The sequence below is a fragment of the Plecotus auritus genome (genome assembly GCF_963455305.1).
Source record: "Plecotus auritus genome assembly, chromosome: 4".
NCBI classification, from domain to species: Eukaryota; Metazoa; Chordata; class Mammalia; order Chiroptera; family Vespertilionidae; genus Plecotus; species Plecotus auritus.
Genome location: NC_137775.1, coordinates 47,888,473 through 48,032,651, shown reverse-complemented (window position 1 = coordinate 48,032,651; position 144,179 = coordinate 47,888,473). Strand labels below are relative to the sequence as shown.

General features: G+C 40.3%; 2 protein-coding genes across 9 annotated transcripts; one reads left to right on the top strand and one right to left on the bottom strand.

The window, feature by feature from the left end:
* Window positions 1-1,188: 1,188 nt before the first annotated feature.
* POU3F2 (POU class 3 homeobox 2) lies at window positions 1,189-8,220 on the top strand. Of its 2 annotated transcripts, XM_080666882.1 has the most exons (2): window positions 1,189-2,503; window positions 7,003-8,220. In XM_080666882.1, the coding sequence occupies exons 1-2, from the start codon at window positions 1,424-1,426 to the stop codon at window positions 7,216-7,218; spliced, it is 1,296 nt and encodes a 431-aa protein (XP_080523008.1). In that variant the 5' UTR covers window positions 1,189-1,423; the 3' UTR covers window positions 7,219-8,220. The 2 variants fall into 2 exon arrangements, with proteins under 2 accessions (XP_080523008.1, XP_080523007.1); XM_080666881.1 differs by lacking the exon at window positions 7,003-8,220 and having other exon boundaries at window positions 1,189-3,074.
* Window positions 8,221-36,127: 27,907 nt separating this feature from the next.
* FBXL4 (F-box and leucine rich repeat protein 4) lies at window positions 36,128-99,454 on the bottom strand. 7 transcript variants are annotated; one of them, XM_080666645.1, is made up of 10 exons: window positions 99,300-99,409; window positions 86,578-86,658; window positions 83,152-83,259; window positions 81,918-82,502; window positions 69,753-70,101; window positions 64,219-64,463; window positions 58,434-58,647; window positions 44,129-44,200; window positions 39,554-39,866; window positions 36,128-37,926 (listed from the first exon to the last, which is right to left on the bottom strand). In XM_080666645.1, the coding sequence occupies exons 4-10, from the start codon at window positions 82,427-82,429 to the stop codon at window positions 37,763-37,765; spliced, it is 1,869 nt and encodes a 622-aa protein (XP_080522771.1). In that variant the 5' UTR covers window positions 82,430-82,502; window positions 83,152-83,259; window positions 86,578-86,658; window positions 99,300-99,409; the 3' UTR covers window positions 36,128-37,762. The 7 variants fall into 7 exon arrangements, with proteins under 7 accessions (XP_080522771.1, XP_080522773.1, XP_080522768.1 ...); XM_080666647.1 differs by having other exon boundaries at window positions 69,753-70,098; window positions 99,300-99,408; XM_080666642.1 differs by lacking the exon at window positions 86,578-86,658 and having other exon boundaries at window positions 69,753-70,119; window positions 81,918-82,613; window positions 99,300-99,454.
* Window positions 99,455-144,179: the final 44,725 nt, after the last annotated feature.

Sequence of the window (144,179 nt, the reverse complement as noted above, 5' to 3'; positions counted from 1 at the left end):
ATCTTCAGTCACACACTCTTCCTCCCCATCGAAGCAGCTAACGGAAAAGTGGCATCGAAAAGCGCCAGGATTGCAGCGAAGCGCTCACGCAGCACCGGCGGCTCAGCATCTCTGGGGCGGCCCTAGGTGCCTCCATCACACCCGGAGGCTGAGCACCCCTTGCCAGCGCTCCTGTAGCCTCGCACAAGGCAACGGTCTGCGCGCAGACTCCCAGTTTTCTAAACTAAAAACTGTGCGCGCGCCCTAGTGTGGGAATCTGACATAGACTTTTAGAGTTTTGTTTTGCTTTCAGTCCGGCCCTCAGCGCTGTCAAAGAGAGCGCCTTAACAGGAATCTCTCGCAAGCTGATGCGCGGGCTGAGCCTGCCTCTGGGTGGGGGGGCTCCTGGTGGAGGGGCTGGGAGACAATTGGACCTGGAACCTAAAAGGAAGAGAGCCTGCGCTAGCGTCGGGGTGGAGGGGAAAAGACCTTTATTGAGGGCAAAAGTGTCCGCACCCCCTGGAGCAAGAAACATTCGTGCACTGAAATTCAAACCGTGTGGGGAAAGGAAGTCTGGCTTCTGGTTGTAGGTTTAAGAGACGCTGATATGTATATGTCCCAAGGTGAATAAAAATCAGACGCCTCCTGGCTCGGTGCAACTCAGCCTTTCTCTTCCTCCCTCCTTCTTCACCCCCTCGCCCCCCCCCGCCCCCGCCTCAGCCCTATAGGGAAAAGAAGGTGGACTGACACCCCCTATCCACCCACCCAATTCTTCCAAGTGGTTGAGATCCATAGTGCGCAGGGGCCAGCCCCTGCCCCCAAACCCCTACCCCCTCCTGGCCAGTCGGCTGGGGAGACAGATGGGGGGCGGGGCCCTTTGGAGCTGGGCGGTGGAGGCCCCAGGGTGGAGAAGAAGGGGAGGTGAGATCTAAGAGAATCTGAATCAGTGGCGAGGGGGCACTGGAGGAGGGCTAGGAGGACTCTGGGCCCGGGAGGGGGGCAAGGAGGAGGAGTAGCTCTGCGCCAATCAGCGGCGCCGGCCTGGGAGGTTGCTAGTGGTATCCACGTAAATCAAAGGGCGCGGAGCCAATGGGAGGGGGCGGAGGGGGCGGGGCCCAGGCGCGTGCCGCTGCAAGCCGGCTCTGCCAAGAGAGCGGGAGAGAGCTGGAGAGAACAGGGAGAGGGGGGCGCGCAGAGCTAGTCTGAGAGTGAGCGAAGCAAGAAGGAGGGAGAGGAGGAGAAAGAGCGAGGGCGGGCGAGAGGCAGTGGCGGCGGCAGCAGCAGTAATAGCAGGAGCAGCAACAGAAGGCGTCGGAGCAGGCGTCGTCGAGCTGCCCGCTGGGGGAGAGAGAGAGAGCGAGGGAAGAGAAGAGCCCGAGGCGAAAAAGTAACTGTCAAATGCGCGGCTCCTTTAACCTGAGCGCTCAGTCCGGCTCCGAGAGTCATGGCGACCGCAGCGTCTAACCACTACAGCCTGCTCACTTCCAGCGCCTCCATCGTGCACGCCGAGCCGCCGGGTGGCATGCAGCAGGGCGCCGGGGGCTACCGCGAGGCGCAGAGCCTGGTGCAGGGCGACTACGGCGCGCTGCAGAGCAACGGGCACCCGCTCAGCCACGCTCACCAGTGGATCACCGCGCTGTCCCACGGCGGTGGCGGCGGGGGCGGCGGTGGAGGCGGCGGGGGCGGGGGTGGCGGCGGGGGCGGCGGCGACGGCTCCCCGTGGTCCACCAGCCCCTTGGGCCAGCCGGACATCAAGCCCTCGGTGGTGGTACAGCAGGGCGGCCGCGGCGACGAGCTGCACGGGCCAGGCGCCCTGCAGCAGCAGCACCAGCAGCAGCAACAGCAGCAGCAACAGCAGCAGCAGCAGCAACAACAGCAGCAACAACAGCAGCGGCCACCGCATCTGGTGCACCACGCCGCCAACCACCACCCGGGGCCCGGGGCATGGCGGAGCGCGGCGGCTGCAGCGCACCTCCCGCCCTCCATGGGAGCGTCCAACGGCGGCTTGCTCTACTCACAGCCCAGCTTCACCGTGAACGGCATGCTGGGCGCCGGCGGGCAACCGGCAGGGCTGCACCACCACGGCCTGCGGGACGCGCACGAGGAGCCGCACCACGCAGACCACCACCCGCACCCGCACTCGCACCCGCACCAGCAGCCGCCGCCGCCCCCGCAGGGCCCGCCAGGCCACCCCGGCGCCCACCACGACCCTCACTCGGACGAGGACACGCCGACCTCGGATGACCTGGAGCAGTTCGCCAAGCAGTTCAAGCAGCGGAGGATCAAACTGGGATTTACCCAAGCGGACGTGGGGCTGGCGCTGGGCACCCTGTACGGCAACGTGTTCTCGCAGACCACCATCTGCAGGTTTGAGGCCCTGCAGCTGAGCTTCAAGAACATGTGCAAGCTGAAGCCTTTGTTGAACAAGTGGTTGGAGGAGGCGGACTCGTCCTCGGGCAGCCCCACCAGCATAGACAAGATCGCAGCGCAGGGGCGCAAGAGGAAAAAGCGGACATCCATCGAGGTGAGCGTCAAGGGGGCTCTGGAGAGCCATTTCCTCAAATGCCCCAAGCCCTCGGCCCAGGAGATCACCTCCCTCGCGGACAGCTTACAGCTGGAGAAGGAGGTGGTGAGAGTTTGGTTTTGTAACAGGAGACAGAAAGAGAAAAGGATGACCCCTCCCGGAGGGACTCTGCCGGGCGCCGAGGATGTGTACGGGGGGAGTAGGGACACGCCACCACACCACGGGGTGCAGACGCCCGTCCAGTGAACTCGAGCGGGGGAGGGGCAGAGCGTGGGGCTCTCCCTCCCCTTTGGCCCACCGCCCTTTCCTGGCCCCCTTGTTCCCTCTCTAACTTCTGATTGTTCTTTTATTTTTAATTATTATTTCCCCGTCCCTTAAGAAGAAAAAAAAATAAGGAAAGCAACTAAGGCACTGGGTAATCCAAACGGTAGCAGGTGTAATGATGTGTTTTGACCTTTACAGGCTAGTACCCAGGCAATGGAGTGGAGTGTCTCACAGAGTAAGAAAAGAGAGAGAGAGAGAGAGAGAGAGAGAGAGAGAGAGAGAGAGAGAGAGAGAGAGAGAGAGAGAAGGAGTGAGATAAATACCTGGCAAAATTAAATAAATTACCAAAAACAAAAATCTACCAAGCCGTGATAAATACCAAACACAGCTTCCTAATGCCGGGAGTGGCACACGCTGCTGTGTTTATTTAATGTGGTCCCCATCAGGAAAGAGGAAAAAATACACACGTTCTTTGACGTAGGCAAAATCTAACCACATGAATTTGCACTGCAAGAAAATTGAAGTTTACATGAACATATTCATGAACACATTTTTCTTTCTTCCACCGTTAATTTTGAAATTGCCGCGGTTTGAGTTTTGTCTTGTTTATTCAGAGGAAAGTGTGGAAGCCAGCTCTTGGCCACTCTCCATTTCTAACGTTCCCGTGTAGCCACTTGTTCTTACTGTTTGTGAACTTTGGTTACCTTCAGATCCCCTCTCCTCCCTTCCATTGATGTAACTTTTATTTGCTTCTTTTACCAAAGCAAAACGATTTGCTTCATACAAAATAAATAATTCTCTGCTTTCAGGAAATGTGCATGGTCTACCCTCTTTAACAAGGCAAAAATCCAGTTTGGAATACAAAAATGAGAGTCAAGCATTGGTTTTTTGTTATCAGCCACAAAGTAAACTTCATTTTCAGGCAGTGTTTCTGGGGGAGGTTGCAGAGGGGAGAAAAAGAAAAATTGATAGTGAGTGACTGATTGCTTCATTTTACCAAGCGGGCCCATTGTGAAGGAGCTCAGAGGATATGTGGAGGTTAAGTATATTTTCAACAGAAAGAAAGTGGCACTTTGAAAAGAACTAGAGAAATATATATCTCCAGACACCGCCTGTATAGTTCTCTGCCTTCAGTTTTAATAACTTCATTTAGAAGGAATTATTTGTGCTGACAGTAGCAGTTAAACTTTGTTCCTTTAATAGCTTTAAAAAAAACATAAAGAAAATAACCTGGGAACTTCATGGTGTATGCCTCGGCTGTGTTTCTTAGCACACAAATACCCACATGCATACAGAGAATAATATTTCCACTCTAGACTGGTTTTGTTTTCACTAGCTCATTTGTATATCAAATTATATTTAAGTTCCCATACCTTCTTCTCCTGTTATTCATTACAGAAAATACCAGTTTGACTTGGACAGCTCCACCCACCCACTCTTTCACTAAAGAAGCCAAATGAAGAAGGGAAAAAAATGCTATTTTCAATCCTTCCCTTTCTCTCTTTGTTAATAGTTTTAAGTGCATTTTTTACCTTACCTTGATGGAAAACAGATAACTCCCATAACAAAAGAATCTACTGGGAAGTGGAGGTGAAAAAAACAAAACTGTAATTGTATTGAAAATAAATGCCATTAAACTGTGATCAGTTAAAATATTTAAAAGTAATCAGCACAAAAGGGCGCTAAAAGGGAAAACACTTTTTATTAATCTTAAAAGATCGGGGCTTTTTTCTGGTTAGGTATTAGGTAAATTTTTATTTAAAAAATTAAATCTCAATACCATAAAATTATGGTTCAGCATCAGATTAGCATTGCACTCAGTAGTTAAGGTTTTAGGAAATATGCTTTATATTGTCTTTTCAAACACCAGTGATTGTTTCATTTTCAATGTTTTTGCAAGATAAATGATGACTTATAATGGGCATATTTACTTGCCTGTATTTCATTTCCCCCAATGAATGTCATAAGGAGATGGGCATGGAGCTGCTTGGGGTGCATCACACTGCTTGTTCCTGAGGTGTGGGGACTGGCCTTTAGTGAAGCAATCCAGAGCAGGGCAAATAGCCAAGGGTAAAGGGAGGAAATGAATTTTCAGATTCTTATTACCAAGTGGGTAAGGTTAGAAGCTGGGGTTCAGGGGATGTGTCTATAGCTCCTCTTAACTCCCAGAGGTTTACTAAGATGAAAGTTACCACTGAACCTTCCCACTATGTATATATGTTTAATATCTGTCTTTTGAAATGCAGAAATAGTTTAAATGTTTCTTTGTCTATTTTTCTTTTTTTTTTAATGCTACCCAGGGAAATATTTTCATATCATTTTTAAGTGGCCTGCCTCAATGTATATTTATTTCTTTTAAAGCAAAAAGGTTCTGGAAAACTGTTTTTCTGTAGCTTTAAATGAGTAGGTGAGCAAAATCTATATGGGATGTAATTTTTTTTGTTCAGTCTCTTTAAAAATACTTTGTTTTGGTACATTTGGTTGTGCTTGTGGGGAAAATAAAAACGCAGAGATCCTTATATATTTATGTTAAAGTAATATTTTATTATCTACATAAAACAGAAATGCACAATACCTTTCATAGTTTGTTCTAATTATTGAAATATCTTTATTTTATTTTTAAAAATAGTGCCAAGTTTTAAGGGGGGAAAACCCTAGACCTTATACTGACTGAGTTGAGTTGTATGTAAAACACTTCCCTTCCTTTATACTTCATAAAGTTTTGGAATAAATTTTATGCATATATTGCCAGGTTTCACGTTAATAACTTTCAGAGGCTTTTTTATTATTATTAACTGAGACTACTATTCTCATTCACTTTTCTTTGCAAACCACCTCCCTCCCCCTAATCAATGCCAAACCATTCAGCTACTATGCCTATAGCATTAAATTGAAATGGTCACTGGGTTTGAGCTTCAATTTGCTTGCCATTTCATGGTCTGACAAAGAGATGTTTGTCCCCTTTAAATAAATGCAGATCTCCCTGCATCTTCTTTCCAGGTAGCTTTACCTGACCTGATTTTAGTTTTTTGGAGAGTATCAAAGGAACTAGATGGACTTTAATCTTTACCCACATGCCCTCACATAATTTGGATGTACAGAAAAACGAGGCTCAGTTAAAGAAATTACTCTTCTTAGTGATTTACAAATATCTTTCAATAAACAACTCTGATTATATCCAATATGTTTGTTTACCAAGTGATAGAGGCAGGTCCTATGTATTATTCCTGTTAGGTTTACAGAGAAAAAGATGGATTTTGCGATGGTTTATACAATAGTGTCTATTTCTCATTAGGCAGACAAACAGCCTCTAAAACAAGGAAAGAACGTAGGGAGCACTCAAGACTGTGGTGCTAATAACAGATTGTTTCAGATGAACATTACACTTACCAAAATCAGTTTGAAGGTTAGTGAGAAATCCAAGCAGTGTTGGGTTAGTTTACAAGTTTGCTGATGTACTTCAAGTCCTCCTTGGAACATTGGTTTTAGTATAAATGTCCATTTTGAAAGGTAGTTTCTGGGCTTATTACATCTGATCATCTTTTCTAACTCCTAGTCAATATTACACAAGTCCCAAACTGATTCAGCCAAATGATCTTATCAATAGTCTGAGCGCGAAGTGACAGAAAGAAGAAGTGTATTGTGACCGCAGACATGCTGATGGGTAAAATGTTTAAGCTGGGTATAGATTTGAGTTCTGGGTCAATATCCTCCTCCATTGTAGGCAGAAAACAAGCAGCATCTGCCCTCTGCAGGGCATTTTAGTGGACCTTGAGAAGGCGTTTTTTGTTCTTAGCCACAGGGGCTACTGACTGGAAACCATCACGTGTTAAACGGACGCGCCATGGTTTTGACCCATGCTTGCCGCTCAGATTCTAAGCTATTCAAGCCGTTTCCATGCCGTTTGGGGGAGTGTATTACAGGCTAAGGTGAAAAAACTCCATCACAGCCTCTGGGAGAAATTTGTGGGGCAGTCACCCCTAAAATGTTGGCTAGACACAATGACAAACCCTTTCTTTTCCCTAAAGACAATAATGCAGAAGACAGCCATCCTGAAAGCGTTCCTGTGTTCCCTCAAAATGCGTCACTTTTTAAATTTATGGTGTAAGATGAGGGAGAAAGGACCATGGGGGAGTTATGTGAAGGTCAGACGGAGGGAATGGCCACTAATAATACTGTGCTCGGCACTTCTAAACATTCTCGGTTCCCACGAAGTTACCTCCTCTATATTTCAGATGCAGCAACAAAAGGACTCCTCTCCTTGCCCTCCTGCTCCTACCAGTGGGAGCCACACACCGGTTGGCAATTATTTTTCTGGTGAAATGGCTTTAATAAAGGCGCTCATCTTCCTACTTATTTCTCCAAAAACAATTAATAAAGAGATGCATCAGCAACAATGGGGCGGGGGTGGGGGGAGGATGGCATGTGAGTGCACTGGTACCTGCACATAGGTCTATATGTTGCATTCATTTGCCTTTCATTTGTCTCACTATGGAAGCAGCTCCAGAGTGCTGGGCTGCTGGGTGAGAGAAATTATCTTTTGATCATTGGCCTCTGTGATTTGTCTTTGTTGGTTTTTCAATCAGTTTATAGGACTCTGTTCTAGATTCTATCAAATTCCTAGACAAGTTAAAGAATGAGGTAAAGAATGGAGTTTGTACCGAAAAAGATGGAAGGATGGTAAAGTGAAGGTCAAAGGTAAAAGTGTTTCTTTGGGTCTGCTTGTTTATTTCAGTGAGGCAAAGAGGACCATGTCCATTTGAAATGAAAGTAAAAGATGCATCTTGAAATATTAGGAATGAATCTTGACCATAAAACTAAATGAGATGTACAGCTAAATTTTATACAAACCTTTTCTCTATTCAGTAAAGTTTACTTTTTCAGTGATACATAATCTATTAACAGGGGGCAGTGGGTGGTAGGAGAGAACCAGGGCTCCTGGTTCCTATTCCCAACACTGGATTCAGAATGGGAAATAATTCAAAGTGGCAGGGGCTCGCCACTAGCAAATCATGGAATAAACTTGCCCACCTTTGTAGAACTTGGGCTAGAGCTATTTCAATACCCCCTTATCATGTGGGCACAGGAGTGCCAGAAAATGGCTTTTCTGTTTTCTTTAAGGCTTTGCTTAGTTATGGAGATAAAGAAACAATCAGAATATTTCCACGTTGTTCTTGTATTTGGTGGGAAGCTAGGAAATTTGTTTCTTTTTTTAAAGAAAAAAGTTAATTAACTTTATCATGTAGTACTTTTCCTTTACCTTAATAACAACTCTGCTTGGCTTAGCTTTTAGAGGTTTTAGAAACAATATTATACCCCATCAAAACAACCCTGGCCTCTCTTATTGTTCCTATAATTCTGGTTGTTGATAACATTAAGATGTATTTCTTTTTTTAAAATGTCTGAAATGTTATTTAATACACCAGTAAAAGTGCACCTATATCTTAAAGTTTATTCCTTCCACGTCTTTCTGAGTTTTTATAGCTCTTTGTCTGGGGCTTGGAGGGTGGGGGACCTCCATATGCGGTTCCTGCATGAAGAGCTGGGCTCTGGAGGGGTGGGAAGCTGCGGCAAACCGCTCTCTGCTCGCTCTCAGAACGGGGAGCTGTCATCTAGAAAACAGGAAATAAATGCCCCACAAAGATTCACTTGTCACTGATTTTAAAAAGACAGGGGGGCTTAGGACCCCATCTGAGCAATACGGAGAGGATTTTGATTGTTATAAATTGTGTACGATTAACTCTCAGTGTACAGAACTCAGGCGATACAAACCTTGCTGTGGAGTAAATTTGGATCTGCATCCTTTTTTATTTGGAGCATATATTTTTCCTCCTACCAATGTTTCCTCCGGGTTTGTTTAAAAAGGGGGGGAAAAAGCCACATGGCGAGTTTGACATAGGAGAGTAGGAAAAAGAAAAAGTTTCTTGCGGGTTTGTAACACAAATTAGCCCTTGTAAATCACCAGGCTTTAAGATAAAGGCAATCCTGGTACAAAGTGTTTGGAGTTCTTCCCCTCCTCCTCTTGAGAAATCTCATGCCTTAATAAACCTCAATTTTTATGACCCACAGCACATGATTTTGAAGAGAATGATTTGGCATTAATAACTTTTTGTTTGTTTGCTCCCCTAACAAAATATTCTTTCAAAGTTGTTGGAGCCCCTGGCCCAGGCTGGTGAGTGCTGCCGGCTTGCAAAAGAGGCACTCCAGCCTGGCCGGGCCCCACCTCGGGGAGCCCTGGCCGCTGAAAGGGAGCCCAGATCGGCCTGCTGGCCGGGCTGGGAGGGGAGAGAAGCGGGAGGATCCGGTGTCCCCAGTACTCCAGCCCAGGTCCCTGAGTGTTTGCCCAGAACCCGGATTCTCTGCCGCCCAACTCTTAGGGGGAAGTTGACAGCCCCAATGCCTGGGTCATTCGGGCACTGTCCCTCTCCAGGGAGGTGGGGGAAGGCAGGGATCATTGGTAGAGGTGGCTATTGGGAGAAGAGTGGAGACCGTGGGTTTGGTCGCCACCCCTGGGGAAGTTGGTTAGAGTCGTGGTGAGTTGGCTGGGCCTCGCTGGGGACACGTGTGACCTGGGACAGAGATGCCTGTGGGAGCCGGGTGACTGAGGGCTGAATCTCCTAGCTTTCTGTCTGCGTGGCTTTTCCGTGGGACTTTGCGATGTTGGTCCCAGGACATTGTTTTCTGCATTCGAGAGGCAACCGTGGGAGAAGTGCCCAGGAGAAGAGGGTAGAGGAGGCAACCGCAGGAAAACTGGGGAGGAAAGAAAACCGGCGGCCAGTGGACTGACGCTCCGTTTTCTGTTTGTTTGGGGCAGTGGGGGTAAGAGGTTGGTGAGGGCCAAGGCCCCGAGCGAGGGAGAGGAGCTGGCAAGCCCAGTTCTGAAGCCTGTTCCCCTCCGCTCACACCCATCCAACTTCTGCCCACTCGGGACGGGACCTCAGCTCCCTGCCTCCAGCGGAGAGGAACTTCCTCTCCAAGCTCTGAAGCATGAAGGACAAGGAGCCCAGACACCCTCCGCAACCGACCACTCCCTGCTGGGCCTCAAGTCGCTCTTCTGTCTGCACTGGAGGACAGGCACCCGCCCCCCCCCCCCCCCAGTGAAGGGAGACTGGGAGCCCCTCTGGACACCCCATCATCCCAAATCAGAGCTGAGGGCAGCGAGCAGGGAGGAGCCGCTTCCCCAGCCGAGGCCTAGGGATCTCCCAGGCCTGGGCACGAGCGGCACTGACGGAAGGGCCCCCGCCCCCGCCTCCCCCTCCCGCTATCCTGCCCACGTCCCTGGGAGGAGGCGCTGGTGGTAGGAAATCAATTCTTAGAACCTTCGATGGGCGTTCTAAGGCGGCCTTTTGCCTCCGGAGGAGGTGAGGTCTGATGGGGGACAAAGGGCTCTTGGGTCCTAGGGTGAGCGACGGGGCCACCGAGGCAGGAAGCTGGCTGGGGAGGGTGGGCAGGCGGCCAGCGCAGAAGCAGGGGTTCTGCCGGGCGCGGGTCTGTGCTGGCGCCGGGCCGGCCTCCGCCCCGTGCGAGAGGCCTCCTGCCTGCTCCCCGCCGAGCCGCCTACGGCCACTCCCCGGCCCCGCGGCCAGCCGGGCAGGGACGCACGCAAACAAGGATGCTTCTATTTACTCGCCTCTGCCGGGAAGATTTCTAAGACATTCAGCAGGCACAATCATTAAACTAATTTGTATTTGATTGTTTGGGCGGACGGAGGGTAGTTTTATTGCGCTAAGCATTCAAGCAGGCACGCATCGCTGATTACCAGTATACATTAAATAAAGTTGTTTGTACACATTGTCTTACCACATATAGGCAGAGGCTTATTATTCTAATTACTCTAATTAGTGCATTGAAATGTTTTCTACTTGATTTGAGGAGACAGTGATTAGTTCTATTACTTCTTTTAACTCGTATTTTATGGAAAACTGTTGGTGCATGTTCAAATTACTTTATTTGCCCCTGGAATATAACGCTGACCCAAACGCAGTGAACTGCACGGCCCTTGTGGGGCCCCAACTTTGATGTGGGTCTCGGCTTGGAGGCTTGGAAGAGGCGCCCGTTATTTCCCTCCCAACTCCGAGGTCAAGTCCCCCAGCTTCAGGCAGCAGCCCCCGCCCCAGCCCCAGCCCGAGCCCCACTTGCGCGCCGCGCGCCGGCCTGGCCAAGTCCGAGCCGAAGCCCGCTGGGCTGGCCGCCTCGCTGGCCCGCTGCCCTGCTGGTTCCCTGGGTGTGATTACTTTTAAAAGACGCCCTTAAGCATATTTTCTGTGAATCTGTTTCTTGAGCTTTAATGTTACTATTAATTGATAAGATCAGCTCATCAAACATACTATTTCGATAGGGAATTGTAATTAAAACCTTAATCCTGTTTGAGACTTTTTCCCTTTAAATTCCTTTTTCTTATGGAAGGGGTGCAAAGTTCACTATAAAAAGTATTATAACAGGGAGATTAATTCGTTATCTAAATAACAATCTTTGCTATTGATCCAACGTACTTTCCGCCACCTTTTGTGTGGGTCGGGGAGGCCCTTAAAAAGAAGAATATGACAAAGCAGAAGATTTGGACTGCACCCCGCAGACTCCCATCGACTTGGCCGAGCGAGGGGGTCCGAGGCCACCCCCCTTAACCGCCACCCGAGGAAGCGCCCGCGTGGGTCTGGGCCTGACAGTGGTGCCACCGGGCAGCGCCTCACCGCACCGCGGGCTCGGAGGGAGCCGGCCTCCTCTCCCCTGGCAAAAGAGATCTGCTCAGTTTCTAGGTAAATATTCCACCGGTTCTGCTTTTACTGTTAATATTTAAACTCGGATTATCCCGTCTCTGAATGCGCGTTCCTAACCTTTGCGGGTGGCTGGGATGTAATAAACCCCGGTGGGTTCAGCTTCCCTTGGTCGCGTTGGGCTTCTCCAGTCCGCACCCCCCCCCCCCCACTCCAACCCCCGCACCGGCCGCCGGCCTCCGCCCTCCGCCCTTCGCCGCCTGCAATGAAAGCCGCTCAGGAATGAAATCAGCGCCTCCCCCAGCTGAGGGCTGAGCATCCAGGGCGCTCAGGATGGGGGAAGCCGCCCTTGATCCCGGCCGAGGAGTCCTCAGGGGCTGCAGATGGGACTGGGCAGCCCCGCGGCGCCCAGCAGGAGAAATAGCCCGGCTACCCTGAGGCAGCAGGGAAGACCCCAAATGGGGGTGGGAAGCGGGGACGTTGGGCGAGGGAGCTGCTGTGCTTGTGGGGAGCAGATCCTCTCCAAATCTATGTCCCCTCCTCGCATGCCCCCTAAAGAGGTCATGGCCCCAGTTTGAGAAGCCCAAGAATTTCTGAAGCAAGAGGAGCATCTGTGCTCCTTGGTCAGCTCAGCGGTCCGAGAGTTTCTTTCCGAAGAGCTTTTCCAACTCACACCCTCCCTTTCTTCTAACGAAGTCTTCTTCCTCCACGCACAGACGTGTTATGTAACAAAGTCTCCCAGGCGACTTTAACTGGAGACTAAAGAACACCCTAGCCCCACCCCTCCTTTCCCGTCCCTCCCCGCTTTCCTCCCTCTGCTTGTCCCCCAGCGCAACTGTTCCCCAGGACTTCTGTCCTGGCACCCAAGACAGCCGCAGGCCTAAGCCCAGTAGAACTTTGGCGCCCCACAGTGGAGTTGGCTCGGAATTACTCTTGATTTTACAGCCTAATCTGTTCAAATGTTTTGTTTCAGATTCCAGTGTCCTGCCCCCTCCACTCCCTCTCTCTCCTCACTCTGCATTTGTTCCCTCAGCTCCTCCTACACAAATACTTATGAAGGTGACTCTATGCACATGACTCACTCAAAGGTTTCTAAACATCCAGGGCTAGATGGCTCCTGAGTAGGGATTTGAAAAGCTTTGACTGGATAGACCAAACTTTCTACAGCAGAAAAGTGCCCAAAGGTAAGAGGAAAGAATAGCTCCCGACTCCTTGCTTCCCACCTGTTGGAACTGTGATAGGTTAAGTCTCCAGTATCGCAGAGAAGCCCCAGCTTTTCAGGGAGCATCAAGACCGGAATAGCGGGTGAGAAACAAAGCTTTAACAACAGGCAGAACACCTCATCGGGAAGAAGGGAGTGCAGCTTTTAATTCAGCCCAGGGCCCACCTGTGACTTCTTCCTGGAGAGTAGCTTTGTTCCGTCTTAGGGTTCAAAACGGAGTTTCCAGCTGTCACTGTAGAGAGACCTATCCATGGGAAGAACTTTCCAGAATAAGCGCCCCCCTCCCCGCCGCCAACATCTGCCAAAGGTATCAATTCAGCACGTGGAGCTGAACTTTGCTCCCTTCAGAGCCTGGTTAATTAGTCCCTTTCCCGCACTACAGGCATTCTCACCACGAATGATTGCTCCCTCTGCCTGTGCCCCACCTAACATGACAAGCAGAGAGAGGAGCGAACAAGCACCACAGCGCGGCTCCCTGCAGTAGAAATGGAACTGGAGACTGGATTACAATCAGAACACCCACAATGTGTGCCAGGCCTGCACTTAGGTGTGAGTCCCCCGGGGGAGTCAGCTGACACCTGCAAATCTCAGTGTCGTCATGTGCAGAACGGGGATAATCCTTCTTTCCTCCCAACAGTATGTAAGTAAAGCTCACATGAAGTAATGTACATGAAAGCACACAAAGGCAGTCCAATGGGAAGTGCCGTTTTGCCAGCTCCCGTGGAGGCCTCTGCTGTGACTGTCCAGCAAGAAATGTTTTTAACTTAAACATAATGGAGCTGCCTTATGGCTACCAGCGTGGGGAAAGACGAGTGCACGCACAGCCATCTCAACTGCATTATCCAGGAAAGGCGCCAGGGCTCTGATTAGCTTTAAATCAGGCTGCCACGCGCGGGATAGTTTGCATTTAGGTTGTCCAGGCCGTGCCTCGTAAAGCTAGACTGTCATTAGGGACTCGTGCGCCCACAGCAGTAATGCAGCGAAGGCAGCGCGTCTGTGACGCGAGGGCCAGCCCGGTACTCCCGCGAACCACTCCCTTCCTTTTAACATCTCACTACCATTGACGTTTATGGCGTCCCTCTCTTCTGGGTGTCATTTACGGCAGCCTGCATTAGTCCAGAACGGATAATGGGACCACACAGTTAAAACCAATCACACACGCACAAAGCAATGGCAGCAGCAACAACAGCGCTGATCACCAGCAGCTTCTCCTGAACCTATCCAGGCCTCCCACCTGTGGAGAGCTCCAGGGGTCCAAGGCCACATCCAGGCTCTGGGCTTGGAAGTACAGTTTGGACCCAATAGGCGCTCGGGGACACCCCCGGAGTCGCCCGGAGGGGCGCTGTGGCAGAAGCTAGTCCCCCACTCCTGGGTACCCTCCGCCACTCAGGGGGTCCTATCCCACTCAGAGCGTCCTTTCAACGTCCTTCCATCCTTCCACCGGCTGGAGTCCCTGCGCCACTCCAGAGGAGGAGTGGTTCCCGCCAGCCCCTCCCTTCGCTTGCTCCAAGAGGTCCCCTTAGGGCACCTACCGGGTGCGGCTGGAGAGAGGTTCTGGGGGTTCCCCCACCCCGCGGTGCTGAAGCCCTAGACCCCTGCGCGGGTGGGGCGCAGGCGAGGGGGGCAGCTACGCGTGAGTCCCTGCGCCGGCGCCCGGAAGGCGCGGGGAAGCAAAATGCAGCGGAGGAAGGGGTAGCCTGGGCGCTCCAGGGCTGACCTCCCTCTTCTGGCTGGCATTGCGGGGGCGGCTGGGCTGTGCCAGTTTGTTTCACAAACACGTTGTCTTCCCCCACTCCCCCCATAAGTTCTCCGAGGGAGGCCAAAGGCGGTCGGGGGATGGAGCCGCCACGGCACCCCGGGACCCAGCCGGACAAGGGACAACGAGGTGGCCGGGTTCGGAATGCCTTGAAGCCTAAGGTCCGGTCCGCTCTCCACCGCACTACACCTGGATGGTTTCCCTCTGACAGCCTGGAGCCCCCGAGGCTCCCCCTGCCCAGCCGCCGCCCCGCCCCGGGGTAGGGGGAGAGGGCAGCCCCCCCCCCCCCAGCTTGACTGTCCAGGCAAGAGCAAGGACTAAGCACTAGACGCACCTTCACCTGCTTGCAGGGAAAGCCAGACCACTAGCCAGAGGACAGGATCTAAGATGTGTGGGTACTGCTCCCCGTAACAAGGCGTTGATAATGCAGGTACATGAACCCACACGCATTTCCAAAGGACAGGCACAAATTTAATCCATTAGGATTCTTCCTTAGAATAATCCAAGTTGGAAGGAAAGGTAATTTAGTTGTTTGTTTTTGTTTGTTTGTTTTGTTAGAGAGAGGGAGTACTTTGGCAGAACGAAGGAAGAGGTGGAGTGGGCACTCTGAGTAGGAGGCATCTGGCACAATGTGAGGCAGGGAAGCAGGAAGAGGCAGAGGATGAGCCGGTCTGGTCTGCTGGGCGGGGAACACAGCCGGCCCCAGGCGTAGAAGGCTGCTAAGGGGCCCTGCGTACAGAGTTAATTGGTAGAGGGTCTTGAAGTTTTAATTAGATTCAAAAGGCAATTAAGGGCCATTGTAGAGGAGGGATCCGATGAAAATCATACTTCAGGGAGGGAGGTGGTGCAGTGCACCTGAAAGGCTGGAGAGGATGCAAAGCTGGGAGGTTAGGTAGAAGGCTGGGCAAATTAGTCCTGACAGAGTGATCGGAGAAGTCTGAAAAAGAGAGGCAGATGATGGTGCCAGAATGGCTGTAGGGGGCTAAACAGGAGATGGAAAGAGTGGTGAGACCATGATTACCTTTGGACAGGGATAGAAATGAGAACAAAGGAGAACTGTAGACACTGACTCAGTTTCAGATGTGGCTTCACTAGTTTCTCTGTTTCTTTCTGTCTCTCTGACACACACACACACACACACACACACACACACACACACACACACAACCTGAGTATCATAAAGCCATTATGACAGCAGGTTTTCAGCAACATTTATCTACTTATTGAACCTAGCTGTAAGGCTGAGCCTAGTGAAAATCAATTTAATTTCAATTCAGGAAATTGTTATTAAGTACCTACCGTGTGCTCAGCCCTTCTCCTCACTGGTGTTTCTTTAACAGAGATGGAGAAAATAGGAAGGGAGAGAAAACGAACACAAGCCAGAGGCCACCTTTTTTCGTGTGACGTAGGCACTGTCCACAGTGTTGAGAAACCTTTAAGAAGGACCACAGCCAGGCTTCGTGTAACTTCCCGAAGGGAGGCCTGCTTGAGCCACGGTACTTCTCTTTTCAAGTGTCTTCTACCACATGTTTTTATCTAAGTCTTTGTTTGCTTCTAATGGAGTTAAAGGAAGGAATCTATTTTAAAGAAATTTAGATATACATTAAACTTTCCTTATTTAACATGTCAACTAAAACTATGAGGGGTTAGATTTTGGGATAATGTATTTGTTTATATAAATATTATTTCCCAATTAAAGTGCAAAACCCCCTCTTTAATATTTTCTAATCTTCAAAAGACTGGAATGGCACACTGGAGTACTCTGAGTTAGGAAAAAAGGAAGGCAATGTGAACAGAAGCCAATAGAACACAAGTATGTCCATACTCTCTTGAAAACAGTGTAAAGTAACAGAGACGGCTGACTTAAAAGACAGAGCATGAACTGACTTGCATATATAATTTCTCTTCTTCTTTTGTATACCTCAGATAGTCACCTTACATTGGTTCTATTTTCTACTTTCCATTTTAAGTCAAGTTAACTAGGAGACCTTGTTTTGTTTTATTGTTGTCTGGCTTAAAGCTTCCTACGTGGTATTCAGAAAAGGACTTTTCACCTAAAAATGTTTGTCAGAAATTAATATTTTTGGGATCCTGGGGAAAAATTAGAAACTATTTTCTGCAGTATTTGTCAGAATGAGATTTAGCCTTAATTAGTTAAGGGAATTAAAGTTTTCTGTAGTCCTTTTTCAAGCACTTTTTCCCCCACTTGCAGACATACTACTGCCAGCCCACCCCCCTTGCCATATTTTACAAAATGTACCACATAAAAATCCATTTAGGTGCAACAAAGTGGACTGCAGGGGCTATTGGCTCCGAATTAGAAGATGTATGTGAATAGTGGAGGAGCTGCTGGATGCTACCTAACTCTGTGCTTGTCATTATCATAATTAATTTGGAAAGAAGAGAAAAAAGGTATTATGAAATGGGCCTGCGTGGGGGCTGAATGATCAGAACTACCTGTATAGTAAGGCAACATTTTAGAAACCAACAAGAAATTATTTCTGAAAATCTCAGGTATCATAGATTATAATGGTATCTTAATCAGGTAATAAATATGAAGTATAAAATTCTTTTTTATAATTTTGCAGCATTTCATCTAAAAGAAAATATAACAAATACCTGAATTCCTACCATACCATTTAAGAAATAAAACTTTGTGCACGGCTGGCATGGCTCAGTGGTTGAGCGTCGATCTGTGAACCAGGAGATAATGGTTTGATTTCTGGTCAGGGCATATGCAGCTCAATCCCCAAAAGGGAGCATGCAGGAGGCAGCCAATCCATGATTCTCTCTCATCATTGATTTTTCTATCTCCCTCTCCCTCTCTCTTTCTCTCTGAAATTAATAAAAAAATTAAAGTTTTTTTTTAAAAGAAGAAAACATTGTAATATGTTATTTGCTCCTCTGTTATGGCTCCTTAATGGCTTCTCTCTCCCCCACCAGAGATAATAATCATCCTGAATTTAGTATTTATTATCCATGGATTTCTTTATGTTCTTATACATATTTTTATTCTTAAGAGTTTTTCATATTTTAAAACGCTATATAAGTTACATAAAACTGTTGGATAGACCACATGTCATAGAAACAATGTTAACTATCTCAAATACAAAAGACAGGCATTGTGGATACACTGCTACACTCTTTAGAACTATATAATGCAATATATAGACTCCAAGGCCTGTAGGCTCTTACATTTTCAAAAACTGACGCTCTATAGAGGAGAGTAAAAGACAGAATGGATAGTAATTACAATATTTATGTTTTGCCTTTTTCAGTAAGAGCAAAACCTAAACAATTATCAGCTTAGTTGTGTATATAAGCCAAAGAACATAGCCTCGCGTATGTGTGTACTTATAAATGACTGTGTCCTACTACTTGCGACTTCAGAAATATTTGCTTCCAATGAAAACCATTTCTTTTTCATTGTGAGTACTTTTATAGGAATTAAATGGTTCAGAAAGGATTCTACTATATGCATCTAGAGGCTATGGAAATAAAAGGCATGCTGGTTTCATTCTCCAATAATAAAAAACAACAGTGAAGTAGATTGTTTCCAAAGATGGTCACCATAGCCCTTGTCCTGCACACATTCTGCAATGAGATTTTGCTGGTCCTCTCATCGAGTGGTAGCTATTCCTTCCTCCCCCACCAGTTCTATACAGGGTGGGCAAAGGTAGGATAATAATAATTACTAATACAATAATTAACAAATAAATAATTCAAGAATAAACTGTTTCATGTACTCAAAATTGTAAACCTACTTTTGCTCAGCCCTGATAAGATGGATTGGTTGGTCCTCACTTTCAAGAAAATGCAGCCATAGAAATGAGTACATGCCCTGCAAGGCTAAACTTTAAGAGACCTTGAACCTCTATTGTTGCACTAATGGAATCACTGAGGGAATGGGAGACACACGCCTCAACCAACAACCTAGCTGAACCTCAGGCCAGCCAACCATCTAGCTGAATGCAGTCAGTAATGAGCTCGGGCAGGAACAACTTTGCCCAAACAATCCACAGAATTATGGAAAATAATAAATCATTATTGTTTTGAGCCATACATTTTGAAGTGGTTACAATGCAATAAACAACTAGGGGAAAAGAATAATATGAGATAGGTTTGTGCTGTAGGTCTGGCATGTTTGCACTGTAAGGTGAAGTCATAAGAAAATGTCCACGAAGGAAAGTCTTAGCAGTTCTGCATCACAGTAAAATTTAGTATTTAAAGGTTCTTGGGTGCCATTCCTGCCCAACTCACAGTCCCCCGAGGTATGTCAAACGTCAATGAGGTACTTTACACTAAATGAAAAATTTCAAACAACCAATCCAGATATTTTCCACATATTTAGTAACTGTACTTATTACTAAATATGTGGAGAACCCTGAGCTACTCTGATATTGGTATTATTTATAATTGCCACAGTTTATAATCCAAGTATACAAGTACATACCAATTTCCAGCACAACAGAAGCATATGAATATTATGTGTAAGCTTACTCAATTAGAATTGTTAGTTGGAGGATCAAAGCTGGAAAGGGTAATGCAAGAAAATGTGTTATCAGTGTTTAATAAAGTGAGAAGATGTGATCTGGCAGAAAGAAGAGGGATGGTACTCCTAAGAGCGAACACTGGAATAGACAGAGGGAACCTACCCTTTATAGGAAAAGGGTGAGAGAATGAGTTGCTTGTAAGAATATATTTTTAAAAATAGTTGTATATGAGCCCAGCTGGTGTGGTTCAGTGGTTAAGTGTCCACCTATGAACCAGGAGTTCAGGGTTCAATTCCCAATCAGGGCATATGCCCAGGTTGCGGGCTGGATCCCCAGTAGGGGACATGCAGGAGGCTAGTGGATCAATGATTCTCTCTCATCATTGATGTTTCTATCTCTTCTTCCCTCTCCCTTCCTCTCTCTGAAATCAATAAAAATATATTAAAAAATAGGTGTCTATGACTGGACTCTTTCATTTGCAAGTAACTAAAACTAAATCTAACAGGCTTACAAATAAACAAAAAACAAGTAAACAAAACAAAAAGGGAATTCATTGGCTCATGCAACATAAAGCTTCTGAAATGACTTCACCCAGGGGGACAAATGGCATCATCAGGACTGAGCCAGGCTGATCTCCTGGCAGGTGAACTCACTCTGTTGCCTGGGACTGCTGGCGTGATCATATTGGGTTTGTACTCTGTACTATAAGATGCCCCAGCTTGAAGAGTTCCACCTAAGGCCCAAAATCTCATTGCCCATCTTTTTAAATAACCAGGATGTGTATGTACCTTTGTTTACCTGCGTGTGAGGTTGCAATGCTCTGATTGATCAGTCCTGAGTTCACATGCCAACTTTTAAAACCAAGGCATCAGCCCCATTCAAACCATGTGTCCTGAGAGTTTGAGAGGGGTATTTCCCAAAAGAAAGGGCAGTGGTTCAAGAAGGGTTAAAAAGTGGCTGGATAGGGGGAAAAACCAAGATGGTGGCATAGGTAAACACCTGAACTGCTGCCTCGCACAACAATTTCAAAACTACAACTAAAGACAAAACGGACATCATCCAGAACCACAGGAAGGCTGGCTGAGTGGAAATTCTACAACTAGAAGGAAAGAGAAAAGCACATTAAGACTCAGAGGAGCTGCGGAAGGCAGAGGTACGGAGGCATACGGAGAGGGTTGGCAACTGAGTACACGGCTGGCTTTCTCAATCGGGAGGGAGACAAAAGCTCCCAACTGCTCTGAACTCCAGTTCTGGGCGAGACTCTGGGGACCCAGACTCATACGGGGAGAAATTGGACTGTTTGGCAGTGGGAGGAACTAGAGGGTGGCTTTCTCTCAGAGGTGCTTGCAGCAATTACCGCGGGACACTGAGACCCAGGGGTCTCTTAGGGCAGGGCTGACAGGAAGCCATTGTGGTTTGCTTCGCCCTGAGATCCCGCCCCATCCAAGCTGAGTGCAGAGGCTTTTGCATATGAATGGCCTGGTCCTTTGAATTCTAAGTTTACCTAACAAACTGCAGTTGAGTCAGTGAGACCCAGAACATGCAAAAAAAAAAAAAAAAAAAAAAGTCCCAAGGCCCTACAGCACCTTGCATTGCTTCACAGCTGGGCCTCATCTGGGCACCTCCCAAACCCAAACAAAGAAGAGGAATCTGCAGATCTCTCCTTAGCTCCTGCTGGGTGGACTCAGGCAGAGGCTAAATTAGCACCTCCTTGGTGATCCAAGAGCCAGTGTACACAGGGGTCAGAGTAGGACCGTACAGATTACAACTCCTCAGATCCATAAGGGACACACTCAGGGGGCAGACTCAGTGAGCACCAAAGCCCCACTGAATCAACTCTTGTCTCATAAGGGTGTCTCCAGCACAGTTCTCCCATCGTAGACACAGCTGATCCTCACAGCCAATTGGCCAGGAGGTCAATTCCTCCCAGTGATACCAACAACAATCAAGGCTTAACTACAACAAGACTGTGCACACAGCCCACAAAGGGGTGCACCAAGAGTGTCCACCTCAGGTAACTGGGGAGGCTGAGCCACTGGGCCCTATAGGACACCTAGCACACAAAGCCACTCTATCAACTCAGGGAAGCAGCCAAAATGCGAAGACAAAGAAACAGGTCACAAATGAAAGAAATGGAGGAAAGCAAATGACTGGATATAGAGTTCAAAACCACGGTTATAAGGTTTTTCAAGAATTTTCTAGAAAAGGCCGATAAATTTAGTGAGATCCTCAAGGATATGAAAAAGGACCAACTAGAAATTAAGCATACACTGACTGAAATAAAAAATAATATACAGAGATCCAACAACAGACTAGAGGATCCCAAGAATCAAGTCAAAGAGTTGAAATACAAAGAAGCAAAAAACACTCAACCGGAAAAGAAAAAAGAATCCAAAAATATGAAGATAGTGTAAGGAGCCTCTGGCACAACTTCAAGTGTACCAACATCTGAATTATGGGGGTGCCAGAAGAAGAGAGAGAGCAAGATACTGAAAACCTATTTGAAGAAATACTGACTGAAAACTTCCCCTATTTGGTGAAAGAAATAGACTTACAAGTCCAGGAAGCGCACAGAACCCCAAACAAAAGGAATCCAAAGAGGACCACACCAAAACACATCATAATTAAAATGCCAAGAGCAAAAGACAAAGAGAGAATATTAAAAGCAGCACGAGAAAAAGTTACCTACAAGTGAGCACCCATACGATTGTCAGCTGATTTCTCAACAGAAACTATGCAGGCCAGACAGGAGTGGCAAGAAATATTCAAAGTGATGAATAGCAAGAACCTACAACCAAGATTACTCTACTCAGCAAAGCTATCATTCAGAATTGAAGGTCAGATAAAGAGCTTCACAGATAAGAAAAAGCTAAAGGAGTTAATCACCGCCAAACCAGTATTATATGAAATGCTGAAAGGTATTCTTTAAGAAGAGGAAGGAGAAGAAAAAGGTAAAGATAAAAATTATGAACAACAAATACATATCTATCAACAAGTGAATCTAAAAATCAAGTGAATAAAAAATCTGATGAACAGAATAAACTGGTGAATATAATAGAACCAGGGACATAGAAAGGGAGTGGACTGACAATTCTCGGGGGGAAAGGGGTGTGGGAAGAGACTGGACAAAAATCGTACACCTATGGATGAGGACGGGGGTGGGGGGGTAAGGGCAGAGGGTGGGGTGGGAACCGGGTGGAGGGGAGCAATGGGGGAAAAAAGGAACAATTGTAATAATCTGAACAATAAATATTTATTTAAAAAAAATAAATTCAGATACCAAAAAAAAAAAGTGGCTGGATAGGCAAAAAATAATATTTTTAAACAGAAAAATGTGTCTACTATAATTAATGTACTTGTAATACAGTAATGCTTATATTTTACATACCTCTAGTCTAAGAACTGAAAGTAAGGGTACTTGGGGAGCTCTTTTTCTTTTCTATCTTGACTTAGCAACTTAAATAGGTTATATCAATATTTAAGTGAGTTACAAAAGTGAAAATTGTTAGTCTAAACCTATAGTTCCTTTATATTTTACTGTAATAGATCTTTATAGGAAACTACTCTTAGAAGATTAAAGATTTCATCTAAAAATGTACTTATTTGAAATTCCACAACATTCTTAATGAAAAAAATATTATCTGCATAATTACATTAAATGGCTTCTGGAATACATTACCACTAATGATGCTAATAGAGTTAGTCCAGATGCAAACTATAAAAACATCCATTATCTTTTGTCCTTGAAGGAACTTCAAAAATTACTTTTTTTTTCTTGTAGGAAGCCTATTAATGCTATACTCTAATTTCTTGTATGTTGTGTTGTAAACTGTTCTACAGAGCCTCAATATCCCACAGAAGTTTCTGAAATGATCCTCAAAGTATATCTCATCATTTTGCACTTTATTCTGTGGCCCAATTTCATATGTAATTAATTTAATATAGTAGCCAACATATTTAAATGATTTTTTTTCTTCCTGGCTTGTAGTCAGCCTACAGATACTAGGTAGCACCATAAACAACAAAAACATTTTGTACTATTTGAAAAGAAATAAATTATCATTATCAGAAATACATATTGAAAATAGATTTCATTGTGCATCAGTGTTAACTAACAGAATTTACAAAAATTATTAGCAGTGATAAAGTATTTAATTGAAATATTTTGGGCCTCAAGTTCATAAAAAAGCAAAAGTCCTATAAAAGTTATGTTAATTAAAAAACAAAGCAGGTAACAAGATATTGAAATCTACACTTGAAGCTCAATGAATAACTAGATCTCTTCAATAAAGTATATGTAATACAAACTTCTACTGGCTTTGATAAAATGTTTTCAATCCAGTTAGTAAAATCTCTTTATTTCCTTTATAATTTGTAGATCACAAGGGTTTTGGGCCTTGTTGAGAAGTGTATTAGGGTTCTCCAGAGAAACAGAACCAATAGGATGTATACGTATGCATGTATGTATATATATTTATACAATATTATAAGGAATTGGCTCCTGGGATTATGGAGGCCGGCAAATCCAAAATCTCCAAGGTAGGCTGTCAGGCTGAAGACTCAGCAGAACTCAATGTTCCTTTGAATCCATAAGCAGGCTGCGATAGGAGCAGGAAGAGCTAGTGTTGTAAATGAAGTCCAAACATGGCCTGCTGGAAAATTCTCTCTTGCTGGAGGGAGGCCAAGCATTTTGTTCTATTCAGGCCTTCAACTGATTGGATAAGGCCCACCTACATGAGGGAGGGCATTATCTTTAATTGAAGTCCACCTATTTAAATGTTAATTTCATTCAAACACAGAATACACCCAGAATAATGTTTGACCAAGTATCTGGGCACTCTGTGGTGCCAAATTGATACATAAAGTTGACCATCTCAAGTGCACTCCTTGTCAACTTGGCAGTCATACACATCTCCTGAATCCCATATATTATTAACCCCCACATAATCTCCATTATTAGTCTTCAAATAAAGAGAATAAGAGGGTCATAATTCCACCTAAGATACAACTATTCTGCATACAAAGACAAAAATGCCCTAACCCTTTCCCCAGAAGAGGATGCAAAACGTTCAATGATGTTTACTCTTCTTGATGACCATGATTTAAACACTGTGATGGAAAGTTAACAATACGTAAACACTACGATAGGTCAATGCATCTGATTTACACGAAAAGGGGATAAAAAGGGGAGGAAGACCAAGATATTTGCTAAACAAACACACATTCATAACAAAATAAGGAGTAAATATTCATGAGAATCAGTCCTTGTTTTTGTAACTGGTCACATGATTATAGCTGGTATTCATGACTACCTCCTTCCACTACTCAGTGCTGGTCCCTGTTCGTTACCCGGTGAGGTGACCCAAATCTTCATTCCTGACAGGCTACTGGCACAAGGGGCATTTCTAGGCACCAGACCAGGGAGTAAGTAACAAAGTAGGCAAGTTTAGGCCAGGGAGGAGAGAATGTCCAAATAAGTACACTGTTTGAATGTGGTTTAATCTTACTTTACTACAAATGTTGTAACCATTGCATTGCAACAGCCTCTTTTTTCCCCCTTTAGTTTTCAAAGTGTTTTGCACCTACTGTCTAAATTACCTCAGTTCTGCTCCAGTCAGGCATATTTTTATGGCATAAAAGCCTCTACCTGTACATAAGTTGGTGTTAGAGGACATGTATCAGAGGATGCTGAGGAATATATTATCCTTTAGCTTTGTTTTTTAATCAAGAAGATTTCTAGTTTGCAGAGGAAATCCTGAATGCTATTGCTTATTCATACACCTACCCCATACATGTATCACACGAAGGTAAGTGCTCCGTTTTATGGGGATGTAAATCTGGTTCCTTCAACCAAAACTGAATTCTTAGTTGGAGTTTCATATCTCAATTAGGTAATTAAAACTTGTTGAAATAAAATATCAACTTTAAATAGCCATAATTCAAAACAAAGTATCACACATAATTTTAAAGTAGACTAGAAAAACATGGAAAGAAAAGAGTTTGCAAAAGGGATGATAAATCTGAAAGTAATACATTAAAATGACTTTCAAAATAGATGAGAAATTAAAAGAAAATAAAACTGCCTGTAAAAATATTACTTATTTTGTATACTAAAGACAAACCAAGCTGTGGTTACTTTCCAGAAAAAAAAGAGTTCAAAAAGTGTTAACTGAGTACCTACTATGTGCCAGGTATTATTCTCAGTTCTGGAGACATAGCAATGAACAAAATGAAGTCCTTACAGAACTAAAAATTATAAAGGCGTAAACATAAATCAATACATAATATGTCAACTAGTCATAAGTGCTATCAATAAAAATATGGCAGTGTACAAAGGCTAATGGTTGATGGGTGGAAGGGAATATCCTATTTTATTTTGGATGGTCAATAAGGGCTTCTCTGGGTAGGCAATATTGGAGTAGAGACCTGAAGAAAGTAAAAGCTAGCATGGTGACGACATAAGGAGAACATTGCAGCAAGGAGCAAGGTGTAGAGGGCAAGGAGCAGGAAGGGGCAGGATCCTACAAGACAAGGGCTCTGGAGGTTTTCAAGCAGAGAAATGACATCTGAGTGTGTTTTAAAAGGCATAGGAAGGCTGTGGAGCTTAGCCGGTAAGGAAACCATCTTTCCTTAGAAGCAGGGAGACTAGATGCAATAATCAAACAGTAGTTCTAATTTTGTAATATTTCATTCTGAGATAAATCCACCTTGTATGCATTTGGAGAACGATAATAGTAATCAAAGCACTTTCACTTCAAAGGAATACTAAGATATTTTGGTTTGCACATTTCTAAAATTTATACCTGAACCTAAGTCCATCACTTACAGAGGTCCAATACACTAAATGTGGTAACAAATAAAAAATCAAGTTCCTGAAGACAAAATGCACACTCCAAATAAACAATGTATAATTGAGAAACATGATATTAACAACTAATTTTAAACTATCATACTAAGTATAGAGTATCCCAGTATGTGGTGCTTTTTTATTATTATTACCAAAATAATTTATAGGGCTTGTACTGTTTAGACTCGTTTAGACACCTTGGGGTGCTTGTTAAAATGTAGTGTTCTGGGTTCTATCTAGTCTAAAAATCTCCAAGGGTTTGGGGACTGGAAATTTACATTTTAAACAAGCTCCCAGATGATTCTAACATATAATGATGTTTCAACCCAGCAAATCTCAGAGTAATTGAAGAGTATTAGTTTGACATTAAGATTAAAAACAGGGAGGATTATAGTCTATCTCAAATCCATTTTTGAATAGGATGGGATATGAATAAAGGAAAATTAAAATCCCATTGCTCTGTGATAATTCTAAGAAAAACAATGAGTTAAACTATAACAAAAATTGCATAAGAATATGCTTAATTAGATGGCAATATAAAAAGCACTAGAATAAAAGATTTACAGTAAGACTGACCTTTAGGAAGTTGGTAGAACAACTTTCTTATTTGACAAATGAGTAAATTGAGACTCAGAAAAGTAACAGTCAAAAAGTAGCACAGTCCTGCTTATGGACTCCCCATGATCCTGTCTCCCCTCTATTGATACCATGACTACACCATCCATTATCTAGGTCACAGTGGTCGGCAAACTCATTAGTCAGCAGAGCCAAATATCAACAGTACAATGATTGAAATTTCTTTTGAGAGCCAAATGTTTTAAACTTAAACTTCTTCTAACGCCACTTCTTCAAAATAGACTCGCCCAGGCCGTGGTATTTTGTGGAAGAGCCACACTCAAGGGGCCAAAGAGCCACATGTGGCTTGCGAGCCGCAGTTTGCCAATCACGGAATTCTAGGAACATTTCTATTAGTTTATCATATGTTTTATTCACCACAGATTCAGGTAACAGTGATATTTGGGAAAATCTCTTTGTTTTCCAAAAAGTAAAATACGAAGTGTGAAGAACCTTCTAAAAAATTCTGAACTAACCTATTAAGTAGGTTTATATTCTTTTTTTAAAATATATTTTATTGATATTTTACAGAGAGGAAGGGAGAGGGATAGTTAGAAACATTGATGAGAGAGAAACATCGATCAGCTGCCTCCTGCACACCTCCTACTGGGGATGTGCCCGCAACCAAGGTACATGCCCTTGACCGGAATCGAACCTGGGACCTTTCAGTCCACAGGCTGACGCTCTATCCACTGAGCCAAACCGGTTTCGGCAAGTAGGTTTATATTCTAAAACCCATTATTACATTATTAAACTAGGTTTATATTTTTCTTTTCAAAAAAAAAATTAAGATATTTCCTTTCATTATTTTGACATACTATAGCTACTCAGAGTAAGCTCAAATATTTGTGGTACCCAGGGTATTAGTGTTCAGAATTATTTTTTCCCAATACCTTTGGCTATAACTCATAATGGCCCCCTGAATGAAGAGTAGTCTTGTTGCTCAGTGACTGGGCTTGGCCACATGACTTGTCTTGGCTATCAGATGTGAACAGATTAGGTGATTAGTATATCCACTTAAACACTTTTAGATCCATTTCACATTGCTGCCAATTCTCTTGCATCTTCCCCTGCCACTGGAAGGGCACAGCCCGGGTCAGGCCTTCTCTTTCAGCCTGGGTCCTGGATGGAGCAGACCCGACCTGGAATCCAGCAACCAACCTCCAGCAGCCAGCAGGCCACGTGAGTGAGAAATATATGTTACTGAAAGCCATTGAAATTTTGGAGGTTGTTACTCTGCTCTCAAATCTGGACCAAAAATCTGGTACCTGAGCCAGAAAGTAAAAGTTCTGAAGTCCCTAAGCCAAGAATCTTTGTTATAAAGACATGTAAGTATCTTATCAATGTGCCTGTATAAACATTAGTGATAGAATGTTTTTATGTGTTTTAGACTTTGGTATATGACAGGTATGGATTTGAGTTATGGTCATTTGTGTTTGGAAAATAGGAGTAATGAATCTACATGACAATTTTGTAATGTAAAATTGCACCAATGTGCAGAAAGAAAATGTCACAATTTATCTAGGGATGTAATTTCAAAGTCCATGGAAATATATGGGAATATGTTTATATATGGGAAAATTATAATCCCACAAACACATATTTGGGATATCTATCAATTTATATGAGCAATGTCAGATTTACATCAGCAAATATAATTTACTTCCCCTTAATTTTTTAAGTTTTCCTCCTTACTATTCTTAAATTTACTACTAATGATTATTGAATGTTTAGGAAATTTAATTTTATTCTTTTAATATATTCAGCGGCAAGGAAGAATTTCATACGATGCTGAAGAATTTGACTACAGATAACAAAACTTGGGGAAATCTAGCTATAGATTATTATGCCTATTTTTTTCAGAAATTATGCAATCAATGTTTAATAATTTCATCTGGCAGTGGTGAGCTATAGCCAGTTCCTATCAACTTGAAGAGCAAAGTGTGTGCATCTCATCCCAACTCAGCATTGACTGACTTCACATTGGTAGCTTGAAACTGGTCATGGTGGGAGAATTTACTCGATAATTGGAAGGTACTACAAACTAAGGCTTTTTCCTCCACCAGAGTTGGTGGTTAAACATTTTTCCATGTACTAGTAGGCTTAAACATTCACCTTCTTTAACATTTGATACTTTAATATCAAAGCATAAAAAACAGATGGCCTAATTTGATTTATGAGGGAGGATTTAAGGCTGCATATGTAAAACTGAGGCTAGAGGCTTCTTAGAGGCCGAGAAGGACTGAAAGCGCGGAGGAATGAGGCCTGGTGCTGGTGCAGGAACACTGCTCTGCTCAGACTGTAGGCCCAGGTAAAACAGATGCACCTACAGAAAAAAATGAGACTCTTGGCTTTGGCACGAGTGATATAGATGGGAACTCAGAAGACTCTTGAAAGGCAGAAGCAGAACAGCAGTCAGAGTTGAATAGTGTTTCTGTTCTCTGGTATTACATGAGGTCAGACACAATGCTGACTAACTGTAAGGATAACATGCAATGTACACACATCTTAAGGTCTTTCAGTTTTTCTCTTTATAAAGACTTATAAATAGTTTAGGTTTTACTATGTAGATTTATTTCTAATACTTAAAAAAAAAAAACATGGCTTCAATACTATCAATCCTTTATTTGAAGTATCTATCCATAAAAACATCTCAAGTATGAAAAATGGTGTGCCAATATTTGTCTATATTAACAATTCTCTAGCTTTTGTTGTAATCTTAGCAGCAATTTATAAATATTCTATAGCACATATTGCAGAAATGTGTGCAATAAAATTTGCACTTGGAAATGTTTAACAAAATAAATGAAACACATTTACCTGAGAGACTGAAATAAATATATGTATATATGTGACTGCACATATACAGGGTTCACACAAAAGTATGATTCTTGTAATAAATTAACACCTTCCTTCATTCACAGATTTCAGAAAACAAATGCTAGTGATATACTGTCATTACTATACCCATTTTTTAAAAATTACATATCAAATTTAAAATACTGATCAGAATTTAAAATTTTTACTTTTAAAAACTAATGCACAATTTATTTTTTAGAATAGTTGGTGGACTAGCACAACATATAAATCCTAATAAAGTGGGAATATGCTAATTGTCCCTCACACCATCACAAAGATGGCGGCACCCACAGCCAATAAGGAGGGAATATGCTAATTGACTGCCCCGCCCTCAAAGATGGCAGCACCCACAGCCAATGAGGGAATATGCTAATTGACTGCCACGCCCTCAATTATGGCGGCACCCAATAAGGAGGGAATATGCTAATTGACTGCCATGCCCTCAAAGATGGCAGTGCCCACAGCCACAAGATGGCGGCGCCCAGTCCCCTCAGCCCCCCAGCCGCCCAGGTCCTGCCTGAGGCACAGGCAAGCCTCAGATGTCAGCTGCCCAGCCGCTCAGGGCTGGCCGGAGGCACAGGTAACCAGGGCCGGTCGAGGCTTGCGCTGCCAGCAGTGGCAGCAGCAGAGGTGTGATGGGGCATCACCTTCCCCTGATTGCCGGTCGCCTCTCACCCCTGAGGGCTCCCAGACTGTGAGAGGGGGCAGGTCGGGCTGAGGGACCCCCCCCTCCAGTGCATGAATTTTCATGCACCGGGCCTCTAGTAATAAATAAAGCAATGTGAGACTGGAATCCTAAAAACAAATATTAAAAAACACCAGATGGTATAGCAGTTCCTTTAGGCATTCCCAGTGACTAGACATGGTTCATATTTCAGAGAAAAGTAAGCACAAATTCTAAAAGTCTAATTTATAATAATAAAAGCATAATATTCTAATTAGACCAGACAGCCTTCTGGACGACCTTTGGATGAAGCTGGGGCTGGGAGGGAAGCTGGTGCTGGCAGCCAGGGGAAGGAAGGCCTACTCTTGCACAAATTTTGTGCATTGGGCCTCTAGTATAAGAATAAAAGTTGAGTTAGAAATTATGGGCCAAAAAGAGTAATCATGCTCAGAAACATTTTTTTTAAATCACATCAGCAAAGTATCATTTAACTTCCTCATCTTCTTAAATAAATTAAAAATAACTGTTAGGAACAAATTACAATGCATAATCTTTAGCAAGTATATTAAAAGTCACTGTAGTGAATACCTTCCATAATATACCATTTAGTGCTTCTTAGCTGCATCTTCCAAACTGTGTTCTGAGACACTGAAGTTTTCAAAAGCACATTGACAGGCATTCCACCAAAAATTAGGAAACACTACAGACCTTAACTCATCTCACCTTCACAATGTCCATTAGATATTACTGGTTTTGAAGTTCAGCAGTAAAGAAATATGCCTAACATTGCTGAGTCCATTGTATCCCATGCTTATTTCACCATAACAGAATTTTTTCTTGAAACTAACAATTTTTGAAAATTGCTCTGTTATTAGACATGCATTCTGTAAACCCATCCCTGTCCCAATCTGTGCCTAGACACAGATGTCAATCCTTATTTGTTGTCTATATTATTGTGAACTAAATGGATAGATGAACGTGTCTTACCTGTTGCCATTTATTCCACTCTAGCTCACCAAAAGCAAACTGGGCATGACTAAGAACTGTGAGACAACTTAGGAGCTAGTTAGTAATGAAAGAACTGGCTTCTACAAAAAGCAAATAAACACCATAGTACATGATACCTTACAAGTAAAAGTAGGAAAACACTATGTCAAACTTTGGTTTGTTTTATGTGACAAACCAAACTTTAAGTCAATAAATCCCATTTGGTGGAATTACAGAGAAAGGAGAAAGAAGTAAATAATAGTGTGAACTCAGTTAACTAGTAGTTTAATTGCAGACTTGTGTAATTTTAGAGTTTAAAATGCATCTCAGCTGATATCATTTCATAACATGAGGATGGATTGTTAGTGTTCAGCGCACAGATGATGGCTCATCTTCCAGGCTTATCCTTGTCTCATTTCATAGAGGCTGTGACACAAACCTATTCATTCAAACCTTCCATTATATACAGCAGTGTCTTGACATGATCCATTTTGAAAGTGAGCTAATGAGATACTCAAGCTTATCTTATTATTCTAAAGTACAAAATAATATAAACAATGAAAACCATTAGATATAGAACAGTATTTTTATACAAATAAAATTTAAAACACTGTCTGTACAGATTCTCACTTGTAACAGAAAGACTACCTACTCAATTTATCTGATCGTATGACTGCTTGCTTTTACATTTTTCCTTAAAAATTTTATAGCCAAGACTGCACTAATTTACTTTACCAAATACATCCTATATAATAGATGTAATATGCAAATGGTTGTTATGCCATGAAGCGTTAACGACCGACTGCGTAACGACTGGATCACAGATCAGCAGGAGGGTGGGGCAGTGAGCTACAAGCAGGTGGTGGAGAGCTACAGGAGAGGGCAGGGCAGCAAGCTATGATGGGGGACAGGGGGAGGTACAGGCGGGCGGGGCAGCAGGCAGAGAGCTACAGGAGGGCAGCAGCGAGCTACTGGCATACGGATTTGTGTGCAGGGCTACTAGTTAATAATAATCTTCCTCTTAAAATGTCACAATTACTTTTTCCTTTCTTTAAAAAATATTTTTTAAAATTAATTTTAGAGAGGGAGGAAGGGAGAGGAGTTTAAGGGATGGGGGGAGTGACAGTGATGTGAGAGAGAAACATCAATTGCTTGCCTCTCCACCAGAACCGAATCTACAGCCTGGACATGTGCTCAGACTGAGAATTGAACCAGCAACCCTTCAGTGCCCAGGATGACGCTCAACTGAGTCACACTGGCCATGGCACCTTTTTTCTTTCAAACCATTAATAGTATTCAAATATACTAAAATTTAAGCCAGAAATTAATTTATAGGCAAACATTTGAAGCATTATTTCTGTTGTGACCAAAGAAATATCTTGGTCTCTTTTCATATTTATAAAAAAAAAATCATTATCTCTGATTAAAGTAATTTATCTTTTACCTTTTGACTTCTAGCTATTGCTACCAAACATCACCTCATTTGTTTATTGACATTAATATACTGCCAGAGAACTAGGCACCCAGTATAAAATGATAGATGCTAAAATAGTGTTTTGGCAATAGCTAATATTCTGTTAAGGGTCACTGACAAAATTTTCATAGTGGCTAAAAAAAACCCAACACTCTTCTGAAGTACCAATATTAAATGTGCTAAAGAGGATTGGGGGACTAGATGAAGCACTGATAAATGTGTGTAAATGGCTTTGAACATGAAAAGGACTGTCATTAATAGTATTCTTTTAATACCTTCAAGTAGAAAATGAAAAGCCAAACATTATTAATACACAGTATATGGTAACCAAGTGTAATTTTTATTGACTCCCTGGTTAGTATTATTACACTTGCAAATATGAGTTTTTGGTATTAATTCCTGGAAAGCACCAAAAAAATAACAATACTTCTGCCAATTCTTTGTTATATATTGGCTCAAATCTAATCACTCCAAAGGAAAGGAAGAATATTAACTGTCTAAATGTGTATTTTTAGGGTCTTATTTCAAGCAATTTAAATTGAGAGGTTCCTGTAATTATGCTCACAGAGTCGGGGGCATGTCTTTATTTATTACTAGCCACTGGGAAGATCATTTATCTTACCAAAATGCTAAGATAAAAGAATTATAAAAAACTAAGTCAGTTGACAATGCTAGTAACAATGGGTCATCTGGCTTCAAATTTTAATGGATAGTCTGTATGTTCTCTCTTGTTAAGGAAATCCTGGTACAATGTTGGTGGGAATGTAAACTGGTACAGCCATTATGAAAAACATTATGGAGGTTCCTAAAAAAGTTAAAAAGAAAATACCATATGACCCAGCAATTGCACTTTTGGGCATACATATATTAAAAAAAATTAGGATCTCAAAGAGATATCTACCCTCCCACATTCAGACATTTAGTTATGTAAACAACCTAAAAGTCAGTCAACAGATGAGTGGATAAATGTGGTATGTGTCTATGTGAATACCATTATATATACCATTATAATGGATTATTATTACTCAGCCTTAAAAAGGAGGAAATACTAACATTTGCAACAATATGAAAGAGCCTTGAGAACATTGTGCTAAGTGAAATATACCAGACACAGAAAGACAAAGTGTGATCTCAATTATATGGAATCTAAAATAGTCACATGCATAGAAGCAGAGTATAATGGTGGTTACCAGAGACTGAGGGAGGGGGAAATGGGGAGATGTTGATCAAAAGGTACAAATTTTCAGTTATGCAAGATGAGTAAGTTCTGGAATTCTAATGCATAACAATGTGGCTATAGTTAACAATACTTTATTGTACTGAAATTTGTTAAGAAGGTAGATTTTAAGTGTCACTACAAAAAAAAATGATACCTATCTGAAGAGATAAATGTTAATTAGCTTGAATGTGGTTATTATTTCACAATGTAAATGTATATTAAATCATCAATTTGTATACCTTAATATAGACAATTATTAATATAAATGTATACAATATATACAATTATCAAATATATCTCATAAAAATGTCAAAACTCTTACGTAATGGTAACAAGTTTGGTTTTCTCTAAGTCAATAAAATACTGTACTTCATTTTAAAATCTGAATGGTAAATGAGAAAGATAAAGGCTAAGAACAGGTTTGAACATGGTTTATAAAATTAGGAATGGACAAACATGGGTTTACTAAATGATGTGAAAATACCTTAGAACAGGAGTTACAAATTCACTCCACAACCCAAACCCAGACTGCCCTTTAAATATATTTTTTTTACATTTTCTAATGGCAAAAAAAAAACTTAAAAAAAAATCAAAGGATTATTTTGTGATACACGGAAATTATATGAAATTCAACTTTTCGTGTCCATAAGAAAATAGACTCTTATTGGTCCCTGGCCACATGCATTCATGTATGTATTGTCTATGGTTGCTTCCACACTACAATGGCAGAACTACAACAGAGACCTACATGTTGCTCTCATTGCTTTGCATTGCTGCCTAGCACGTTACAAATTATAGTGATGCAGTTTATAACTACTAGCATTTTGAATGGCACATAGATTGTCATACCACAACATTTTAAAGTTTTCAGTGCATACCAATAACGTCAGAATATGAGAGAGAGAACTTCAAGTGTCATGTTAAGTTTAAGGCCCAGTGAACGTTGGATTATTTTATTTTTTTTTAATGTATTTTATTGATTTTTTTACAGAGAGAAAGGGGGAGGGATAGAGAGTTAGAAACATCGATGAGAGAGAAACATCGATTCAGCTGCCTCCTGCACATCCCCCACTGGGGATATGCCCGCAACTAAGGTACATGCTCTTGACCGGAATCGAACCTGGGACCCTTGAGTCTACAGGCCAATGCTCTATCCACTGAGCCAAACCCGTTAGGGCAGGATTATTTTATTATTGTATCAGATGGCAAAGCATTGTTTAACATGCAGTGACACTATAGCTGTTCTGAAAGAATAATCCTATCTAATAAAAAGGGAATATGCTAATTGACCATCACTATGTCACAAAGATGGCTGCACCCACAGCTGAGGCCAAGTTCCCATAAGGAGCCTTAAGGAGCAATCAGCAGGGACCTGAGGCTACACCCTCCCCCGCCCCCGTAGGGCTTGACAGGGGACCTCTGGCTGCGCCCCCTGCCCCAGTGCCAGGCCAGGGGACCTGAGGCCATGACCTGTGCCCGGTGGGGCTTGATGGGGGACCTCAAGGTGCGCTTCCTGTCTTGTGCTGGGCTAGGGGACCTCAGGCTGTTCCCCTCGCCCCAGCGCCAGGCCGGGGGACCTCAGGCCACGCCCCCCACCAGGTGGGGCTTGACAGGGGACCTCAGGCCGCGCCCCTCATCCCAGCACCGGGCCAGGGGACCTGAGGCTGCGCCCCCCTGCCTGTCTCGGCTTGACAGGGGACATCAGGCCGTGCCCCCCACCCAGCGAAGCTTGATGGGGGACCTCAAGGTGCAATCCCAGTGCTGGGTCGAGGGGAACTCAGGCCACACCCCCGCCCAGCAGGGCTTGACAGGGGACCTGAGGCTGCGCCCCCCTCCCAGTGCTGGGCCAGGGGACCTGAGGCTGTGCCCCCCACACCGCCTGGCAGGGCTTGACGGGGGGACCTCAGGCCATGCCTCCCACCCAGTGGGGTTTGACAGGGGATCTCAGGCCATGTCCCCCACCTGGTGTGGCTTGACGGAGGACCTCAAGGCACATGCCCCGCCCCGGTCTGGGCTGGGGGACCTCAGGCCACACCCCTCATCCTGGCACTGGGTCAGGGGACTTGAGGCTATGCCCCCTGCCTGGCAGGGCTTGACAAGGGTGGGACTGGCCGGGTCTGGATCTAGCCCAATGGGGCGGGGGGCGCGACCGGGTCTAGGTCTCACGTGATTTTGAGGTGCAAGTGGGTGGGCAAGGACTTGACACTGGGTCCCGTGGTGTGCCCCAGATTCTGACCAACATAAATATTTTACTAATTTTCTTTCATCTTTGACACTTCTATTATAGAGAAAGGGCAAATAGCAATATTAAATTATTTCCTCTAATTAATCCCCTTTTAATGTGCACGAATTTCGTGCACCGGGTCACTAGTGTGTGTGTGTGTGTGTGTGTGTGTGTGTACATACATACACACACACACACACACACACACACAATGGAATTACCGAACTAAGTATTCTCAATTTATAGAATGCAGTGACCAGAGAAATTAGAAAATTAAAACAAGGTATCTCATCACAGCAGAATTTATTTACAAAAATGAAAATAAAGCTGTAAAGTAAATTTCGGAGTGGCTCATCTGTTAGCCAAGCAAAGAAAGCCTTTTCACCAACGGTGAGTTCATTACATTATTTTTGACTCATCAGTTGAAGAGATGTATCCAAAATAAACTTGCTTAAGACTATTAGCTGTTTGTCAAGAACAGTTGCTTGAAAGAATTGAGAACACTGGGGACATCAATGTAGTCAATAAAAACAAACAAGGCAAATCAAATGATTCTGAGTGGTTTCCCATGGTTCTTGATGAATCAAAGATGTTACTGATACTACCTAGTGATTGCTGTTTATTTGATAAGTCAATGCCAAGGTTGAAGTATCTGAAGAGTTAGTGTCCATGAGTACTATGTGTAGAACAATTAAAGGCAAGAATATTTTCTAAGAAGTTAAGAAAACATGGTTTCAGGACAATCTGAAGTAGAATTTGCTAAGATGTGTTAGAACTGGTAATGGTAAAAATATGTGTGGAGCAAAAAGAAGACTTAGTTGGTCAAATTTACAAAGCTTGTAAAAATGTAAAGTGTTAAAACCCACGGCTATTTATGTATTATTCATCAGCAGGTACTTTGTGGAATATATTTGACTCAATCTTGTGTTATTGAACTAGTACTGTCACCCAGCAACTTGCTGGCTTACTAGTGGTAGTTTCATTGTTTTTGAGCTCAGAGCTGATATTCAATTTTTCTGAAGGAGAAGAAATACCCTCAACCACTATCTGAAACACTAAAGGGCTTCGGAATTTAGCTTTTGTTGCAGACTTGACAATGCTTTTTTATTAATTCAACCCAAAATTTAACCAGTTCAGCATAATGAGAACAGTTATCCCCATTGTATGTGGGATTCACTGGGATTCAGGGAAAGCCTCCAGACTCAAGGAAAGTTCTAGAGCTGTGATTCTCAAAAGGGAGCCCTCAGACCACCACCACCAGCAACCACACCTGACTGACTACTTATTAGAATCACAAATTCTACTGAATTGAAAGTTCTGGGAGTAGAGCTAAACAGTGTTTACATATGAAACATACTTATGTAATTCTGATGACAACTACATTGTTTGAATTATGAAGTAACATCAAGCTGCTTTATATACTTCCTATGCTATCAAAATGTAAGACAATAAGCGAGCTATGTTTTCACATAAATCTGCATCAGGTTTTCTAAGCTCAAACTATAGGTCAAAGTGGATTTTTTGGACCCTGATGCAAGTATAAAGGAAATTTCCATTTCCCAATAACCATTTAGTTGTGCAATCAAGGAGCCTCAACCTAACCTTCAATTGGGAGTGATTAATCTGCAATGTAATAACATGCTAAAAGAAAATTATCAGGAGAAGAAGGAATGTAACAGAATTCTATCAATGCCTTCCAAGAGATAAATACGCTAAATGAGAATCATATTCTTCTCATGAATTAACATATGTATTTGGCAATACCTATCTGTATTTCATAATAATTCATATTTTTATTTAAAATCTAATAGGTTAAGACATTTCCACCATTATAAAAACCACACAACACAACAAAACAAAATCAATTCTAACATATAACCCCACAAAAGCGCACTGATTTTATTATAGAACATACATTAAGTCACTGAGTAAAGCTCTTTTTTATGAACACGTTTGGAAAGCTCCCATTGAACTCGAGCACAGCTCTATTGTCAATCTGAGAGCAGAAGGACACATCAAGTAGGGAAAGATCTTTGCATGATTCCAGGAGTTTTCTTAAGGACACTGGACTTACCATTCTTGTTCCTGTTCAAAAAAACAAAACCACATAAAACACTTTAAATAGAATATTTATATAATGTTCTGATAAAGAGTCCCTTTATTACTGATTGTTTAAAATACACTTCAAATAAATTGCCTTTTAAAAATTAAAAGCATTTCTTAAAAGACTTCATATAGAAATAGTCCTGTAAAGAAATACGCACTGAATTTTCCCAGCAATTTGGCATCTCCTGTCAATACTTTACCCACTATCCTCATTCCCACCTCCTTCCCCTTCTAATCAGCTCCTCCAGACTTTCCTATTTCTGTCACCCCAGTTCAAAACCATTTGAATCTCTTTTTCTTAATCCATGGCAGCTATGCTTACACCCTCCAATTAGATTCAACCTCTAATTCCATGCAATGCAATTACTGAGCAACTACCCTGTAGAAACTTCTGTTTCAAGCACTGGAGATTTGAGGAACTCAGTGACCAGGGTTGAAGGCTATTAACTACAACACGACTTGGTAAGTTTTATGGCAAGTGGTGGGTGTAAAATAGCAGTACTGGAAGAGAGATGATAGATGATGAGTACTAGTTAGCCCATGTTAAATTTGAAGTAATTATGGGATATTCAGATGGAAGCTAAATTATCACTAGGCTATAAGATGTCATCTGTTGGAACATGCCTTTCTTTAACTACAGCTTTACTAGGGGGAAAATATCACAATTGTATTACATAATACGTCTACAGGGATGGGGATTAGTTTCTGAAATGTTAACCCAGGCCTTTTTTCTGAGAACTTCTTTCTCCTCCTCTCCCTGACATGAGCTGTGAAGCTGCAACTACACTGCTACCCAGGCTGTGACTGGCCCCTCACCAAACCAATACAGATTCTCCTGAAAATTTATCATTGGAATTCAGTAAAGTCTTCCGTGTCCATAGATCCCTCAAACTAAAGACATGGAGAACTGGGTTGGGTCTGTTATATTTGGCCATGTCTACTTAGAGAAGCAGAGATAACACGCAAGACAGAAGAAAAAGGCAAACCAAAGCGAGAAGCAGACATAAAAGACTGTGTGCGTACAACTGCAGAGGCAGGGATGGGGGCAGGGAAAACAGAAAATAGCTTCCCTGCTTTTCGATGGTTTTCCAGTCCCTCCTGAGGTTGGACCATAGCAAGCTCCTACTGATGCTGGGTTTACCATTGCATGATTCTGAGGGAGATGGGATCTGAGGGAGACACCTGTATCTTCATAATAATTTTTTTCTTATGCTTAAGCTTTCTTGAGTAGGTTTCTGTTATGTAAGACCAGAGAACGTCAACTAAAACACTTGGCTATGTGGTGTTTTGTTTTGTTTTGTTTTTACCTAGGATCATGTTTATTTTATCTTTGTCAGTCTTGGTCATTACAATCTGAGTTTCCTGATAAGTTAGAAGTTCCTAAGAGAATGCCAGGGAAGGAAGTTGGAGAGTGAAGAAGTAACTAGGCTAGGGTCCCCATCCTAGGCTTCCAGAGCACTTCCTATCAAACCAAGCAGTCTTATCAGGACAAATTTTTTATTGTATCCAAGTTTTATGTTTTTTGGTGTGTGTTTTTTTTTGCAAAAAGTCTGAGATCAGCTCTTACGTCAAGGCTTTAAAACAAACTGATATATTGCATCCTTACCTAGTATGTCCAGTTGCCGTAATCTGGTACAATTACATGCCAGTTCCTCAATGTCTGTGTCACACACAGACCTGTTGGCCGTAAGAAAGAGTTTTTGCAAGTTTGGGAGCTGTCGTGCCAGTTTGGCAAAGCACCCAGTGCTGCTCTGCAGAGTAGGACACCAACCGAGGTCAAGTTCCTCCAGGAGCGGACATCCAGATGCCAGCTCTGCTATCCCATTCTCAGTAATGTTCTTGCAACGCCACAGATCCAGGGTGCGCAGTTTTTTACACTTGGCCCCTATCATGCTGGCGATCACATCATAGTCTTCAATCTGGAAGTCAAATAATTCCCATCTTTCACATATTTTTGCTCAGAAATACGAACAGTTTAGAGAGCAAGTTAAAACATTCTTAATCATCCCCTATTGTTTGCTTCCATGTAAATATACCCACATTCTCATTAATATAGATCTGCCCACTCATCTCACAGATCTGCCACTGTTTCATAAGACAGCAAGAGTAATCACTTACTTAAAAATCTATTTAACAGAACTCCAGACAGAGGATGTTAATGAATGAAATCCCAAAGCAGTTTGAAATCCTCAGTCTCTCATGAAGAATTTGAGGATTCTGAGCTGTTCCTGTATGCCTCCCAGTTTGATCTTACTGCTGCTACTCACTGACAAGGTCTAGCTTCTTATATTTTAGATATAATTAATCAACTTTGGGAGATACATAAGATCTCCCTGATAAAGGTGTACACTTTACTAGGCTCTAAAACAGTATGTGAATATGCTGATAGTACTAATAAGGATATTACTTTTGGGTGAAAGTAGACATTTGGGGACTGAATATACAACACACAAAATTTAGATTATGTATGTTAATCACTGTCATTTACAGGAGGTATCCAATGATTTAGCTCAATATCACAGGATAAGCCTTTACTAACTAAGGATTAAACATTTAAGTTCATGGGCTTTACGTGCTTTAATAATGTTTCTTTAAATAGGTGCTTAAATTTTAAGAGGTTCATTTGATTTTGTTATAATCAGGTATCAAAATTGTCACCAGAAGTCAAAAGGAAACAAAATAACAAACACTCAGATAATTTCTTTTTGTTTATTTGTTAATCATATTCTCCATTACTACTCGCCAGCACCACTCCAGATGCTAGGAACAACAGTGAACCAACAAACACTGTTCACATTTTTGGGAAAGACATACAAATAATGAGCAAAATAAATTCAGAGAGTGGTAAGTGGTGTGAAGGTAGTAAAAGAGGGTGATGTGAGAGCAATCGGAGAGTCGGGAGTTAGCTGAGAGAGGGCAAGGTGCTGCTGTGACCTCCAGGGTGAGCTCAGTGCATTCCACGAACAGAAAAGAGATTGCCGTGGCCTGGGAAGTGAAAGATAGGACAGGCTGGGAGGGCAGAGAGTTATGCTGGGGCCAGGCCATTAGGCCATGAAAGCATTTGATTTTTATTTTAAGTGCTAAGGAAATCAATGGAGGGTTAGAAACAAATATAATTTATCTGAAAACAAACAAAAATCCCTCTTTATTCTATCTGAAAGAGGATCTATGGTGGGTAAGAATGGGGGAGGAGGCCCAGTAAAAAAGCCTGCGCTAGCTTAGAGGAGAGATGACGGGTTTGGGTTAAGGAACAGAGGAACCGGAGAAGTAGACAGATTTGGGGCTGTATCTTGAGTCAGAACCTAAGGCTTATGGACTAGATATAGTGGTGATAGTCTCTGGTCTTTAGCAACTGCAAAAGCCACGAGAACAAATTGGGGAGGATGTAACTATTCACATCAGCGAGTGTACCTGAATAACACAGACTTGTGGTGCAGCCAATTTGCTTCTTTAGAAAGAAATATTCAAAACTTTCTGAAACCCATGATTCTGATTGCTATTATTTTGATAGAAATAAAATAGCAAACTGACCTTTTGGTCAATTGACAGAAAAGGTCAGTTTGCTATTTTATTTCTAAGATAAACTGAGATAAACATAGTATTAAAGTATCAACAAAGAGCTATCTCTGTTGCTGTCCTGGTAAACTCTAGACCTGCTGTGAAGTAAGAACTATGGCAGGCATGAAATATTTTGATTAGGATGGTAGTAGCAATATTAGTCTTATTTCTGAACTTTAATGTCAAGTCCTTAATATTTAATTTCCTGACAACAAATATCAATGGTAACAATATTTTATTAGTAATTACACACTTCAATTTAAAAGTAGCTTATTTTTTCTAAAAGAGCATTTACCATAGTGTATTACATATTAATAGAAGGAAAATCTAATGCTGCATTAGTGGGCTCACAACACCGTTTCCAGAGACCAGGGTGGGCCTGAGCCCATAGTTAGGCTTTACTCAGGCCTAATCACCGGAATTTAAGTTTACAGGGACATGGAGACTAATATGTCATTTTAATTGGCCTCTCTAGCCTACATTGCCAAACCTTGAGGCATCTCTGAAGCCACTGCTGAGCTCTAAAAGATGTTCAATGGGATCTATTTTTTGGTCAGTGACCGTCCCTGTTGATCTCAAGTCTAGGAATCTTGCAACGGTCCTGCTTATTCTGATATCTCTAGTAAATGGATGCAAAACTGAAATGGTTGGGGATGCTCTAAATCTGCCTTGAAGAGGAATGGATTGCTCACAACTATACTGGGAGATGCATTTCCTGGAAATGTGAGCACACATGCACGCCACACCAACACAACGAAGAGTTCTATAGTCCAGTGGTCAGCAAACTGCGGCTCACGAGCCACATGCGGCTCTTTGGCCCCTTGAGTGTGGCTCTTCCACAAAATACCACGGCCTGGGTGAGTCTATTTTGAAGAAGTGGCATTAAAAGAAGTTTAAGTTTAAAAAATTTGGCTCTCAAAAAAAATTTCAATCGTTGTACTGTTGATATTTGGCTCTGTTGACTAATGAGTTTGCCGACCACTGCTATATTCCCTTGAGTGTCAATCCTATCTAATAAAGAGGGAATATGCTAATTGACCATCACTCCATCACAAAGATGGCTGCACCCACAGCTGAGGCCAAGTTCCCTTAAGGAGCCTTAACGAGCAATCAGCAGGGACCTGAGGCTACGCCCTCCCCCGCCCCCGAGGGGCTTGACAGGGGACCTCAGGCTGCACCCCCCACCCGGCAGGGCTTGACAGGGGACCTCAGGCCGTACCCCTACCCAGCAGGTCTCAACAGGGTACCTCAAGCCGCGCCCCCCACCTGGCAGGGCTTGACAGGGGACCTCAGGTCATGCCCCCCGCCCTGGCGTCAGGCTGGGGGACCTCAGGCCTTGCCCCCTGCCTCAGCACCAGGCCGGGGGACCTCAGGCCACACCCTCCCCCCAGCACCGGGCCAGGGGACCTGAGGCTGCACCCCCCTGCCTGGCTTGGCTTGACAGGGGACTTCAGGCCGTGCCCCCCACTCAGCGGGGCTTGATGGGGGACCTCAAGGTGCACCACCAGTACTGGGTCAGGGGAACTCAGGCCACGCCCCAGCAGGGCTTGACGGGGGACCTGAGTCTGCACCCTCCTGCCAGTGGGGCTTGACGGGGGACCTGAGGCTGCACTCCCACCGCCTGGCAGGGTTTGACGGGGGACCTCAGGCCATGCCCTCCACCCAGCGGGGCTTGACAGGGGATCTCAGGCTATATCCCCCACCTGGCGGGGCTTGACGGGGGACCTCAAGGCATGCCCCCCGCCCCATCTGGGGGACCTCAGGCCATGCCCCAAGGCCTGGCGCCAGGCCAGGGGACCTGAGGCTACGCCCCGGGCCTGGCGGAGCTTGACAAGGGTGCGACTGGCAGGGTCTGGATCTAGCCCAATGGGGGGGAGGGTGGCCGGGTCTGGATCTCACTCGATTTTGAGGTGCATGTGGGTGGGCGGGGACTTGACTCTGGGTCCCCCTTTTAATGTGGGCCACTAGTATTATTTATAAGTCATGTAATTTAGATGAAAAAGATTTAACTCATCCCATGAGCTCTTTCAATGACCCCTAAAGTACTAATTTTAAATCTGGAAGGACTGTAGAGACTATCTAGTCATACAGTCCCTAGGCTTTTGGATTTCATGGACCAGTAAAAAAACAAACAAACAAAAAAAACACCTGAGTTCCAACACAGAATACCCACTCTTTTATCTCACCCAGTAAGGCCAGTAAAACAAACAAAAAACAAAATAAATCTACTATCATCAACATTTCCAGAAATAATCTCAGAACTTAAAAAAATTAATTAAGCTTTGTGAAAAATTCACTCAACTACTGACATTTGGGTATGATTGATCATTTATTTTATAAAGAAACCAGAGAAGTAGATAACTTGTGTGAAAAAAACATCTGACTTGAGGCAGAACCGAACTCTTTCTGCCACACTATACTTCTCTTCTTGCTCTTGTGGCTAAATAATGTCAACGTTTCAAAGACATACTCTCCACTTTAAGAAAAATGTTTGAAAGTGGGGTCCAATAGTTAACTGTAAATCAGAAAAGCTGTGGGTGGGGGTGGGGTGGGATGAGTCAGGAAAAAATTCAACCAAGGGAAGAAAAAGAGAATGAGCAACTGAGAATTTTCAAATACTTACCATTACACAACTACCCAAACTGAGGTGTTGAAGCTCTGAGCAGAAGTTCAAAATGCTGAGCAGTGCTGTTTGCTGCCCCAGGGACCACATCAGAGGCAAACACAGAAAGTGAAAGAAAGTGAAACAAAGAGAAGAGGTCAATTAGACATTAAAGGCTGTCACTACTTCTCCTGAAACAGAGCTCAAAACCTAGGTTACAAGACACCACAAATGCCATTTAATGAGTCCCCAGGTGCTCCCACCATTGATTGGCTGGGAGTCAAGGTAATCATTACCAGTCTCCAAGTAAGTTGTCACTCTGCATATGGTTTTGCATGCCCTAAAGATACCTATATTCCCCATGACCTCTCATTTCATTTCCCAAACGTAAGCAATTTGGAAGTCTGGTTAAGGCTGAACAACAAGACAAGCTAAACAACCTCCCCCTCCAAAAACAAACAAATAAAAAAACCCCACAGTGGGCTGGTGACACTCTGAGGAACAGTGGCAGCTCTGACATTCACCGATCAGCGGCAGCCTGATGGAACTGCCAATAGAGTTGCCCGAAATCAGGATTGAGCTGGTGACTTTAATGTCAAAGGATTCTCTCCGCTGACAAGGATCCCAACAACCATTGAACACCTGTCACTAGCAACATGCTGACTGAAACATATATAACGTGCACTTTCTAGTTATGTTCCTGCCATTTCAGCCCATCTATCCTGTGCGATGCAATGAAACGCTCTCATCACTCAAGAAAGCCAAAGAAATGCTAGACTGTGACATAATCCTGATAACTAAAGTTTTTCTAAAGTCATAACTTCATTTGATGACATATCTACCATGAAAACTTGTAAAAAAACAATGCAAAACATTCAAATTTCTAATTTTTATATTCTAAATGAAGAAAAAGGCTACTCCAACTTTGTGGCAAAATTTCTTTCTATACATTTGAACTAAATCATATCTAAGAAAGTTAAGATACTATAAAACCTATGTTTAATTTCTTGCAAGTGTCCAGAATCTGAAAAATATTAATTGGGGAAAGGATGACAAATATGTCAATGACAATACAAAACATCGGTTCGACCCCAGATAAGATTCTCAATAAGAAAACAAAGTAGTGAAATATTTCAGATAAAATAAACGTAAGGCAAAAATAAAATAACCCTAGTTATAATCAGCCCTAGAGAGATACTAGACTTAAGACTGGTTGGTTCACTGTTGGGTGTTGCTTTAAATTTAAGAAAAAAGTTTATATTGATTTCATGCTTAAGTTTTAACACAACTTATAAAAGGCAATCCCATGTAGCTCTCAGAATGTTGGCAATAGAAGAGATATATGAAGATAAGTTAATTTTCAGATTCTCCATAATACTTAGCTATTTTAACTTATTAACAGATGGGGAAATGACATAGTTTGTTTTCATTAAAGTATCAGATCCTTACAACAATGATGCTTTGTAAGATTTTCCCATGAGCAAGATCCAGAACATATTAGAGAATTTTTAGAGAGGATTCCACGTATTCTTGTAAGAAAATTTAAATTAACACTCACACACACACACACATACACACACACACTTCATCATAGAACTTGTTTGGTAATGTATTTTTAAATTACTTATTACAAATAATTTCAAATATACAGACAAGTATAGAGTCCATATAACAAACATCCGTTTTGCCTTCTTGGCTTATCTTTCTCTATTTGTGTATCTCTCCATCCATTCACATACTTCCTCAGAGGTAACCTTTATCAGGATTCAGTGTTTAAAAACATGCCTGAAGATTATATAATTTTATTATACAGTATGTGTCCATAAATAGCATATAATATTGTTCTCCATGGTTTTTATATAAATGGCATTTTATTATGCATGCTTCTGCATCCTCCTTAACAGTGTTTGTGAGGGATTTGTCCATGTTGATACTCACAGCTTTAGTTCTGACTTTTTAATTGTCTACTCTTCCATTATGCAAATATACTACAGCATATACTTTCACTCAAGGAATATTTAGTTTGCTTACAAGTTCTACCATAACAAAGAATGTTAGAATAAACATTCTTATAGTGCTTCCTGTGCATTTATAGAAGAGTATTTCACTAGAGCACATACTAGAGGAGGAATTTCCAGGTGTTTATGTGTGGCCGACGTTATTAGATTGTGTGGTCCCCACATTTCTGCCAACATATAGTCTTCTCATCCTTTTTATTATCTGTCTGATGAGTATGGAATGGTATAATTTGCATTAGTATAATTCCTAGTGAGTTTGAAAATCTTTTCATGTTTATGGGCCAGTCGTATTTCCTCTTCTGTAAACTGCCTAATCATCTTTTTTTTTCAGTGTCTAAAGTTTTACGTATGTCTCCTCTTCCCCCAATTGACCCCCCACCCCTCCCTGCAGCCATTCCTTAATCATATTCTTTACTGATGTTTCCATTAGGTTGTTTCTTCCTTCTTGACTTTTAGGAATTCTCTTTTTATGCTGAATACCAATCTTTGTCAGTTACATGCATTACAAATATCTTCCCTAAATCTAAGACTTGTCTTTTTGCTTTGTTTATAGAATCTTCTGAGACATGAAATCCTAAATTTTAATACAGTCACATCAATCTTTACATGTGTATCCTGCTGTCTTTTCGAAAAAGTCCCTCTTTGCCCACAGAAGGATATTCTTCTATTATTATTTTTTGAATTGACAACTTTAAATTTTTCCTTTTTTTGCACTTATGTTTTAACGCAACTGAAATTGATTTTTATACATGGTAAGGTACCAAATTTCATGCTTTCTCCTTAGGAATGACCACTTGTCCCAGTTCAATTTACTGAAGAGTCTATCTTATCCACTGATTTGTGATGCTTTCTGTCATATATCAAAGTTCCCTTGTATGTGTAAGTCTACTTCTGGGTCATTGTGTTTCACTGGTCTACTTGCCTTTTCCTACGCTGACACTTCAGTCTTAATTATTATAGTTTGTAATAAGTCTATAAATCTAGTAAGGAAAATACCCTTTCTTAATTCTGTAAAACACTAAAAAGCCTTTTGCTCTTTCATATTTTAGAATCACCTTAAAGATTTTAGTTTACCTTTTAAAAAATATGAAAGATTCGTTTTTCTTTCTTCCCCACAATCATTATTTAATTTACTGGCACTTTATCAATTTGTGTCATAATTATTTATTATATCTGATACCCTCTTCCTGAAATGTTCTTCTTGAAAACTATTTCTAATAGTTCTTTTAGTGAGCATTCATGAGTGGTAAAATCTTAATAACAAACATTTACTGAGTTATTAACTTTGCTGTAAATTCTTTTCCTTAAAATATTCTTTAAATTGTTGACAGTATTACAGATATCTCCCATTTTACCCCTTTTACCCCCCTCTGCCCAGCCCCTACCACCCACCCCCAGGGCTTCACCACCCTAATGTCTGTGTCCATGGGCTGTGCATATAAATATATTTGGTTTCTCTATCCTCGTCCCCCCACCCGTACATCAAGGTATGTCAGTCTGTTTCATGCCTCCCTGCTTCAGGTCTTTTATTTTGTTGGTCAATTCATTTGTTCATTAGATTCCACAAATAAGTGATATTATGTGATATTTGTCTTTCTCTGATTGGTGCTATAAATTCTTTATATACATTAATCCTCACAACACCCTGTTCATTCGTTTAATAAATATTTATTGAATACCTACTATGTGTTAAGCACTGTTCTGGCACTTGGGATATATCAGTCTACAAATAACCTATAAGTTACACATCATTATTCCCATTTATAGATAAGGAATCTGAGTCACAGAAAGTTAAATAATATGTTGAGCCTTTATATATCTCCTCAATCTTGAATGAAAGGTTAGCCAGGCGTAACATGGATTCCAGTTATCTTCTTTCATCATTTTGGAAGTTTTGCTCCATTACCTATCAGCCTCCATTATTTTTGATAAGAAGTCTACTGTCAGTCTAATTATCTTCCTCTGTAAGTAATATCTTTTCTCTCTGATAGCTCTTGTCCCTTTCTCATTCAAATTCTGCAATTTCATCACATGTCTAGGTAAAAATTTATTTTCATTTATTCTATTTGGTATCCAGAGTGAACACTTATTTGAAGACTTACATCTTTTTTCATGAATAATCAAGATTCTTAACAATTCTCTCTTCAAATATGGCTTCTCCAACATTTCCTCCATTTTTTCTTCTGGAACTCTTATTAAATGAATTTTGGAGTCTCCCAAGTACCAGTGCCTATAGTAGTGTTAAAATATATCCACAAATTGATCTATACTCCTTCCTCCCAGAGGTGAAACGTAATTCTTCCCCCTTTGTGGGTGGGATGGACTTAGTGACTTACTTCTAACAAACAAAACATAGAAGTGACAGTATGTTAAGTTACTGTGATGGCTAATACTATGTATCGATCTGACTAGGCCACAGGGTGCCCAGATACCTGGTCCAACACTATTCTGGCTGTTTCTGTGAGGGTGTTTTGGGGTGAGATTAATATTTAATCAGTATACCAAGGAAAGCAGATTATTCTCTAACGCTGGTGGACCTCATCCAATCAGTCAAAGATCTGAATAGAACAAAAAGGCTGACACTCCCCCAGGTTAGGGAGAATTCTCCCTTTAAATTGGGACATCCCCTTACTCCTGATGTCAGACTCAAACTGAAACATCAGAGCTTCCTGGGTCTCAGTCTGTAGGCCTTTACATTGAAGCTACATCATTGTCTCCCCTGACAGTGAGTCTCTGGCTTCCCAACTCACTGTGTAGGACTTGGGACTTGCCAGCCTCCATAACCACATGAGCCAATTCCTTACAATAAAGATACACACATACACTCCCTCCCATTCCTGTTTTCCTGGAAAACTCTAATAGTTATAAGAGGGTTGTGGCTCCCTCCACCATTGCTCATTTAGGAAAAGCCGGCTGTCATGCCATGAGAACACTCAGGCAGGAGAAGGGAGGCGCATGAAGAGAGAAACAGAGGCCTCTGGCCAACAGCTCTAAGAGGAACTCTGCCGACAGCCACATGTGTGAGCTTAGAAGCTGATCCTTCAGGGGCAGCCAAGCCCTGAGATGACTGCAACCTCAGCAAAAAAGGCTGCAACCCTGATGGGAACCCTGAGCCAAAACTGCCCAGGCAAACACTCCCAGACTCCTGACCTACAGAAACTGTGTGCGATCGTGAACATGGGTTTTTTTAAACCACTAAGTTTGGGGGCAACTGACAGACAGCAATAGATAAATAAGATATAAGCTACTTGCAGCAGTGCCTGATATTCAAGGATTTTACAAATTTAAGTGCATTCCTCAGACTTCCCTTCCAACTTAGCAGTTTTTTGTATCTAATTTAGAATTTATCAACTTACTTTTCATTATAATGACTACCATTTATTTTCTAGATTTCTAATCATTCTTTTTCACACCTACTTATCTTGCTGTTTTAGTCTACTTATAGTCCATAATTTCTTATGTTTATTTTAAAAATATTTTTTCTTGTTCTGTTTAAAAGTATGTTTTCATTTATTTCTTTGAACTCCAGCCCCTTTCAGTCTTTATTCTTCCCTGTCTAGGGACCTCGCAGACTGCCCCACTCAGAATCAGGACTTATAATATGACAGTTTATATGTCTTTCATAGGAAAGCCCAGGTGCTTTTCATCAACAGGCAGGGTGGTTTGCATTTTTACTTACTTAATTTATAGATATGCATTCTGCCAAACAAACTGTCATAGAAAGAAGAAAATAGGAGGGCAGTGTTGATATCCAACAGAAGTAAAGATCAACTACTTTTGCTGTCTTCTGGTTCATGAAGATGAAGGCAGCAGGGTCCTTGAAACTGTTGTCCCAGCCAGTAAACAGCTGCTAAACCACATTTAGGGATTACTGTCAGATACTAGTCCCCCACAATACCTGTAATCAGTTTTTTCACTTCTTCAGATTCTTTCAATTTATGCTCTATCATTCTTGAAGTGAGGCAATCAAAACTGGATGCAGGTGTTCCATTTATAACTCCAACTTTTAAAAAAACACTCTTGGTTTTCTTGTCTGCTGCTAAGCAACAGAACAACATTCTTACTGAGTTACCTGTCATGCCCCATCTCACCCCCACCCCAGATTTTTTTTTTTTCCAAACAAAGAAAAGTTAAACAGGCTCCAACTTCTAACACTAATCCCCATTGGTTTAGTAAAAGCACAGGACTTCGCTTAAAGACACTTTTTAGGAAGTATGTTAAAAAGTTATTCTTATGCCATGCTTTACAGGTTGTAATAGTTTGCTAGGACTGATAGAACAGAGTACCACAGACTATGTAGCTTAAACAACAGAAATTAATTTTTTCATAATTCTGGAGGCTAGAAGTCTGAGATCAAGGTGTCAGCAGGGTTAGTTTCTTCTAAGGCCTCACTTCTTGGCTTGAAACTGACCATCTGCCAGTGTCTTTACATGGTCTTCCCTCTATGTGTATCTGTGTCCTGATCTCCTCTTCTTATAAAGACACCACTCATACTGGATTAGAGCTTACTCTAATGACCTCACTTAACCTTAATTACCTCTTTAAAGACCTTATCTTCAATACATTATGAGATACTAGGAGTTAAAACTTCAATATATGAATATTAGGGTAACACAATTCAGCCCATAACACAGTATTAAAGAGTATGTAGGTTGCAGACATATGCCCCATAGGGGTAAAGGACAATTATATCTTCTACTTATTTTCAAGTGGTTCAGGAAAAAAAAAAAATGCACATAGTAGAGGAACCTACTTTTTATGCAACTTTTCACATAAAACTTCTTTTATTTTTTAAGTCAATTATTTCAAAATAAAAGCTTTTCCTTTTAAGCACATAAAAGTCTAATTAATGAGTTAAATTTTACAGCACTCCTCTCATGAAAATACACCATCATATATGGCTAAAGAAGTACTTGCAATTAATGTTTATCATACATACGAATCTTGTGAATACAGATGTAAAGGAACAAAGGAATTGAAACAAAGTCCTTCCAATCATTATACATCTAACGCTCCTATAATTACTTCCTTGTCACAGACAGTAGAAGAAACTAAGTACAAAAGTTGTTTTCTTCTCTAAGTTCCCATCTTTTGCCTAAAGTGTTGCCTATACAACCCTAAAAGATCCCCAAATTCAGTAAAAAGGAAACTACCCTATTTACCAACCCATTTCACTAATTATTCTGGGATCACACAGTAAACAAGGCCTAAATCTCAGCTCTAGGGTCATTTCTCCTAAAATGTTTTCCCAACATGGACCATTCTCAAACCAAATACAAACCTGTGACATTGTTAACATGCACTGGGCTTCTTATAGACAGTCCACTTACCTCTCTTTAATGTACTAGTACCTTATTCTTTACTAGGCATGTTATTTACTGCTCTGCATCTACCTAAATTCTACAAATGAATACCTTACTTAATGATGACATTTGGTTTTGTTTGATATTATAAGAAGACAATTGTTATTTATCTGATAAAAGTGATTTTTCAGTAATCTTAGACACATCTAAAGAAAGAAAAAGATCTCATGAAATTAACAAAACCATAGTGAACTATATTTCACTATCTTTTAAGATTAAAAATTCTGAACAAATACAGTTCACATATTTTCTTACAAGTTTTTCAAGTTGCTGATCTACCCACCCATCTGCTTAGCAAATGTGGTTATTCTGTAGAAAGACAAACTTATAACTTATCTAATAATGAGAAAAACACGTTTGCTAAATATATACTACTATACACTATCGTGAATAACAGACACTGTTCTATGTACTAGCTGTAAATAAGTAAACAGTCAAACATGGTCCCTCCCATAATGAAGTTTACAATTTAGGAATGAACATTTCTTTTACCAGAAATAAATCCTAAGAGTGAAAGAGATAATGAAGCCTAAATCTCTCTTAGCACATGATAGAAAATATATTCCTATTTAGGAAGATCTATAAGAATACTTTGTGGAGGTGAGGATAATTGTGTAAAAAATATACTGAATAAATTCTATACTATCATTTTTGCATTTACACAAATCCATTTAATGTATAAAGTGGTTTGTTTTTTTTACATGTTTGACCTAATTTGGTCTTCTCAATAGCCTATGTGAAAGGGCAAGGTGTGGTGTTTTTATTTAATAGACAAAAAAATTTTAGCCTAGTATAAGTTATTTACCCAAGCATATAAATCGTGGAAAGTCAAGATGAGGAGCATGGATCGACGCTCAACCACTGAGCCACGTTGTCTGGGCTGGGGAGAAAACTCTTAATGATCTAGGCCACACCATAAAATGTTGGACCAAAAGTTGGTGACAATGACACCTGGGACTTGTTTTAAGGTTGCTCTTATTTTACTTACTACCAAAGCAGCAATAAAGCACTGGGATACATCCCCAGTTCCTGACAAAGTTACACATGAGGCTCCGTGGTCAACGCAGCAGCCATGTTGGTGAAATCTATAGGTAAGAGAAGCCCAGTCCCCTGCGCCCAGTGCCCATTTCACCAAAGGAGCCACATCAGCATGCCAGGTCCTACCTAACAGCATATATGGCAATTCGGACCCTGCTACTACATGTTCACTCATATCGGGTAATCACACCTGCAAATGCCGGCCATCCCTAACCACTTCAGAACATACCACCTAGACATCAAAACTACATTATTTTACAGGCCAATAGAAACATGGACTAACATTATCTTTACACTGGCATCCGGGGACAACAGTTTTACACATAAAGAATCTAGGAATGTGAGAGACAACGTGACTTAATCTAGATCATTAAGCTTGTTACTGGCAGGGTCATCACTAGAATCAGCCTTCTTTCCACCATACCAGGTCACCAGTTAAATTCTAGCTAAACATTTTCCCCCAAATCAGGAATGCTGCATTACAAAGAAGCTCTTATACTCACACTTTCAGGCTTCCATGGATTAGGAAAAAAAGCTATGCCTAGAAAAAGGTATCTAATCTGATCTGCCAATTAAAAAAGAAGGGCTATAAACCCAGGTGGTTTTATAGGTAAATTTTATCTAACAGATAATTCCCATTTATTCAAGTTATTACAGATCAGATAAAAATATGGGCGTTTCCCAGTCATTTTGCTATGCTGTCACAATCCTAGCCCCATAACTAATAAGAGAGCATGGAAATGAAAACCACAGTTCAATCTCATTTCAGGAAGCAGATGAAAAGTATTTATACATGTCAACCCTTAAAGAATATTTACTATGGCCTTGGCTAGTGTGCCTCGGTTGGGCATCGTCCCATGCACTAAAAGGCTACTGGTTCAATTCCCAGTCAGGGTACACACTTGGATTGCCGGCTCAATCCCCGGTAAGAGGTGTGAAGAGGCAGCCCATCAATGTTTTGATCTCATATCGATGTCTCTCTTTTCTCCCTCCCCATCCTCTGAAAATCAATAAACTATTATTTTTAAAAAAAGAAATATTCACTATGAATCAGACACTGTTATAGAAAATTTATGTGTATTAAATAATTTAATCCTCACAACAAATCTTTCAGATGCATACTATTATTATCTCCATTTTATAGAAGGGAAAGCTGAAGCACAGGGGATCAAGTAACATCCAAAAGGGAACATGATTAATAAGTGATAAAATTAGAATCTAAATCCAAACAGTTTGACTCCAAAATGTTGGGAAATGAACCTAGCTATGTATTATATTAAAAATATGTAGGGATTACTCCAGGAAAGCAAGGATTGTCAACACAAACCATTATATCTATAAATCTATAATAATCTATAATAATAAAAGCATAATATGATAATTAAACTGGATGTCCTGGGATGAAGCTGGGGCTTCGGTTGCCATGGCTGTGAGGGAGGGATCCAGGCAGCCGCCCCTGGCTTCCAGGGAGGGATCCAGGCAGCCACGGCTGCAAAGGCCTACTCTTGCACAAATTTCATGCATCGGGCCTCTAGTTAATAAAAGAAGAAAAAAGATAAGTGTGTTAACAGAAGCTTTAAAAATTTAAAAGATACATTTCTTATAAAATACCAGAGGCCCGGTACATGAAAATTCGTGCACTCGGGGGGTCTCTCAGCCCAGGCTGCACGGTCTCACAATCTGGGACCCCTCGGGTAGGGTCCAGTCCCATTGCAGCATGGCTACAGTTCCCCGGGGCCCAGAGCTCCCTGTCACCGCCGCACTCCAGTGGGGGGTCAGAGCTCCCTCCCGCCAAGGGCGCAGTGGCGGAAGGAAGCTCTGGGCCCTGGTCAGGGTGCAGCAGAATTCTGGGTCTCCCACGATTGGGGATGTGGCTGGCCTTCAAACCCGGGGCCCAGAGCTCCCTGCCGCTGCCATGCCGGCCGGGACCCGGGACTGACTTCCACCACACTGGCCAGGACCCAGGACTGACTCCCGCCACGCCGGCCAGGACCCAGACTCACTCCCGCTGTGCCGGCTGGGACCCTAGCCTGGTGTTCAGTCGTCTGTCTGGTCATTTAGGTCGTGACAGCCCCTGGCTTTTTTATATTAGGACTAGAGGCCCGGTGCACGAAACTCGTGCACGGGTGTGTGTGTGTTCCTCAGCCCAGCCTGCACCCTCTCCAATCTGGTACCCCTCGAGGGATGTCCGACTGCCCGTTTAGGCCCAATTCCACGGTGGAATTGGGCCTAAACGGGCAGTCGGACATCCCTCTCACAATTCAGGACTGCTGGCTCCCAACCGCTCGCCTGCCTGCCTGCCTGATTGCTCCTAACCGCTTCTGCCTGACAGCCTGATCACCCCCTAACTACTCTCCTGCCAGCCTGATCGATGCCTAACTGCTCCCCTGCTGGCCCGATTGCCCCTAACTGCCCTCCCCTGCCAGCCTGGTCATCCCCAACTGCCTTCTTCTGCTGGCCTGGTCACTCCCAAGTGCCCTCCCCTGCAGGCCTGGTCATCCCCAACTGCCCTCTTCTGCTGTCATGGTCCCCGCCAACTGCCCTCCCCTGCAGGCCTGGTCCCCGCCAACTGCCCTCCCCTGCAGGCCTGATCACCCCCAATTGCCCTCCCCTGCAGGCCTGGTCTCAACTGCCCTCCCCTGAGGCCTGGGTCCCCCCCAACTGCCCTCCCTGCAGGCCTGGTCACCCCTAACTGTCCTCCCCTGCTGGCCTGATTGCCCACAACTGCCCTCCCCTGCTGGCCATCTTGTGTCCACCTGAGGGCAGCCATCTTTGACCACATGGGGGCGGCCATCTTGTGTGTTGGAGTGATGGTCAATTTGCATATTACCTCTTTATCAGATAGGATTCTTAAACAAGCCCTACCTGGTTGGCAAACCACGGCTTGAGAGCCACATGCGGCTCTTTGGCCCCTTGAGTGTGGCTCTTCCACAAAATACCACAGTCTGGGTGAGTCTATTTTGAAGAAGTGGCATTAGAAGAAGTTTAAGTTTAAAAAATTTGGCTCTCAAAAGAAATTTCAATCGTACTGTTGATATTTGGCTCTGCTGACTGATGAGTTTGCCGACCACTGGCTTAGGGGATAGAGAGTCGGCCTGTGGACTGAAGGGTCCCAGTTTCGATTCTGGTCAGGGGCACATGCCCAGATTGTGGACTTGATCCTCAGTGGGGGGTGTGTAGGAAGCAGCCAATTGAAGATTCTCTCTCATCATTGATGTTTCTATCTCTCCCTCTCCCCTATTCTCTGAAATCAATATGTAATTTAAAAAAAATTCTTAAACAAGAACTTTGATAAAGACTAGTTATCTGCAAATACCATCAAACAAATGAAATTGCCCTAACCGGTTTGGCTCAGTGGATAGAGCGTCGGCCTGTGGACTCAAGGGTCCCAGGTTTGATTCCGGTCAAGGGCATGTACCCTGGTTTCACGCACATCCCCAGTAGGGGGTGTGCAAGAGGCAGCTGATCGATGTTTCTCTCTCATCGATGTTTCTAACTCTCTATCCCTCTCCCTTCCTCTCTGAAAAAATCAATAAAATATATTTAAAAACAAACAAACAAAAAAAACCAACAACAAATGAAATTAGTAAGCTGCATGAGGAGTTGTCTGTTTAGTTCACTAGTGAAGTCCCAGTGCCTACTAGTGTCTGGCACGTAATATGTTCTAAGTACTTTTTGGATAAATATAAAAAACATAAAACATTGCAGACATCCCATTATATTAGAAATAAGACCGGTATACTTGTTGTGTCTCTATTATTCCACATTATCTAGGAAGCTCTATCTAACATAGTAACGCTTTAAATACTGGAAAAGAAAGTATATTTATTTCCAGATTATATAACTACATGATTAGAAAATACAAAATTCATAAGTAAAAAGTTATAACAATTATAAGTATTTAGTAAGGTTAGCAGATACAAGATAAAAACACAAAAACCAAATTTTCTCTTATACTAACAATAATAAGTTAAAATTAAATAGAAGAGAAATCAGTTTTTGAGACTATAAAATGCAAGAAATAAATTTAAACAGAAAAAATACAAAACTTAGGTGGAGAAAACTATAACATGCTCTTGGATGTAAAACAAGACCGACATGAACAGATAAAAAGCCTTATTAAAGAGCAAATGAAATATAATGAATGTACTTCTAATAAAATTCTTGATGAAAGATATATCTGGAAGAATATTATATAAGGATTTATGAAAAAAAAAAACAACAACATTCAAAAAGACTAGAGAGGACATTTCCCCTACCACATGGCAAAGCATTCTACAAAACTGCCATGATGATATGTCACTACTACTACTGTTATTAGCAGCTAATACTGAGTTTCCTATGTTCTAGGCACTCTGTAAGCACTTTACATGTAATTTAATTCTCACAATGATGATATGAGATCTGTATTTTTTTTAAATATATTTTATTGCTTTTTTACAGAGAGGAAGGAAGAGGGATAGAGAATTAGAAACATCGATGAGAGAGAAACATCGATGAGAGAGAAACATCGATGAGAGAGAAACATCGATCAGCAGCCTCCCGCACACCCCCCCCCACTGGGGATGTGCCCGCAACCAAGGTACATGCCCTTGACCGGAATTGAACCTGGGACCTTTCAGTCCACAGGCAGACGCTCTATCCACTGAGCCAAACCAGTTAGGGCAAGATCTGTATTTTTATTATCTACATTTTAGAGATGAGGAAACTGAAATATTGAGAGACTGAATACCTTGATCAAGGTAAATAAACATTTACTGAATGGCCAATCTTTACAAGTCTATTCTAGATGCTGGCAAGATGGCCATTAGAAAAACAGATAAAAGCTCTTACCTTCGTGAAACTTATCTCCTACTGTAAGGAGACAGAAAATAGCAAGAAAACAAATAATTTCAGAGTAATAAAGTTGCAGGAAAGAAAAAAAAAAACGGGCAATACAAAAGAGACAACCTAGATGGGGGGAGGGGCCTACCTTTTATCAATGTCTAAGAAGCCAACTCTGAAAAAAACAATTTAAGTTGAACATCAAGCTAAGAAGAGGGAAGCCATGTAATAAGCTTGAAGAATATTACACACAGGCAGAAGAGGAAAAGCCATGAGTTGGCACCAGATCAGAATGTCAAGGAATAGAAAGAAGGCCAGCAAGACTAGAGTAGAGGGAACAAGCATAGAACAATTAGAGGGTGTCGACTGCAGGGGCCCGGCACATATTCTGACCTGGTAATACCTCTTACAGAACTCTATCCCACAGCAATAATGGCTTGTATACGTAAAATTTTGTGATGGTTTGTAAAAACAAATGACTGGGAAAACCTAAATGTTGATCATTTGGGGAATAGTTGAATAGAAAATTGCATAACATATACCACACAGTTAATGAAAACAGTCAGCTGGTATATGCAATGGCCTAGAAAGATGTCACAGAGATATTATTTGGAAAAAGCCAGTAGATCAATATATATGACATAATTCCGTTTTTCTTTAATGAGACTCATGAGCTATGGCATCAGGCATTTTAACTCTAAGTCTGGTTTTGGAAAAATTCCACTTTGTTTCCTCTTGCTCCAAGCAAATGTCCTCCTGCATACCATGCTCCTACTCCTTTCTCTAATCATTCCCTGCCAGCATTTCAGCTCACCCCAGCCTATTGCTTGTTTTTTTACCTGGAAACATGTACAGCATTACAAAAATTTTAAGAGCACAGAGAAGAACATTTTCTTATAACTAAAAAAATAACACAAAAGATGCTAAATAGTTTTGAAATGACTGAATCAGTTCTAATGATTTCTGAATAGCCAGGTGGCATCATAAGCTTAATCTATTTAAAAACCAGAAATCACATTATTATGAGTAACTAAATATTCAGTTGCCTGTGACACCACAAAGATGTAAATGAGTTATTCTTACCTCTACTTTTGTTCGATAGAGAACAAGTCGTTTAAGGCCACATAATTTGGCAATATGGTTGAAAGCTTGAGGTGGTAGCTTATCACAGGATGAGAGATTTAACTCCTGTAGATGCGGACACATCTCAGAAATAATCTCCAAGCAAGTTTCATTTAGGAAGTGGCTGCAAGATAATTCAAGGCGCACCAATTCGGATCCACAAACCTTCAGAAACCTGTAAAAATAATGTTCTCTGTGAATTTCATAAAAGTAAAAGTATTTCTGCAAGTATTTGGAATTATATCAACTCTAAGCAGACACCTTCAGAAGAATGGATTTCCATGAGGGAAAATGTAAAACTTGTTTCACTCAAATCCTCATTTAATACATACTAAAATAGGCATGGTTAGGCTAAAATAAAGCAACCTGAAAAGATAAAATGGACTCATATCACAAAAAACTTCAACTAATGCTAAGTGAAAAATTAAGAAAGCAGAGTATGTGTTTCTCCAATGTACATGAAATTCGCATCTAAGTTAGTAGAGCCAAAAAACAAAACATAACAAAACTCTAAACTCTTGGAAGATATTTCCCCCTTACCAGTACCCAATCAACACTAGATAACTTATTTTGCATGTAGTATGTAAAGTGACAGTTTTAATTAAATGACCTCAAAACAAATCAGACTAGCCTACTCTTACTCGATAAATTTCTGGGTTGGCTTAACTGTACTGCTGTGATATGCTCCTTGTAACTGTTACTATTTAGCAGTTGGACTGACACTGAAATTACTACAAGATATTCAATTGCAGCTTCACATAAAATACACAAAAACAATTCAACCTGGAGGACCCAAAGTTCCTTCTTAGAATAAAAATAACAATCTTTATCTTAGTTACATTACAGATAGGGGAAAACAGTCCTGACCATAATCATCATCTGAAAATAATCTAAAAGTAAATGTGAGTCTAGGAGTATTTGAATCCATGAAATTATCAGCTAAGCAAATTGAATCCTTAAACAGTGCACCAATCATCCCTATCCAGATCTCTGGACATCCTCTTGCCTATTCAGTGTCACATTAGTTACATATTATTCGTTTATTTAAGCCAATCTCTTTCCTTAATGATTAAATACACAAAATAAAATTGACTAAATCAATCACTTTAAGTAAGTAAAGGAAGTAACACTGGACTTCTAAATCAAAAGTTGGATTTTTTGGTCCCATTCCACTACTTCCTAGCATGTACTTGGAAAATGCACTTGCCCAGCATTTCCTCGCCTGGAAAAGGCAGACAAGAATTATCTAATAGCACTCACCACACTATCTCATGGTTCTGAACATCAAATAACATGTGAAAGCAGTTTGAAAAGGTCAAAGCACAGAACAAACACTAAAATAAAAGTTAAATCTTGGCCAACTCATATTCAAACAATAAAAACAAGTTGCTACAAATTTATTTGACAAGAACTGTTAAATGAATCTTCCAATTATGAAAATTCACTTGAAGAATTTAAGTTCCCTCTATGCTGGGACAAAGTTCTACGAATTCAGGGTATTATTCCCTTAATAGGGTCAAATTACTCCTAAGGAATAGGACAAAATTAGCATTTTTACTTTTTTTTTTTTTTTTTTTTTTTTTTAGTATACTTAGTAGTTTTGGGTAGTTCTTCATTATTTATAAGCTAGCAATCTAGAAATAAATGGACATAAAGTTTCAGAGAACTAATGATACCCTATTTTGATTTGATACTTCTGAAATTAACTGCAGCTCACAGAAGTTAAATGAGTATATTAACTCTCTTAAAATTAAAATGTTTAAGCATCTTATCTCTTAGAGGTTTTCATCATTTAGAGAACAAAGCACTTTGTTCTATAATTCTTTTTCATATTGGACTTGGGATACTTTAACATCCCTTTTCTCCTTGCTCTCATTATTGAACTTTTCCCTCTAAAGAATTTACAGTGACATCAAGCCAATCACCAGAAAGCCAACTGTAAAGAGACTAGAAAACTGATTTAATGAATGACAGAATTTGAAAGCACAATAATAGCCATGCCTATACTGCCTTTCTGTCTCTCTTTTCCTACAGTGCATATTTTCACTCTGAGCAGTTTATTTGGTCAACATCCCCAATCTCTCTTCCTAAATGTACAAGATCTACATTACCTACTTTTTCATAGCATGTCCATTCCAAGAAGGCAGAAGTAGCAGCAGACACAATTAATTAGCTGAATATAACTCATTTCCTTCCTTAATGCTGCTCATGGACGTCTTATTTTAATGCATAATTGCATGATCCTCTATTTATTCATCTCAATTGTGATACTGGTCACCTGAACAGAGAACTACAGCTTCCTTAATTCCTATAGCCTATTCATTCCAGGTTATGAATTCTCATAAAGTATTTCTTGATTTGAAGGTATTATGAGAAGACCTAAGTTCAGATAAACAATCCCAAACTAGGTCTCCTGCTGTAAGAAAAGGAGTCTCTGGAGAGAGAAATAAATTGCTTATCCTTATGAGGTGAATTAATTTGTCCAGAGTGATGTAAGCACATAAGAAGTAATTTACTAAATTGTAACCTGCATCCTAAAATAATTAACATCACATGAATGAATGATTTAATCTGAGTTTACTCATCACAATATAGAAGGTACTAATCCCCACAATCCTCCTGATATAGAAAGATAAGGGGAGAATTAGATATAAATATCCATCGCCCTGATTCCTAATCTTATGCTTTGTTAGCTGACCCTCATGTAGTTTTATAAAATAGCACATTTAAGATCATTTTTAATCTCAAATAACTTGGAACATTATTTATTACATCTGGTCCAAAATAAAGCCATTAAAACAAGACTTCCTGCCTAACCGTGTATGGTACTATCTGGTAATAGTAGAAGAAAGTCAATAAATCATCTCTAATCTCTAGATATTGACAATTGCAAAGAGACAACTGTTTGAAGTACAGGCAAGCAATTGAATAATCTAATATGTAAATAGGCAATAAGCTCTTTATCCCATAAAAATGTAGCTCTGTGTCAAACATCTAATAAAGTTCTTGAATCTAGAAAGTATTCAAGAATGTTTCTGAGGGAAACAAGTGGAAGGTTAGGGTAAAAACCTCTGCCTAACTGAGGTGGAGATCAAGGTGATCAGTTTGGGTAACTATCTGAAGAAAAATAGTACCTAGGCTTTTGAACATCAGAATGATATGAATAAGGAATAGCCAAGACTTTAGGGAACTGTATTATAAAAGAAAAGTAGAATTATAATATATGTGATTTTAATGAATAATAATATGCATAAACAGTACTTGAAGTTGCAAATCATAAATCTATAGCTAGAACAGGATTTTAATAACTGATTAAAAGTTTTAAATTCTTGTTATTTCAATTTAACCTATTTCCCTGCTATTTTGAATAATATGAATTCCTAAAAAATTCTTTAAAATCCAGTTAAACAGTTCCAACTTGTGAGGATTAGGTTTTTAGGCAACAAAAATAAACTGTATCAAACTTTTTCCAAAGACTTGCTAAAATAGCAGCTCATCATCATTGGTCTCTAGTCTAAAAATGTACTTTTGTCTTTAAAGTATTATAAATAATTCTTCTTCACAGTAATGAGCACAAATAGGCCATACTTATTCATAGGTTATTCATTAATAATCAAGCCATGAATATTTATTGTTTATTCTGGGAATGCTGCCTACAAGCCATAATGACTATCAATTCAGCAGTCAAGTCATAGGGGCCAACAGCAATCAGGAGGCAAAACTTCAGCATCTTCCATCCCCCAAAAAGATTCCCTCCCTGTTATTTAAACATTTTCTTTTCTTAAAGGGAAAAATGACTATGCTTAAAGGAATGCCATCAAGATTTATGGTTTTACTGGCTGAAAACTACAGTAAAATATAGAAAACTTAAATTTATGTATGTGTACTTTTGTGATTATTCGAACAGCACCACAGCAACTAACATGGCTGGATTGAAAATGAAACAGAAATTGCTGGTGAGAAAGTAGATTGGGGCTTTAACCTTGTAAAAGAAGATCTTTAGTCATTATGAGTCTAAAATTTTAAAAATAGCATTCCTAAGTTTTCTTCTCACAGCTTATGTTTCTGCTCATGCATCAGAATGAGTTACATTCTGAGAGTTTTTAAAAATTGATTTAATATTACCTTTACCTTTTACTCAGTATAACATTTTTATAGGAAACATTTTGCCAAAGAAGCTGGAGTTTAGCCATTCACTACCAATGTTTCTTTTAATGTCTATTTAAAATACCAGAAAGGTCCTTATAATGTAAAATAATGCTTACTGACACCAACTGTTCTATCTGCTCTCAGTTTGTCTTGGTTTATAAATCCATAGTGTATGCTCTAAATACCCATAGTCATAATTAGCTTCAGTTCTTCTTGATCCTATTAGCAGAGAGGAAAATTTGTGATGAAGTGTGTGTTTGGGCAAGAGTGAGTAGAAAAGAATAAATGGTGTTCCACTAAATAGTTGTCATTGTCTAGCAACTTAAAAAAATTCACCAAAACCACACTGCTAAAAGAAATGCTTTATTTTTCTACTATAGGTATTTCCTCCTAATGAAAAAGAATTTGGTGTACAGAGCATGTTATAAAGACTTTAGAATCTCTGACCCACAATACCATAGTATTTTATCGAAGAACCGCTTCCCCTGGCTCTATTTCTGGCAGAATAAACAGGCAGTCAGTACATCCATGGTTTCATCATGTGTTAATAAGCCATTAAATACTTGTGTAAATTTTTCACTTTATTGCATAAACTATCAATATTAGCATCTTGAACACATTTTTAGTATTTCAAACATTATTATTGCATCTGAATATAATGGTATCAAATATTCATTTTATTTTATGGAACTTCATGTTTATTTTTATAATGTAAGTCAAGGGGAAACAAGGCTCAATATATAAATTTCTAGTTCAAGAATGTGGCCACTAGGGATGTGTATCGGGAGAACTAAAGTTCATTTTTAACTTCTAAAAACAGGGTAGGAGATTATTCATTAATCAAAAATAATAGGTAGTTTTCCCAAAGTTTCTACTTATTCATTATTTAGCTTAATGAAATGATGAGATTAGATTGTAACACACTCTGAGAATAACCATCATCAAGGTTACGAGAAAAACACCTGTTTGTACCATAAGAAAAATTACTATGGCATTACTAAATGAATATGCACTTATGCTAGCTTTACCATGTTTAACAGGTGACATTTAATAGCAAAGAAACTAAATGCTTAAATAGAAAGGAGCAGAAACACCTGGGCAGGTCTGCAAGTGTGGTCGCCTCTTTAGCATGCAATTGCATTTTCAACATAATTAGTTTAAATGTGCTTCTAAATTTGGGTGATGTATTGCACATGTAATTAAGATTTAATTAAAAATGTTCTATAATAAATTGTTTTCCATTTCTGACAAATCACATTAGAGAGGTGGATTTTGACTTAGAAATAGTTTTTTAAATGTGTTAATCATCTGTCCTGGAAATATGACAAAGAAAAAAAAAGAAGCTCTGTTAAAGTTATTTGGGATTTTAAAAATATGAGGTAAAGGGCATAGTTTCCCTTCCTACTATCATGAAGTGTAGCTGAAAAGGTGAAACTCATTCACTTTTATAAGCAGAAGCATTCTGAACAGGATGATGCACAAAACGTATTTTCTTTTTTTATTTCTGTAAAGTATATGATTTCAAACTTAATTGTGGAAACTACTACATAATAAGTACAGCCTGCTAGTGAAATAACCTCAACGATTTGGCACTAACCTGCTGAATCCTGCAACAGAGATGAAGCCCCTATTGCCAGTCCAAGATAAGTTAAGCCACTGGACGAGAGCGCAGCGAGCCTGCAGAAACTCCAGGGAGGTGTCGTTGAGTTTTGCCCAGTAAGGCTGCAGATTGAGGTGGATGTACTGGAGAGGATCGTAGCAATGCTGGTTCAGCAGTTTGCAAGTCTGTGCTAATCTACACAGGTCTGGTAGTGTAAGATGATTCAGAATCAGTTGAATGAGCTACATAAAACAAAGAAACCAGTATCATCAAGACTGAAAAACAGAACAACAGTGTCATGTTTTTATAACACTATTTTCACATACTAAAAAGATCAACATTGAACTGAATTATCCAAAACAGAAGAAACCATACATACTTAAGACTTAATTAGATTTCAAAATGTTCGAAGTACACTCAGCTCAAGTCGACTAATTTTTTTATAATGCAAAGATGTATTTTGGTAATCTGCTGAAAAATACAAATTATCATAGATTCACTATTTACTAAACATCTACTATACATCAAACACTGGTGATAGAGAGAAAAGAGTTCCCACTTTCAAGGTTTTCAGAGTCCAGTGGGGAATGGTAAATACAGTGACATGTTTTAATAGCTTTGATAGAGAGAAGCACGGGCTGCCACTAGAGCCTAACACAAAACAGGGGCCTCACCACAAAATGAAAGAGGACTTGTATCAGGAAGGTTCAGCTTTAAAGGGTGAGAGGCAAACTAGGTGAAAAGACAGACAGGTCTTTCTCTGACTGGCTTATTTCACTTAGCATAATACTCTCCAAGGGGAAAAGTAACCTAGAGATAATTTAAAGTATAAGAGAAGGTGTGTTTAGGTTACATGCAAATACTATGCCGTTTTATATAAGGGACTTGAGCATCTGAGAATTTTGGTATGGAGGGGTGGGCTGGAACCAATCCCCAGAGGATACTGAGGGATGACCACATAGTCTAGTTTTCTTTTTATGTGCCATAGTGTTAAACTGCCTTCATTAAAAACAGTGACAACTTTTATTTTTCTTTATGTTATAAAGGAGTTGAAATAATATAGATTTATCTGTTTCTTAAATGTTTGAAAGAACTTATGAGCTACCTGAGCTCAGCAACAGTAGGACCTTAAATATTTGTAAAATGAATTAAAAATTTGTTGTTTTAACCACAGTGTTAAAACTTATTTCAGTATAATTTTTAAGCAGTTAGTGCAAAGAGGCATTAAAAGTTAAATATATCCCTGTATCAGAGGACACATGATTTACTTTTTCCAGATGATTTGTAATTTAAATAACTCTCAGCAATTTCTGGCATTGTTCCAAACAAAAGTCACTAATATTAAAAGATGTGTACTATGTGAAAACACTCTATGACAATTAATATTACATTTTAAGCAAATATCAGAATAGAAAAAGAATAATGAAGTCACTGGGACTATGACATTGACATGTTACATGTGAAAAAACACTTTGGGATTTTGATTAAATAAAAGATAACAGGTTTCAGGCCTACAAGACAACATCCATTAATCATTACTAATCTAGTATCTAGTGTCTGTCAAAATGTGCTTTTACATTGGAGTGTGCCTGAATAAAGTACCATTTGATACCACAGTGAATGTAGGACATGATGTGTTGGTAACGACTCCCAAAACACAATTTATCTGCCCTCAAACCCACTCTACTCATAATACAATTATTTTCAACTATAAAAACATTAGATCACTTGACATATTTAAATGTGATTTACCCCCTTGAAATAATTTGCATTACCTTTAAATAATTTGGGTAACATTTTTTTAAAAAGAGTTTCTCTTTTTATTCACCATGAGATCATTCCCTCTGTACATGGCACACTGCTTTCATCATGGCTAATTAATGACCTCGAGGACTACTGCTTCTATCTCCTGGTTTCCTTTACGTGACTTTGTAGTTTTGATTAAACCCTCTGCATGTTTGGGAAGCTTTCCCTCTCTACTGCTCCTTCCCTTCAGTATATAAACATGCTGAAAGCTCTCCCAACCTGCATCACAAATGGAAACTTTCTCTCTCTGCTGCATCCTCTACCATACCACTCACCTGTCTTTTCTCCCTTTAAAAGATAAGTTAGAAGAGATATACCCATAACTACATACACTCCCTCATGTTGATATGCCCTTTTTTGAGTGTGACACAAAAGGGTGGAGTGTTAGTCAGCATGCCAGTATAAGACAGTCTTACCCATGTTACAGCCCACAGTCACAGTATATTAACAGAATTATTTTTCTGCTTAAACGTAGAGACTTGGCACGTTTTTGTCTCTGCTCCTTCCTCCCTCCTTGATGCCTTAACCAAATACGGTAAGGTTTTCTCATTCTCACCCTATGGCATGGCTCCACTGAACTGATCATGGTAAAGGATTATCAAAGACCCCTCAACAACCAAAGCCTGTGGGCACTTGTTTTCTATACTTAGCTTCCTAGCACTTTAAGACAATTTCATATTTGTCCTACTTGTCTTCCTCTATGCGATTCTTAGATGTTAGTATCCCAGAATTCTATTCTTGGTCCTTTGTTCACACTTTACAGAGTTTCATTGGTCAATTTTAACTACCACTAGAGGCCCGGTGCACTAAATTCATGCACCAGTGGGGTCCCTCTGCCTGGCCTGTGGGATTGGGCCAAAACCGGCTCTCCAACATCCCCCGAGGGGTCCCAAATTGCAAGAGGGCACAGGCCAGGCCGAGGGACTCCACCAGTGCATAACTAGGGCCAAGGAGGGACACAAGAGGTTGGCCAGCTGGGGAGGGACTATGGGAGGGCTCCAGGGCATGTCCGGCCTGTCTCACTCAGTCCTGATTGGCTGGACCCCAGCAGCAAGCTAACCTACTGGTCGGAGTGTCTGCCCCTTAGTGGTCAATGCACATCATAGCAACTGGTCGACCAGTCGACTGTCTGCCCCCTAGTGGTCAGTGCACGTCATAGCGAGCGGTTAAGCGGCCTTAGCGTATTAGTATTTTACGCTTTGATTGGTTGAACGGCTGACCAGATGACCAGACACTTAGCATATTAGGCTTTTATTATATAGGATGGTGCCCCTCCCCGCTCTTGAGTAGAATCACTCAAATATAAAATCAGACCTTCCTCCTGAGTTTCAAACCATTGTCCCCAACCCAACAAGCCTGCTTTGATGAATCACAGGCACCTCAAAGTCAGGATGTCCTTCCCACCTTCACCCACTGTTTTGTGATTAATGGCATGTCCATCCACTGAGTCATTTCAAACAGAAACCTAAAGTCCCTCTGATGTTCTGTTTCATCTCCACATTCACTAGTTACCTATAATTTCTACCTTCTACATCTCTGGAGTACTTCTCCCACTCATCTCCTTTCCAAAACTTCCAGTACCCAAGGCTTCATAATTTCTTGCCCAAATTACTGCAGGAGCTTTCTAACTGGTGTTCCTGATCCCCTTTTGGTCTATTCTTCATTTACCAACAGAGTAATCTAAGACAGAAATCTCATTTTGTTATTCCCCCTATTTAAATAAATAAAACCTTCAATGTTTCCTACTGACTACAGAAAATATCCACAATCTTTTTTATGTCATGACACATATGAAACACAAAGTCTACATGATACTGAAGACCTGGGCAATTATCTAATTGTGGGCCAAAGCATATGCAAAAATGTCTGCATAGTAAAGATAATTCCTGGAATGTGAGTTGGTATTCTACAACTTTCTCTCCCACTCAAAAAAAAAAAAAAAGCCTATGAAGACTACAAAAGAATACAAGAAAGTGAGTGTGAAATTACAGATACAGCAAAGTGAATTATTTATAAAGTTTAGAGTATGAATGACTTCCCCAACTGATGTTGCTGTGTACTGGAATAGCAGGGCACTCTGAGGATCCCTGGCTGAAAGTAGAAAATGCAAACCTCTTGGTAAAACCCACAGGGCCCTCTATGATACAGCAGAGTAGGGTGGACACAGCCACGGCTAGGATGTCCCAATCACTGTCTTCGATGGGAATGGTGTCCTGTGGAGTTCTGCAGGGAGGCAGCCCTGAGCCTGCATCCAATTTCATCTCTTATAGCTTCCGCTATCTAATCCTGATCCAGCCATACTGAAATGCTGGAGTTCCCAAACAGGTCACACACTTTCACTTCTTACCTCTGTGAATTCTCTTCCTTCTCTCTGAACTTCCTCTCACTTATTCATTTAAATGCTATGTGTCAAGCATTTTGTCAGGTCTGGATAAAATTCAATAAACTGTTTAAAGCAGATTTGCTGAATTTAAATTTTTATTTTGTAGTTTGAGGAAATGGGTAAGAATCAAAGAAGTGATTTCGTTTTCTCCAGATGAACTGCTCCCACTGCTACCAGGACAAATCCTCCTGGTTTCCCTGGGGAACAACACTGTTACTATCCCATACTTCTCTCCTTCCCCAACTCAACTCTCCCTTCGTCTTCCCCTCTCCCTCCCGTTAAGGGCCAGAGGGTCTTGTCCAATCTGTGAAGTTTCCTTCCCATAACACAAAGCTTGACCTAGAAGGCCTGGGTTGGATCCTGGTCCCATTGCTTATGGACTGAATTATCTTGGATCCTTTAATTCACCTTTATGTGGAAATTTTAGCTACTTCTCAGGAAGTAACTGTAAAATAGCATTTTAACTGTAGAATGTTACACAGGCATTATAGTTACTGAGAGGCATTCGAGAGGCTATCTTATTGTTCTACACAAGTTAAGCTACATGTGTCATTACCATGAAACCTGAAATACCCACCAATTTGGGAGATAGTCTGAATTGGTTAAAATTTGAGGTTATAAATTTTTCTTTAAAAACAATTTTTTATTACATTATTTTTAACCACACACAGCAGTTCTCAGCCAGGGACCAAAATACCAGGCCCTACTCCCACCCCCAGAGGGTGTGCTACTAGCATTTGATGCCTGGGAGCCAAGAATGTTAAATATACTGCAGAAATGCCCTTATAGAGACACACAGAAAACAAGACATTAGGTAAAGGCACTCTGTACCTGCCCAGACCAAAAATTATAGCTAGTTAGAAGAATACAGAATAGAGTTGACATAGAAAAATAAATGACACTTGGAGAAACTTTGGACTATTAAATAGATTAAGCATTCCTCTTGCAATCTTATTAGTCCTCTTATTTTTAATTGCAAATCATCTTTAACTTAACTGGCATAAAGTTAAGCACATATTGTCCACATTTATATTGTATAATTATGAATTGTAGTGGAGTATAATTTATTACTGGTTTATGTAGTTTCCTTATTTTTAATCAGTGATATAACAACATATTTTTAATAGTTTATCCAAAATTATTAAAGTCAATCCAAAACCAAAGTGGTGAAATTACTCAACATCATTTTGTCTAGTTTTTCCAAAATCAAAATATATAATATACCAGGTTATGTATACCTTACCAATACTTCTATTTCTCTAGTATCTAGCAAAATAAATATTAATACCTAAACTTAAAAAATTGTTATTTGCAATATGGCTACTGAATAAATTTGACTTACCTCATAAGGTAGTTTGTCAAAATATCCATTATTTGGCCCTTCCCTGAGGGCAGTGCTGCTAAGCTTTTTGTTAAGATTGTCCATTCCACAATCATTGTTTTCTTCATAGTCATCATCTTCTAGATCATTCATGTCAATAAGTGAAGTCTTGAGAGAAAGTACTGGCTTGTCCTTCATACCATGCAATACAACTGCATCTAATTCAGTGTAATAATCCAGAAGAGAACTATTTACTTCCAGCCGTATAAGATTTGTGGGAAAATTTATCTGCTTAATACAAGGTTTAAACTGGCGAGCCTGGGAAGCATTCACCTTCGTAGGTCTCTCTGACCAAAGAATCTCCCATCTGCTAAAGAAAGAAACTTCCCTATAATAGAGTTTAGAATGAGATTTACTGTTACCTTAAGGTTACGGTCCCATGCCCAATATGTTACAGTGTGAAGCAAAGACATTAAATAAGGTGAAGAGAATCAAATACAAGTACTGTTTCCAGTACATGAAAAAAAAAATTAAGAACTGAACGCCATAAACCTTATTGCTTAAATATTTTTACTACTTAACTTACTTTTACAACTCCCTGGAAAGTCTTTTTTGGAGATTTCACATTAAAAACTGGAATAGGTAGTAGAGGTATAGGAAGAACAACATTCATTTTTCTAGAAAAAGCTAAGGAAGACTAAAGCACACAGGATAAATACAGCTCTCCTGTGTGCATGTCTTCAACCAACTGTGAAAACTAAACTCATCATCTTGCCTCACAAAGGTCTTCTTTTCCAGCTTTCCCATTTCTGTTACTAATATCATACAAAATCAAAACTTTCATTATCTTTGATATTTTTATCCACTCATTGTTTTTTTTAAATTTTCATGAAATTGTCTTTTACATATGTCCTTCTTTTAAATTGCCATTACCTGAAATACCCACCAATCTGGAAGGGAGATAGTCTGAATTGTTTATACAATATCCTTCTAACTAGCTATAAATTTTGAGTTGGGAAAAGAGAGGAGTGTGGAGTAACCAGGCACCCTGAGGACCACTGGCTGAAGGGATAAAATGCAAACTTCTTGGTAAAACCCATAGAGCCCTCTATGATACAATATCCTACTAACTAGCTATAATTTTTGGTGTAGGCAGGTACAGCGTGCCTTTACCTGAAGTCTGAATTTTTCTCTCAGTCATACTTGTACCATCAGTACTTAGCAAGTATCTAACATGTAATGATGAATAACATTTTCTCCAATTTTTCCCAAATGAACCCCTCCTTTATTGTGAGATTAATCATTACTTTTCAGAAAATAAACTTATTTCCAACTTTGTGTTTTTACTCATGTTGTCTACCCCCAATGAAATACCCAACCTATAGATTGTCCTATTTTCAAGGCCCAACTCCTATTCCATCTCTTCATATAAGTCTTCAGGTATTTTTAAATTTATCTTTATTGTTGAAAGTATTACAGCACATAAGTCTTCTTATAAAACTATTTTCCAAAATTACTTAAAGGTTTCTCATAACATATCATCATTAAGTATATACTATTATAATGTTTTCATATTTATGTCATTTGTAACCATTTCTCTAATATTGTTTTCTAATATATCAGAGAAAGATATAAATAGTTAGAAATATAGAAAATACTTCAATAAACACCTTTCCTCTATTTCTAATTTACTTTAGGTAGCAGAATTTTTTAACAAAGATTTTATGTCAAAGACTAACAGTATTTTTAAGTTTCTCAATATATACAACAAACTGCTTTCAAAGAAGCATATACCATCCTATCTAATAAAAGAAACATGCAAATTGACCATACCTCCGTTATGCCCACAAGCCACACCCACCAGCCAATCAGGAGTATGCAAATTAACCCAACCAAGATGGCGGTTAATTTGCATATCCAGGCACAGAGCAAAGACTGAAGACAGCTTAGAAGGAAGCCAAGCGCTGCAGAAGGGAGCGAAGCTGCGGAGAAGCAAGCAAGCGGGGCGGCGGAGAAGGGAGGGAAGCAGACCGCCGCAGGAAGCCCTATTGCTGGAATCTTCCTGCAACGGGCCTCTCGTAGTATATAACAGTGGTCGGCAAACTCATTAGTCAACAGAGCCAAATATCAACAGTACAACGATTGAAATTTCTTTTGAGAGCCAAATTTTTTAAACTTAAACTTCTTCTAATGCCACTTCTTCAAAATAGACTTGCCCAGGCCGTGGTATTTTGTGGAAGAGCCACACTCAAGCGGCCAAAGAGCCGCATGTGGCTCGTGAGCTGCAGTCTGCCAACCACTGGTATATAACAATGACCAATGAAATCATTATTTATGTTTAAAAATAATCTCTACTTTCATAGTGAGACATAGCTCTGTATTACCTAATACGTAATTTAGTGATTATTAATAACTTAAACTGTTTTATATACTTATTAATCATATGAGGATTTTCCCCTTTGCCCATTTATTTAAGGAAATGACCTATTAGATCTAAGTAAAAACTGATTATAGAAAGGTGTTTAGGAAACTGAAATAGACGCAGGAATCCTGATTGTCTTCAGGTCATGATGGGAGGAAGAAGGGCAAGTATAGTAATTTCTAACTTTAAGAATAAAAGCATAAGACAGAACCTCAATGGGGATTTTAGCAAAGATAACACTAATCATAACAATAGGAACCTTTGCAGTTTCTAGAAACTTTTTAACCCCCAATATTTGCTAATTTTGTTGATTCTTTACTGAAAATTAGTAATAAAACCCATCAAACATAAAGAGCCTGTTACTATTTGTATTCAGAGACAACATTTGTATCCAGAGATTGTTCCCACTCTATACCTAGTGTTGGGAGGTAGGGGAAGAATTCTAAGGAATAAAGCCGGTTGTGGTAGATTTAAAGAGAAAAGGAAAGCAGGCGAGGCATTTTCTTCTTCCTGTGACAAGGTAGGAAAGCAAATTTGGAATGCCTGTCTAAACCTAAGACATGATCCCAAATGTTAACTTCAAAAATCTTGAGGGTTCTTAACAATGCAATTATTTGAACACTCTAATGTAAATCTCCGTGGTTAAACAGAGCTAGCCATATAGGTACAAGGGAACTGAAGTATTAAACATTTAAAACCATGTTGGTGGGAGAATGTATTCCTAATTCTGGACAGTATATTTCCAAGAATCATGAGGTAAATGGTGGAATGCATGAGAAAATTCAAACTTTGGTTTTACTCATCTTTTTCTTGCTACTGTAAAATGATATTAGATGATGCTGGAGGAACAACTCATGTCCAAGAAATAAGGACCACTCAGGAATCTGAAATAATTGCCTGTACTGGTCCACAGTACATGTGGACTAAACCAGCCTAGTTTTTAGCTTCAGTGCGTTTTTATGAGGCTTAATAGAAACATTGAAAATTTAATACAGAAATCACCTCTGCCAGGTCCTTTGCAATAAATACATGAGCATGTTCTTCATGTATAGCTTGATTTGCAGTATAATGTAAAATTACATTATAAAATCACAAATATAAGCTTAAAGAAAAGCAGTGATTAGAACAGAAATATGCTATTTTAATAATGTATTAAAATAGTCATGGGGATATAAAATACAACATAGGGAATATATAGTCAATAATATTGTAATAACTACGTATGGTGCCATGTGGTATTAGAAATATGGGGGAAACACTTTGTAAAGTATATGATCATCTAACCTCTACCAGGGGTCCTCAAACTTTTTAAACAGGAGGCCAGTTCACTGTCCCTCAGACCGTTGGAGGGCCGGACTATAGTTTAAAAAAAAAACTCTGAACAAATTCCTATGCACACTGCGGGCCCGGGACGAGTCGGCTGCTAAGCAGGACAGGCAGCGGCACCTGGCGGGCCGGATAAATGTCCTCGGTGGGCCACATGTGGCCCGCGGGCCGTAGTTTGAGGACGCCTGCATGCTGTACACCTGAAACTAATACAAAATAATATTAAATGTAAAATGTAACTGAAAAATAAAATTTAAATTAGAAAAATAGCCCAGGCTAGCATGGCTAAGTGGTTAGAGCCTTGGCCTCCACACAGAATGGAGTGTTAGATTCCTGGTCAAGGGCACGTGCTTGGGTTGCAGGTTCCACCCCCCATAGGGGTCAGGGCTCGTGCAGGAGGCAACCAATCGATGTGTGTCTCTCACATCAATGTTTCTCTTTCCCTTCGCTCTCTCTTTCCTCTTTCCCCCCTCCTTTACACTCTCTCTGAAAATCAATGAAAAAATATCCTTGGGTGAGGATTAAACTAATAATAATGTACTAGTCCTCTCTATCTACCTTGTAGAATAGACAATGTGAAAATGATGCTTTACTTTTATTTTTTAACATTTAAAAATAATTTTTAAAACTTTTATTTTTCAATTATAGTTTATTTTCAATATTATTTTATTTTAGTTTCAGGTGCACAGCTGAGTAGTTAAATAATCCTATATTTTACAGAGTTCCCCCTGGTATTTCTAGTAGCCACTGGCACCATACATAGTTATCACAATATTACTGACTATATTGACTATTTTATGTCAAAGACTAAGAATATTTTTAGGTCTCTCAATAAAGACAACAAACTGCTTTCAAAGAAGCATATGCCAATAGTATATAACAATGACCAATGAAATCATTATTTATATTTAAAAATAATCTCTAATTTCATAGTGAGCCATATATACTCTATGGAAGAAAAAAGTGAAGGGATAAGAAGTACAAATTGGTAGTTACAAAATAGTCACAGGGATGTAAAGATGATGCTTTAAATAGACTTCCTTAACATGTCTAGTATATCAGAGTTAATGTTATTTTAGCACCATTCTTGCTTCTGACTTATATGTAGCATGAACATTATATACAGGGTGAGGCAAACATAGGTTTACAGTTGTGAGTATGCAAAACAGAGTTTATTCTTGTATTATTATTAATTATTGGATTATTTTCCATATGAACTCTAAACCCACTTTTGCCCCCACCCTGTATTTAGTTATACACATATCATAAATTGTAAATATGATACCATAAAATACAATATATCCTATCAGTTTTTAGAAATATTTAAAATTGTACCTAAACATAAAAAAACTTTCAAGTATCATTAGTTTATTTATACATTTTTTGAACTTTCTTGATAACCTACAAAGTAAAGAAAAATGATTTAAAAGATGGAAAAATTCTTTTATAGGTTTGTGGCCATTTGATTAAATTAACATTAACTATGAGACAAAATAGAAATTGATTTGGGAATACCTGAATTAAAGTGAACTTTTGTTTAAAATTCCTGATAGAACTGGAATATATTATTTCAAAGTTAGAAAGAGAAAGGTATCTATTTTATCAAACAAGAATATAACAATATTTTTTATTCCAGAAAACTCAAGTCAGAATCTTGAAGAGTAGTGAGAACAAGCAAGCAAATGTAAACAAATGTACATATGCGCACACAGATACATACATACACTTTTCTATGAGAAAGTACCAACGTTTTTAATAAGTGTTGATGTGATTAAACTGCTTTAAGTCATGACCTTTGTAGTCTGTATATTTACATGCTTACTATATATGCTCACACAATATATTTATCTACTGGACAGACCTGCCAAACTCTACATTCTATGTAAGTATTTTAAATATAATCTAATAAAGAGGAAATATGCAAACTGACCGTCATGCTGCAACAAAGATGGCGGCACCCATAGCCGGGGGGGTGGGGTAGGGGGTGAGGGGGTGGGAGTTTCCGTAACACAAGATGGCTGCACCCAAGGCCGAGTTCCTGTAACAAGCCTTAAGGAGCAATCAGCAGGGACCTGAGGCTACGTGGCACTGGGCCAGGGCAGGGGATCTGAGGCTGCATCCCCTGCCCGGTGGGGCTTGACAGGGGACTTCAGGCCCTGCCCCCCACCCTGGCGCCAGGCCAGGGCACCTCAGGCCGTGCCCCCCATCCCGGCGCCAGGCCGGGGGACCTCAGGCCGCGCCCCCTCGCCTTGGCACCAGGCCAGGGCTTGACAGGGGACCTCAGGCCACGTTGCCCACACAGTGGGGCTTGACAGGGGACTTCAAGGCGCACCCCCTGTCCCAGCCTGGGCCAGGGGACCTCAGGCTGCGTCCCCCGCCTGGAAGGGCTTGACAGGGGACCTCAAAGCACGCTCCCTGCCCCGGCCCAGGCTAGGGGACCTCAGGCCACACCCTCCGCCTGGTGCTGGGCTGTGAGACCTGAGGCCACGTCCCCCGCCACGGTACTGGGCCGGGGAACCTGAGGGTGCGCTGGAGGACCTGAGGCTGCGCCCCCCCCACCTGGCATGCGCTGGGGGCCCTGAGGCTGTGCCCCATGCCCAGCCAGCACCGGGCCAGGGGACCTGAGGCTGTGCCCCCCGCACGGCAGGGCTTGATGGGGGTGGGGCCGGCCAGATCTGGTCTCGCACAATTTCGAGACATGCATGGGTGGACAGGGACTTGACTCTGGGTCCCGTGGTGCGCCCCAGACTGTGACAGGAGGAAGATTTTCATATACATTTTACTAGTTCTTTCATCTCTGACATTTCTATTACAGAGAAAGGGCAAATAGCAATATTAAAATATTTCCTCTAATTAATTCCCTTTTAATGTGCACGAATTTTGTGCACCAGGCCACTAGTCTATAATAACACACATGCAGAACTCAGCTTGGAATCCCTTTCAGGCTCTGCTTCAATCTGCATTCGGAGCACTTAGTTCTGGGATGATAACCAACAGCACTCTCTTCACCAGCACACCTATTTCTCCTTCTGTTGGTTGCACTAAATGCCTACTATGTGTCCAGTGGTTGGAAATTAAGAAACAAGCCACTCTGTGTGACTCCTGACCTGTTGTGACCCCACTGAGGAAGTCTCTCTAGGGTTCACTGGAAGCAGCAGGTAGATAAGAAAGGAAGAGAGATGTTGATCAATAGAAACACATGAAAGCAAGTTTCCTATGCATTCAGGTTGGAAGCCAGGTATATAAATGCAAAAAACTTCCGTATAACCAAACGTTCTCCTGATTAGTAAGCATATCTAGTTGCCAGCAAAAAGAAAGTTCTCTTGCCAAGGCTCTTCTATTTCACCAGGCACAAGTGAAAGCAACAGGAAAGGACAGGAACACAACAAGGAAAAAGGAATAGTATTCTGATGGGTGTACCTACTCACTCCTTGCCTCCCAGCCCATCTCTAATTGGAACTAACAAACTGGCAGCTGCTTTAAAAAGAATCAACCAGTAAAGGGTCTGGTCAACTCTGATTTAAATGGCAAGATCATGTTTGTTGGCCCACAAAGTCAATGAGATTATCCCAGTGGTCGGCAAACTCATTAGTCAACAGAACCAAATATCAACATTACGATTGAAATTTCTTTTGAGAGCCAAATTTTTTAAACTTAAACTTCTTCTAACGCCACCTCTTCAAAATAGACTTGCCCAGGCCGTGGTATTTTGTGGAAGAGCCACACTCAAGGGGCCAAAGAGCCGCATGTGGCTCGTGAGCCGCGGTTTGCCGACCACTGGTATCCCATTACCAATTCGTGAAATCGTTGCTTCATTAAGCAACTCCTTTTGGCAGTACATTCTCTGCACAACAGCCACTTTCTTTCTCCTTGCTTTCTTAACTTCACTATTATGTGGTTAAAATTTTTTTAATACTAAAAAACAAAAACAAACAACACCCAGAAGAGATCCATACCACTAAATTTTATCCCCAAATAACTTTATTCCCATCAGTTTTTTACTGACCTCAATTAGTCATTTTATTCCTCTGTATCTCTCTTCCAGTGTGTAAGCCTGTGCTAGCCTATTTTCTGCCTCTTACACCAGCGCCCATTAAGATCTTATCCTCAGGACCAGGACACTCTATGCTACCTTATTTTCTTTCCCCTTAATAGGGCGCTAGGCAAGAAGTCAGAAGACTTTGAGACCTTATAGACTCTTAACTTTTCTACTTTACTCTTTGAACAAAGAAATGCAACTGGACGAAATGGGGAAAGGCTGCTTTTAAATTCTTTTCTTAAAATATATTTTATTGATTTTTTACAGAGAGGAAGGGAGAGGGATAGAGAGTTAGAAACATCGATGAGAGAGAAACACCAATCAGCTGCCTCCTGCACACCCCCTACTGGGGATGTGCCCGCAACCAAGGTACATGCCCTTGACCGGAATCGAACCTGGGGGACCCTTCAGTCCGCAGGCTGATGCTCTATCCACTGAGCCAAACCGGTCAGGGCCTGCTTTTAAATTCTTAATGTCCTGGGACTACAAGTCCATTTTCTGCAAGCAAACTCCTGAGCTACTCCAATTCACACTCTCAGTTACTACCTCCTAAGGTTGGCATAAAACCAGGTGCTCAATTAATAATAGGCAGTATAGTCCAGCAATTCCCAAACAATAGTGTGTGATGGAGGTTTCCATGGCTAAATGTAAAAAATAAAGAATATATATATATATATATGCACATATATACATGTATAATTGCCAACTGTTCTTTTTTCAAGATTCTTATTGTGCTAATTTCTCAGTATAAACTGAGGTTTTGGTTTTACTATGAGATGATGGTGATAATAAATGATGTTGGTATTTCATTTGTTTGCCTTTTTAAATATGTGTTTATTTAGCTAAGTAAATAATCTGACAACCCTGTATCAGTTCTCTAATTTTTATTATCATTACTATTAGGTTCACTCTCGTAGCTGACTTCTCCTACCTGTGCTCTGCTTGCTTCAACTAAGGGCTTCCACCTCCAGCCTTCAGAGAACTGACTCGGGGAGGCTCTTCAGCCAGGGTGTGGTCTGTGCCTGAAAGATTTCCATTCCCATAGCCTATAGCTGACGACAGGTGCAGCAGTGTGAGAGCCCATCTCTCTAGAAACTTTGCCTCCAGGCTGACTGGGACTGCACACATGAAATTGCATCCTTGCCTGACTTCTTCCCTTCCCCAAAGCACTTTTCCCACTCCCGTACTGGTCTCTCCAAGAGGATTTCCATAACAAATCACTTGCATAGGAATAGTCTTCTCAAGGTCTGCTTCTGGAAAACTGGACCCAAGAGCTCTATGACATCCCAAAGTCTGGAAGTCACTACTCTAGAGCTTAAGAATGGCACTTCCATGCTTGTGGCCCTTCAATAGTTCATTTCCTACACTCTGGGACTCTCACTTCTTCAAACCCCAAGAGCTCAGCTCATGATTTCACCTTTGCATGTGCTCTTCTCTCTCCACCTTTCCTATCCAAACTAAAGCCTCCTCGATCCTCAGTCTCAAAGTCACTTCCGCGGTGAAAACTTCCCTGAGCCCAATAAATGAGGCTCTTCCTTCCACCAACACATGTTCTCTATAATCTCAGGGTCCTCTTCCATGCTGGCCTGTAAACTCAAAAGAACACAAGCCATATTTGTCTGGCTCTCTGCTTTGTTCTCAGACTGAACTGGCAGAGCAAGCAATGTTTCTGGCGGTCCAAAAAAAATTCACCAAAATGAGAACAGTTACCGAATCCAGGCAGAAGATAGTGAAGTGTTTTTTCACCTGTATATTTTCTTTTCTTCTCTTCTCTTTTCTTTTGTATTTTCTAACAAGCTTTTTAAACAATGAAACATCTATTGATTTCATAATCAGGAAAATTAAAAAGACCCCTTTCTATTCTGCAATAATAAATGTTGGTTAGATTCTTTCTCTACTAAAATGTAATGGTATTTTCTGTAGAATAAAGCTAAAAATTAGTTAAGTACATTAGATATCACTGTAAATAAAGCTGTCAATTTAGTTACTATCACACATTAGAGCTCTCAGCTAGGAACCAAGAGCATATATATTTGAGGAAAGACATTACATGTTTCATAGATTTTTATCTCTAAATTTGGTTAGCATTTTAAGAAAAGGTGGATAACTTTGTAGGAAAGAGGCAAAGAATGACAGAGTCCAAAAAACCAATTCTTATGTAAGAAAGGATTCTGCCCAAAGTACTTTTATTTCCTCTCAGAAAAAAACACACCTGTATATTAAAAGATGCTGTTTTTTTGTGTTTAAAATAATTTGATTCAGACTGTCAAATCTCAGAAGAAAAGCAGGGGTGGGTGGGTATGTGGGAAGAGACCAACCAAAGGACTTGAATGCTTATATGTTTAATCCATGGACACAGACAAGTGTGGTGAAGGTCTAGGGTGGGGGATGAGGGTAAACTAGAAGGGGTCAATGGGGAAAAGTAGGGGACATAAGTAATACTTTCAATAACAAAGATTTAAAAAAATAATTTGATTCATTAATAATATTGTTCACAACGAATTATCAAGGCAGTTCTAAAAAGAACAATAAAGATCATACCAGCAGTCTCCAGCTTGAGTTGAGCTGTGCTCTGCATTTGTTTCCTGGGTAGCTGGGAGTTGTTCCTCGGAGTTGAGGGGACAGGGAAGTCAAAGAAGCAGTATGTCAGGTGGCAGCTGATCCCTGCCCACACTGCTTCTCCACTGGCACCTGAGGTCCTACAATTTAACAGGTGCCAACAAACTGCTCTGGGGCTAGAATAAACTCAAGGGCAGGGATTTTGTCTATTTGGTTCTTTGTTGTACCCCTAACAACTAGCATAATGCTTAATACATGGTAGACACACAAATATCTAATGAATAATAAAGTGATATAAAGATCTAAAAAGTGATAATATCAACAAGTAATAGAAAAATGGGCAAATAATATAATCGGATAGCTCAAGAAAAAGGAAATATCAAAGATTCTTAAACATGAGAAGATATTCAATCTCAGATAATAATTTTAACTTAAAATTAACATGAGACATTTTTTACTTACCAAATTGACAAAAATATTAAAATGTATTAACACACTCTGTAGGTGGGGCTTTGGCAAAACATGTATGCAGTATGCACATAAATTGCTACTGGAAATATAAATAGGTAGAGCCTCTTTGGAGGTAGAGTTGACACTATATATTAAAATTACAAATGCAGAGAAACTTGGCCCAGCAACCCTGAGAATTTATCACACATGTGCACACATGTGAAGTGACTCATGACAAGGTTATATACTGTCTTAAAGTTTATAAGAGCAAAAGTATGGAAACAACTGAGTACTCATCAATAGGGGAGTAGTTAACAAGGTGGGGTACACATACATTGTGCATTACTTGCAACTGTAGAAAAGAATGAGTAAGCACTCTTTGCACTTCTATGAAAAGATCCAATATGTACTACTAAATGAAACAAGGTACAAAATATGAACAGTGTGCTTATTTTTGTGTATAAAGAGAATACGACTATATTTGTATTTGCTTATATTTATATAAATAAACTCTGGAAAAATGCAAGGAGTGGATAAAAGTGGAATTTTTTGTATTTTTCAGGGAGGGAGAGACGAGTCCTAGGCTCATGGAGAACAGGGTACTTTTTAAAATTACGCACTTTTTAGGTTAATGAAACATGTGAATATATTAGTCAAATAATTATATATTAAAAAACCAGCAGGCTGAACTACAAAACAAGAGAAAGTGTGTGCCGCGCCAGCACAGCCAAGGGTTCGGGGAGACTGAGGGAGGGCCGGCGAAGGATGAAGAAAAGACAGACAAAGAGAATAAGCTGGGTCTAGGTGGATCTTGTGTGTGTGACTGAGACCACAGAACAAATCCAGACTGCAAGCTGATGCTTTGTTTTATAGTCAGAGGTAAACAAGGTAATTTAAATTTTTCTTGTAAGTTTCACTTGTTTTGGCAGCACTTGCCGCACCTCCCACAGCCCATTAGCTACCCAGGAAAGATCTAGGGAGCAGTCACAAGATCAAGCTTAATTATGCTAAGAGGGCTGTGCCCTCTAAGCTGGGACTTGTTTGTGGCTTTGCCAGCAGGTCAGTCGGAGGCTTAACCCTATAACCGCTCCCTACAAAAGAGAAATAAAGAGGCACTGCTGTAGAAATTAATTATGTAAATAGTAAATTCTGTGACACACGAATTTCACAATCTCTGAATATTATGATGTGAGGTGGTAAGGGTATGAAGAATGTATTAAATCTTCATATATGTGATCTTTCTTTTCCCATCAGAAAACTAAGGAACATTTTAAAAATCAAATCTGTTTAAATTACGTAAGAGAATGCTTCCCATAAAACAAGCCCTGCCACATTAAAACAACCAACACCTTTCAGCCATATGACATGATCGTTACAAAATAAGTCCTACCTTACTTCAGCTGGTGGACTTGGGGAATAGGGATTCGCAGAGCAAGCTAGGATTCTAATGACCGCTCCAGGATGATAGGTTTCCAGAACATGAACGGCTGTAGGATACACCTGTTGTTCAAAAGTAAGTTCCACATAGTCTTGGCTCTGAAAATTAGGCGGCGTCCTCTTGAATGGCAAGGAAGCACTGGGACACTGATCCCACCATGTTCCATAAGTTCGAAACACAGCTGTCTGAGTGAAGTCACCAGAACTTGGGAATACATTTGGGACACCTGCCAAATTCCACATGGTATAGGACATACTATTCTCACTTCCATAATGGGAACTGAAATCCACCACTTCTTTGGCATACTGGACCACCTCTGCATTCAGAGGGGAAGTCCGGCTGTTTGATTCTATGGCTCTATGGCTGTTCATCATTTCTCCCCTCGCAGCTGTCCTGGCTCGGCGCCGCAGGCATAGATAATAAAACATGGTCAGAACTGTTAACATGGGGAAGACTGGTGACATGCAGATGTGAATTATGAAGCTTCAAAAAGGTCAGGTGTCTTCCATAAGATGCATAAACTCTCTGAAGGATGTTCTAAAAAAATTGAATGGCTTGATAAAGTAAAATAATTTAAATAAGCAGGAAAATGCATAAAAATGAGGTAATAAGCAGGCTTTTTATCCAATGCAATTTCTGAGAATGAAACTGAAAAAAAAAAATTCACTGTAAATGTGAATCTCTAGTATAATCTATCTAATGTCTTTTTAAGAAACCCAAATACTGAAATGGATACAATTTTATGCTATATGAGAAGCAAAACTAGTATTATAAAACAATGGAAGATGTATCACCTCAAAACTCACATTTATACAAAATTATAACTACCCTTCAAGAAATACTGAGTTTAAACTTTAAAAATTAAAATTATTTAAAGTATATGGTAAACCACTAAAATACTGCTGTAAATCCAAAAAAATCTTAGACATTTTTAATTTCACTTTTTAACAAGTGATTCCCTATTGTTAATTATTATTCATGCCAAAACATGCGGAGTACAGATCTCACATTATGGGAATATAGTTTTCTGGAGCTGACAGTTAATCCAGACCAACTAAATTAACTGCCTTACACATCACAGATCACCAGACAGTGTTTAATTTATAGCTCTTAGCATTATTTGTTAGGGAGGTCTACGGCTGGCTGGCATCTGGTTTGTTGCCAGCCACTCTTAGAAATCACTCACCCCCAGATAGAAAGGTCACAGGATATGCAAAAGTTGGCACTCATCCATTCAGCCTGAAAATGGCATGTTGACTTCAGGTACAAATGTTGACATGTGACATTCTTTTACCTGTAAGATAAGAATTTAAAAAAATATTTTAATTTTCAACTTAGGAAGTCAACTATCCCAAAAGATTTATCATTGATAAACAGCTACTTGTTAGAACTTTCAAACTGAATAGGTCACACTTTTCTGAATTTGTGGACTATTATGAATAACTAATATATCTTGTTAATTTTATGAAAGAATGTATAAAAATATAATAATGAATCCTTTCTAAATAGAGATTGTAAACCCGGAACTTATGAGTCAAACTATGCCAACAGACATTTTATTGGGACCAGATAGTGTTTTTTAAAATTTGACTAGTTTGCAATTTTTAACAATCAAGAGGACCCCAGTTAGAGGAGGTCTGAGCTCTCTGCATATCTGCCATTATTCCTGGCCAGCTCTACCAGCTCACAGCCCAGGCCTGACCCTGTCCACATTGAGTAGTTAACCTCTTATCTACACAAACAAGGAAATCAAACATGCTTATTTTTGTATCTGTAAAGTCTGGAGCTTAACTTTTCCTAAGTAAAAGAAGAGGAATGTACTAACATCTCTTTAATAGAACAATGTGCTAGCCTTTTAAAACTTTAGCGCTAAGATTATAAAACATAATTTATAAAACACATAAGTAGGCTTATTTTCTGCTATCTGCTGGTACCATCTTTGTATCAGATATATAACCTAGTTCCACAAGGGTCTGTCTACATAGAACTAAATTTCTTGAAGGAGGGAATCTAGCCAAAGATCTTCAGTTCTCAAAGTACTCAGCACATAGTAAACACAAAGTATCTGACTTGTTGACAGAAAAGGTAATAAGCACACAAAGAATTTATGTCTAAAATAATTTAAAATTACCTAACAGCATCCTTCTATTTCTCAATCCCAGCCATACCCAAACCCAGTGAAATGCTTGACAAAATGTAACAAGTAAAACAGTAAATAAATAGCTGAGCTTGAAACAAGTAAGGAAAATCCACAGTTGTGAGAAACAGAGGAAATCAGAGACAGAGAGCAGGAGCTGAAGCTAATATGGCACCAGTTACAGGCCTTAGTGGTTATAAGGTGCCACAGGTGCCATTTGAAAAGCCAAAACTCAGCAAAGATCACCCTATCCATGAAACCAGGAATATGAAAACTTAGCTTACTGGCCAGGAAGCCCAAGATGTGATATCAACCCAGGCAATGGGGGAAAGTCACCAGAGTAAAATCAGACCCTTATTAGGCATGTACTATGCACACAGTGTGAAACCAAGTTCATACTTCCTTCATGGTTTAGAGTCCATACTCCATCCCCAAGTCAAAAACTTTAAAAAGAAGTAGTCCTGACCCGGTAATACTTCAGGGCCTGTTAGGGGCAGATAGGAACCATCTTTGCAGGGATGCTTCCACAACACAGGACAGAGGTTAAACCCTTTCTAAAGATTTACAGTGCTGAAGAACAGGTCATGTTATAAATGTGTGTGTGTGGGGGGAAATAATTACACAGTAGATCACTTGCTTATGCAAACATCTCACCTACCACAAGTATAAATCTGTCAAGTAAAAAAAAATTTACAACTGCACAAATATCAAATCTTTTACACCAAAATGTGAAATGAACACAGCTCTTTCTTTTACCATGTATATTTTATTTTAAAATAAGCCCCCAGGTAAATTAAGAGGAATAATTTTCCAAAGAAGTTACTTAGTCACTCTCTTTCTTAAAGAAAAAAAAAAATGAAATAAATTTAAATTATAAAAATGAAATTTAGGAAATAAACAACAATGTATAAGTATCCAACTCAACTGACTGGTCAGCTAATTTGGGAGACTAGATGCTTTATTCCTAGAAATCTTCAAGAGAATGAAATACCATTTGCCAAGGTGGATGGGGATGCATTTGACTGTATAATCTTTGGATATCACTGCTCACTCCACAGCCTATAAATTGCTCATCCAAGCTTTTTTCACTCTATAAAACAGCATTTATCAGAAAGTAAAAGTTCTATAAAACCAAAGAAACATCTGCAAATTAGATATCATTCATGTGAATGTTCATATTCTTGACGAAAAGATTGAGACAAATTGTGAAAGTCAAATTCTATTTGACATACAAACCACAAACTTTACAACTGTTTCCCAGCTAGTTTTTACCACTATAGAGATGGGATACTAGCAAAAGCAGCAAGTGTCATATGTGCAATGTCATTTTTAGGCTGTTAAATAAAATTTCACATTGAGGCAACATATATAAAAGTGAGTTACAAACTATAAATATATGTATTACATGTTCAAATATCTTCAGTGTACAAGAGAAATGTAAATGGATGCTTTATTTTTTCCAACAATAAATCATCTTTAGTTAATTTTTTGTGAGATAAAGCTAAAAATAACCAAAAAAAATGAAAAAGCAAACAGCAACACTATTCAAAAAAGTAAAATTAAAAATAAAATTATTTTTGAAAATAAACTAGGTATAGAAAAAAAATGTGCAAACCCATTGTTATTAACATCTTTCACTGATTCTAAACTCCTTTCTATCAACTAAGATCACACATAAAAGTGCTTTGGTGGTGAAGAACATATGGAAGAGAGAGGATAACTCATTCTACTTTTCCCTGGGAAATGAAGCTGAAAAGGGGGAATACAGTCATAGTCTCAGGACACATGTGGACAGCAGCGACCAATGCAGAAGTCCAAACAGTCCATGTACTGTTTGGACCTTTGCCAAGGAGTGGAGGTGATTTGTGATAACCAATGTATATCCTAATGGTCAATAAACCAATGCACAAGATATAATAACTCTATTTTGTTAAGAGAATGGGATTTAAAAACAAAATTATTTTTTCCACCTGGTGCAAATATGTAAATATTAGTCTGGTACACTAAATTTTTCCAAAAGGACGCTTATAAAATATATACCTTTGGGAGACATTTCCTTTTCAGTTCATTCAAAATGCTTCTTTAAAGACTCTTGCAACATATAAAAATATCATTTTCCATTTAACAAAAAGTCTGAATTAAAAATAGGGTGACCTTTATTTTATTACTTGTTAAATCTAATCATTTATTTGCAGTGGTTATGAAGTGAGAATTGCTCGGCAACACAATGAACTTTTATACTCACATAATCAAGGAATACAAAACAAAAGCCATTTAACTTGTATCCTGAGACCTTCATACTCCTTGGGAAACCACTTGCTTTATAGGACATGATTTTATTATAATGCTTTATTTTCAACTACGTCTTTCATATTATAAACTGCTTACCAAAGTTAAATAATACCATTACAGAGAAAGCAGTAACAGTGGGAAAGAGAAATTAAGTGGTACAGACAAGGGAGAACATATGTTTACCACTGAGATTTGAAGTGAGATGGGGAGTCGATGAGGCGGAGAGAAACAGGATGGCAGGAACTGCAGAGAAGACGGCTTGTGCTTCAGTAGAGGAAAAGGGAGGAAGGAAAAGGACTTTTCATGAAATAAGCAGAAGGAGGCAATGGGAATGAACTTGAGCCAGGGCCACACAAAGGCTAGGTTCATAGTGTGATAAAGGAACCTGGAAAACAAGTTGAAAACTCAAAAGGATTCTCGACTTAAAGACACAGAAAAAAGATAAAAAGGACAGGCAATAAGGCAGTGTCATATATTGAAGGCAGTCGTAACACAATACTTACTTGCAAAATATCCCACAGAGACATGTCAGTGAAGTGAGAGATAAAAAGAGCATTTAGGCAGCTTTGTAGCATAGTACCAAAAGGTAAGAGTGTATAATATGGTACCAAATCAAGAAAACAGGCCGAATCTTGTTATTTCTTTATACTGCTGAAACTGATCAAGAGACACTATTTTGAGGAAAGGACTGTTCTGGTTGAGTCTAGAAATCAAGACATGGGCAAATGGAGGAAATGATCAAGAAGAGTGGATTATGGTTGAATTTGGTGCAGACCTGACACTCATAACCAGCCCTCTTTGCAGGCCTGCCCCCGCTCTCTGGGTTTCTATGGCACCACATGCTCTTGGATCTCCTTCCATGGCTCAAATAACTGCTTCTCAGTCTCCTCTTGGATCTTCTTCTTCCTCATTCTCAAGTGTATTAAGGTACCATTAACGGAAGGCTCTCTTTCTGATAAAATGATACACTACAACATTCCACCTACCTGGCACCAGTCTTCTCCCACGTTTGCTTCAACCACCAGCCTGCACTTAGGCTTTGCCACTAAGGCTGGGTTCCCTGGAACACCCTTGCTCTTCCTCAGCTTGGTACCCTCTTATCCATCCTTTAGTCAGGTTTAGACCTTATCTATCACCTACTTTTTCTTTGCTCTTGCACGTAATGTATCATTCCCTATATGCTGAGATAATTTTCTACCCTAGCAGACAATTCCTCAAGTTCAGAGAATGTGTCTTAATTATAACTATACCCTTAGGGCCTAGTACATGTCAATAAACATTTGTTCTGTTTTGTTGTTGTTGTTGTTGTTGTTGTTGTTGTTTTTTGAAGACTGGCAGAGTAGATGGCAGAAGACAGTTAAAATAAACAAAGAAATAAAGTCAGTGACTCTTCAAGATAACGCACATGTAGACCAAAAAATGAAGCAAAAACAGTTCTTGATATAGAAAAAAAGGGGAAACATTTGACAATAAAAAAAAAACAAAGCACAATAGGTGAGAATCAAATGACTTTCTTTGAAGCCATCCAATAAGGAATAGTTATACACATATTGTTCAAAGAGAAGGTAAAAAAAAATAGTAGTAACTTCTCTTAGTATAAAAGCAGCCCCTGAATATGTAAAAGACTTGACCTTGGTCACAAAGAAGCTCTAATTGAAATTAAGAAAGATTCATGAAAGAGATGATTGGAGAGGTAAAAGAAAGCTATTTTCTCAAATACAATGTGTTGTTTTTTAACACTCCAAATCTGTGTTAAGACCATAGGGTGATTATGGAGAACTAGAAAAATTATGGCTGAAAAAAAATTCTCAAAAAAGGAGATAACCTAAGAACGAGAGAGAAAAACAGTTCAAGAAAGGCAGTTCAAGCAAGGGTGAAAAGAAAGGTTGATACTGTTATTAGCAAAAGCGTCCTTTTCCTTCTTTATAATTATTTACACTCCAATGAGCTATATTAAGAGAATGTAACAAGGTCAGTAAGGAGACTTCTGGGATGGAATATTATGACTTTATGCACCTCTCTTCCTCTAAGCAAATTCTCCTTTAGTCAAAACATTTTTACTGGGGTTATAGTTTTTAATCACAAGTCCCCAATATAGGATAAATAGGTAGAGTTCTTAACTGAAACAGGTGGATAAAAAAGGAGAATACAGCCTCCGATCCAGCTTTAAAGCTCCTGGAAATCCAGGCGAGTAAAGCAGAAGGCAGGGCACATGCGGAAAAAACAACAACACAAGAGCCGAGGAAAAGCTTGAAATACAGAGGCAAACAGTACCTCTCTCTAAAAAGCTTGAAAACCCAAGAGGCAAACAGCACCTCGCTCTTTCAGGAATATACAAAGAGTATTGGGACACAGTGGGCACTTCAAAACTTCTGATGATTAATGAACAAATGGCGAGGACTTAAGAAGAAGTGGTAAGTCAAACTAGCAATGGCCTTGACAGAAATAAGATTTAGAATTAATTTAAACTAGAAATTAATAATGGTTAGTTTTGCAAAATGTTTTCTCTTTTCTAGACTTTTTTTAACAAGCATATCTAAATTTATGAAATATTGCAGGGGCCTTTTCAAAGCTGGCAAGGATGTTAATATAATAATCTTTAGTAGCGAGAAAAAAGAATTAAGTCAATTTTTTTTTTTTAAACAAAGCAGAGCTATAGAATAAGTGAATTGTGATGTTCTCATACAGTGGATCTGGAAATCTTCTTCCTGCCCAAGGTACTACATCACAAAGTGACAGGGAAGAACATGTTTCTAATTACAGTTTTGATAATATAAAATACTTTAGGTACAAATGTCACTATGCTACATGATCTACACCGTATTTACCTTTTTCTTCTGTTTAATGATGGGTACAAATAAACCATCTGAATGGGAAGAACTACGCAATTAGAATAACCCAAATCTTTGGCAGATACACAGTTTATATTTAACTAAAACCTGGAATATTAAAAATGAGGGATATCTGGTTGAGGATAATTTTAGTGGATTCATCAAAAAGAGAAAAAATGTCTCTATTAAAATTATCAAGTAAATATAAATTGACTTTAGCCAAATACTAACTATACATTTTTGTACATTAAAATAAAGAGCATTTTACATAATAAAAAAAATATACTGAATTTAGTTAGCTTTCCTAACAAAAGTCCAAGCACAAGATCATAGGTATGTCATAGCTAGTCATTCAAACTAAAAGAGCAATGAACTAAAATCGTGTAAAACTGTTAAATTAACTTTGCGGTATATTTACATTCCAAAAAATGTACTCCATTTTAAGTGCACAGTTCAATGAGTTTTGACAAAGGCATATCATATACCAACGTAACCACCACCAGAACCAAGATGCAGAATATTTCTATTAGCCCAAAAGTTTCCCTGGTGTCACCTCCCAGACACTCATCTACTCTTTGCACCTAGTAAATACTGATCTTCCTGTCACTATAAATGATTATCTTTTATTCTAGAGTTAGATATTAGTGAAATTTGTATTTTTATATGTGTCTAGTTAATTTTGCTCAGTGTATTTTTGAGATTTATCTCTGTTATGTGTATCAGCCATTTGTTCCTTTTTATTGCTGAATCATATGCATTATATGGGGGCATATGCATCCACCTGTTCACAGACATTTTGGTTGTTACTAGTGCCAAAATGCTTCCAAAATGGCTATAGCATTTCACATTTCTACCAGCAATATATGAAAGTTCTAGCTGCTCCACAACCTTACCAACAGTTAATATTGTCAGTCTTTAGCCATTCCAGTGGATGGGCCTAGATATCTTGTGGTTTTCATTTGCAGTTATCAATTGACTAAATAGTGATGTGGAGCATCTTTTCATCTCCTTAATTACCATTTACATCTTCTTTAGTGAAACATCTATTTTGCTCATTGTTTAAATCAGTGTTTTTCTTATTATTGATTTGTAAGCGTTCTTTATACATTTTAAATACACTCTTTAAAAGATAAGTTTCACAAATATTTCCTTCCAGTCTGTACTTGCCTTTTCATCTATTTGATAATATTTTTAAAGAGAAAAGTTTTCAATTTTTATTAAGTCCAACTTACCTTTCTTTTGGCCTATTTTTGTATGTCCTAGCAAACATTTCACTTGAGTAGGTAGTATCAAGCATAGTTTCAAAGGGCAAACTCTGGGACAGATAGTATTTAATATCTTACATCTGGGAAGTTAATTACAGATTAATAAAATTTTAAGGTGATACCAAATTGGATGCTGCAAACACTTCCAGTGGGAATGCAAAATTATAAAGTCACTTTGGAAAAGTTTGGCAGTCTATTACCAAGCCATACACTCACCAAATCATCCAGTGATTCCACTCCTAGGTATTTACACGAGTGTATCGAAAACCTACATTTAAACAGAAATTTGTACGCAAATTTTATAGATTTACTCATAATCACTTCAACCTGGCAACATCCAAAATGTACTTCCACAGACAAATGGATAAACAGTGGTACAACCATACAATGAAGTACTACTACTCTAATAACAAGGAATGAACACTGATTCAGGCAACAGCATAGATATATCTTAAGATGTATTTTGTAAATGAAAAAAGCCAAACCCCAAGACTACAGATTGTTCAATTTCATTTACATACTTTGGAAAAGCCAAAGCTATAGAGAAGACAATCAGATCAGTGGTTGGCAGGAAGTCATGAGAAAAGACTGGGCTGACTACAATAACTGAAAAGGAGCCACACAAAGGAATTCTTAGGGAATGGAACTATTCTGTATGCTTTTGTCTTCCATCTTTGTTTTGGACCAAAACAAGTCAAGCTGGAGATTTGATATCCTGGTCCTGGCTTGTTGTGGGTGTCCTAGGTCAGTGGTCGGCAAACTGCAGCTCGCGAGCCACATGTGGCTCTTTGGCCCCTTGAGTATGGCTCTTCCACAAAATACCACGGCCTGGGCGAGTCTATTTTGAAGAAGTGGCATTAGAAGAAGTTTAAATTTAAAAAATTTGGCTCCCAAAATAAATTTCAATCGTTGTACTGTTGATATTTGGCTCTGTTGACTAATGAGTTTGCCGACCACTATCCTAGGTTATTAGTCTGTTCTTGACCAGTACACCCTGAAAGATATCTACCAGTTTCCATGTCCTGCCTGATCACAGAGCCTCAACTAGTCACCTGGCCTTAGGGAACTACCTGTCTGGAAAAGAGAATAGTGACTTTTACGGCTTGAGAGAGATTCCTGACCAAGACCACATTAGTCAACATAAATCTGCACTAATAAAGAAGAGTAGAATTACCCATCTTAAAGACAGGAGGAACAAGTTGGGCAATTAGTGCAAATGGTCTCTAATAAAAGTTAAAGCAAAAAATAGGAAAATCGTTTTAAAATAACTATTATCTTTAGTGGGTATCAACAGGGTATAGGGTCCATAAATAAGAACAAGCTAATTTAAAAAACACAATTAAAAAGTTCTTAGAAATTAAAGACGTAATGGCCAAATAAATTGAATGTTAAAATGAAAAAAAAAGATAAGTGACTTAGAACACAGAGGCAAGAAATCAAATATCTACCAAAAATAAATTAAATAAGAGACTGACTCTGACAAAAATTCAAGAAAATGCTAGAAGATCATGTAATACTATAGAAAGTCTAAAGGATTAAAACAGACTAAAACTCTTATTCCCATTAAAAACAAACAACAAAATAAAAATATTTCTGGACATGCAGGTAAACTTTCCATAACTCTTATTAAAAACATTACCCAAGCCCTGGATGTGGGGCTCAGTTGGTTGAAGCATCATCCATATACCAAAAAGGTTACAGGTTCAATCCCTGGTTGGGGCACGTACGGGAGGCAATTGATCCATGTTTCTCACATTAATGTCTGTCTGTCTGTTTCTCTCCCCCTTCCTCTCTCTCTAAAGTCAATTTTAAAAAATACACACATAACCTTGGGTGAGGATGAAAACAAAGTATCCTAGTCAACAAAGAAATTAAAATAATAATAAATAATTTTAAAAGGGGAAGATAGAAGGGGGAAGCCAAGGAGTGAAGGTTTCACCTTATTAAATGAAGGTGTGAGAGTAACTCAAAGTCAATTATACCTGGTTCTAGATTTGAAAACTTGCAGGGAAGAAAAAAAAGTAAATATGAGTAAGTTAAAATTTCCTATTAAAAGATAAACCCTTCTGCACAAGGGATCCTTGTGGTAGAATGGTTCTGTATTTTGGCTTTGGTGATAGTCACAAGATCTACATAAAACTGCAGAGAACACACGTGGGCATATAAAACTGACAAACTCTGAGTATGGTCTGTCAATTCTATCAGTGTCAATTTCCTAGGTATAATATGCTATAGTTTTATTCAAGATGTTACCATTGGAGGAAACTAGATGAAGTCTACACAGGATCTCTCTGTACCATTTCTTATAACTGCGTGTGAATCTATAATCATCTTTTTAAAAACAGATTTTTTTATAATGCAAATAAATAAATAAAGGCATACTTTCAAATTGTGAGGAGTGAAGATTAAAAGGATAATGAAAGTCCAGCTGTATGATTTTTGGTGTATAAGAGAGGCAAATAAAGCAAAATGATATAGAAAGATTGAAAATCAACATATGGGCAATAAAGATCTATCTGGTATACACAAAACTGACACAGATGGCAATAGTAATCTCAGACAATGTAGACTTCAAGGCAAAAATCATTAAATAGGGCAAAAAAAGACATTTTATATTTCATAAGATTAAAATCCACTAAGAACAAATAACTACATATAGTAATCTATAAGATAGATTCAATCAAATTCATACTCACTGTAGGACACAAACACATTTTGCTTACTGATTTGTCAGTTTTGAGAAAATAATAAAGATAGAGTATGTTATAATGGATGTGTCAAATCAAAACAACAGGGAAAGGATGGCTTATCAAAAATGTCTTAAGAAAATGTGCAGACATTTAGAAAAGTAAATTTAGAATATTATCATAGCAACCATTTTTTAAAAAAAAATCTAAATACATAATACAAAATATCCAAAAAAAGAATATATACAAAGAATCCTATATAATAAAGAGGTAATATGCAAATTGACCCTCATGCCATAAAGCCGTCACAAGATGGCTGCACCCACAGCAGAGGCTGGGTTCCCGTAACACAAGATGGCTGAGCCCACAGCAGAGACGGGGTTCCCATAACGAGCGATCATCAGGGACCTGAGGCTGTGTGGTGCCGGGCTGGGGCAGAGGACCTGAGGCTGCAGCCCCCGCCCACCCGGCAGGGCTTGACGGGGACCTCAAGGCACGCTCCCTACCCTGGCACCAGGCCGGGAATCCTCAGACCGTGCCCCCCGCCCAGCATGCGCCGGGAGACCTGAGGCGGCACCCTCCACCTGGCAGGGCTTGACAGGGGTGGGGCCAGCCGGGTCTGGATCTCACCCAATGGGGGTGGGGCCGGCCAGGTCTGGGTCTCACGCGATTTCAAGGCACGCGCGGGTGGGTGGGGACTTGACTCTGAGTCCCGCGGTGCGTTCCAGACTCTGACAGGAGGAAGAATTTTATATACATTTTACTAATTTTCTTTCATCTCTGACACTTCTATTACAGAGGAAGGACAAATAGCAATATTAAAATATTTCCTCTAATTAATTCCCTTTTAATGTGCACAAATTTCATGCACTGGGACACTAGTATTTTAATAACCTTGCGGGGAAATTCAGAGGCCATAAAGAGAATAGCAGAACTGACAATATATATAGTAAAGATTTCCATGCAGCCAAAGCTCCCAGAAACAGCATTAAAAGAATATACTATAAGAAATACTAGTAAATGATATACCAAGTCATTAATAGCTATTACATGTAAATATCTATTACAAATCAGTAAGTGAAAGAACACTTCCACAGAAAACTAAGCAAAGAATATAAACAGGTAAGTAATACAAATGGCTAATAAATATTTACAGATATTCAACTCTGTCAATAAGCAAAAAAAAAAAATACACAAAGCAGTACTAAAATAGTATTTTTCATCCATAAAATTACAAAAATATAAAAAATGATTGTATCATCTTAGCAGCAATGATTCTGAGACAATTCACCAATTTTATAAGCAGGGGCACTGAGAGCCTTTGTTCCAGACTGTCATTTTAAAGGTGTTTCTACAGCAAATATCCTCCATAGATAAAGGAAGGTCTCCCTGTGGAGGAGAGGGCAGCTTTGTTCACTATCCTAATATATAAAAAGCCAGGAGCCATAACGACCAAAACGACCGGACGGACGACTGAACAGCTGGCTAGAGAGCTGAGGGAGCGGGACAGTCAGTCACCATGGGGGAACCCCCACCTGGATCGGGGGCGTGGCAGTTAGACACTGGTGGCTTCTGAGTCGCTCGCGGGGAGAGCGCAGCCCTAGGTCCAGAACAGACTTGGGCGTCCTCAGTTAGGAGGCCTCCCCTGATCAGCTGCCTCCGGCAGGCCCCCTACTGGGTATAGAGCCCACAACCCAGGGATGTGCCCCTGACCAGAATCAAACCTGGGACCCTTCAGTCCACAGGCCGATGCTCTCTCCATTAAGCCAAACCGGCCAGGGCCATATGTTTTCTTTAAGTTCTGCATGGTTGTAATGGTCCCCAAATCTATACTAAAGAAAGGGTAATAAGCTAATTAGAGTGAACGTTTTCTGGACATCCTTCCAGACAAAGCTGCAGCAGCTGCGAGGGCCAAGGCTCAGGCAGCTGTGTGTGGCTGCAACGGGCTGAGGCTCAGGCCAGCAATGGCAGCAGCAGCGGGGTAAAGGGGATGGTGCCTTCCCCTGATCCGCCAGGTCGCCTCCTGCAGAGGGAGGCCAGACTGGGGGCTGAGGCCGAGGCAGTTAGGGGCAATCAAGCCAGCAGGGGGGCAAGGTAGGGGCAATCAGGCAGGCAGGCAGGCGAGCAGTTAGGAGCCAGCAGTCCCGGATTGTGAGAGGGATGTCTGACTGCCGGCAGTCAGACATCCCCAGAGGGGTCCCAGATTGGAGAGGGTGCGGGCCAGGCTGGGGAACCTCCGCCCTCCATGCATGAATTTCGTGCACCGGGACTCTAGCATAATAAAGATAATGTCTCGACCTAGGGCAAAGGTTAGGCAAGTTTACTTGCAGCCTATTATGAAAGATTCAGATTCCCTAAGCACGGGGTTCCTCTCCTCATCTACTGCATGTGCTAGAATCATCTGGCCCTCATCACATCACCCAGTGTAAATTAGGGCTCAAGGAAGCAGCACAAGAAAATGATGATCCTCTGACTACTTTTATTTCCATACTTTGCCTCTGACACAGGAGTCTCATGTCTTCTTCCAGCATCCATGAGATTGTTAACTTGCATGTAGGGTAAAATCTCAGCCTTGACCATTCTTGGCAATGATATGGCAGCAGCACTGTTCTCATAAATTATGTAAATTTGCTCTTACATCTTTTTGAAGAGCAACATGGAACAATCTATCAACATTTAAAAATAGCCTTTGACCCAGCAATCCCACATCTAAACATTTACACTAAAGAAATAAACAAATGTGCATATGTACATACAAAAATGATCTCTGTAGTTTTGTTTGTAATAGAAATAAATTTGGAATTGGCTAAATATCAATAGGGGATTGGTTATATATTAAAATTTTGGGGTTATCCCTACAGTGAAATACCAAAAACTAAGTTTAAAAAGAATGTTATATGCAGTAACATAGATTGTCATCAATTATTACTAACTGGAATTATAGGTAATTATATATAGCTACGCTGCCATTTATGAAACATGTAGACTTATATACATTTATTTCTAATGTCTGGGAGAAGAACAAATGAATGGTAATAATCTCTAAGGAATGGGGTTACTGGCTGGTGGACACACAACATATTTACTTTCTCCTTTGGCTATTTCTGTACATATTTTTGACTTTTTAAAAAGTATACATTTATTTTATGATCTCATAAAGTTTCTAAGTGTCTATATACATAAAAACCTAAGACACCAAACAACCGAACGACTGGTCAACCGGTTGCTATGACACACACTGACCACCAGGGGGAAGATGCTCAATGCAGGAGCTGCCCTCTGGTGATCAGTGCACTCCCACAGCCAACCTGCCATGGCCAGCCAACCTCCAGAGGCTGGCCAACCTCCCATGGCCCCTCCCCCCTGCCAGCCGGCCCCAATTGGCCCCAATCGCCAGCCAGGCCAAGGAACCCCACCTGTGCACAAATCTGTGCACCAGGCCTCTAGTCTATTAGAACAGCCCTTGAAAATTTATTATATTTAAGATGTCCAGTTGGGATGGTAAAATACAAACAGACATGGGCTGTTCCAGGGATCACTCTATAGAAGTTTATCCCTTAGAGTTGCTGAAACTAGGTACATAACGTCCAGAATCAGAGCTGATGAGGAGAGAAACACAATACTTAAAATGCACAGTGCAAATCAAAAGACATGCTTCTCCATGTACAACTCTGAGGAGCAACTCTACGTGGAGAGTTCTGAGTTAACAAGGATTTAACAACAGTTAATGATTCAACTGACCATAAGAAAAGCAAGCTAAAAAATTATTTCAGGAATAGGCAAGAAACTTCAAAAAAAGGGTTAAAATAAATCAACTTACCCCACTAAATGCACTCATTCCAAAAATACTTAATGGTGTCTACAGTATGCCAGACATTGTTTGAATCCCAAGACATTAAAACACATTATAAAGTCAGAGTAATAAGAGCAGCATGGTATCAGCAAAGGAAGTCAGAGATCAATGAACAATTTGGAGGTCCCAAGGATAAAGGATTATGATCTAGGATAAATATAGTATCTGTTATCAGCTGGGAAAAATAGAATTCAACAAATAATGATGGGGTCACTGGCTAACAATTTTTTTGTGGGGGGAAGTTACAGACTTACTTTCTTTCTTACCCTAAATATTGTTGATGTAGGTTAAAGATTTAAACATGAAGAGTAAGACCATTAGCCCTAACCAGTTTGGCTCAGTGGATAGAGCGTCGGCCTGCAGACTGAAAGGTCCCAGGTTCGATTCTGGTCAAGGGCATGTACCTTGGTCGCAGGCACATCCCCAGTAGGAGGTGTGCACGAGGCAGCTGATCGATGTTTCTCTCTCATCGATGTTTCTAACTCTCTATCCCTCTCCCTTCCTCTCTGTAAAAAATAATAAAATATATTTTAAAAATAAAGAATAAGACCATTAAAAAATGCTAGAAGAAAACAGAGGTGGATATACACAATTTACATAACAAACAGTCTAAGAAGGTATCTGTTAGAACCATGAAGTTAAAATAGATTATGTAAGAAGATGAGGCAATGAAACTAACACAAAAAAGGGGCAGTTTTTGTTAATTGACCATATTTCAAAATAAAAGATACCCAGTTAGCAACATTTTAAGATGCCATTATACAGAGGGCTATGATCGAATTACTGGATCATGGCATTAGTAAAAAGAAATTAACTGATTTTCAAATCCATAACAAAAAGGAAGAGCATGAAAATACAGGGTTCAAGAAAAGCCAAAATTTGGGTTAGCAGTTAAAAAACTTTTTAAAGTTGGTACTCAGAAAAGAGGTGTGGAAAGAAGAGTCCAATTCAATGAACAATTAGAGTGCCTACTATGAGGGGATGCACATTGCCACTGGAAATGTAAGTATTGTCCCCCATCCCCCCCAAGAACTTAATCTATATGTAAAAGCCTATATATATAAAAGCCTAAGTGACAGTTATGACCCAACTACTGGTCGACCAGTCTCTGTGATGCACACTGACCACCAGGGGGCAGATGCTCAACGCAGGAGCTGTCCCCTGGTGGTCAGTGCACTCCCACAGCCAAACTCCCACATCCTCCCCCCCAACAGGTCCCGATTTGCGGGGGCGGACAGCCAACCTCCCTGCCCCCTCCCTGATAGGCCTTGATCGCTGACCAGGCGAGGGACCCCACCCTTGCAAGAATTTGTGCAGCAGGCCTCTAGTTTCTAATAAAGGACTATAGGAGAGCTGATGTATCAGAAAATCTCCCTCTACTCAACCAACAGATACAACATGTAATTCAGACAACAGAAGCATAAAGTGAGCTTTAAGGGGAAAAAAAAAAAATGTGCCTATGATCTGAACTTAAGAAACCTAGGAGTGTACGCCAGAAAGCAGTAAAGGCAGCTTGCCTCCTGGAACAGACCAGAACAAGCAAGGTCCCACACCTGGTGTTAAATGAGTCCTCCAAGGTTTAAAGTCAGACACAGACCCTGCCACGCAACTACCCGACCACAGGTTTATACGGTCTTGACTTTCTAAGTATGTGTTTATTTCAATTGGTGAATGCATCCCGACACTGTGGCAATGAGTACCTGGGAAACCATCGAGGAAATCCATAACCGCTCCCCCTGCTAACATGTTGACAGGGAGCAAAGTGGGTGTCCATCATCACTGCACTCTAGGACACCCCTAAACAGAAACAAGGCTGCTGCCGGGTATCTCGTGGCAGTCCTGAGTAAAGACACGGGCTTGGTCAGGCAACCATCATCGGGCGCCAGAGGAAAACCAAGGAAGCACATACAGGAGCGGCAAGTACAGACGCGCAGGCGGCGGACCCGGGGCTGCAGGGCCTCCCAGGGGCCGGGAGTCCCCAGGGCCCACAGACGCCGGTGTAAACAACCCTGCCCGCTCGCACACCGCGGCGATGCTCATGGCGTGGGGCAGGCCAGTGAGACAAGAAGCGCCCGAGGGCCGCGGGCTGTTCTCAGGGTCCCCAACAAGCCCCGCCAGCGCGGCGTGGGCGGCAGGGGAGGGGAGACGGGCGGGACTTCGGAGGCGCACCCAGGCGCCCCAAGCGCGGCGCTCCGCCTGGGCCTGGGCCCCAGCGCCAAAGGAAGAAAATGGAGACCCGCAGGAGGGAGAAGTAAAGAAAGGGCCGTACCCTGAAGGGTCCGGGAGAGCGCGCGCCGTGGGCTTCGACAGCGACCAGGCAGCGCGGGGAGGCCCGGGCGCAAAGGCGGCCCCCAAACTCCCGCGCTGCGGCACCACCGCGGCGGGCCCGGCCCAGCGCGACCCGGAAGAAAGTCACGGAAGCCCGGAGGGGGCGGGGCCAAGAGGCGGGCAGGCGGGGCGCGGCCGGGAGGCGGGGCTCTCGCTGGGGCCCTTGGAGGCGTCGAGACCGCCCTCTCCTAGGCGGAGGGTTCCCAGCCCTGGGCATGCCCTAAAAATTGTCCAGTTCCTGCCGGGTGGGCAGCGGTTGCAAGTCCGCTGCGGAAATAACCCTTTCTCCTACCGCCCTGTCATCTGTAGTGTAGGCCTGCTAGGGCTTCCTCAGTCCAGGGTGGGTGGGTCGGGTGATGCATAGGGATTGCAGGTGATAAGTCCTAAGAGGAAAAGTAGAACAAAGTTATGTTTTCTACTAAATGTATACCCTTTACTCCTCCCCAAAGTTATGCCAATTTCTGCTCCCCGGATAAAAATCAATCCTGCAGGCTCACTTCCCTCCCAACATTCAGAAGCCCGTGATCATTACCTCTGATGAAGATGCTCTCGCGGTCTCCCTTAATCGTTTTTTATTTATTTTCAGTATATATACCAGGAAATATCACCGTTTAAAAAGTTTGCAATATTTATCTTATTACAAGGTTTCTGTTAAGATAGCAAAACATTTAATAATGACGAGATGTTGAACTACACATACTTGCTTTCTGATTGCTCCTAAAGAGGCAAAATAATGATATTTATTTTTAGATTATATATATGAACTGAGCTGATATATGATGTGCAGTATAAATTGTATGCAAAACAGTAAATTTTAAAAAGGAATTGAAGCTTAATCGTCAACCTCCCTTGAGTGAGGGCAGCACTTAGTGACTTTCTTCCAAAGACTATGGAGGAGTGGAAAGTAGCTTTATTGTGGAGAAACCTGGCAAGCACCAGATGAAAGTGAACAGCATTAGTGATAAGCCAAGTTGATAACATGCACCCTGACGTGGTATGATGAGAAGGGCACTTCCTCCCCGTGATATTCTTCCTTAAAACGCATGAACTCAGTCTAACCTAGAGATAACATCGGAATACCCAGATATCCTACAAAATGCCTGAGCAAATTGTCAAGTTAATGAGAAAAAGAAAGAAAGGAAGGAGGGAGGGAGGGAGGGAAGGAGGGAGGGAGGAAGGAAGGGAGGGAAAAGGGGGGAGGGGGAAGGGGGAAGGGAAGCGGAGAAATTCTCAGACCAGAGGGGGACTTAGGAGACAGGACCAGTAAATGTAATATGGTACTTTGCATGGGATCCTGGAATATGAAAAGGACATTGGTGGGAAAACTAGTGAGACTGGAATAAAGAGTGGAATTTAGATAATAGTAATGTATGTACCAATGTTGGTTTCTTAGTTGTAATGTTAGACGTTAAGAATAAGGGGGAAATGGGTGAGTGGTATACATGAACCCTCTATGGTACCCTCATTGCAACTTTTCTGTAAATCTCAGTCTATTCTAAAGTCAAAAGTGGATTACAAATAATAAATGAATTTGTTAATAAATAAATAAAACTGACCCTTTCATGGTTGCAGGTGAGACTTAATTGAGTTAATGCCTTCAGGGCACCCAGACCCAATCTACCTAAAGCAGTTTCTCATTTCTAACATAATTCCAAATAAACTTTTCATTGAAATATAAAATATATTCAGAAAATGACCAAAATATGAGTATAGTTTGATGTATTCAGCATTCAGATTAAAAAAAAAAAAAAAGATAACTACTAACACTCAGAACCCCCCACGTGCTCTCCTAAATGTATATCCTTTACTCCTCCCCAAGGGTAACCACTGTCCTGACTTTTAATATCAGAGATTAATTTTGCTAAGTTCTTGCCTTTATAAAGATAGATTCATACAATATACACTCTTTTGAGTCTGGCTTCTCTCTCTCAACATTGGTCTTGTGACAGTTATTTATGTCATTGAGTGTAGCGGTAGCATCTTGAGTTTCTATGGTATAAATAGATCATAATTTATTTATCTATTCTCCTGATGGGCACTGAGCTGTTTTTAATTTTGATTGTTACAAACAATGCTGCTATGAACATTTTTATGTATATCTTTTGGTGCATGACCCTCCATCCATTTTCATCTCTGGTGTTTAAGAGATGTAGTAGTTGGTGCTGTTATTTTTATTTAGTGTGCTTGTTTAGTTTTTGTTTTTAAATGCACTTAAAGTGCTGCTCGGAAAGTATGCAAGTTTATATTTAAGGAAAAGAAAAGACTAGGGCAAAGTTCCATTTCTGTGACTAGATGGAATTTGGGCCATCATTGCTCAACCTACCCTCCCTCCAATGTTCTTGTCTCAAGGTCTGTGCCATTGCCATGCTTTGTTCGCTGGGCAGAAGAGTCAAGTGAGGCCACGGAAAAGGGCGATACTTATCAGTTAGTGATGGCACTGATTTAATGGGGGAACTAATGCCTAGTTATTAAATGGAATGTTGTTTGCAGCTGAATAGCATCCCACGCCTTAACAGCACTATTACAAATAAAGTAAGTCCAAACAAAGCTTAATTGTGCATAAAGTCACCAGCTCAGCAAGCTGGTTATGATCCATTCTATGTTAGCTTCAAAAGTTACAATGTTCTACTCAGACGGGGAGGCGGGCAAAGAAGGAGCAGGTTCAAAACTCTTCTTTGTTTCTAATCTTGAAACACTCATCATCATAACCTTTCACTATTTTCAAATGCTTTTTTAAATTTTAAAATGAAATGTCTACCAATTAGAAACTTTCAGGGTGAGGAGTATGCATGACAATAAGATACTATGTCAGAGAAAAGAGATATCATCATTCAGCACACTGCCGAAAGGGCCAAAAATGTCTTCACAATGAGGTTTTCTATCATTGGTTCCCAAGTAAGTTTTTCTATCAAGTCAAGACCTCTCAGAAAATGCAACTCCATGCACTTCCTACATAACTCAGTGAAAATAATTTACCTCTCTGTGAAATTTTAAGTTAACTAGTTTGTTGGAAAGTGGTATTCAGTCAGTAATGTTAGTTCAAGGTTTTTAATATGCCAGTGGCCAAAAAGCATGAATAATAGCCAGTACGAGTGATCTCTTAGTATACTTTTTTAAACCTCTTATAGTCAATAAAAAAGTTTCATTTTAATATTGACCTATCATAATATTAATCTAGAAACAGTTACAGTCATGAAGAAGAAAATAAAAATTTTAAGCAAGAAATAAACCTAAAAGTCATGAAGTCCAAATCCCTTTTTTACAGATGAGGAAAATGAGGCTCAGACAGGTTAAGGAACTTTCCCAAATCAGTGTTAGAACTGTCAATGAAACCTAATTCTCTGACTTTAAATCAGTACGTTCTAAAAAAATGATATCACATTACTTTATAATTTATCAAAAACGGAACTCATCATGCTCCCATTTCCCTAACACCCTGAAGTAGCTGAATACAGTAGAAAGAAAATTGAATGTGGTGATAGGAGGACCTGTCTATGCTGCTCTGCCATGTACGGAACTCTGTGATCTTGGATTACTTACAACTTCTCTGAACTTGTTCTCAGTTCTGTGAACTGTGCTCCACTCACAGGCATGGGAGAGATTTAAAAGAGATCATGTATGTGAAAGCACTTTGTGAGCTATAAAGTAGTATGCAAATGTATGAATATTATTACTGTTACTAGAGGCCCAGTGCAGGAATTTGTGCACCAGTAGGGTCCCTCAGCCTGGCCTGTGGGATTGGGCCGAAACCGGCTCTCTGATATCCCCCGAGGGGTCCCAGATTGCAAGAGGGTGCAGGCCAGGCCGAAGGACCCCACTGGTGCACAATTACAGCTGGGGAGGGACATGGGAGGTTGGCCAGCCAGGGAGGGACCACGGGAGGACTCCAGGGCGTGTTGGCCCATCTTGCTCAGTCCCAATGGGCCGGACCCCAGCAGCTAACCTACTGGTCAGAGCGTCTGTTCCCTGGTGGTCAGTGCATGTCATAGCAACTGGTCAACCAGTCGACTGTCTGCCCCCTGGTGGTCATAGCGAGCGGTTGAGCGGCCTTAGCATATCATTAGCATATTATGCTTTGATTGGTTGAATGGCTGACGGGACGACTGGACACTTAGCCTATTAGGCTTTTATTATATAGGATTAAAACGTGTTGAAGATCAGAAATTGAGTCTTTCCAGTACAAATTGTCAGAACAGAACTTTCAAGTTTATTCTAGTCTAATCCTTTCAATTGTTACCAGAGGAGAGAAAAGCCAAGAAAGACTAGATAATTTACCCCAAAATTTATGGCAAGTTGCTTGCAAAGCAGACTCAAATGTAGGTCTCTTAACTTGTGGCTTCCAATGAATAACATCTAATATCTTTGAAAAGTGAGTACAAACTATAAACCAAATATATGGCTTTAAATAATCTGAAAAAACTTTAGACTGAATTTGCATAGGTCTCATAGGAATATCATGAAATAGTTTTTAAAATATTTTAAAAATAAAAACTAACATAGTTTATACTGTTTTGACTTGTACCATTCCTTTTTTATGTAGCTTGGATCATTTACTTGAAAACTTAGTATAATGAAAGAGTTTCAGTGGTCAAGAATAAAGTAGGAGAAATACTACCTGGAGACAGTGGGCAGAATAGATCTCTTCCTGAAGTAACTTCATGCCTATGGTTCTTTGATGGCTGGAACACATAGCCATGAAAATGAACCTTCTGGCCATTGCCCCAGGTAATCCCTCTTCTGAATACTTTTTCATTTTTCAAGTGAATATTTTGTTGTTGTTAATCCTCACCAAAGGATATTTTCCCATTGATTTTTAGAGAGAGTGGAAAGGAGGGGGAGAGACACACAGAGAGAAACATTGATATGAGAGAGACACATCAATTGGTTGCCTCCTGCACGTCCCCCAACCAGGGCCGGGGATCTAGCCTGTAACCAAGGTATGTGCCCTTAACCAGAATCAAACCCAGAACCCTTCAGTCTTTGGGCCGACGCTCTATCCACTGAGCCAAACTGGCTAGGGCTCAAGTGAACTTTTGAGAGTTCGTATGTATATATATATATATATGTATATGTGTGTGTGTGTGTGTGTGTGTGTGTGTGTGTGTGTATTAGGCAAATCCCTATAGTTTACTCACAGAGTGACACAATAATCAACAGAAAAAAAAAAAAGCAAAGATTTTCTATCCATACAAGTAAAGCAAAAGTGATATGTGATTATCTGAGAGCTTTAATATTAATGTTCCATGTAATTCAAAGCCTTCAATCTCTCATAATTGTTTTGTCCTCAGAGAAAAATTTAAGGGAACTAGATTATCCAGATAAACAAGCAATATTCACCCATTTAATTGCACCCTTGCACAACTGTCACTGTCCCTTCCCCATTGTAACAATCTATATATTTAAAACAAAAAGAAATTGATAATAGGATTTTCTGGGTTACCCATGTGCTTTGAAACATAAAGAAGTGTATCCAAACAAGACCCTTACACGTGTTGTCAACAAGAAACTCACTTCAGATAGAAAGACACACACAGACTAAAAGTAAAAGGATGGAAAAAGATATTCCATGAAAATGGAAACAAACAATAGAAAGACATTCTAAAAGAAATATAGAAAACAAATTTAAAACAAGGCTTATCCCCCCCTCCCTTGGTTATAAATTGATATAAAAGGTTTTCTGAATTTTGAGGAGCAATTAGCTTTCCTCTCTAATGGTTTCTCAAAATGTTACCAAAGATAAAGCTCCCTATTATATACTATTCTCTTGTTATTTTTCCTTGCTTATCATTTCAGCCTTTAATGTTGAGATAATTGATTGCTTTAGAGGAAGGGTCTTTTCCTCCAAATCAAATGACTCACAAAGAAAGTCACTAAGAGCAGAGGGTGAGAAGCCAGGATGGGCTGCTGGCAGCGTTCCCCCTTCCGCCTGCCTCCTGGCTTCCTGCCCCCTGGGAATGCCTGCCGCTGCCAGGACAGCACAAACAACTTGGAGGTGGGCCAGACAAGATTTAACAGTGGTCAATTGGGATCGATCTGTTATGGAACTGGGCACTTTATTTACTATTTACTAAATAGATTGCTACTCATATGATGTTGGACTATTTTCTAGGATGAGAGGTCTTAAGCCAATTTCATATTTGTGTGTCCTATTTCCCTAATAATGAATATTTTTCCATAGCCTTTAGTATAGCTAGAAAGCAAGCTTAATGCAATCACTCAGAAGTATCTCTTTAGGGAACCAACACAAGTATTTGAAATTCAGAAGAGTGGGTGTTAGAGCTGCTTTCTTTGAAGGTCATATTTTGAGAATGGGAGGGGCCCTTTTTTTAAGGACAATATCAGTATTTTTCTCTCCCTCTAATAAGAATTTATGTTCATTTTGATCAAGAGTTGGACTTCACATAACAAATTGTGTTTTTTTCTATTCCAGTTTTGTCTGTACCTCCAACTACAGATAAGAATCTAAGCAGGTATTCTTTTTTCATTTTTTTAACTTTTAAAAATATTTTTATTGATTTCAGAGAGGAAGGGAGAGGGAGAGATAGAAACATCAGTGATGAGAGAGAATCATTGATTGGCTGCCTCCTGTATCCCCCACTGGGGATGGAGCTCCCAACCTCCCTCCCCCGCCGGGAAACAAACCATGACCTCCTGGCCCATGGGTTGATGCTGAACCACTGAGCCACAGGGCTGGACTAAGCAGGTGTTCTTTTATGTGGAATACCAGGCAAATACTACTTACAGTAAAAAATACTAGAAGTCACATGGGCCAATACTTCTCAAACTTTAGTGTGCAATGGGATTTTTATTCAGGCACGAGAAAGGAAGAAATCCTCCCATTTGTTACACCATGGATGGACCTTAAGCACAAGTGAGATAAGTCAGAGAAAGACAAGTACTGTACATCATTTATATGTGGAATCTAAAAAAGTTAAATCTGTAACAAATAGAGAGTAAATGGCAGCTACCAGGGGATGGGAGAGGGCTTAAAGTGATGGTGTTTAAGGGTAAAAACATGTAACAAGTAGTAAATAAGCCATAGAGACTTAATGCACAGTGTAATGAATATAGACAATAATATTGTACTATAACCAGGCAATGCAATAAGTATAACTACATGTAATGCAAGCATATTACAGTATATACAGGTATCAAAGTAGTATGTTATGTACTTAAACTTGCACAATATTACATGTCAAATTTATTTAATTAAAAAACCAACTTTAATATGCATGTGAATCTCCTGAGAATTATGTTAAAATACAATTTCTGATTCTGGGTTGGAGCCTGAGTTCTGAACTTTTAACAAGGTTCTGGATGCTACTACACCTGAACTATACTTTGAGTAGATTTAGGCCATTTCACTTGCAGAAATATTTAGGCCATTTCATTTACAGAATATTGTATCTGAACTATGCAGATTTATCATGAACAGGTTCTAATATTACAAAGCAAAATTTCAACTTTAACTGGAGACTTGAACAAAGTAAGTGAATAGAATCTTATTAAACATTTGTGTTGACTTCTTTAGATAATTTTAGATTTCCTTGGGACTAGAAGGAGGTAATCCATTTCTATTTTGATTTTACAGAAAAGGTAGGTGTAAGAGAAAAATCTATGGCACAAGTGGGCATCCCTTTAGTCTTAGAAGACTATGGTTGGCCCATCGTTCAAGAGAATCCAGCAGTCAATATTAGAAGAGTTTGGGGGATTGAATTCTAAGCATGTACCAAGACTACATGACCAATTTAACTTTCTATATGTCAGAGTTCTCAACCAATGTGTCACGTCTCCAGCTGCTATTCTGCTCCAGCCTGCCTTTGTTTTCACCAAGTGCAAGTGCAGCACAGAAATGAGGGCATAAGAAAAACACCTGATTTGTTATTCACAGCAGCAGTTCCAAGCTCAGACAGCTCCCAAGAAAATCCGCGCAAGGTCTTGCTGTGACTTTGTGACCAAAGACTTAATGTTCTCATACCATTAGTGGGCTCTGGCACTTTATCAAACCTGTGATATTGACTAACTACCAGTAATTGCTGATTTATGGGCAGAATTTTCTCAGCCTTGTTTTCTTCAGGACTCTAATATAACTTCATCTTCTGGAAACGTGTTGAATCAGTCTGTTCATGTGCTCTGTGAGCTTTGCTGTTGACATATCTAAATAGAGGACATTTTGCTCTTTTACCTGTTGCTGTTAAAATGACCTTGTAGTACTTTACTTGCCTTATCTCGTTTAAAAAACAACCACCCTTCTCTGCTTTCAGAGAGGGCAATGAACAGAATATAGCATGTGGGAAATACATGTTATTGTTCTATCATTTTCAAAAGCGCTTTCCTTAAGCAGGATAAGATAATGTTATACCTAGAAGGATTTCTAAAGAGCACCTAGTCCAAGATGACAAATGGGTATTACTTCCAGTGCCCTCCGACAGAGGAATGAGGGCAGATATGCCTTTGATTTTCCAGTCCAGATCTAGTATCAACCCTAACTTCTAGTCCATGCTTTCCTATTCTTTATATCTTTTTTTTTTTTTTGCTTTCTTCTTCTTCTTTTTTTTTTCCATTATCTGGCACCATCAACATAGTTACAATCAGACCAATCAGACTTCAAAATAACATCTGAAGAAGTATTAGAGTCATATCAAGAGCCTAGGACAACTCTACTAATTGCATGTTGCCTTCAAACTTCCTGTACCCCTATTCTACAATTAATCAGCACCTGGAACCCCCAGAACCACAGACACACAAACCTTTGCCCTCAAGCATTTCCAAAGCAGCCAGTGTCGCCACGGGTGCTTTGTGCCTGATTCCATGTTCACGAAAGATCATGCTATAACAACCCTTGAAACCATACTATGAAATGTCTATGACCAAGCCACAGTTCATAATAGTTGGACACATGTGTCTCTGGTTTCCATTTATACCATTTTCCAGAATCAAGGCCTCCAAACTCTGGTCAGATGCCACCTCCATCTCCTCTAAACCTCCTTGCTCATTGCACACGACACTGGGAGGGAGGCAGAGGCTGATGACAGCACCATTAAAGACTATAGACTATCTTGTATGTGTCTAAGAATAGAAATATATTTTGTCCTGTTTATTTCTGGATTCAGGAGAGCATTAATTGCAGCCAAAACGTCTAGAGCTGATTTAGATTTCTCTCTGGCAGCGTGACCTTGGCTGAGCTACTTCACCTTGATATTTTGTGGATAATGCATCTGCTCTTACATGTGGATAATCAAAGAAGAAATGCAAAAGAACTTTGCTCTCTCAACAAGAAAGGTTCTAGTCTATATAAACACAAGGAATTATTAAGATACAGATATTTTCAGGCCGAGTTGGGTGTGATTGAATTTTACACCATTAAATGTTCAGTGATTTTATTATTGGTGGGCTGATTCTTGGTATGTTAATGAAGTCCTAAGTATAGATTTCTTGATTAACTCATGGTTCAGGACTTGTTACCTCAAGCACCAAATAAGATTCAGTTTTTTGAGGCATTGCAGCCAATATCTCAATTATGCATCTTAGGAATTAGTGTAAAATTAACAGAGATCCATGTTCATATGGAAATAGATGGGTATGTTTATTGGAATTCTGTAGCTGGAAAAAATCTTGCACAATGTAAGGGTTGATATTAATATTTTTCATAGAAGATGTATGATCATATTGTTACTAAGGAATAATCCATTCATGTGTACTTATTCTAAACAATTATTTTATGTAGTTTATCTCAATTCCAAAGTAGAAATTATTCAATATACTTAGCAACTATTTTGAAACAGAAATATGATAACACACTTTTTAATTTAAAGTAAAGCTATGTTAAAACATTGAAATTTCTTTCTTGCTCCTTCTTATCTATTTTCTATCACTTTCCATGTTCAAATTTTCACATTCAGTTGCTGTAAGAGTTTACTAATTCTTAATCAGAACTGAATATATAGGGTACACTTCCACTAATCATCTAGATTAAACACTAGTTGTGTGAAACTTGCCATCACTAAAATCCCCTGGTTCTCCCAGGTAGATCCCTTAGAGCAGTGGTTCTCAACCGTTTTAATGCCGCGACCCTTTAATATAGTTCCTCATGTTGAGGTGACCATAAAATTATTTTCGTTGCTACTTCATAACTGTAATTTTGCTACTGTTAATGAATCGTAATGTAAATATCTGTGTTTTCTGATGGTCTTAGGCTCTACAGCAGCGGTTCTCAACCTGTGGGTCTTAGGCGACCCTGCTAGCGGTGCTCAACCTGTGGGAGAACCACTGCTGTAGAGCCTAAGACCATCGGAAAACACAGATATTTACATTACGATTCATTAACAGTAGCAAAATTACAGTTATGAAGTAGCAACGAAAGTAATTTTATGGTTGGGGGTCACCACAACATGAGGAACTGTATTAAAGGTTGCGGCATTAAAAAGGTTGAGAACCACTACCTTAGAGCCTTTTCTGATTTTATATATAAAGTTAAGCCTAAATAGAAGCAACAATGATTTATTTAAATGCGGAAGGAAATGATATGCCACGTTACATGTAAATACATATATATGTATATATGTGCACGCGCGCGCGCGCACACACACACACACACACACACAAACCCTGAACTCAAGATGAGGCCTCTAATCTGTTTTAAATTTTTATGTTTATTATAATACTAGAGGCCCATTGCAGGAAGATTCCTGCAATAGGGCTTCCTGTAGTATATATATATAAACTGCTTCTCTCCCTTCTCTGCCGGCCCACCTGCTTCCCTCCCTTCTCCTCAGCCCCGCTTGCTTGCTTCTCCACAGCTTCGCTCCCTTCTGCAACACTTGGCTTCCTTCTACGCTGTCTTCAGTCTTCACTCTACTCCTGAATATGCAAATTAACCATCACCTTGGTTGGGTTGATTTGCATACTTGCTCCTGATTGGCTTGTGGGTGTGGCTGGTGGTGTAGTGGAGGTGCGGTCAATTTGCATATTACTCTTTTATTAGATAGGATAACATAGCCCCAGCTGATATGCTCGCTCAGTAGTTAGAGCATTGGCCCTCACACTGAAAGGTTGTCGGTTTGATTCCTGGTTGAGGGCATGTACCTGAGTTGCAGGTTAGATACCCGGCCCCAGTCCATGTCATGGAGGCAACCAAGGTGTCTCTCTCACATTAATGTTTCTCTCTCTCCCCCCGCCTCCTTTCCCTCTTTCCCACTCGCTCTAAAAGACAATGGGGAAAATATCCTTGAATGAGGATTAAAAAAATATTTTTAATACACATGTAATATAACATAAATTATAGAAACCTTATTTCACTTATCCTTTTTATAATATTTCACTATTCATTTTCATTTAGAAATTTAATTCAGAAATTAAAGAAAACAAGCGTGTATTGAGGATCTATGATGGGAAAGGTTAGAAACATAGGTGCAATTCCAGGGATTTTCAGGCAAAGAAAATCCTTCAAGGGGAAAAAAGGGCAGGAACTATTTTGGGATTGGTGATGAGAGAGTTGCAAAAAGTATAGCAAAGAATCTCCTGCCCCTTCTCTACCCACAGCACTTTATGATAATTTTACCTCCTTTTCATCAATGCTGTGAAAATATTGTTTTGAATACAGATTGATATGTGAAGAAATTCTAAAGCAGAAGGTAATTTTCCATAGAAACATCCTATATAATAAAGAGGTAATATGCAAATTTACCCTCACTCCAACACATAATATGGCCGACCCCATGTGGACACAAGATGGCCACCACAAGATGGCCAGCAGGGGAGGGCAGTTAGGAGCAATTGGGCCGGCAGGGGAGGGCAGTTGGGAGGGACCAGGCCTGAAAGGGAGGGCAGATGGGGGTGACCGGGCCTGCAGGAGAGGACAGTTGGGGGGACCCAGGCCTACAGAGGAGGGCAGTTGGGGGGAACCAGGCCTGCAGGGGAGGGCAGTTGGGGGTGACAAGGCCTGCAGGGGAGGACAGTTAGTGGGGACCCAGGCCTGCAGGGGAGGGCAGTTAGGGGCAACTAGGCCGGCAGGGGAGGGCAGTTAGGGGCAATAGGGCCAGCAGGGGAGCAGTTAGGTGTCGACCAGGCTGGCAGGGGAGTGGTTAGGGGGAAATCTGGCAGGCAGGCAGGCGAGGGTTTGGGAGCAGGCAGTCCTGGATTGTGAGAGGGATGTCCAACTGCCCATTTAGGCCCGATCCCACCAGGTCAGGCCTAAATGGGCAGTCGGACATCCCTCGAGGGGTCCCAGATTGGAGAAGGTGCAGGCTGGGCTAAGGGACACAGCCCCCCACCCCCGTGCACAAATTTCGTGCACTGGGCCTCTAGTATACAATAATTTCACTGCTTCAAATTGCCCAAAACAACAGAGGATGGCATTAACTAACATTTAAACATTTATTGGGAACCTAAGGAGCACCCAGAAGGATAAAGGAATCATTGGTAAGACAACATTGGCAGCCATCTGACAAGCCCAGTGAACAGTGAAGATGGGTGATAGGGCACAGTGGAGATTGCAAATTCACCCACCAAGTATCCCTTCACACTCCCCATAAAGGAGGGGATTTGTCCTATCTGGTGTGGTTCAATGGTTGAGCGTCAACCCATGAACCAAGAGGTCACTGATTCATCTCCTGGTCAGGGCAAATGCCTGGGTTGCTGGTTTAATTCCCAGTGGGGAGCATGCAGGAGGCAGCCTATCATTGATTCTCTCTCATCATTGATATTTCTATCTCTTTCTTCCTCTCCCTTCCTCTCTGAAATCAATAAAAATATATTTTTTAAAAAAGAACGGGATTGGGAGTTTGGGATAAAAACATTGAACAAATAATCCTAAAATGGGGGGCTTCTCCAATCATTTCTAACTCAAAATTATGGGAGGAGAACCCATAAACAATCAATTTATCTACTTTTTTGCCCAAAGGGCCTGATCCACTTACTATGCATAATAAATTACTCTAAAACTTAGTGGAGAAAGATAACAATTTATTATGCTCAGATTCTGTGGGCCATGCTGCAGCATAGTGGGGTCCGCTTGCCTCTGCTGTAATCAGTCTGGGACTCAGCAGCAAGACTCAGACTCGAAAGCGGAGGCTGTAGTCATCTGAAGGTTCCCTCACTCACATGTCTGGCAGTGAACATGGGGTGGTCAGCTGGGGGCCTGAGTTCCACTCTAGTTGGGCTTCTGCATGAGGTCTTTCTGCAAAAAAGCTTGTTTGACTTCATCCCAATGGGGGCAAGTATCCTAAGGGAGAGAGCCCAAATGTAGGCTAGCACAATCCTTCCTACACCCTATGGCTTTGGAAGTCATACAGCATCACCTCTGTCATATTTTAACTGTGGAAATGGTTATGAGGTCCTGCCCGAAATTCAAGTGAGAAAACAGAGACCTTGCCTCTTGGGAGGAGGAATGGCAAGGTTCTGAAGGGCATGTCCAACCAGAAATACTGCCATAGCCACAGTTGTAAAATACAACCTGCCATAGGGCCCTATAGAGCTCACAGCACAAATGCCGTGCAGCAATCTCTTTCCGTCCCTCTCTCCTTCCCTTGCCTATACCCTCGGTAGCTGTTGCAGTTTTATGAATAAAGAGAGAGAGAGGCAGGGGACTTAATAAGAAGCCTGGACTTTGCTTAGGGAATTATTAATAAAGTTTATTATGGGTTTTCAATATTCAAACTCAATGTAGATCAATATATCCCTGGAGCATGGAAAACATAAATGTATTTGTAGAGGTGGTTTTAAATCCTTGAGGACTTTAAGTGCCATGTTGAGAATTTAGGTTTTACCCTGGATGCAGGACTTTGCTCTGTGGCAATAGAGAAATGGCCACATGGTTTTGATCAGATGAATGGCATAATCATTTAGGAAGATGACTCACTTTGAAAGCCCTAGACAGGATGGCAAGAGATGAAAAAGTAAGAGAAAACTGAAATTCTCTTAAGGGACCACCTCTCAACTGAAATGCCTCATTAATTTCTGCTCTCAGTGTTGTCTCTAAAATCCATGGACTGATTTGCACCCTGGAGACCAAGACCAGTAAGACACTCTCCAACTCTCCCTTGTATTCCTACTCCTTTCACATGAGTTGCTTGCTTACCAATGGTCAGAATGTTTGCCCCCAAATCTCTTTGTTACGTCATTTAATTAAATATTTTTAAATACAATTAATTTTGAGGGCTAAAGAAATGAGGATAGTTGTTTCTATAAAAACAAACTACCTGCTTTGGAAAGATAAAATGGAGGTTTAATAAGTGCTGCAGGAATAAGAGTGGATGAGACTAGGGTAAAGGATTGGGAACAAATGAAAATCTAGAGGGATTTTGTAGGCAGGTTACTTGTAAGAGTCTTGGACTTTATAATAGACTAGAGGCCCGATGCATGAAATTCGTATAAGGGGCTTGGCCCTCGCAGCCCCGGCTGACTCGGCCCTTGCAGCCCTGGCTTCATCCAGAAGGTTAGCCAGAAGGTCGTCTGGACAGTCATTCTGCTGTTCAGTCTAATTAGCATATTAGCTCTTTATTATATAGGATGATACAGTCTAGCACAGTGGTTAAAAGTCAAAGAGCTAAACTTAAGGAATCTCATTCTAGTTCTACCATTTGCTATCTATATAACTTTGGGTAATTTACTTAGCTTTTATGTGCTTCAGTTTCTTTATATGTAACATAGAGTTACTAATACTATCTACCTCATGGTTTATAGTGAGGATTAATAGAGTTAAAAATTTTTAAGTGCATAAAAGAGTATCTACTACACAGAAAGTGTTAAACAAAGGCTAACTATTATTATTAGTAGTAGTATGCACTATGATATGGCTTTTTAAAGGACAGTGCAGAACACCAATAAGTAAATAAATAGGAAAATGCTATGGCCACATCAAAAGATGATGAGTGGGTATATATTTATATTTTCATAATGTATGTGTGTCATAATTTTTATAATTCCCTGCTTACACAGACTTAAAAATAATATTGATAAGCTATTGGTCCCAATAAGAGAGCCTTCTATATCTGGAGGGTTCTTGCCAGATGAGTGATGTTAGAGGTCGAGGATAAAGACAGGGAGAATGGAGAGTAGGGACCAGAGACGAGACTTGAAAGGAGACTCAACGGGACCTGAAAATTGTTTGTACACAAAAGGAGAGCCAGGAATACAGTCCCAAGGCTTGAGCCTGAGTACTTGAGAAGATATTTACCAAGAAGAGAAGGCCCAGTTTGGGAAGGGAGGATGAAAACACTTTATTTAAATACGATAGTGTTTAAACTTTGGCATTTCCCAGGTTTTGATCCTGAACCCTCCTTAGTTCTTCCCCAAAACACTCTTTCTAGGCAAATGCATCTCATGGCTTTGGCTAACATATTCCAACCATGCCAAAATTCATAAACAAGCTCAAACCTCTCCACTGAACTTCAGACTAGTATAGACAGCTGGCTCCCAAACATAGCTCTTCCTGAATGCCCCTAGAATATGCATTGAACATTCAATATGTGCAAAGTAATTTATCATCTTCCTGCTAACACCTGTTCCTTCTCCAAATTACCTTAACTAATGATGCCATCATTTACCCAATTATGAAGGCCATAGGTGAGCTGAAAACCAATCTAAATGTTTCCCCTTACCTTACCCCTCACACTTAATTGCTCTGTAAGACTTGCTATTTCACCTTTTAAGTAATATTTGAATCTGTCCCTCTGCATCTCAACTCATTTCCCTGCCTTCCTTGCTGGTATCTCTGCCTTCACGTTTTCTGCCTTCTAATCCCTGCTTTACTTTGCTACCAGAGATACATTTATAAAATGCAACATGACCATACTACATAAATGGTCAAAACTTCAATAGCTCCCCATTGTCTAGAGGATTTAGCCCAACATTCTACAAATGGCACATAACAATGACACATTGTGATCTACTTTCTGCCTTTATCTTCAGATGCATCTTTATTCCTTGTAACCTCTAATCAGCCACATGGAATTATCATGAAAATAACCCCATCTTCCAGAACTTACTGTTCAAAAACTACACAATGAAATTTTCAAGAAGATCTTAACTGGATCAATGAAGAGCATCTCTATTTGCTTCAAGGAATCTTTTACGAAACAGGAAAAAACAAGCTCAACCCAAACTTTCTGAATTCATTTTTAAAAAGCCTACCTAGTATAATTTCAGAGAAAAATCCTCACAAAGGGATGTTTGCAGTTTATATTTTATTCTAAATATTTGTTTTATGAATCTATAAATATGCATATAAATATGTGCTTCTAGTTAACAACTATAATTTGTATTTTCCTTGCATTTACTTCTATGTAAATTCAAATTTTTATAGTATGAATAGGACCAGAACTCTGTTTTATAACATTGTATGTATGGGACAAAAAGAATTTGTCTAATAATGACTTAACATCTAACAATCATAAAAGAACCAATTATACTGTCAGAAGTGCCCTATACACAAAAAGAAATGCAAAAGAGAACAGAGAGGATATTAAAAGAACTCTAAGAAAATACTTTGCATAACCCTATAATAATCAAATCTACAAGAAATGAACAGTTTAAGAAAATATAAATTACCAAAATTGGCACTTGAAGAGATAGAAAATCTAAATAAGTTAATTTTTATGGAAAAAAAATAAAGTTGTTATAGAACTACTCCTCAAAAATGTGTAGAACCCAGATGGTTTTACATGAATTATTTCAAACTTTCCAGGAACAAATTGTTTCTGTGTTATATAAACTGGCCCAGAACACAGATAAAGAAAAACTGTATCTCTTCCTCACATGAAGTTAGCATCCATCCAATAAGGAGAGCACAAAGTTCAGACCAATAGCCCACTTATTTTAAATATTTTCAAATGTTTAAAAATGACTTACCAAAATGAATTTTAAAAATGCAAAAGTAGTCCTGGCCCGTGTGCTCAACAGTTAAGGCATCGGCCTTTGCACCAAAGGGTCGAGGGTGTAATTCCCAGTCAAGGGCCTGTACCTGGTTTGCCAGTTTGATCCCTAACCAGTCAGGGCATGTGTGGGAGGCAACCAGTCAACGTCTGTCTGTCTTTCTCTCTGTCTCCCGCCCTCCTTCCCTCCCTTACTCTATGAAAGCAATGGGGGTAAAAATCCTTAGGAGAGGATTTTAAAAATGCACAAATAGCTCAATATTTAAAAAAATGTATTAATAGGTCCCAAGAGGAAAAGCCATATTATTATTCTACTAGAGGCCTGATGCACGAAAATAGTGCAAGAGTAGGTCTTCCTTCCCCCCGCTGCCGGCACTGGCTTCTCTCTGGCACCCAGGACCCGGGCTTACCTCACAGCCCCAGCTTCGTCTGGAAGGTCGTCCGGAAGGACGTCTGGTCTAATTAGCATATTACACTTTTATTATTATAGATATTGCAAAGGGGCAGTTTTGTGTTTTTGTTTTTGTTTTTTTTTTTGATAAATTGGGAAAACACACAGATTCTCCATATTTGGCATGACTATCACCTACTCTTACAATGGCTATGAAATGGTTAAGCAATAACACCCTGAGATGCCACAAGGTATCATAAGTTCTGATGATGGATTAATAAAATACAATGTATGAAGGGGGAAAAATGAGTTAAAAATGACTCCGGTCTTCCAACTTTTAATTCCTGGTTAAAGTACCAAAGCCACATAACTGGAGTCTCATGGATAAATAATATTAATTCTAATAAGAAACTTCAATTTGAATTTTTATTGTATGGCTAAATTATTTTTCTCCAGTTGGCACAAAAGTCTCATTATACTTAACAACCATTATCCCATTGGGAAAAGAAGTTTTCTTGCCCAGAATTAAGCTGATTGCCAAATTACCATTTGTGCTGACGAAGTTGAAGTGCCATCGCTTTTGTTTCTACCTTGCTCTTGCTCCCTGATGAATGGTGGTTTAGTTTGTGTAACTGTTTAACACACCAAGTTTTAAAGACTGATTGTAACTTTTAGTTTGAGATGTTTGACCTTTTATCCACATTTAAATATCTGAAAAACATTTGGAAACCTCAGCTAGAAGATCAAACAAAATTCGGTCACAACAGTTCCTGACCTTTCTACATTTCGGAGTAAAGGAATTAAGACTTCACACTTTCTTAATACACATTTGAAACCAAGTTCATTGATTGAGAGCTTTCTGTTCTGCATTTGTCTCCTCAGCTTTACCTAACGTCAGTGTGAAATCCGTGGCACTCCATCCATTACTTTCTCTTTGTTCCTCTAACCTCTATAACGTTCAAGTGACTTTCAGCTGATTGAATACAAGCCCAGGTTTGAGTATGTATTACCAAATTGGTCAGTCTAACAGTGGGAAGCTAAAACAATAATCCTAACATTGGCCAGCAAAGAATGTACTTAAATTTAAAACCCAATCTTGTTTTCATTTTACAAAAACTGAATGTTTTCTACTTTTTTGTTTATTCTTTCAGGGGTGCTTATTGGGGCATACTGTGTGCCACAGCAGTGAATTAAGAACTTTCATTCATAAAGCTTATAGTTGAATGGGGATATAAAACAATAAGCATAGTAAATAACAGAAAGCATAAGAAACATGGCTGGTGTAGCCCAGGTTTGATTAGACAAATTCACACATGTAATCCCAGTGTCAAAGCAAAACTGCAAAGTCACTAGCTGTAGCTAAGGCATAAGCCCTTGCTCCAAAGGGGAAGACCTGTTTAAAGGTCCCCAAGGAATCTCTGCCTTCAGGAAGCTTTCTATCAAGAAATGCGCTCCTCAGCCCCTTCGGGAAGTGAAACAGGCAGCCCTGTACTTAGTGTGATTTCAGGACAACAAGTCTTCATTAGATCAGAAAAGTGCCTACACTTTGGGCTTCTGCAGGCCATACTAAAGTCAAAAGCTCCCACTCCCAGATAAATTTTGTGCATTAAGAGAACAAAGCCTAGGGCATTCGTAGTAAAGAGATTTTTTTTTTCTTTACCTCTAAAAGAAACAAAATTTGAGTGAGCTAGATTTATATAAATGAGCCAGGACAGCCCCTGTGTGTTAGCCTAAAATAGCTCCATTTCTATTTACTTCTTCATAGCAGGTAATAGCCCAAAGCCTGACACTTTCAAACTCAAATTCTCACACACGCGATTGTGAGAAGTCCAAATAAACGTACTTTAGCCATTTTGAGCATATGTACTTTACATACCCATAAACTACATTCAATATCTGCCAATCATAGAGACAAAGCCCATCGCTATAAATGACACCAACTCGCTATTGCCCTTCAGAGTTCTCTGACCCAGAAACTCCACCTTGTCAACATCACCTGACACAAAGCTCCTGCCTGGACTTCCACTTGTGCCCTGGGAGTTCCCTTGCCCTCTTCCTCCATTGGGTGGTGGCCTTGTATTGCTGTGTCTGGAAGGTCTCTTGTTGGCAGGGGCTTACCATCAGTAGCGGTTGGAAGCCACCTTGTCCAAGCACTCCCCAATAAAGCCTGTTGTGTGTTACTGCCTCTCATGATCCTGTCTTTTCTTTCTCAACCCTGACATCTCTGAACTACCAGAGCTACATGAGTCTAGGCTCTTATAATGCATTTGCACCACTTTGTTCAGAAGAAATGTGTTCCCAAAATCTTTCCAATGAAGCAAATTTCATTGTATGTTAATATTGATATATTTCTTCTGCTCATCCAAGTTCTGAACCAGGTGGGAGATAAAGGAGTCAGAGAGAAGGTGGTCAAACTGACAGCAATGGGCTTCCTAATGCTGCGCCCAGAGTTAGGCAGACTCACTCACTCAGCCTCAGGAGGGGCTGGAGATCCAACCTTCCCACTCCAGGGGCAGATCAGAGCTCATGCTCTCTCCAGGCAGCCAGGCAGGCGCACCCCAAAGTGACAGGCAGAGAAAGAGGCACCAGCCAGAGAAGCCACTGAGTGATGGGTAAGATACAGGCCAAGAGGGTGCTCCCAGAGGGCCCTCTGTGTAGAAGGAAGCAGCAGCATTGGGGATGAGTATTCTCCCCTAATAACCACATTCTCTTTTGTGACTGCAACTCATAAAGTGGAAATATTTCTGTGGAGAAAGTTTATATCCAAGATGATATGACTGTAGTTGAGAACCACCACTTTTACAATCATACACTTAAAGGAAGAATATTATATTTCTTTTGATAAAATGTTCAAATTATATTGATAAAAATGACTAAATTCATTTTTATGGTTAGGGTCATAACATACATGCGTAGAAAATATGTCAGGTTAACGGAATGAAACACAGTGGACTGACTAACCCTCAGCTTAGTCAATGAAATTTCATACTGGAGTCTATGCTAAGAAGATATGCCACAGTTACAGGTTTGTTAGAACTTCTAGTGATTGTAGTTACTTCCTGACTTTTCAAAATGAACAGTTATATCTTAGTTCTAAGAAAGAAGAGCCACTCAACTCTAGCAGTGGTGACAGCCTAAAATATAGCAACAAAGAAAGGGAAGCATGTGTGGGAAGACATCACTTAAGTGTCTCCAAGGGAGGCTGTCATATGATGTGTGTCAAGACACAACCTTGCTTACAAGTTCTGTAAGCTCACACATCTGCTTGGCATGCTTCTGTATTTTCAGGTATACTTACTTATAAATATGAAGTGAAACACACAGAACTTAAGTCACCAGACACCAGAAAGAAAATGTTTTGAGCCCATTAGAACAAGATTTATATGAGGGTACTGTGGCTTTAACTGCAAGCCCTGAAACCCTGGTCGTGTTGTGACATTGTTGTGACATTTAAGAAGAGTTACACCAGACAATTTAGATTTCACTGTGACATATGCTGTATAAATTCTTTAATGTTTAACTTATCTTGCACTAAACAGCAGAGGAATACTTAGTAAGTGCAAGTAGGTCAACATCACTTTAATTTGCATTATCAGTGCAGAAGAACATTTTACACTATACGTGTTGTGATAAAACACTGTGTCATTTCTGTCACCCAATGCAGAGTATTTTTAGTTCTCTGCACATTGTGTGTGGAGATATTTGGTATTGCCTTTAATGTAACTTGCCATCTGTGTTCTAGTTTCCAAGCATTGGCAGAAGTGAGCGAAAAGCACTGGCCAAACTTCAAGGGGTTAAGGTTTTTGCTAACAAATATGGACTATTTGATATGAAAACCATCATTGTTTGATATGTCAAATAAAACATTTGTCAATCAAAAGTCTTTAAGCACTGGGCTATGTGACATTTACTCTTTTATAAACCAACAAAGTCCCTGGTGGCATGCCTTTTTTCCTCTCATTTAAATAGTGGTAGGAGAACAAATCATACTTCAGGGCAAGTTGATAACTGCCAGTCACGATTCCTGCCTTGTTTACTATAATGAGGAGGGTAATAAATGCATCTGACCATTTCGGCTGGCATTTGCATAGATGAATGATTTGTCCAGTCAGTCGCTCTCCAGTGATTTGGGTCTTTTTGTCAGCACAAAGAGCATTCAGTCTCTCTGGAATTTACAGCAGCCAAGCTCTCATTAGCAAACATCCTTTACCATGAATGATTCAAATAATTACCACTGAAATAATAAACTGTTTCACAAAAACATTTTATTTGATGGCTCCAAACATCAACTTTTCTGAATTGTTGACATTCAAATAAGCCAGAGAGCTGCATTGTTCAGCAACAATGGCCCTCTTGTTAAAGGGTGGGCATTGTTTTACCTCCAATAGACCTTTCAACTTGGCCAGCTATCAAATTCGTCCCTCAAACTGCCTGCCAACATTCTGGGTAATCAGAGGGCATGTACCAGATGGAGCTGTTAAAACTTTACATATTCAAACTCCATGAAATATTCTTTCAATTTACTTTTGAGGTTGCAAACCTCGAACTCCAGATTAATTAGCAGCTGCTATTTGTATCTCTTTTGCACCTATTGGAGCCAAATAATATTAAATGTTCTCACTTATACTGAGCTATTCAAGTGCGAGTTCTTCGCTGTAATGGTATTCTATGTGTATAATTAAGTGTTATTTGATATAGTTTTGGAGTTCAAACAAATGAGCAAGCAACAATTATACCTTATTATGATCTTCTCTAGTGTATAGCCATAGGGTTGCTCTCAGTGCATTACCAAGTTCATAGCGGTAGGCAAGCAGCAGTTCCTGTTATCAACTTTTTCCACCCTCTGCGCCATGCATAATTTAGAGAGTTTTATTAATTTTGAGCTGGTTTAATGTATGCGCATGTTCTGAAGATCTAGGTAGATTGTATGACTAAGTTTAGCTTACATAGTGCAATTGTTTATGCATGTAAATGTCTGAAAAATATTTCCCCTCAAAGCTTAAAAAGCTATGGTTTCATTTAAATAGATTAACTTGCACATTGCACCTTCTTCCTTACCTGCAAGGGAAAATTCAGGAAGGGTACGAATGGAATATATTTCTGTGCTTTGCAAATTTCCTCATTACTTTGCTTTCACTTTCAGACTTAGACATATTACATATAGCAAGAATGGAAAACCTAAATAATACTGAAATACCTTGATGTTCATACAAAATTACAACACGATACAGGAAAACTGTGGTCATTGGTAAACAAAAATTTTAAATGTTAACTTTGAGGAATAGCTTAAGGCTATTAATAATACCAGGAGATTTTATAGACCCTGTAGCCACTCTCTCATAGAAGTATCCTTCAAGATTGCCTGATATAAGTGGCCACTTAAAATGGCATATGCTTTTTTAAGCTTCCATTTCTATCTCACAAGGATAGATGCAAATTAGAACCATAATTTGTCACAGTTAAAATATTTCACTCTATTGGGATGTTGTGTTCAAATTCTCGAGGTTCTCTTTTGCCACCAGCTCAGAACCTTTGACTTCGAATGGCATGGCTGTTTTATTTCCCCTTTCTGTTGCTGCCTGTGTGGTTGGTAATCATGGGCAAGACTACAGAACCCATTTTTCATTTTGTTATTTGGCTTGTCAAATCAAAGGTCAAGAGATGATGAAGAAACCCCAAAATAGCCCAGGATTGGCAGATTTTCCCCCAAGTTTTCTAACAGAATTTGGTGCTTATGAAAGTGAGGGAATAAAGAACTGGTTATAGCCATAAATCATGCAGGCTAGAGCTTTCCAAGTTTTGCACAGTTTCACTGCCTAGTGCCCAGAGGCCCAGAAAAGAAAAGCAGGTGTCCTACCATTAATAGTGCCATCCTCATGATCTCAAGGCTGGGGGCAGGGGAGGACAGCTTTCTGACATCGGCTCATCATTTATGATTGGAGATGGGGACAAAGAGTAAGTGCAGCCTTACCTCTTTACCTGTGATCCCTTTCAGACATGACTTGATATACGAGGGATGTAGCAGCATAGAACATTAGTACCGGGGGCCACATCAGGATCACAGTAAGCAACAGAACTTGTACTTGAATCCAAGTCTCTTGACAGCATAGGCAGAGGTCATTCTCTTAGAGTTAGACCACAATGATATGCCCCTAAGGCTTGATCTTTCTCATTATAGTTTACACAGGCGCATGCCCTATGCATAAATGAACTTTCCCTCATGTTCATAAAAATGATTCCACACAGTGTTTCTCTTAGTCATCGGGTCTTTTGGTGATGATGTCACTCTAAGTGTAGGACAAGAATCATTTAGAGTCGTGTTGCCAGTTTTTCCCCAGGGACCTGAAGGGGAATTGCCTGGTACTTTGCTAATAGAATGAGGGTTCTTTTTAAAAGCCAGGGATTTTTATTTGTTTGTTTGTTTAACAGAATATTCCAGGAACTGCTCCTTTCAAGTTGCTGAGAAGTTTTTAGGCCCAGGTCTTCAATACATGTGGGCAAAGTATTGTTTTCAATTCCTTTGGAGGGTAGAAGAGAAAACCCTGTAGCTCCTTTCAAAACAATGCAATCTCTTGAATTGTCCCAAAACCCTGATGTGTTTTATATTGTGGATTGGTCAGAGAATTTATGCAAGTATTTATCTTTAATTGGTGCTCTGATAACATTACATTTGGCTTTAAGCTCTGTTATGGGTTGAATTGTGCACCATCCTCCTCCCAAATTTATATGTTGGAACTATAATCCTCCAGCATCTCAGGATGTGATTGTGTTTGGAGACAGAGCCTTTAAAGAGGCCATTAGGTTAAAATGAGACGGTTAGGTTGGCCCTAATCCAATTTGACTTCCTATAATAAAGGAAATGTAGACACAAAGAGAGACACCAGGGATGCATGCTCACAGAGAAAAGACCCCTTGAAGAGGCAGCAGGAGGGCAGTCATCTGCAAGCCAAGGAGAGAGGCTGCAGAGGAACCCAACCATGCCAGCACCTTGATGTTGGCTTTTCAGGCTCTGGAACTGTGAGAAAATAATTTTCTGTTGTTTAAGCTGCCCAGTCGGTGGTATTCTGTTTGGGCAGTTCTAGCAAACTAATACAAACTCCTTGAATGTACAACCTTCTCTAAACTCTAAAATAGTTCTTGCTGAGCCCTCTAGCTAGAATGCATTCCTCCCCAGCCTTTGCCTGGCTAACACCTACTCATCCTTCACCTCTCAGTTTAAACAACACCTCCTCCAGAAAGACTTCCTTCACTGTGCAGCCCTGGTCTGGTGCCCCCATTTGGGTTCAATTGCACATCATAGCACTTATCACGTGGCACTAAGCAGTAAACCCTTAAGGCTAATCGGTTTGGCATTTGAGCCTGCTTTGCCTAATTTTAATGGAAAAATGCATTATGTTACACATCTTAGTGACATTATTGGTTTGTTCCTCTGTAAGAAAAGAAAGAAAGTTCCAAGTATATGTGCCCTGTACTAGGTTTTGGTGAGACATTCCCTTAGTCGAGGTTTGTTTAAAAATAAAAAAAGTATCCATCAAAGACTTAAAGTTAGGGTAGGCAAGAAAAGTTTCAACCAAAGGGTTTTATAAAGCAAGAAGACATGTGCTCACGCATAAGTGGGAACAATATAAGTTTGGGAGAAATTTGGGGAAGTTCTGCTGTTAGAACACATATGCAATGGAAATCACCAACTTGAGAGATAGAATAAATAGTAGTGCAAATGTAGGATTGTTAAAGTCTTGGACTTAGGCCCTCAGACTTGCAAATTCCTATGCCATGCTGATTGCTGGTCTATTAGAGCCACACATTCTCTCACAAATACACACCTGTACACACATATGCATGTACAAGCACACACACGCACATGCATTTGAGGAAGAAGCAAACTGGACAATTTCAGAAGGGAGCTGTTACTCATCAACACTACCCAACAACGTGCATTTCCCCTGCTGAGAACTTTCTCAGCTGCTTTGAGTCTACTTTTCATATCCTATCTGATGTGGAATGTCTTCTGATTGGGCAGCACTTAACTAAAGGAAGAAATTCGTATAATAGAAGTTCCTCCCTACCCTGAAGTTCCCTGAGATCAGGAATGGCTTCCACCACATTCTCAGTGCCCATGGGCACAAGACTTGGAACTCAGAGGGTCCCCAAGAAGTATCATTCTTGGAGTGGAATGAACTGAGTGAGGGAGAAAAAAAGATAAAGTTGAGAGAGGGGAAGAGGACAGCAAGCTTTCTTATTTTTGTTCATTCCTCAACAATTTGCCTCAAACCACATAGCCTTCAGTATTTGCATTCATTTATTTTGTACTTGAACCTCTACTAAATGACCATTTTAACATTTTGTAATGGATGGATTTGAATCCAAGTTTTCTGAGTTAGAATGACTAGCTTACTAGATAAATATTACAACCACAACCTCTCTGATACCTTCTCCTGCTTGACTCTAAATAGTTATCATAAAATAATTATAGATGCTTTCTCCTGTTTTGTGGAATAATTGCCTCTCCCACCCCCGCCCCTGAACTTATTCGCTAAGCTTTAATCATCACGAAAAATTTATTTATGCAAGGAAATGTCAAGTTATTCACTCAGCTCATTTTATTCACCATTGTCTTCTGATTTCTTCACACTACTTAATTTAGCACGTCAAGGTGAAACAATTAGTTTATCTCACCTTGACACGGCTATAGTCCACTGACAAAACATGTTTGTGACATTCTTGTTGGACTTCCTCTCTATAAACGGCTATTTCCTGAATTCCTTATCCTTGATTGGTATTTCCAAGTCAGAATACTATGTGACCAGCAGGTAAATCTAGTCAATAGTAAATCAGAACAAATAAGGGCATCAAAGAAAATACCATCTCTGTGGACCACTGCACATGATAAGTGGTTGTTTCAGAACAACATCTGCTTTTACTCCTCTTGATGATAAGAAAAGCCCAATTAACACCCGAAGTTTAAAAAGATGCAACTTTTTATTTATCTAAGACTCCACTGCTAAAAAACCTTGCCAGATTTACAATTCTAAAGACAACAGCTTTTTGAAAATGTGTTTTATTTGCAGTTATAATATCTATAGTTAAATCAGTTAATTAAAAATAGAGTTGTAAACTCTCTCCCAAAATGCCATATTTGAGTGTTTAAAACAAAATGATTAAATCATATGCTTACACTGCATTTGTTTAGAACTGTGAAGTCTTCTAGTATACAAAATCATGTCCTCAGCTAGGAAACCCTTTGTTAATTAAGACAGAGGTTAGGACCATGTAATTTTATGGTATACATCTAGTCACTCAGCTCAGAGCTAAATTAGCATTGTCCCTAAGCACTTTACCATGGTAGTATTTGCTACATTTAACTTCTAAAAAGCTGTTACCTGTATAGGTCTCAGGGCAAATGAGCAACAGTATATAATCAATGGAAAAGGTGACCCCCTTCTTAAGTCCAGAAATAAGTATGTAATACACTCTGGCTGCAAAGCCTTCAGTCTGCATGAGAGCAGGCTGTATTTGCCTTTTGAATTATATTATTTCTTATGGCCCTACTTGGCTTCAGTCTTTTCACAAGAAAGCTAAGGGACTTTTTCTGTGAATAAGAGCTGAAAAGATGCTAGAGTTTCCACGATGCTCTGCTGTGGAAAAGTCCTGGGAGTGAAGGGCAAGAGCAGGGGAGGACCTCTGGACCCAGAGTGAGACCTGGGTCCCAAGTGCAGCCCTGCTCTGCTAATTGTGTGATTTGTGTTTGTCTCTTAATCGCTCTCTACCTTTATGTCTTCATTGTTAAAACAGGAATACTAATAGCTGCCCTGCCTGCCTAGTTGTTACGAGGATCAAATGAATTAATAAATGTGAGAGTGCTTTGGAAAAGTTAAAAGCGCCTCTCAAGCGTTCGTTATTCTTATTTGGCTTTCATATTCTCTGGACGCCCCGTGTATAATAATGCTCTCCTGGAGAAGTGGCTGTTTCTTGAAATCCCGTGAAAGCTTTGTCTTTGTATTTTCTCTTATGGGTTCCTTTGGAAGTTCAGCACGTCTCTCTGTTCCCTACTGTGCTGTGCATACATTGCCCAAAGTGATTCCAGGACCCACCTCTCCATGGACCGCCTGCTCTGCGCACGGTGGGCTCCTTGGGGGCTGGTGCTACGACAATGGGATTAGAAATACATATGCTCTTTATAGAGTTTTTCTGATTACTGGAGTAATACATTCTTAATTGAGTATTTTGAAATGACAGAAACTCACAAAGAAAACAATCCTACTACCTAAACATAAGTATTGTTGATATTTTGATGCATATCATATATATCTTTCAGGCCTATTTCCATGTATATGTAATACATGTTGTACATTTAAAAATATACATGTTGTTATAAGCTGGGTATTTGTCCCCTCTCCCCAACCAATTCATGTTGAAGCCTTAACTTAATGAAGGTTAACTGGGGCCTTGATTCCATAGGATTAATATCCTGATAAAAGGAGGCACCATAGGGTCTCTTCTCTCTCTTTCTCTCTGTCTCTCTCTCTCTGTCTCTCTCTTTCTTTCCACCATGTGAGGACACAACTGTGGTAGGCAGCTAGACATGAATAGAGCAAGGACAGTAGGCCAGGTATAGAAGGTCACCAGGGTGGAAAGCCCCAGGTGCCCCGCAATGGACAAAACTGAGAAAACAAGGACCTCACCCTCAGGGCAACTTTCCTCCCCTAGTCTATGACTGGCCATGTGGTTTAGACCCCCTGACCTTTCATATTGCTGGTCATGCAATTCGGACCCACATCTTACCAAGTTTCTTCCCTTGGTATGTCACTAGGCATGTGGTAGTTCCTTGTTCAGCCCCTTCAGGGAGGAACAAGGGGCTGAAGAGTGGCCTCGTGCAACTTCTATGTGGTCCCTTGCACGACCACTCCCTTAAATGTTAACCGCAGGTGATAGCATCTAGGCCTCAGTTGTATTTCAGCTCCAGGTTCAGAAAAACAGCAAAACAGACAAGTGATGCCATGGCTGCCATCAACCCAACTGCATTGACTAATGACCCCCTTTCCTAGCACCTGGAAAGCTGCTGAATATTCCATTAAGATCCCCCCTGGAACCTCCCCTGAAATCCCCATCTTTGGTGAGCAGATAAAAGCCTTCAAGATGAAGAACGCGATGGGGCTCTCTTAATGAAACACACCCACACTTTTCCCTAGCCCCTTCCCCCAGGAGCATTTTCCTTGCCTCTCTCTTTCTCCTAAGCTCCAAGCGTCCTTCTTTCGCCTCTGTAACTAATTTCCTGAGCCCATTTCTCCTATGGCTCACTTCTTCTACCTCCATAACTTTCTAGTTAAAATTTCTCTTATAGTTTGAGTCCTGCCTCTGAATTCTTTCATAGCCAGAACTCAAGTACTGAGGTTGCTAAACCAAGGTCCAGTCTGACTTCACTGGTCTAACACCTGGTGCCATTTTGACACCAACACAACAAGAAGGCAATGGCCTTTTGCAAGCCAGGTGAAGAGTTCTCTCCAGAAACTGAACTGGCTAGCGCCTTGATCTTGGACTTCTCAGCCTCCAGAACCATGGGAAATAAATTTATGATATTCTGTTATGGTAGCCTGAGCAGACTAATTTATGTGTGTTATACACTGTTATGTCATTTGTAAGTTTTTTCTCAACAGTATATGTTGAACATTTCTCCATGCATTAGCTATTCTACAGTGTGATTTTAATGGCTTTTAAATATGACAAAACATAAATGTGACCTAAATTTTTAACAATCCTTACTTTTGAACATTTTGATGATTTTTAATTTGGTGTTATTACACATCCTATATAATAAAAGCCTAGTATGTAAATCAACCTAATGGCAGAACGACCGGTCGCTATGACATGCACTGACCACCAGAGGGCAGATGCTCAATGCAGAAACTGCCCCCTGGTGGTCAGTGCACTCCCACAGGGGGAGCACCTCAGCCAGAAGTTGGGTTCATGGCTGATGAGCGCAGCGGCAGTGGTGGGAGCCTATCCCACCTCCAAGGCAGTGCTAAGGAGCAGCAAGCCGAGCAGTAAGGTGTAGAGAGCAGGTAGGCGGTAAGGAGTGAGGGGTCCCAGACTGCAAGAGGGTGTAGGCCGGGCTGAGGGACGCGCCCCCCCTACCCCCATGCACGAATTTCATGCACCGGGCCTCTAGTAGTGCTATAATGAATATCCTTCAATTTTGGATATATGCATTAAAATGTCCTCCAGAAAGACTGTATCAATTTACAATCCTATTGATGGTGATTTGAAGTTGTCTCTTTTCAAGAACTCCCACCAACAGGCACTATCATTGTAAAATATTTGTTGATTTGAAGATAAAACACCATCTCATTTCTATTTTAATTACCAAACTAATTGTTGGGTTATGCTTATTTTTTATTTATTCTTTAAGTATGGAAAGGAAAGATGTCCCTGTTAACATATATTATTAAATCAATGAGTATAATCCTATCTATCCCTATTTCCAATGTAACCCTCCTTCACATTCTTCTCTGTTATGATAAATTTTACTTTTTTCTTTCATGATGTCCTAAAAGACCTTTCTAGACATTTATTGAGTGGCTAAAGGTTCAAGGAATTGTTCTAATGTTTTAAGTAAATGACCAAGTCTTTAGCTGAGTTTCAAAGTAACAAAGGGACAAAACTAGGGAAAATATGTTTCACAATTACTCAAAGTCAGATAGAGAACAAATGACATGTAGCACTCCCGAAATATTCTTTTGTTTAATCGGCAATTGCCATAGAAAATTTGCCCTGGATTGGCCTTAGAAAATCCTTTTATTTTTCCAGCTCATTACTCCAAAGATCACAACAAAAAGTTTGATCTTTGTTTTCTTTACTGAGGCTAACCTTGATCTACCCTCCACTTTTGTCCACTCCCAGTGAAAATACTTTTTTTAAAAAAATTAGTGTCTATTTTATGGTCGTTTGTGAAGAAGCTATTGCTGAGAGATCTGTCATAACATTTTTGATACAGTTAAAAAAGAGTTAAAAGAATTTTTCTTCAAAAAGACCAGTACAAAAGTACTCCTACATGTACTAGGCTTTCGGATGCCTCAAATATTTTCATGAATGAAAGCCCTTTTGGTTATTTTCATTATAGGAGAAATTCTTTTATGGAAAATTCAAACCAACAAAGGAAGCTCAGATTGCAGTTCTAACATTTTTCAGCGGAGTTGACTAAACACGAGTCCTAAATTGACGTATTATGAACACAATAAACAAGGTTTTAGAGGCCGGCTAACACTGACCGCTTTCTGAGACAGACCTCTCCTTTATGTATCTATCTTTCTGGGAGTTCACAGATCATGGGAGGACATGGAATTTGAAGGCCTCTGGTTATTCTTACAATAGCCGCAGCTAACTGACAGCTAGGCAGCGTGGGCCAGTCACTTCCTATAGAATGATCTGTGATGAATTGTCCTGTTGCCAGCTTGTGGGGGAAGTCCTTATACTGCCTGACCAGGCAGAGTTATTAAAATACTGCACTGGCATTGTGAAAGGTTAATTGCTAATGGATAAACAATTCGACTCAAACAATTTCTGTTGAATTTCTACTTTGTACAAGGCACAATGATGATAGTGTTAGAATCTCTGGCCTGGACAGTGGTGGTGACGGTGATAGAGATGGGGCATATGTGTGTGTGAGGGGGAGAGAGTCAGAAAGAGAATGACCTAGTCCCTGCCCTCAAGTGTGGAAAATGTCATAATGAAGACTCAGTGAAGGGTTGTGGGAACAAAGAGGCAGGAGACATCTGTTCTAAAAGATGGGAAAGAGGTATGGAGTACTCAGGAGGAGCTCAGTAGTCCTAATTTCAGGGTACAAGAGATCAAACTTAAACTCACTAGGGTAGGTCAAGGGCAGAGGATAGTTTTACAAAGAAGGGTCTTGTAGGTGACCAAAGGAATATAGCTTGGACAGACTAAGGGTTAATCAATGAGAGGGAGGGAGAGAGAGAGAGAGAGAGAGAGAGAGAGTCATGTTGTAAAACAACCAGAATCTGGTAAGCTCAAGGCATTCAGTGAGATCCAACTACTTTCAGGTTCTTATCTGTGATAATTTACTGACATATAAAATGTTTGCTCCTTTACTAGAGTAGAAGATCAATGAAGGCAGTCAATTTGTCTGTTTTGTTCATTGCCCCAAAAGAGCACTTGACACTAGTAAGCACATAAAAATCTCAGCAAAAAGAATACATGAACGTACGTGATGGATGACTTAAAGAACCATAAGGGAGGCATTTGTCCCAGAAGTTGGGGCAGAGAAGTGCCCATGCCCCTTAATATCAGGTGGTCGCATAAATCTGTGAACAGCAAACTGCAATAAATGTGTAGGATATAACAAGATATTGATTAGAAATTATTTTTATTCCCCTGGAATTGGTATGTAGGACCCAAGGCTGACACTAAAGAGGAACCAATTACCCCCTATTATAAAGAGAACAAAAAAACAATGAGAAACAAATATGTCTTCAGAGCTTCCTAAGAGTTGGGCACATTAGTTCTGCGATTACAGTGAGTCAAAGGGATCACTGGCGTCAGAAGTCATCAATTCAGTGGGGAATGCTGTCTGGGTTTTCTTTTTTCTTCAATCTTCTTAACAGCCCTCAACTCTGCTGCCAAGTTAGGAGGAGTGCTTTAAGAGAATTGCCTGTGGAGACTGAGGTTGTCTGTAAGAAGAAACTGGGCTCTCATTCTCTGATTGAACACGTATTATGCAGCATACTACGCTGGGCAACTTTTTGAATAGAAAGAATGAGAGGAATGGCAGGGTGAGGAGAGAGGACTAAAAACAAGTGGCTTACTGCCATCATTTCATGTGGCAATGACGGCTGAGTTCCCCATGGATCAAAGAGATGCCACAGAAGGCAGGTGAACTGGAGGACACCAAAAGCAAGGAGTAGTGTGGCCTATTCCTAGGGATGAAGGTGGAAGGTTAGAAGCCTTTGAGCTGAGTGGACCTCCCAGGTCAGGGCACTGTGCAGTGGGGAGGTGTGATACCCCAGCAGGGCCTCCCTGAAGAGCTAGAACCCCAATGTACAAGACCTGGGACACCTTTATTCCATGAAAGAGATAGCATGCGGACACCTGCCATGCAGGGAACCTCATGGCCAGTCACTCTTGGCTAGGAAGGAGAGACAGCCATGGGAGGACCAGACCTAGTTAAATATGAGTTTCTTGTTCCTTTCTACTGTCCTTCTCTTTGTGCCAACACATGGCAGGAGAGTGAGACCCAGTGGGAGAAGAAGCCAAGCTACTTTAGCAAAGCCAGGATGTTTCTGAAGAGAAGAATGAAGGAACACTACACTGAGTGGCCAGATTATTATGATCTCTGAACGCATAATAATCTGGCCACTCAGTGTACTTCTCTTGAGTACCTCATTTATTTGATATCAAAGATACTATAAATTGTGCACCTGATCAGTTTTCCCCTTTGCACTGGCTGATAGAAAGCTCAGGGAAAATAGGTGGTTGATCTCCAGCAAAAGTCTAGAATACTTTTGGTACCCATTTGAGATACAAATACACTGAGTGGCCAGATTATTATGCGTTCAGAGATCATAATAATCTGGCCACTCAGTGTAGATTGAATATGAAGCTAACGATTTCAATTAGAATAAACTTTTTCTTTTTAACCGAAAGAGACTGTTGAAGATGTTGTTGTGGAATAATGAAAAAGGAGGATTTGGCAGAATATAGTCAAAGACTGAGGTTTGGAGTGGGGGTGGGGAAGTTACGTTTTTACTCTGTCAACACCAGACTGTTCAACAATTGGTTATTGGAATAATCATAGCCTTTCATCATTAGGAAATCAGTGAGATTTTCAGCAAGGAGGTGGTAGGTTGGTGTTGCTCTTCTAATGCTGTTAAAAAGCCTTAACTTTCATTATCCTGATTCAGCATCATTGTTTAAGATGCCAATGACTCATTCAACACTCATTTATTAAACCCATAGCACTATGAAGTAGGTCCTATTCTGGGCCGTGGCCATACAAAGGAACAAGACTGGTGGTGGTCGTCTCAAAGCCAGTCTCCGCTCTGAGTCACAGATCCATAGTGGGACATGCTGGGCTGCTGTTTCTTTGAATAGAGGATTAGATACTAATTGCACTGAGTTTGCCCTCTCAATTTCTGCAAAGGTTCAAAGGTCTACGTTTTAAAAATTCAAACACTTGCCCTAACCGGTTTGGTTCAGTGGATAGTGCGTCGGCCTGCAGACTGAAGGGTCCCAGGTTCGATTCCGGTCAAGGGCATGTACCTTGGTTGCAGGCACATCCCCAGTAGGGAGTGTGCAGGAGGCAGCTGATTGATGTTTCTCTCTCATTGATGTTTCTCTCTATCCCTCTCCCTTCCTCTCTGTAAAAAATCAATAAAATATATATTTTTTAAAAATACAAAGACTTTTTTGCCTTATATAATATAAACATTAGGGCATTTGCATTATTTTTAAAATTCCTTCCTGCTATTACATAGTTTCCACCAATGATGATAGGCTAGAGCAGAACTCAGCGAACTTTTCCTGTAAAGGGCTAGTTAGTAAACACTTTTGGCCTTGTGGGTCATACAGTCCCTACATAGCATGAAAGCAGCAAGAGACAATGCATAAGTGGGTATGTCTGTGTTGCACTAAAATTTTACTTATGGTCATTGAAGTGTAAATTTCAGTTGATTTTCATGTGTCATGAAATATTGTTCCCTTTTTGGATTTATTTTCAACCATTAAAAAATGTACAAACCATTCTCTTAGCCTGTGGGCTGTAATAGAACAGGAAAATGAGTATATTTGGCCCAGAAACCATAATCTGCTGATCCCTGGGCTAGAAGCCTGATCTTCATCTGCAAATTCATTTGCAAACGCCTCCTACAAAATGCCTGCTTCTCTTGTCCATGAATGTCTGGAGTACCAATGATGAGAGGGGACGCCTCTCTTGGCTTTAGTTTTACCTATTTTCTGAGTTGAACATGATTGGGAACACTCTCCTCCCCTTATTCAGTTCTTCCCTATGGACTACCTCCCAATAGTAATTGGTTTTCACTTGGGTAAAAAGTATTCTGCCAAGAAACTAGAAACACCAATCAGAAAGGATATATGCACCCCTATGTTCATAGCAGCACAATTCACCATAGCTAAGATTTGGAAACAGCCTAACTGCCCATCAGCAGATGAGTGAATTAGAAAACTATGGTACATCTACACAATGGAATACTACGCTGCTATAAAAAGAGGGAATTCTTACCATTTGCAGCAGCATGGATGGAGATGGAGAGCATTATGCTAAGTGAAATAAGCCATTCAGAGAAAGAAAAATACCACATGATCTCACTCATTTATGGAAAATAAATATCATTATAACATGAACAAAAAGATAGATACAGAGGGAGTAAAACATGAAACAGACTGTCAAATTACAGCGGGAAGGCTGGGGAGTGTTGGGGAGAGGGGGAAAGAGATCAACCGAAGGACTTGTATGCATGCATATAAGCACAACCAATGGACACAAGACACTGGAAGGGTGGGATGAGGGCATGCGACAGGGGGTAGGGGAGGCTGGGGGAAGGTCAATGGGGGGAAAATGAGATATATGTACTACTATGTGTAATACTTTAAACAATAAAATAAAAATAATAAAGTATAAAAAAAAAGTATTCTGTTCTCTCACCTTGATGTTCTCCTGTTTCAGGCTAACGTAACATTCCCTGGAATGAGCCATGTTCCTTCTCACCTCGGGGCCTTTGCTCATGCCACGTTCTCTGGCCTGGACTGCTGTCCCCGTGACTGCCACCTTTTCTTCATCAGGTTAACTTCGCTTGTCTCTTCAATCAATTCAAATGCCTTTTCCTCAGAGAAGCACCAGGCCATAATTATTTTGGTAATGCTTTGATTAATGCTGTCTTCCCAAGGACCAGGGACCCTGGCTCCTCAGTTCACTTGTTTCTCAGTGCCTGCTAGGAGTTGCCTGGTGGTCAGGCGGTCAGCTCAGGGCTAGATGGCTTGTTAGAATACTGGTGTCAGCATCTTCTGCCTGTGTCACCCCTCTAAGCCTCAGACTCCTCTTCTGTAAAATGGGGTAAAAAGCACATTGATTCTGGAGGGTTATTGTGAACATTAAATGAAATAATACATGCAAAATGTATGGCTTAGCACTCAACACACTGTTATCATCCACAAAATGGTCAGCTATTGTGTTTCTAACCGGCATTCAGTAAATATTTGCTGAATTGAATTAATAACAAGAGCCAATAGTATTGGGTGCTCACTATATGCCAAGTACTGTTGAGCATGCTTTACATTTATTATTTCATTTCACCCTTCAATCCCCCTACCTATCAACCCTATTTTACTGATTAGGGAGCTGAAGTAACTTGCTCAGAGTAACACTGTGATTAAAGTGGTGAAAACAAGTTAAGGAGCTTCCCAGATCATGACATATATTATTGGTTTTCAAGGGGTTTGTTGTAAATGCTTTCTTTTCTTTAACACCCTCTTTTCTGGCCAAAACCAAAATTGTTAGCAAACAACACCATCTTATATGAAAACACATATTTTATATAGATAGGAACTAAAAATAGATAATTTTAAAAAGCGCAATAATAAGTGAAGGAACCTCCTCTGCAGTCATATATATTATTTCCCATAATTTAATAAAGTATATCATTTACATCAAGGTCAGTTTGTTATTTGCTTTATTGCACATGCTAGATTAGAAGAGTCCTTAAAATCTACCAGCCTTGAACTGGATAAACATCACTGCCTTGATGTAAATATAAATCACTTAAAATATATCAAAATAGGAATTATAGGAAATGTTGGAGGTGAAAAAAATCATAGACAGCTAGCCCTAACCGGTTTGGCTCAGTGGATAGAGCGTTGGACTCAAGGGTCCCAGGTTTGATTCCAGGCAAGGGCATGTACCTTGGTTGCGGGCACATCCCCAGTAGGGGGCATGCAGGAGGCAGCTGATTGATGTTTCTCTCTCATCAATGTTTCTAACTCTCTTTTCCTCTCCCTCTCTGTAAAAAATCAATAAAATATATTTTTAAAAAATCATAGACATCTATATTTGGCTATGTTCTCATCTACCAATGTAGATAAGTAACTGTCTACTCATACTCATAAATATTTAATTAATCAATATTTTAAATTTGGATTCTCACCTCTGAATGGAGCTTACACATTGCTCACTGACTAATTTAACTTAAAAAAAAATCTTTAGGCAAATAATCCACTTAAAGCATTTTAACCAGAAAGTGAATAAATTTTTCCAGTTGTTTAAACAATGCACTGCACAGCATTGGACAGTATTTCCTTTTAAGCCTCATCTTTATTAAATGCACAGGTGGATTCCATAGACTGAGCAGTTAGGCGCTCAGGCTCTTGAGTTATTCTATTGACCTAGATTCAAACCTTGACATGATTCAGTCAAGATATTTAAGCTGCCTATCTCTCAGTGTCTCTACCTGTAAAATGGAATAATAACAGTACTTACCTCCTAGGGCTATTGTAATCATTAAATAAGATAATAGTTTGTGAAGTGCTCAACAGGCTAATAACTACACCTGTTAATGGACATTAAGGAAAATAATTTTCACCCATGTTGGTCAGTGGCTCCCAAAGAATACTTGGTAGAAGTCTATACTATCATTGTTGAACTGAATCGAAAGTCAGAAGAAAAACTTTAGATTCAAACAACATAGTCTTAGTATGAGTTGCTATTTAATCTTTCCCCAACATATTCAAAGACTAGCTGCATGAGACTCACCCTGAAAGCTTTTGAAAATTTAGGATTCTGGCATTCTGAAAATTCTGAGTCAGTCAGGGAGAGACCTGACGAGGGTCCTGGATGCCTCATCACATTCCCCTGCTGCCTGACTATAGTTATTTGAATTTTGGTTCCCTCATTTTCCCATCTATAACAGGAAATACTTTTCTAGTTAATTTTATACAGTTTATACAATTTTTTTTACAATCAACCCACCTTTTATTTAAAACTCTTATGTAATATGAATATTTGATATTATAACTATTTTTTTTTTCTATCATATAATTGGTCAAGGGCTTTGCAAATAAAAAGTGATTATTTAAGAGTTTCAAGAAAAAGAGAAACCTGGCAAGAAGCAGTAATTTAATGAAGGAATCTATTTTTCTACAATTACCTATTTTATATCCTCAACTGCTTCATTACAGGGAAAAAAATACATCTGATAATTCTTTGGAATACTACCGAGGCACTTAGCACAGAGATATCCAACTAATTGTCATTGATACATTATTTTAAGCATACTAAGCACTAATCAAATATCCTTTATCAGTCTTTGATAACTTTTATCTGTGAGATAAGAGGTTGGTCTGGCCTATAATGTTTAATTGATATAGAAATCACTAAGTTAAACCTCAAAAAATAAGGAGTTTCAAAAAATTGAAGAATGGAATAAAAAGCATGTGTTTAAAAAATGCTAGTAATGCATTAAATGTCATACCTTTGAAATTACCTTGTTTCTTAATTAGAATTCTTCAAGCATATCAATTGAACTTGTCCTCACTGAGAACCACACCCTAGGCAAATTCAAAGCATGGAAGGGAATTATTTTTTAATTAATGGAGCATGTAAGTTTATTTTAATATTCAAGGTTATCATGGGTGAAATGTAAACTAAAAAGTTTTCCTTTTTATCATGGGTCATGATATAACAGCAGTACTTACTTTATGAAATAAATGTCCAATTACCATAAAACAAATGGAAGGTCATTATACCTTACTTAGCTTTTGTATGCAGTCTGTGAAATGCACTTCCTTACAAACTGGCAGGCTGTAATACTTGGTATCTGTAGTGAATCCAGGGAACCCAGCCTTATCTATTTCTCATTACAAAGTGCATGGATCCATTCTAGCAGAGATGACTCAGTCTTACTCATCTCAGAAGCTATGCATAAGCCATTCTCTCTGTTTACAATGACTTCTTCCTTTTTTCCACCAATCCACGAACCTTTTCTCCTTCAAGACATCTCAGAAACTCATCTCTCCCACATATGCCTTCCCTATCACTTCTTTTAATCATTTATAATTATACAGATGTGAAGTTTGGGCCGGTTATCTGAATTGGCCTGATAACCCAGGTAACAAATGAGTCACTCACTTATCTTGGCCTGAGAAAAGATTGCTAGCCTCAACTCTCTACTCCATGTTTGTTGTTGGGAGAGAAGTGGTGGGGATGGAGGGAAAGGAGTAGTAGCAGTGTTCCAGGGTGTGTGGCTCAATGCTAGTTCATGATCCTTAGGACAGACTTTGCATTATATGCCAATATTACCCTTTTACCTTAGTTTTTGTAATTGTGTACTTACTTCATTTGTATTTGCCTTTACAAAAGAAATAAATTCCACCATTAAGTTCTGTTTAGTTCTTCCATTTAAGGTGAATCTTTTGAAACCAACAATGTTAGAATTGTTATGTGGAGGAGTGAGAATTCATTGGTCCATGATGCCACAGTCACAATTTCAATTGCCTTCATAGACCAGGCAACTTACATAAATGTGCAAAGAGACAGGGTGTTAGACAGGGAACAGAGGCTGTGTGAACTGGAGGGTGCCTGCCCAGCCCAGGGCATTCAAATGCAAAAGATTCACAACAACCCTGCCAGTCCAATTTGGCCTTCCAATCTTGGATCTGCAACTGAGCCTGTGAGGCATGTTGGTGGTGACAGGGAGATTAGCTACATTTTATTGGTGAAGGAATTGAAATACAAAATGGTAACTTTACAAAAGCTACACGGGAAAACCAGGTTCATGGTGTGTCTTGTTCAAAGAGAACAGATTGCCAAAAGGTAAAATAAAAAGCATGACCTAAAACCAGGAAGTGAATGAGCAAGACTAATTTCCTTAGAGAAAAATATTTTCTGATATTTGAAAGCAGTTTTTCAGTACATTAAGTTTTAAACGTATAATTAAATCAGTTGTCCCTTTAGGGTGATTTGTATAGAAACACACATACACACACATAAATGCATGCGCATATTTCTATGATTACATTATATCTTCTTTGGGAAACTTGGCATCTCATCCTTCTTAAGGGATTTTGACTAATATGTAAAATACCTTGACTTATAGAAAACTTAATTTTAAGGGGAGAACTGTTCCTTTCCTAGATATCTACAGTTTTTTGTCCCCCCACCCCCAAGATTATGCTTTATTTACTGTTTATTACTCTCAGCTTTGAGGGGAAAAGAGGGTTTGGTAACAAATCCTAGAATCCACTATTTAATGTGAACGCTTTGAAATTTTTATTTGCTTCTACTATAAGCTGAGAAGTAGGCAGAGCATATCTGCAAATCAAGCCTGTTTAAATTCCACTGCAAAGCATGGACTTGACTGACTGCAAGTGGAGCTGTCGGCTGGTACAGGCGTCACTGTCAGAGGGCCGTGTCATCTGTCAGTGTCGGTTCCAGCTCACTGTTCCACATAGAGGGAATGCACTGTTGCCTCCCAATTGATAACACGCTGCCAGAAGCATGCTACTTTCTCATCCGTCTTCTTGTAGCTGTCAAAAATGGAATCCATTAATTAGTTTATTCTTGGGAATTTTAGTTGTTCTAAAGGCATGTAAATTTCAAAATAAGGCAAATAAAAATCCCAACCCAAACCCTGATGCCAAATAAGGGCTCAAAATCCCAAAGTGGCAGCTGTTGCTGACAGTGGTAAGAAGTGACCAGCTAAACTCTGCCTTAAGTGAATGTAATGATGTGGCTAGTTTCCCATCCCTTTTAATGAGAGCAAGCTTCCCAAGGCAGCAGAGGGAATGGAGAGAAGAGAGAGAGAGAGAGAGAGAGAGAGAGAGAGAGAGAGAGAGAGAGAGAGAGAGAGAGAGATATGGAGACGCCCTGAACATGACTCTAACTAGTTAGGCAGTTTGACACAACTTAGGGAGTCTGGTTGCTGCTGCTACTGAATGATTAGCTTTTTGTATTTTATTCCTCTCCAGTGGCTTTCAAAAAAAGTTTGATAGGCTTTATTTCCCTCATTTTGGGGCTCCCACAACACCTAGGCAATTCTGTAAACTATATACTTTAGACAGGGTGCCTCATGTGTAATTCACTTCAGCACTCCAATATACAGTATATCTATGAATTGAAGGAAGATGCTATAAGAAACCTGAAATAAACTGATTGAACAATATTTATGTCTGATATAGCATACTGCAAAAATGAGTATGGTTCAGCTTAACCCAATTTTTCTCTCTCCCTCTTTTCAAGTCAGTGGTAAAAGATTGCACTGATGCTAAATTATTTTATTCAAGTCAATAAGCATTTATTAAGTGACTACTCTGTGTAACTTACTGTGCTAGCTAGTCTGGGGAATACAAAAATGATTAAAATACTGCCTTAGCCCTCTACAAGCTCATGTTATAGAGGAAGAGGCAGATGCGTACACAAAGAGCCCTAATTCAAGGCAGACTAGAGGAAATACTGAACAATGAGCCGTGGGAGAGAGGAGAGATGAGCTCCTTCCAAGGGGCTCCAGAGTGTGCAGTGTTTGAGCAAGGCTTTGAGGAAGGGTGGTCTTCACATGGCGGTCACATCCTCAGTTTTAAAGAATGTACCACATATGGAGGAAAATGTGGGCACCAGAGGAGTGAGTCTGCAGATGACCAGGAAGACAGCACTTGTACAGGGGAGATGCGAGGTGAAGAGCTTCCCTTACGGAGGTGCCAGCACAAGGGCTGGTCCCAGTGCAGTGCAGGAGGCTTCAGATAGAGACACACTTCTAAGCACCCTGCATCTAACCAAAGGCAACAGGTAAGGTGCTCCTTTTGGGATACAGGTAAAGGGAAGTCTTTTTCTTAGGATGACACCTAATGATTTGCAGCATAAATGGCACATATAACCAGAAGTATCTTTCTGAGATTGTTTTCTTCTGCACAAGTGTGCTTATCTCCAGCAGAATATAACATACAGTAGAAAAACAGAAAAATAAGATAAAAATATAACTTAGCGGAGTCTTCTTAAGACCCTCTAAATGTTTAGGGAATTCACGATTCTTTCCCAGCAAACAGCGCAGTAGGAATACAGGACTATTTTGAGGCCCAGAAAGGAAGGGACTTGGTTTTGCTCATTGCTGAATCCCAACAACTCAGAAGAGTACTCGGCTCATAGTAGGAACTCCATCAGCATTTGTTGCGTGCACTTTTTGCAAAGTCCATCCACTGGGGCCCAGCCAATCTCAGACGTGGAACCAACACCACTCCGCTCAGCTTCACGCTGCCCCTATTTAGGAGGGATAACTAGTGTGAGATGAAATGTTACCAGAAGGAAAGGGCTTTTTAAAACATATATATTTTTATTGATTCAGAGAGGAAGGGAGAGGGAGAGATAGAAACATCAATGATGAGAGAGAATCATTGATCGACTGCCTCCTGCATGCCCCCTTCTGGGGATTGAGCCTGCAACCCCGGGGCATGTGCCCTGACAAGGAATTAAACCTCCTGGTTCATAGGTCACTAAGCCACGCTGGCTGGGCAGGACAAGGGTTTTTTTATTAGGGATGTAAAATAGGAACATTTAGCAATTACTTTGGTCACAGTTATTTTTTACAATTTGGGCAAAACCAGCTTAAAAGGGAAGACTTAGAAAAATGACTATCAACAAAGGAAATTTGCTAATGCAAAGAATGTTTGAAATGCCCGTGTTTTTTGCTATAAAATCCTAACAATAAGGTTACACCTAGAACAAAGTGAGACTGTAACTGTAGGGTGAATAGGCTCCCCCTAACTAGCCAGTTTAAGTCATTCAGTCAGCAAAGCGCATTTTTTATGAAGAACACTAGTTGGACTGCCTTCAAATCTAAATAAGCCAGGTAACAGCACCGTCTAAGCTTCCCTTTGGGGCACATAGGCCCAGTTTTGATGTACATGTTCCAGAGATATTAAGCAGCTGCTTCCCTGATAGCTGCAGGTAATTTACCTGTGTGCTTCCCAGTGAACAGGAGTCAGTGAGGGCCTCTCTAAACTGAAACAAGGAGCGGGACACCCATAACAAGCATTGGTAACTGCTAGGAGCACAGCACTAATGTAGGCAGGAGCAATGTCCAAACTATGCCACACCGACCCCTAAGAATGGGCACTGGTTGCAGCGCTGGTGTGGAGTCCTGAAGGGCCCCTCTGGGCCGTTTAGTTGCTGGATGGTGAGCAGGAGGCTAGGGGGTTATTGTGGCAGTAACCATTTCACCACTGGGACAAAAGCATTTTAATTTCCTAACAGTCAGTAGAGCCAAACCAGTGTACCCCAACTGAAAATTATCCCTGAATAGAGGCATAAATCTGGTTTCTGTCCATGAGGCACTTCTAATAAGTGCTCAATCCCATTCAGAAGAGCACCCCAGCTGGACTGAACATTCCACCAGAGAGGAGTGTCCAGAAAATTGACTGTACTCCGTATATCTGTTAATAGATCCTGTGTTAAGAACTCAGATTCTGCCTACAATGCCTACCCCTGCCTGGTTTCCGTAGGATCAAGTGGTACCTATTGGGGGCTGCTGACACACATCACGGAGGAAGATCAAAAGGCTGCCTTTAAACAGTCGGGGCGTCACACCTTCTGTAAGGTCCTTCACACACCTCTTCTCATCAACATCCAGCTCTTCAAATCCAGTTCTAGAGCTCAGATCTGCACTTACACAACCGAACTGAACCTGACTCGGTTACTGGTCACTCTCATCCCGTGGAGTCAGTAACAATATCATGCTTCCCTCAGACCAACTTTCCTCCCTCTTCTTTCCCTTCAACTCCTCCACCCAACCTTCTCCCCAGCAATGTTTACTAAAACCTACTATGTACTGGGTAAGGGAAATAACTTAAAACAGGCACACGATTTTAACATTTAACTGTGCACCACTAATTCATCCACGGTCATCTTGGGTCTACCGAGATTCTCCCACCCATAACAAACTACTTTTACCTTGTGTGTGAGGGACTGACGGGCACCACAGTGGGGTAGGTTCCTGCAGGAAGAGTCTATCTAAGAGGAATGTGTGTTGTGTTCAGCAAGGAAAAGTCACCCCTCATCCAGTGGGGGAAAAGCTTGGCAAGTAGCACTGAAACCTGCTTTTCGCACACGTTTCAGTGGCCCTGATGAGGATGGGTCCCTGATGTCGTCTTAGCCAGGCAAGCGCCATCTGACAAGTTGATCTCAGGTGACCCCACAAGTCAGATGGTCAAATCACTAACTTGATCTTGATCCCATCAGAGTTAAGTAGAGTCAAAAGTAGATTGCATTTACCAAGAAGCCCTTTTTAAAAATGACACACTTGTGGATGTTGGAAACCTATCTGTACCCTTGCCATTAGAGGAATCCCTTGGAAATCCCCGATTGCTCATTTAACTTTCTTTTTTATAATGAACATATTTATCCTTGACTATGAACTCCTGCCATAAAAATAAGACAGTAATTTGGTTAGTTGTCTATAAATAATATAGCAAGATCTATTAACCTAATTTCTATATCTAAGTGTTCCCCTTCTAATTGAATGCTTTTCTCTTTCTTTCATTAAAGTCAGTTTCCCGTGACCTTTAAATTCAGTTAGAAAAGTTAATCCTCTGGTTAATCTGGACCAATTGGTTTCTGAAACACCACTCAGTGACAAACCATTATTTCTAGTTCAGCTTTTAATTGGTTGGAATGTTATTGCTGTGAGATCCAGTAGCTGTCAGATTTGCTTGCTAGCCAGTCTGAGCTTTCTGGATATATTCCAAGTCATTAAAGCAACATCTCCTGTTCAAGCTGGGATATTTATCCTGAACCCAAGCCCACTGCTCTCTCCTGCTCTTATTTAATTAAAGCCTGAGGAATGTTTGAGGGAGTACAGATTGGGGAAAAGTAGACTTTGGGGGGGAAAAGGTCTAAGGTTCAGCTTTTTTATGTTAAATTCTATTTTTGAATTATTAGGTTAAATTGCCATACAAATCACAACTTAGCACTGATGCTAACTACATGTTTTCTCAGTTATTTTATTACTAGTACTTTTGCCTCTGCTTTGAGATTTCCTTTGTACTAGAGTCCAACGGAACCCAATTATGTCACAGAGTTAGAATAATATTACTCTAATGTCAAACATTCAGATAACTTTTTACAATTATTTTATTTTAAAAAAAATATCTTTTTATTGATTTCAGAGAGGAAGGGAGAAGAAGAGAGAGAGATAGAAACATCAGTGATGAGAGAGAACCATTGATCAGCTGCCTCCTGTATGTCTCTCACTGGGGATTGAGTTCACAACCCAGGCATGTGCCCTGACCAGGAATTGAACCATGACCTCCTGGCTCAGAGATTGATGCTCAGAGCCACACTGGCCAGGCATTTTTATAAATAATAGAGGACCTTTGTGTGTTCTTTTTATATGTCCTATTAGTATCTGCAGAATGATAAGTTAGTAACAAATGATCATTTTGGTCATCCTTCTTTTATTTTATTTATTTATTTTTGTTAATCCTCACCTGAGGATAATTTTTTCCACTGATTTTTAGAGATAGGGGAAGGGAGGGAGTGAGGGGCAGAGAAACA

Bases quoted from the DNA above. Each gene is read 5' to 3' on its own strand.
- POU3F2 (XM_080666881.1), top strand. From the start codon at position 1,424: ATGGCGACCGCAGCGTCTAACCACTACAGCCTGCTCACTTCCAGCGCC.
- FBXL4 (XM_080666642.1), bottom strand. From the start codon at position 82,429: ATGTCACCAGTCTTCCCCATGTTAACAGTTCTGACCATGTTTTATTAT. The intron at 70,120-81,917 runs GTAGGACTTATT...ACTCTATTATAG, and splicing joins AGTCCACCAGCTGAAGTAAG to GGAAGTTTCTTTCTTTAGCA. The intron at 39,867-44,128 runs GTAAGTATTTGA...TTTGACTTCCAG, and splicing joins GTTTGGGTAGTTGTGTAATG to ATTGAAGACTATGATGTGAT.